Below are 144,179 nucleotides of genomic sequence, written 5' to 3'. Positions count from 1 at the left end.
GAAGGTGCTTGATAAATATGCCCCTATGGGTGAATACGTTAATGTGGTTGCGATATTTTAACTTTTTACTTTCAACTACTAATACGCTCGTTATTCAAAAGCTTACTTCTAGAGGAGTTAGTGCGCAAGCAGGAACAATAAATAGTGTTCCACTCGTAATCTAGCCCAGAATGTGTTTTTGTGCTGACACAGATTTATAAAATAGCTTCAAAGTGTCTAATCAATCAGAAAGGAGGACAGTGGTAGATTCTGAATTGGCTTTGCTTCAAAGGACTGTAGCAGACAATCCTCCACATTGAATGGGAGACATAAGCAATGTTTACAGGGCCAAGTTCTGCAAGATATCAAGTAAAATATATTGCTTTAGAAATATTTTAATATTAAAAGTAACTACTGTTTTACATTATCTCCTTTTTTAAAAGGTTTCACAGAAAATATGTGACTTTAAAGGAAAATGAAAGAGAGCATGCAACTTAAAAACAACTTTCCAATTTACTTCTATTAGCTAATTTGTTTTGTTTGTTTGGTATCCTTTGTTGAAAAGAATACCTAGGTAGGCTCAGGAGTTGCTGTCTGGTGGCTGCACATATATGCCTTGTGTGATTGGCTCACCCATGTGCATTGCTGTTTCTTCATCAAAGGATTACAAGAAAATAAAGCAAATTAGATAATAGAAAAACAAAAATGGAAAGTTGTTTAAAATGGTATACTCTATCTGAATCATGAAAGAAAAAATGTGGGTTTCATGTCTATTTAATAATAATTTTCAACGTATTATGTGTAAGTAGTATATTACTTTAAATAATGTGGATACATGAAATAACCTCCAATTGCATATACTAGATGCTATTATTTATGGGTAGACTTCATGGGCCTTTGGTTCTTATCTACTGTCAAATTTTATGTTTATCATTTTTAATCTATGTTTATTTTCCAAGTCTATTATTATCATTATTATATATTGATATTCTGTACAGAACACTTTGGTAATCATATTTCAGGCAAATAACTAATTCTGTATTTTTACATTGCTATCTTTTAGTGTTTCCCAACCCTATGATGTTTGACAAATACCTTTGATACTATAGGTTACACAATGTTTTGCTTATAAGTAAATTAATTCTTCTATATATTTTGTACATGATGCCTGGTATATGATCTGTGATCTTTAAATCCACTTGTGGTCATAACCTTTATTTCCTGACATTCTTTTCCTTTTACAGATGGGCACATTTTCTCCACAGCAGGAGCACACCCAAAAAGTATGATGGGAGCTTCTCATACAGCTGTCTGTTTATACAGACAAAATGCATAAAAAGACAAAGGAAATCAAAGTTCAACAGAACAGGTGAATAACGGAGTAGGTTCCCTGAGTGTGCTTTTATATTGGGGTGGGAAGAATTTGAAGATGGTATCTCTTTTTCCTAAAACATTGCACTTTCCCATTGTTATCTGTAGTCAGTTGTACAGTTTCTGTGCTTTGTATAAATCTCATTTTTTTGGGTGAATATTTATTTATTTTGCAAGTGCTTATGTGATCTATGAACATCTAACAAAGAACTCCCTCTAAATATATTGATTATACATTGAAGGAACATATGTACATAAAAGTATTTTATTTGTCAATTGTCATGAACCGATACTAAAAGGGAAATAAATACATTTTTTCTCTATTGCATCTAAGCAAATGCATTTTAGAATATATATATATATATATATATATATATTAATAAAATTGTTCAAGTTTAAAAAGTGCTTGTTAATATGTATGACAGAAATGTTGTTGTTCGCTCCTGTGAGTGCGCTCATCTGTGTGTGTGTGTGTGTGTGTATGTATATGTGTATATATATATATATATATATATATATATATGTGTGTGTATATACACACACACAGAGGAACGAACAACCAGCTCAAAAAGAAAACGATTTATTACATTAGAGCTTTTTAAATTTAACAAATTCCCCTTTTGGTCAACATTTTAACATAGCAAATGAGTATATGTGGAGAGAGAAGAAATGGCGCAAAGGCAGGACTCAAGTGAAAGCGTTTAATGACACAGTATAATACACAAATATATATGCACTTATAAGATTAAAATAAATATGCTGCAATTAGGCGGATCGTGGGTGGTACAGTTCTTATTGCTTCTCACAGCCGGCTTGTTGTGATTGCCGAGCGCTGCTGCACTGGAAGTGACTGACAGGTGAATCCGGATACCGTGTCAGCAAGACCTGTGGCTATTGTGAGTGCAGGATACCAGGACCCTTTAACGTTTTCCAGCCTGAATTGTCAGTCCAGTACCCATAGCAAATGAGGTTGAAAGAAGACAGAAGTCCATCAAGTTCAACCTATACAGCTTCTTTTTAGTCCAGTAATGCTTTTCACAGAGTAGAACTTTCCTGTACTATGTGCAGAATTATATAACATTATTTTTAAGGTTTACTGTCCCTTTAAACAGCTCTTTTACCTAGAAAAAAATACAAAGTTCCCCCAACAGTAAAACTCCCCCACCCAACCAACCCCCCAAAATAAAAAAAAGTCTAAAAAAAACCCCTAAGTTACCCATTGACCCTAAAGGGGCATTTGTATGGGCATTGTCCTTAAAATGGCAATCAGCTCTTTTACAAGCCAATCCTGGATGGCGATGACATCTTGCGCGGAGCGTCCTCTTCATAAAGAACACCGCCATACACTGAAGTTGAATGCAAGTAGAGTGCAATTTCAAATTCAAATCAGCCAATAGGATTTCAGTAGCTCTCATCCTATTGACTGTTTTGAACCGCCAATAGGATTTCAGAAGCTCTCATCCTATTGGCTGATTTGAATTTGAAGAATCAAATCAGCCAATAGAAATGCAAGGTATGCTATTTTGAAACGGGTACCTTGCATTCAACTTCACTTTAGGGAGGTGATCGTATAAAGAGGACACTCCGCACAGGATGTCATCGCCGTCCAGGATAGCTCCACTCCGCGCCACCGGGATGAAGATAGAAGACGTCCCCGAGATGGATGAAGGTGTCGCTGCCTGGATGAAGACTTCTCGCAGCCTGGATGGAGATGGATGTCTGGACTTCAGGAACTGTGAGTAGATTTTCTGGGGTTAGTGTTAGTTTAATTTGTTTTTTTGGGGGTGTTTTTTTTTTTTTAAAGATTAGGGATTTGGACTCGTGAAAGAACTGAATGCCCTTTAAGTAGTGATGTCGCGAACCTAAAAATTTGGGTTTGCGAACTACGAACGCGAACTCCCACAATAGTTCGCGAACCGGGCGAACCCCCATTGACTTCAATGGGCAGGCAAATTTTAAAACCCACAGGGACTCTTTCTGGCCACAATAGTGATGGGAAAGTTGTTTCAAGGGGACTAACACCTTGACTGTGGCGTGCCGGAGGGGGATCTATGGCAAAACTCCCATGGAAAATTACATAGTTGATGCAGAGTCTGGTTTTAATCCATAAAGGGCATAAATCACATAACATTCCTAAATTGTTTGGAATAACGTGCTTTAAAACATCAGGTATGATGTTGTATCGATCAGGTAGTGTAAGGGTTACGCCCCTTTCACAGTGACAGACCAAACTCCCGCAGTGGGTACAACATCATCATCATCACACCGTACGTCCATGTGTGTAATGCTGCCTGACTGAGACATATCCCTGTTATCTACATCCTCTGGCAATAATGGTTGCGCATCACTCATTTCTTCCAACTGATGTGTAAATAACTCATCTGACAGATCAAGTGAAGCGGCTGTGGTGCTAGTGTTGGTGGTGGCGGCAGGCGGGCGAGTGGTAACTTGAGAGGTGCTGCCCGAAGATAAGCTGGAGGAGGATGGTGCATCAAGGTTCAGAGCAGAAGCTATAGAAGATTGGGTGTCCTGTGTTAAAAAGTCAACTATGTCCTCAGAACTTTTCGAGTTCATGGTACGTGGCCTCTGAACACTGGGCATTATTCTAGGGCCAAAGGGAATCACAGCACCACGACCACGACGGCACCTGCGGGGTGGCCTGCCTCTGCCTGTCATTTTTTTTTAAATGTACACTTACACTACTATTAAACAAGATATGAGTGGTGGCACTGGGCAAGTGGGCACAGTATACTCTGTGAGCCTGACACAAAAAAGCAGACTGATGTTTCACAGTCCAAAAAGTTGTTTTTTTTAAATGTACACTTACACTACTATTAAACAAGATATGAGTGGTGGCACTGGGCAAGTGGGCACAGTATATGCTGTGAGTCTGGCACAAACGCTGGCAGGCAGGCAACTGCAATTAGATTACACAAGCAGACGGATGTTTCACAGTCAAAAAAGTTTTTTTTTTTTTAAATTTACAATACTGTTACACCTGATATGAGTGGTGGCACTGGGCAAGTGGGAACAGTATACGCTGTGAGCCTGGCACACATGCTGGCAGGCAGGCAACTGCAATTAGATTACACTAGCAGACTGATGTTTCACAGTCAAAAAAGTTTTTTTCTTTTTAAATTTACACTACTGTTACACCAGATATGAGTGGTGGCACTGGGCAAGTGGGCCTGGCACACACGCTAGCAGGCAGGCAACTGCAATTAGATTACACTAGCAGACTGATGTTTCACAGTCAAAAAAGTTTTTTTTTTTTTAAATTTACACTACTGTTACACCAGACATGAGTGGTGGCAGTGGGAAAGTGGGCCTGGCACACATGCTGGCAGGCAACTGCAATTAGATTACACTAGCAGACTGATGTTTCACAGTCAAAAAAGTAATTTTTTTTTAAATTTACACTACTGTTAAACCAGATATGAGTGGTGGCACTGGGCAAGTGGGCCTGGCACACACGCTAGCAGGCAGGCAGGCAACTGCAATTAGATTACACAAGCAGACTGATGTTTCACAGTCAAAAAAGTTTGTTTTTTTAAATTTACACTACTGTTACACCAGATATGAGTGGTGGCACTGGGCAAGTGGGCCTGGCACACACGCTGGCAGGCAGGCAACTGCAATTAGATTACACAAGCAGACTGATGTTTCACAGTCAAAAATTTTTTTTTTAAATTTACACTACTGTTACACCAGATATGAGTGGTGGCACTGGGCAAGTGGGCACAGTATACGCTGTAAGCCTGACACACACGCTGGCAGGCAGGCAACTGCAATTAGATTACACTAGCAGACTGATGTTTCACAGTCAAAAAAGTTTTTTTTTTTTAAATTTACACTACTGTTACACCAGATATGAGTGGTGGCACCTGGCAAGTGGGCCTGGCACACACGCTGGCAGGCAGGCAACTGCAATTAGATTACACTAGCAGACTAATGTTTCACAGTCAAAAAAGTTTTTTTTTTTTTTTAATTTACACTACTGTTACACCAGATATGAGTGGTGGCACTGGGCAAGTGGGCCTGGCACACACGCTAGCAGGCAACTGCAATTAGATTACACAAGCAGACTGATGTTTCACAATCAAAATTTTTTTTTGTTTTTTTTAAATTTACACTACTGTTACACCAGATATGAGTGGTGGCACTGGGCAAGTGGGCCTGGCACACACGCTAGCAGGCAACTGCAATTAGATTACACAAGCAGACTGATGTTTCACAGTCAAAATTTTTTTTGTTTTTTTTAAATGTACACTACTGTTACACTAGATATGAGTAGTGGCACTGGGCAAGTGGGCACAGTATACGCTGTAAGCCTGGCACACATGCTGGCAGGCAGGCAACTGCAATTAGATTACATTAGCAGACTGATGTTTCACATTCAAAAAAGTTTTTTTTTTTTTAAATTTACACTACTGTTACACCAGAAATGAGTGGTGGCACTGGGCAAGTGGGCCTGGCACACACGCTGGCAGGCAGGCAACTGCAATTAGATTACGCTAGCAGACTGATGTTTCACAGTCAAAAAAGTTTTTTTTTTTTAAATTTACACTACTGTTACACCAGAATGAGTGGTGGCACTGGGCAAGTGTGCCTGGCACACATGCTGGCAGGCAGGCAACTGCAATTAGATTACACTAGCAGACTGATGTTTCACGGTCAAAAAAGTGTTTTTTTTTTAAATTTACACTACTGTTACACCAGATATGAGTGGTGGCACTGGGCAAGTGTGCCTGGCACACACGCTGGCAGGCAGGCAACTGCATTTAGATTACACTAGCAGACTGATGTTTCACAGTAAAAAAAGTTTTTTTTTTTTAAATTTACACTACTGTTACACCAGATATGAGTGATGGCACTGGGCAAGTGGGCCTGGCACACACGCTGACAGGCAGGAAACTGCAATTAGATTACACTAGCAGACTGATGTTTCACAGTCAAAAAAGTTTTTGTTTTTTTTAATTTACACTACTGTTACACCAGATATGAGTGGTGGCACTGGGCAAGTGGGCCTGGCACACACGCTGGCAGGCAGGCAACTGCAATTAGATTACACTAGCAGACTGATGTTTCACAGTCAAAAAAGTTTGTTTTTTTTAAATTTATACTACTGTTACACCAGATATGAGTGGTGGCACTGGGCAAGTGGGCCTGGCACACACGCTGGCAGGCAGGCAACTGCAATTAGATTACACTAGCAGACTGATGTTTCACAGTCAAAAAAGGTTTTTTTTTAAATTTACACTACTGTTACACCAGAATGAGTGGTGGCACTGGGCAAGAGGGCCTGGCACACATGCTGGCAGGCAGGCAACTGCAATTAGATTACACTAGCAGACTGATGTTTCACAGTAAAAAAAGTTTTTTTTTTTTAAATTTACACTAATGTTACACCAGATATGAGTGGTGGCACTGGGCAAGTGGGCCTGGCACACACGCTGGCAGGCAGGGAACTGCAATTAGATTACACTAGCAGACTAATGTTTCACAGTCAAAAATGTTTTTCTTTTTTTAAATTTACACTACTGATACACCAGATATGAGTGGTGGCACTGGGTAAGTGGGCCTGGCACACACGCTAGCAGGCAGGCAGGCAGGCAACTGCAATTAGATTACACAAGCAGACTGATGTTTCACAGTCAAAAAAGTTTTTTTTTTTAAATTTACACTACTGTTACACCAGATATGAGGGGTGGCACTTGGGCAAGTGGGCTTGGCACACACGCTGGTAGGCAGGCAACTGCAATTAGATTACACAAGCAGACTGATGTTTCACAGTCAAAAATTATTTTTTTTTAAATTTACACTACTGTTACACCAGATATGAGTGGTGGCACTGGGCAAGTGGGCACAGTATACGCTGTAAGCCTGGCACACACGCTGGCAGGCAGGCAACTGCAATTAGATTACATTAGCAGACTGATGTTTCACATTCCAAAAAGTTTTTTTTTTAAATTTACAGTACTGTTACATCAGATATGAGTGGTGGCACTGGGCAAGTGGGCCTGGCACACACGCTGGAAGGCAGGCAACTGCAATTGGATTACGCTAGCAGACTGATGTTTCACAGTCAAAAAAGTTTTTTTTTAAAATTTACACTACTGTTACACTAGATATGAGTGGTGGCACTGGGAAAGTGGGCCTGGCACACACGTTGGCAGGCAGGCAACTGCAATTAGTTTACACTAGCAGACTGATGTTTCACAGTCAAAAATGTTTTTTTTTTTTTAAATTTAAACTACTGTTACACCAGATATGAGTGGTGGCACTGGGCAAGTGGGCCTGGCACACGCGCTGGCAGGCAGGCAACTGCAATTAGATTACACTAGCAGACTGATGTTTCACAGTCAAAAAAGTTTTTTTTTTTAAATTTACACTACTGTTACACCAGAATGAGTGGTGGCACTGGGCAAGTGGGCCTGGCACACACGCTGGCAGGCAGGCAGGCAACTGCAATTAGATTACACTAGCAGACTGATGTTTCACAGTCAAAAAAGTTTTTTTTTTTAAATTTACACTACTGTTACACTAGATATGAGTGGTGGCACTGGGCAAGTGGGCCTGGCACACACGCTGGCAGGCAGGCAACTGCAATTAGATTACACTAGCAGACTGATGTTTCACAGTCAAAAAATTTTTTTTTTTTTTAAATTTACACTACTGTTACACCAGATATGAGGGGTGGCACTGGGCAAGTGGGCTTGGCACACACGCTGGTAGGCAGGCAACTGCAATTAGATTACACAAGCAGACTGATGTTTCAAAGCAAAACATTTTTTTTAAAATTTACACTACTGTTACACCAGATATGAGTGGTGGCACTGGGCAAGTGGGCACAGTATACGCTGTAAGCCTGGCACACACGCTGGCAGGCAGGCAACTGCAATTATATTACATTAGCAGACTGATGTTTCACATTCCAAAAAGTTTTTTTTAAAATTTACAGTACTGTTACACCAGATATGAGTGGTGGCACTGGGCAAGTGGGCCTGGCACACACGCTGGCAGGCAGGCAACTGCAATTAGATTACGCTAGCAGACTGATGTTTCACAGTCAAAAAAGTTTTTTTTTTAAATTTACACTACTGTTACACTAGATATGAGTGGTGGCACTGGGAAAGTGGGCCTGGCACACACGTTGGCAGGCAGGCAACTGCAATTAGTTTACACTAGCAGACTGATGTTTCACAGTCAAAAACGGTTTTTTTTTTAAATTTAAACTACTGTTACACCAGATATGAGTGGTGGCACTGGGCAAGTGGGCCTGGCACACGCACTGGCAGGCAGGCAACTGCAATTAGATTACACTAGCAGACTGATGTTTCACAGTCAAAAAAGTTTTTTTATTTTTTTAATTTACAGTACTGTTAAACCAGATATGAGTGGTGGCACTGGGCAAGTGGGCCTGGCACACACGCTGGCAGGCAGGCAACTGCAATTAGATTACGCTAGCAGACTGATGTTTCACAGTCAAAAAAGTTTTTTTTTTTAAATTTACACTACTGTTACACCAGAATGAGTGGTGGCACTGGGCAAGTGGGCCTGGCACACACGCTGGCAGGCAGGCAGGCAACTGCAATTAGATTACACTAGCAGACTGATGTTTCACTGTCGAAAAAGTTTTTTTTTTCAAATTTACACTACTGTTACACTAGATATGAGTGGTGGCATTGGGCAAGTGGGCCTGGCACACACACTGGCAGGCAGGCAACTGCAATTAGATTACACTAGCAGACTGATGTTTCACAGTCAAAAAAGTTTTTTTTTTAAATTTACACTACTGTTACACCAGAATGAGTGGTGGCACTGGGCAAGAGGGCCTGGCACACATGCTGGCAGGCAGGCAACTGCAATTAGATTACACTAGCAGACTGATGTTTCACAGTCAAAAAAGTTTTTTTTTTTTTTTAAATTTAAACTACTGTTACACCAGAAATGAGTGGTGGCACTGGGCAAGTGGGCCTGGCACACGCGCTGGCAGGCAGGCAACTGCAATTAGATTACACTAGCAGACTGATGTTTTACAGTCAAAAAAGTTTTTTTTTTTTTAATTTACAGTACTGTTACACCAGATATGAGTGGTGGCACTTCGCAAGTGGGCCTGGCACACACACTGGCAGGCAGGCAACTGCAATTAGATTACACTAGCAGACTGATGTTTCACAGTCAAAAAAGTTTTTTTTTTTAAATTTACACTACTGTTACACTAGATATGAGTGGTGGCACTGGGAAAGTGGGCCTGGCACACACGCTGACAGGCAGGAAACTGCAATTAGATTACACTAGCAGACTGATGTTTCACAGTCAAAAAAGTTTTTTTTTTTAAATTTACACTACTGTTACACCAGAATGAGTGGTGGCACTGGGCAAGAGGGCCTGGCACACATGCTGGCAGGCAGGCAACTGCAATTAGATTACGCTAGCAGACTGATGTTTCACAGTCAAAAAAGTTTTTTTTTTAAATTTACACTACTGTTACACTAGATATGAGTGGTGGCACTGGGAAAGTGGGCCTGGCACACACGTTGGCAGGCAGGCAACTGCAATTAGTTTACACTAGCAGACTGATGTTTCACAGTCAAAAACGTTTTTTTTTTTTAAATTTAAACTACTGTTACACCAGATATGAGTGGTGGCACTGGGCAAGTGGGCCTGGCACACGCGCTGGCAGGCAGGCAACTGCAATTAGATTACACTAGCAGACTGATGTTTCACAGTCAAAAAAGTGTTTTTTTTTTTTTAATTTACAGTACTGTTAAACCAGATATGAGTGGTGGCACTGGGCAAGTGGGCCTGGCACACACGCTGGCAGGCAGGCAACTGCAATTAGATTACGCTAGCAGACTGATGTTTCACAGTCAAAAAAGTTGTTTTTTTTAAATTTACAGTACTGTTACACCAGAATGAGTGGTGGCACTGGGCAAGTGGGCCTGGCACACACGCTGGCAGGCAGGCAGGCAACTGCAATTAGATTACACTAGCAGACTGATGTTTCACTGTCAAAAAAGTTTTTTTTTTAAATTTACACTACTGTTACACTAGATATGAGTGGTGGCACTGGGAAAGTGGGCCTGGCACACACGCTGGCAGGCAGGAAACTGCAATTAGATTACACTAGCAGACTGATGTTTCACAGTCAAAAAAGTTTTTTTTTTTAAATTTACACTACTGTTACACCAGAATGAGTGGTGGCACTGGGCAAGAGGTCCTGGCACACATGCTGGCAGGCAGGCAACTGCAATTAGATTACACTAGCAGACTGATGTTTCACAGTCAAAAAAGTTTTTTTTTTTTTTTAAATTTACACTACTGTTACAGCAGATATGAGTGGTGGCACTGGGTAAGTGGGCCTGGCACACACGCTGGCAGGCAGGAAACTGCAATTAGATTACACTAGCAGACTAATGTTTCACAGTCAAAAAAGTGTTGTTTTTTTTTAAATTTACACTACTGTTACACCAGATATGAGTGGTGGCACTGGGCAAGTGGGCCTGGCACACACGCTGGCAGGCAGGCAACTGCAATTAGATTACACTAGCAGACTGATGTTTCACAGTCAAAAAAGTTTTTTTTTTAAATTTACACTACTGTTACACCAGAATGAGTGGTGGCACTGGGCAAGAGGGCCTGGCACACACGCTGGCAGGCAGGCAACTTCAATTAGATTACACTAGCAGACTGATGTTTCACAGTCAAAAAAGTTTTTTTTTTAAATTTACACTACTGTTACACCAGATTTGAGTGGTGGCACTGGGCAAGTGGGCCAGGCACACACGCTGGCATGCAGGAAACTGCAATTAGATTACACTAGCAGACTGATGTTTCACAGTCAAATTTTTTTTTTTTTTATACTTTACAAGACTGTTACACCAGATATGAGTAGTGGCACTGGGCAAGTGGCTTGGCAGGCAGGCAACTGCAATTAGATTACACAGGAAAAAAAACAGACTGATGTTCTAGCCCTAAAAAGGGCTTTTTGGGGTGCTGTCCTTACAGCAGAGATCAGATGAGTCCTTCAGGACTGTAGTGGACACTGAATATACTAGCCTAGCTGTCAATTTCCCTATTAAATCAGCAGCAGCTACACTGTCCCTCCTCTCACTAAGAATGCAGCTTCCGAATGAATTTAAAATGGCTGCTGTCCAGGAGCTGGGAGGGTCTGGGAGGGAGGGTCTGCTGCTGATTGGCTGGAATGTGTCTGCAGACTGTGAGATACAGGGTCAAAGTTTACTCAATGATGACGAATAGGGGGCGGATTGAACATTGCATATGTTCGCCCGCCGCGGCGAACGCGAACATGCTATGTTTGCCGGGAACTATTCGCAACATCACTACTTTTAAGTGCAGTAAAAGAGCTGAATGCTCTTTTAAGGGCAATGCCCTTACAAATGCCCCTTTTTTTAAACTTAGGTTTTTTATCAGGTATAATTGTTTTTATTTTTGATAATTTTGTGGGCCTGGCACACACGCTGGCAGGCAGGCAGGCAACTGCAATTAGATTACACTAGCAGACTGATGTTTCACAGTCAAAAAAGTTTTTTTTTTTAAATTTACACTACTGTTACACCAGATATGAGTGGTGTCACTGGGCAAGTGGGCCTGGCACACACTCTGGCAGGCAGGCAAATGCAATTAGATTACACAAGCAGACTGATGTTTCACAGTCAAAAAAGTTTTTTTTTTTTAAATTTACACTACTGTTACACCAGATATGAGTGGTGGCACTGGGCAAGTGGGCCTGGCACACACGCTGGCAGGCAGGCAACTGCAATTAGATTACACAAGCAGACTGATGTTTCACAGTCAAAATTTTAGTTTTTTTAAATTTACACTACTGTTACACCAGATATGAGTGGTGGCACTGGGCAAGTGGGCCTGGCACACACGCTGGCAGGCAGGCAACTGCAATTAGATTACACTAGCAGATTGATGTTTCACAGTCAAAAAAGTTTTTTTTTTTTAAATTTACACTACTGTTACACCAGAATGAGTGGTGGCACTGGGCAAGTGGGCCTGGCACACATGCTGGCAGGCAGGCAGGCAACTGCAATTAGATTACACTAGCAGACTGATGTTTCACAGTCAAAAAAGTTTTTTTTTTTTAAATTTACACTACTGTTACACCAGATATGATGGTGGCACTGGGCAAGTGGGCCTGGTACACACGCTGGCAGGCAGGAAACTGCAATTAGATTACACTAGCAGACTGATGTTTCACAGTCAAAAATGTTTTTTGTTTTTAAATTTACAGTACTGTTAAACCAGATATGAGTGGTGGCACTGGGCAAGTGGGCCTGGCACACATGCTGGCATGCAGTAAACTGCAATTAGATTACATTAGCAGACTGATGTTTCACAGTCAAAAAAGTTTGTTTTTTTATACTTTACACTACTGTTACACCAGATATGAGTAGTGGCACTGGGCAAGTGGCTTGGCAGGCAGGCAACTGCAATTAGATTACACAGGAAAAAAAAAAAACAGACTGATGTTCTAGCCCTAAAAAGGGCTTTTTGGGGTGCTGTCCTTACAGCAGAGATCAGATGAGTCCTTTAGGACTGTAGTGGACACTGAATACACTAGCCTAGCTATCAATTTCCCTATTAAATCAGCAGCAGCTACACTGTCCCTCCTCTCACTAAGAATGCAGCTTCCGAATGAATCTAAAATGGCTGCTGTCCAGGAGCTGGGAGGGTCTGCTGCTGATTGTCTGGAATGTGGCTGCAGACTGTGAGATACAGGGTCAAAGTTTACTCAATGATGACGAATAGGGGGCGGATCGAACATCGCATATGTTCGCCCGCCACGGCGAACGCGTACATGCTATGTTCGCCGGGAACTATTCGCCAGTGAACTATTCGTGACATCACTACTTTTAAGTGCAGTAAAAGAGCTGAATGCTCTTTTAAGGGCAATGCCCATACAAATGCCCCCTTTTTTAACTTTAGGTTTTTTATTAGGTGTAATTGTTTTTATTTTTGATAATTTTGTTTATTATTTTTTGTAATCTTAGAGGTTTTTTTTTGTAATTTAGTGTATATTATTTTTTGTAATGTTAGTTTTAAATTTTTTTCGTAGTCTTAGGTTTTTTTAATTTTTAATTTAGGTTTTTAATTTGTTTATTTTATTTTATTAGAATAGTTATGTTAGGTTAATTTATAGTTTAATGTTTTTTTTTTATTTCACAGGTAAGTTTTTATTTATTTAAAGATAGTTATATTGTAACTTTTAATTTAAAGTTAGGTGGGTGTTAGGTTTAGGGGTTAATAGTTTAATTTAGTGTTTTGCGATGTGTGGGGCTGGCATTTTAGGGGAGCGGCGAATTAGGGGTTAATAACTTTTATTAGTGTTGGTGATGTCGGGGAGTGGTGGATTAGGGGTTAATAACTTTTATTAGTGTTGGTGATGTTGGGGAGCGGCGGATTAGGGGTTAATAACTTTTATTAGTTTCGGCAATATCGGGGAGCAGCGGATTAGGGGTTAATAATTTTATTTAGTGTCAGCGATGTCGGGAGTGGTGGATTAGGGTGTTTAGACTAGGGTTTTATGTTAGGGTATTTAGGGGGTTTAAACGTAACTTTCTTTTCCCCATAGACATCATTGGGGTATGCGTTACGGCGATCTCCATTTGCGATTGCAGGTGTTGGTTTTCTTTCTAACACTTTCTCCCCATTGATGTCTATGGGGGAAAGCGTGCACGAGCACCATACCACACAGCACAAGGAGGCTTTTCAGTAACTTGCAATGGCAGCGCTATGGAGAGTGCAATTTTTTGGGGCTTTATTTTCGCACCCTGTTTAATGCAAAACTCGTAATCTAGGTGATTATTAGTCTTATTTGTTCCCACAATTAGTTACAATATATTGTTCTTATGAATATAACTACTTCAGGGTCCTCCTCTCAATTAAATCAATTGTTTGTAACTAAATCATGTTTTAGAAATCAGCTGCATTAGAATGACTGCTATATTTTTCCTCACAATAAACAGGTGACCAGTCAATCACCTCTGAAATATGATCCCTCAGTTACTAGCTAAGGGCTCGCTTCCATTGAGTCGTAATTCGGTTTGCATGCACTCGCAAACCGATACATATGCTGTCGGAAGCAATATCGTTTATCGACTGTTTCCAATGGCGCGTTATACCTCAATATCGGCAGCCGGACTTCGGCTGCCAAAAAGATCTTCGTGTCCCATAAAAAGTAATAGAAGCCGTTAATCGATAAATTATACCAGGTTTCCAGTGAAAGCGCTAACCGTTAATACACTGTCGGAGGCTGTTGATACATTGAGAAATATTACACCCAGCTCAACTAGGTATAAAAGAGGAAAATTGTGCTTTTTGAGACCTATTTTTTATTGAAATTATAAAACTTGCAAATAATGCAAGTGTTTTAATGTAGAAATAAATTGTTATAAGTAATATTTCTTCTGTTAAGTGTGATCAGTCCACGGGTCATCATTACTTCTGGGATATTACTCCTCCCCAACAGGAAGTGCAAGAGGATTCACCCAGCAGAGCTGCATATAGCTCCTCCCCTCTACGTCACTCCCAGTCATTCTCTTGCACCCAACGACTAGATAGGATGTGTGAGAGGACTATGGTGATTATACTTAGTTTTATATCTTCAATCAAAAGTTTGTTATTTTAAAATAGCACCGGAGTGTGTTATTATCTCTCTGGCAGAGTTTGAAGAAGAATCTACCAGAGTTTTTGTTATGATTTTAGCCGGAGTAGTTAAGATCATATTGCTGTTTCTCGGCCATCTGAGGAGAGGTAAACTTCAGATCAGGGGACAGCGGGCAGATGAATCTGCATAGAGGTATGTAGCAGTTTTTATTTTCTGACAATGGAATTGATGAGAAAATCCTGCCATACCGATATAATGTCATGTATGTATACTTTACACTTCAGTATTCTGGGGAATGGTACTTCACTAGAATTACACTGTAAGAAATACATAAAGCTGTTTAATAACTAGAGATTATGTTTAACGTTTTTGCTGGAATGTAAAATCGTTTTCATTTGCTGAGGTACTGAGTGAATAAATGTTTGGGCACTATTTTTCCACTTGGCAGTTGCTTAATCTGTTTTCTGACAGTTTCTGTTCTCCCTCACTGCTGTGTGTGAGGGGGAGGGGCCGTTTTTTGGCGCTTTTACTATGCATCAAATATTTCAGTCAGCAACTCATTGTATTCCCTGCATGATCCGGTTCATCTCTACAGAGCTCAGGGGTCTTCAAAACTTATTTTGAGGGAGGTAATTTCTCTCAGCAGAGCTGTGAGAATTATAGTTTGACTGAGATAAAAAACGTTTATTCTGTAATTTGTTTCCTGCTTTCAGAATTTGTTATCTTTGCTAATGGGATTAAACCTTTGCTAAAGTTGTGTTGTTTACAAGGATTGAGGCTATAACTATTTCAATTTATTAATTTTCAACTGTCATAGATCTTCTGTGCTTCTTAAAGGCACAGTACGTTTTAATATTATTCTAATTGAATTGTATTTCCAAGTTGCAAGTTTATTTGCTAGTGTGTTAAACATGTCTGATTCAGAGGATGATACCTGTGTCATTTGTTGCAATGCCAAAGTGGAGCCCAATAGAAATTTATGTACTAACTGTATTGATGCTACTTTAAATAAAAATCAATCTGTACAAATTGAACAAATTTCACCAAACAACGAGGGGAGAGTTATGCCGACTAACTCGCCTCACGTGTCAGTACCTACATCTCCCGCTCAGAGGGAGGTGCGTGATATTGTAGCGCCGAGTACATCTGGGCGGCCATTACAAATCACATTACAGGATATGGCTACTGTTATGACTGAGGTTTTGGCTAAATTACCAGAACTAAGAGGTAAGCGTGATCACTCTGGGGTGAGAACAGAGTGCGCTGATAATATTAGGGCCATGTCAGACACTGCGTCACAGGTGGCAGAACATGAGGACGGAGAACTTCATTCTGTGGGTGACGGTTCTGATCCAAACAGACTGGATTCAGATATTTCAAATTTTAAATTTAAACTGGAAAACCTCCGTGTATTACTAGGGGAGGTGTTAGCGGCTCTGAATGATTGTAACACAGTTGCAATACCAGAGAAAATGTGTAGGTTGGATAAATATTTTGCGGTACCGACGAGTACTGAGGTTTTTCCTATACCTAAGAGACTTACTGAAATTGTTACTAAGGAGTGGGATAGACCCGGTGTGCCGTTCTCACCCCCTCCGATATTTAGAAAAATGTTTCCAATAGACGCCACCAGAAGGGACTTATGGCAAACGGTCCCTAAGGTGGAGGGAGCAGTTTCTACCTTAGCTAAGCGTACCACTATCCCGGTGGAGGATAGCTGTGCTTTTTCAGATCCAATGGATAAAAAGTTAGAGGGTTACCTTAAGAAAATGTTTGTTCAACAAGGTTTTATATTGCAACCCCTTGCATGCATTGCGCCGATCACGGCTGCAGCGGCATTCTGGATTGAGTCTCTGGAAGAGAACATTGGTTCAGCTACTCTGGACGACATTACGGACAGGCTTAGAGTCCTTAAACTAGCTAATTCATTCACTTCGGAGGCCGTAGTACATCTTACTAAACTTACGGTGAAGAATTCAGGATTCGCCATTCAGGCACGCAGGGCGCTGTGGCTAAAATCCTGGTCAGCTGATGTTACTTCTAAGTCTAAATTGCTTAATATACCTTTCAAAGGGCAGACCTTATTTGGGCCCGGGTTGAAAGAGATTATCGCTGACATTACAGGAGGTAAAGGCCATGCCCTGCCTCAGGACAAAGCCAAAGCCAAGACTAGACAGTCTAATTTTCGTTCCTTTCGTAATTTCAAAGCAGGAGCAGCATCAACTTCCTCTGCACCAAAACAGGAAGGAGCTGTTGCTCGCTACAGACAAGGCTGGAAACCTAACCAGTCCTGGAACAAGGGCAAGCAGACTAGGAAACCTGCTGCTGCCCCTAAAACAGCATGAATTGAGGGCCCCCGATCCGGGATCGGATCTAGTGGGGGGCAGACTTTCTCTCTTCGCCCAGGCTTGGGCAAGAGATGTTCAGGATCCCTGGGCGCTAGAGATAATATCTCAGGGATACCTTCTGGACTTCAAATACTCTCCTCCAAGAGAGAGATTTCATCTGTCAAGATTGTCAACAATCCAGACAAAGAAAGAGGCGTTTCTACGCTGCGTACAAGAGCTCTTGTTAATGGGAGTAATCCATCCAGTTCCACGATCAGAACAGGGACAGGGGTTTTACTCAAATCTGTTTGTGGTTCCCAAAAAAGAGGGAACTTTCAGACCAATCCTGGACTTAAAGATCCTAAACAAATTCCTAAGAGTTCCATCGTTCAAGATGGAGACTATTCGGACAATTTTACCTATGATCCAAGAAGGTCAGTACATGACCACTGTAGATTTAAAAGATGCTTACCTTCACATACCGATTCACAAAGATCATTATCGGTACCTAAGGTTTGCCTTCCTAGACAGGCATTACCAGTTTGTGGCTCTTCCATTCGGATTGGCTACAGCTCCAAGAATCTTCACAAAGGTTCTGGGTGCTCTTCTGGCGGTACTAAGACCGCGGGGAATCTCGGTAGCTCCATACCTAGACGACATTCTGATACAAGCTTCAAGCTTTCAAACTGCCAAGTCTCATACAGAGTTAGTGCTGGCATTTCTAAGGTCACATGGATGGAAGGTGAACGAAAAGAAAAGTTCACTCGTTCCACTCACAAGAGTTCCCTTCCTGGGGACTCTTATAGATTCTGTAGAAATGAAGATTTACCTGACAGAGGACAGGCTAACAAGACTTCAAAGTGCTTGCCGCACCCTTCATTCCATTCAACACCCGTCAGTGGCTCAATGCATGGAGGTAATCGGCTTAATGGTAGCGGCAATGGACATAGTACCCTTTGCACGCTTACACCTCAGACCACTGCAACTGTGCATGCTAAGTCAGTGGAATGGGGATTACTCAGACTTATCCCCTTCTCTGAATCTGGATCAAGAGACCAGAAATTCTCTTCTATGGTGGCTTTCTCGGCCACATCTGTCCAGGGGGATGCCATTCAGCAGACCAGACTGGACAATTGTAACAACAGACGCCAGCCTTCTAGGTTGGGGTGCCGTCTGGAATTCTCTGAAGGCTCAGGGACAATGGAGTCAGGAGGAGAGTCTCCTGCCAATAAACATTCTGGAATTGAGAGCAGTTCTCAATGCCCTCCTGGCTTGGCCCCAGTTGACAACTCGGGGGTTCATCAGGTTTCAGTCGAACAACATCACGACTGTAGCTTACATCAACCATCAGGGAGGGACAAGAAGCTCCCTAGCTATGATGGAAGTATCAAAGATAATTCGCTGGGCAGAGTCTCACTCTTGCCACCTGTCAGCAATCCACATCCCGGGAGTGGAGAACTGGGAGGCGGATTTCTTAAGTCGTCAGACTTTTCATCCGGGGGAGTGGGAACTTCATCCGGAGGTCTTTGCCCAAATACTTCGACGTTGGGGCAAACCAGAGATAGATCTCATGGCGTCTCGACAGAACGCCAAGCTTCCTCGTTACGGGTCCAGATCCAGGGATCCAGGAGCAGTCCTGATAGATGCTCTGACAGCACCTTGGGACTTCAGGATGGCTTACGTGTTTCCACCCTTCCCGTTGCTTCCTCGATTGATTGCCAGAATCAAACAAGAGAGAGCATCAGTGATTCTAATAGCACCTGCGTGGCCACGCAGGACTTGGTATGCAGACCTGGTGGACATGTCATCCTGTCCACCTTGGTCTCTACCTCTGAAACGGGACCTTCTGATACAGGGTCCCTTCAAACATCAAAATCTAACTTCTCTGAAGCTGACTGCTTGGAAATTGAACGCTTGATTTTATCAAGACGTGGGTTTTCTGAGTCAGTTATTGATACCTTAATACAGGCTAGGAAACCTGTTACCAGAAAGATTTACCATAAGATATGGCGTAAATACCTATATTGGTGTGAATCCAAAGGTTACTCTTGGAGTAAGGTTAGGATTCCTAGGATATTGTCTTTTCTACAAGAAGGTTTAGAAAAGGGTTTATCTGCTAGTTCTTTAAAGGGACAGATCTCAGCTCTGTCCATTCTGTTACACAAACGTCTGTCAGAAGTTCCTGACGTCCAGGCTTTTTGTCAGGCTTTGGCCAGGATTAAGCCTGTGTTTAAAACTGTTGCTCCACCATGGAGTTTAAACCTTGTTCTTAATGTTTTACAGGGCGTTCCGTTTGAACCCCTTCATTCCATTGATATAAAGTTGTTATCTTGGAAAGTTCTATTTTTAATGGCTATTTTATCAGCCTTACATTGTGATTCTCCTTATTTGATTTTTCATTCGGATAAGGTAGTCCTGCGTACTAAACCTGGGTTCTTACCTAAGGTAGTTGCTAACAGGAATATCAATCAAGAGATTGTTGTTCCTTCTTTATGCCCAAATCCTTCTTCAAAGAAGGAACGTCTACTGCACAACCTGGATGTAGTCCGTGCTCTAAAATTTTACTTACAGGCAACTAAGGAATTTCGACAAACGTCTTCTCTGTTTGTCATTTACTCTGGGCAGAGGAGAGGTCAAAAAGCTTCCACTACCTCTCTTTCTTTTTGGCTTCGTAGCATAATTCGTTTAGCTTATGAGACTGCTGGACAGCAGCCTCCTGAAAGAATTACAGCTCATTCTACTAGAGCTGTGGCTTCCACTTGGGCCTTCAAGAATGAGGCCTCTGTTGAACAGATTTGCAAGGCTGCAACTTGGTCTTCGCTTCATACTTTTTCCAAATTTTCCAAATTTGACACTTTTGCTTCATCGGAGGCTATTTTTGGGAGAAAGGTTCTTCAGGCAGTGGTTCCTTCTGTATAAAGAGCCTGCCTATCCCTCCCGTCATCCGTGTACTTTTGCTTTGGTATTGGTATCCCAGAAGTAATGATGACCCGTGGACTGATCACACTTAACAGAAGAAAACATAATTTATGCTTACCTGATAAATTCCTTTCTTCTGTAGTGTGATCAGTCCACGGCCCGCCCTGTTTTTAAGGCAGGTAAATATTTTTTAATTTATACTCCAGTCACCACTTCACCCTTGGCTTTTCCTTTCTCGTTGGTCCTTGGTCGAATGACTGGGAGTGACGTAGAGGGGAGGAGCTATATGCAGCTCTGCTGGGTGAATCCTCTTGCACTTCCTGTTGGGGAGGAGTAATATCCCAGAAGTAATGATGACCCGTGGACTGATCACACTACAGAAGAAAGGAATTTATCAGGTAAGCATAAATTATGTTTTATTGTTGTCTCATTTATAGGAATAGTTGAACTTATATTCTAATAGAAATATCAGTATATATTTAAATATAATAATATATGCAAGAACATATCTACAGAATGCAAACTAGACCTATGCCTAGGGCTGCAATACATATTACTTATATTTATGAAGTGTTAAATATAATTATATTAAAAAATAGTATTTGATTATTAAAAATATGGATAAGTGTATCTTTATTTTTCTTGAGAGGTGATCACAGGTAAGGAGCACAGACGTTAAACGTAAATTCTACAGTGTAAGGTTGGGTTACCTTAGCAACTTATTGATTTTCAAGAAATCCGACATCAGATGGAATCGTTAACACAACGTTAACATACAGCTACACGAAAAGAGCGACTGCACGCTATCCGCAAAATATTTCAATGGAAACCTGGTACTAAAATGGAGCCGTAAATTACTTTTAGCTGTCGGCCTCTTCGGTAGCTTACGGCTCCATTTTTAACGACTCAATGGAAGCGAGCCCTAAATGTTCCTCTTACACTGACAACAAACAATCACTGCTGTAACAGCCCAACCTGCATTCAGAACCTCTCTATACACAGCACTGTACACAGGCACTATGGTTATATACAGCACTGTACACAGACACTATGGTTATATACAGCACTGTACACATGCACTATAGTTATACACAGCATTGTACACAAACACTGTGGTTGTCTGTTATCCAGAAACAAACATAACACAAAGGACAGTAGTCTAGCAGAGTAACAATAACTTTATTCAGTCATGTAAATTAAATATATATATAGCTTTTAAGTCTTTTGATAATGGGAGCTGGACCTCACCTCTCTGAGGTAAAAAGGAGTTTGCCAGTTTAACAATTCCCCTTTTCCTTGCATTCCTCTTATAATTATAACCATTACAGTAATGAACTAACAGAATCATTTAGCCATAATGAAGAAAGGGTACCAGCTATGGCCTTTATTCTCTAATACTTTACACATCACCAATACACTTAGTCTTACAACAGTGATTAGAAAATACATAAACAGATTGCCAGCTCTTGTGCTTCGGTGTACCTTGAAGGTTTTCTGGTTTTTACAGGTAGCAGCTTACAGATCTCATAGAAGCAACTTTTTCTATAATTATTATGAACACAGAGTCGTGTGACTTTGCGTTGGCATTGTGGCTAACTTGTAATACCAGCGCACAAAGTGGAGCGCTAATATCGCTTTCATGAAAGCAATATATAGCGTTCCACTTGTAATCTAGCCCAGTAATATTCATACCACTTGCAGGCATGACATGACTTTTAGGAATGTATTGTAAATGTATATATTACATTTGTAATAATAGAAACAGGTTAAGCATAAAAAGTATTGTTTTGTGCATGTGTAGTTGTAAAGCATTATGCAAGTTTATTTAGGATTTTAATGAATAGCAAACTATGTAATAAAAGTTGTGCAGCAGAGTCTATCATTTGTTTACTAAAATATGGGCTATGGCTCTTGTTTCTATTCCAATCCATTAGAGTTTAACTATTATTGGCTAGATTACAAGTGGAACGCTAATTTATTGCACACCTGTAAACTGGCAAAATTTCTTTGTTCTCTTGGTATACTTGGTTGAAGAACACATTTAGGTAGGTTCATGAATGTGGATCTGTACTTTTAGCCATAGTTTATACTTTTGAGCACTAGACTGCAGCAGTATTTGCTCAATTTATAACAATGTTAAAGGCACTGATGCAAAACGTTTGCCATATAGTGCTCCAGACATGTACACACTCCTGAGCCTACCTAGGTGTACTCTGCAACAAAGGCACCAACAGAGCAAATTTAATTTAATAATAGAAGTACATTTTAAAAAGTTCATATCTCTTTAACCCCTTTACCAAATAGAGTATATATGTCATGTGGTACGAATCTCATATATACGTATTAGCTGCAGGAACCTCCAGCAGTCTCGGCTATAAAGGTACAGCCGAGAACTGTAGTTGCTGAGCTCTGGGCATCTGCCTGCATATGGAACTGGAACACGATTGGTGTGCCAGTTCCATATGAAGGCAGATATCAGATCGTTATAGGCGGTGATACTGTGGGCTAGATTACAAGTGAAGCGTAAAAAATGTGCCCATTAGCGGGATTGCAATAATTAACCAGCCATTACAAGTGGCTGGTTATTGCTACCGCAGGTCAGAGATCTGGTTAATTTTATAAATCTGCCCCAAATGCCCTCAAATACTGTCTACTGTAGTTTATTAAAAAAATAAAGATGGCAGCATCTTTATTTTTTTAATAAACTTACTGCACTAGGCAGTATTGGTGGGAGTGGGGTGTTAGAAAAAAAAAACTTTATATATCTACATGCTTATATACATGTATATTATGTGTTAATATGTGTATTTACACATATTAACACATACATATATACTGTGGGGCCTAGTTATCAAGCCGTCGACCTCAAATACGCTGGAATTCCGCAGCGTATTTGTGGCGAGGCTGATTCGCCTAAGTTATTAAGCCCTAGATACCGGCAAAAGTAGAATTTAGTGACGTAAGCTTCGATCCGCCGGGCAAAGTCCGACACAGATCGATTCTTATGTCACTACAGATGTTCCGCACACAAGTGCGGCATAATCTGACTACTTTTGCTAGTTATCAAAAAACTAGCAGGTACACTCGGCACTTTTCCGGCCCAGCGTACCTGGTTTTCAATCCGCCGTCAGTTCTATGATTAAGGCCAGCCAAGGTCAAAACATGTCAGACTGAGTCTACCCTTGTTCTGTGCTTTTTGTTTTTAAGTGCCTGATGTTGACATTTTATGGAGAATAAAGAAACCGCTTTTTTACCATATCCGGTGTTCGTTTTGGTTTGGTTTCAATCCGCCGCCCTGGAGGCGGCGGATCCCATAGGAATCAATGGGAGTCTGACCATAGCGAAAGTTCATGTTCGCTGCTGCCAGACATCCCATTGATTTCTATGGGAGATGTTTACACCTAACACCCTAACATGTATCTCGAGTCTAAACACCCCTAATCTGTCCCCCCCTACACCGCCGCAACTAAATAAAGTTATTACCCCCTAAACCGTCGCTCCTGGAGCCCACTGCCACTATAATAAACTGATTAACCCCTAAACTGCCGCTCCCGGAGCCCACCGCAAGCTATAATAAATATGTTAACCCCTAAACCGCCGCTCCCGGTTCCTGCCGCAACTATAATATATGTATTAACCCCTACACCGCCGCTCCCAGACCCGCCGCCACCTATATGATACATATTAACCCCTATCCTGCCCCCCCATACCATCGCCACCTATAATAAATTTATTAACCCCTATCCTGCCCCCCTACACCGCCGCCACTGTAATAAAATTATTAACCCCTAAACCTAAGTCTAACCCTAACACCCCCCTAACTTAAATATTAATTAAATAAATCTAAATAATATTTATCTTATTAAATAAATTAATCCTATTTAAAACTAAATACTTACCTTTAAAATAAACCCTAATATAGCTACAGTATAAATAATAATTATATTGTAGCTATCTTAGGATTTATTTTTATTTTACAGGCAACTTTCAATTTATTTTAACTAGGTACAATAGCTATTAAATAGTTATTAACTATTTAATAGCTACCTATTAAAATAAAGAGAAATTAACCTGTAAAATAAAAACTAACCTAAGTTACAATTACACCTAACACTACACTATCATTAAATAAATTATTCCTATTTAAAACTAAATACTTACCTGTAAAATAAACCCTAAGATAGCTACAATGCAATTAATAATTACATTGTAGCTATTTTAGGATTTATATTTATTTTACAGGTAACTTGGTATTTATTTTAGCTAGTTAGAGTAGTTATTAAATAACTACCTAGCTAAAAGAAATACCAAATTACCTGTAAAATAAATCCTAACCTAAGTTACAATTAAACCTAACACTACACTATCATTAAATTAATTAAATAAATTACCTACAAATAACTACAATTAAATAAACTAACTAAATTACAAAAAATAAAAAAAGCTAAGTTACAAAAAATAAAAAAAATAAGTTACAAACATTTAAAAAATATTACAACAATTTTAAGCTACTTACACCTAATCTAAGCCCCCTAATAAAATAACAAACCCCCCCAAAATAAAAAAAATTCCCTACCCTATTCTAAATTAAAGAGTTCAAAGCTCTTTTACCTTACCAGCCCTTTTGCGGGGCATGCCCCAAAGAATTCAGCTCTTTTGCCTGTAAAAGAAAAATACAACCCCCCCCAACATTAAAACCCACCACCCACATGCCCCTAATCTAACCCAAACCCCCCTTAAAAAAACCTAACACTACCACCCTGAAGATCATCCTACCTTGAGTCGTCTTCACTCAGCTGAGCCACCGATGGAACCGAAGAGGAGATCTGGAGCGGAAGAAGTCATCATCCAAGGGGCGCTGAAGAAATCTTCCATCCGATGAAGTCATCATCCAGGCGGCGCTGAAGAAGTCTTCCATCCGGGCGATGTCATCTTCCAAGCGGCGTCTTCAATCTTCATCCATCCGGAGCGGAGCGGAGCCATCTTCAGACGAGCCGACACGGAGCCATCCTCTTCTTCCTGACGACTACCGATGAATGGTAACAGCCAATAGAATGCGAGCTCAATCTGATTGGCTGATTGGATCAGCCAATAGGATTGAACTTCAATCTGATTGGCTGATTCAATCAGCCAATCAGATTTTTCCTACCTTAATTCCGATTGGCTGATAGAATCCTATCAGCCAATCGGAATTGAAGGGACGCCATCTTGGATGACGTCCCTTAAAGGAATATCCATTCGTCGGTAGTCATCGGGAAGAAGAGGATGGCTCCGCGTCAGCTCGTCTGAAGATGGCTCCGCTCCGGATCGATGAAGATTGAAGACGCCGCTTGGAAGATGACTTCATCGGACGGAAGATTTCTTCAGCGCCGCTCGGATGATGACTTCATCGGATGGAAGATTTCTTCAGCGCCCCTTGGATGATGACTTCTTCCGCTCCGGATCTCCTCTTCGGTTCCATTGGTGGCTCGGCTGAGTGAAGACGACTCAAGGTAGGATGATCTTCAGGGGGGTAGTGTTAAGTTTATTTAAGGGGGTTTGGGTTAGATTAGGGGTATGTGGGTGGTGGGTTTTAATGTTGGGGGGGTTGTATTTTTCTTTTACAGGCAAAAGAGATGAATTCTTTGGGGCATGCCCCGCAAAAGGCCCTTTTAAGGGCTGGTAAGGTAAAAGAGCTTTGAACTTTTTAATTTAGAATAGGGTAGGGATTTTTTTTATTTTGGGGGGGTTTGTTATTTTATTAGGGGGCTAAGATTAGGTGTAAGTAGCTTAAAATTGGTGTAATATTTTTTAAATGTTTGTTTTTTGTAATTTAGTTAGTTTATTTAATTGTATTTAATTGTAGTTATTTGTAGGTAATTTATTTAATTAATTTAATGATAGTGTAGTGTTAGGTTTAATTGTAACTTAGGTTAGGATTTATTATAAAGGTAATTTTGTATTTCTTTTAGCTAGGTAGTTATTAAATAGTTAATAACTATTTAATAACTATTCTAACTAGCTAAAATAAATAAAAAGTTACCTGTAAAATAAATATAAATCCTAAAATAGCTACAATGTAATTATTAATTACATTGTAGCTATCTTACGGCTAGATTTAGAGTTTTGTCGGTAACGACCCGCGTAGCTAACGCTGGCTTTTTTCTGGCCGCACCATAAAAATAACTCTGGTATTGAGAGTCCACATAAAGGCTGCGTTAGGCTCCAAAAAAGGAGCGTAGAGCATATTTAACGCAGCTTCAACTCTCGATACCAGAGTTGCTTACGGACGCGGCCAGCCTCAAAAACGTGCTCGTGCACGATTCCCCCATAGGAAACAATGGGGCTGTTTGAGTTGAAAAAAAACCTAACACCTGCAAAAAAGCCGCGTTCAGCTCCTAACGCAGCCCCATTGTTTGCTATGGGGAAACACATCCTACGTCTACACCTAACACCCTAACATGTACCCCGAGTCTAAACACCCCTAGCCTTACACTTATTAACCCCTAATCTGCCGCCCCCGCTATCGCTGACCCCTGCATATTATTTTTAACCCCTAATCTGCCGCTCCGTAAACCGCCGCTACATACATTATCCTTATGTACCCCTAATCTGCTGCCCCTAACACCGCCGACCCCTATATTATATTTATTAACCCCTATTCTGCCCCCCACAACGTCGCCTCCACCTGCCTACACTTATTAACCCTTAATCTGTCGAGCGGACCGCACCGCTATCATAATAAAGTTATTAACCCCTAATCCGCCTCATTAACCCTATAATAAATAGTATTAACCCCTAATCTGCCCTCCCTAACATCGCCGACACCTAACTTCAATTATTAACCCCTAATCTGCCGACCGGAGCTCACCGCTATTCTAATAAATGTATTAACCCCTAAAGCTAAGTCTAACCCTAACACTAACACCCCCCTAACTTAAATATAATTTAAATCTAACGAAATGAATTAACTCTTATTAAATAAATTATTCCTATTTAAAGATAAATACTTACCTGTAAAATAAATCCTAATATAGCTACAATATAAATTATAATTATATTATAGCTATTTTAGGATTAATATTTATTTTACAGGTAACTTTGTATTTATTTTAACCAGGTACAATAGCTATTAAATAGTTAAGAACTATTTAATAGCTAAAATAGTTAAAATAATTACAAAATTACCTGTAAAATAAATCCTAACCTAAGTTACAATTAAACCTAACACTATACTATCATTAAATTAATTAAATAAAATACCTACAATTACCTACAATTAAACCTAACACTACACTATCAATACATTAATTAAATACAATACCTACAAATAACTACAATGAAATAAACTAACTAAAGTACAAAAAATAAAAAAGAACTAAGTTACAAAAAATAAAAAAATATTTACAAACATAAGAAAAATATTACAACAATTTTAAACTAATTACACCTACTCTAAGCCCCCTAATAAAATAACAAAGACCCCCAAAATAAAAAATGCCCTACCCTATTCTAAATTACTAAAGTTCAAAGCTCTTTTACCTTACCAGCCCTGAACAGGGCCCTTTGCGGGGCATGCCCCAAAGAATTCAGCTCTTTTGCCTGTAAAAAAAAAATACAATACCCCCCCCAACATTACAACCCACCACCCACATACCCCTAATCTAACCCAAACCCCCCTTAAATAAACCTAACACTAAGCCCCTGAAGATCATCCTACCTTGTCTTCACCTCACCAGGTATCACCGATCGGTCCTGGCTCCAAAATCTTCATCCAACCCAAGCGGGGGCTGGCGATCCATCATCCGGTGGCTGAAGAGGTCCAAAAGAGGCTCCAAAGTCTTCATCCTATCCGGGAAGAAGAGTAGATCCGGACCGGCAACCATCATCTTCCAAGCGGCATCTTCTATCTTCATCCGATGAGGACCGGCTCCATCCTGAAGACCTCCACCGCGGACCCATCTTCATCCGGCGACGTCCAACTGAAGAATGACGGTTCCTTTAAGGGACGTCATCCAAGATGGCGTCCCTCGAATTCCGATTGGCTGATAGGATTCTATCAGCCAATCGGAATTAAGGTAGGAATATTCTGATTGGCTATATAGCTACAATATAAATTATAATTATATTATAGCTATTTTAGGATTAATATTTATTTTACAGGTAACTTTGTATTTATTTTAACCAGGTGCAATAGCTATTAAATAGTTAAGAACTATTTAATAGCTAAAATAGTTAAAATAATTACAAAATTACCTGTAAAATAAATCCTAACCTAAGTTACAATTAAACCTAACACTATACTATCATTAAATTAATTAAATAAAATACCTACAATTACCTACAATTAAACCTAACACTACACTATCAATACATTAATTAAATACAATACCTACAAATAACTACAATGAAATAAACTAACTAAAGTACAAAAAATAAAAAAGAACTAAGTTACAAAAAATAAAAAAATATTTACAAACATAAGAAAAATATTACATCGGAACAGCCAATAGAATGCGAGTTCAATCTGATTGGCTGATTGGATCAGCCAATCGGATTGAACTTGATTCTGATTGGCTGATTCCATCAGCCAATCAGAATATTCCTACCTTAATTCCGATTGGCTGATAGAATCCTATCAGCCAATCGGAATTCGAGGGACGCCATCTTGGATGACGTCCCTTAAAGGAACCGTCATTCTTCAGTTGGACGTCGCCGGATGAAGATGGGTCCGCGGTGGAGGTCTTCAGGATGGAGCCGGTCCTCATCGGATGAAGATAGAAGATGCCGCTTGGAAGATGATGGTTGCCGGTCCGGATCTACTATTCTTCCCGGATAGGATGAAGACTTTGGAGCCTCTTCTGGACCTCTTCAGCCACCGGATGATGGATCGCCAGCCCCCGCTTGGGTTGGATGAAGATTTTGGAGCCAGGACCGATCGGTGATACCCGGTGAGGTGAAGACAAGGTAGGATGATCTTCAGGGGCTTAGTGTTAGGTTTATTTAAGGGGGGTTTGGGTTAGATTAGGGGTATGTGGGTGGTGGGTTGTAATGTTGGGGGGGGTATTGTATGTTTTTTTTTACAGGCAAAAGAGCTGAACTTCTTGGGGCATGTCCCGCAAAGGGCCCTGTTCAGGGCTGGTAAGGTAAAAGAGCTTTGAACTTTAGTAATTTAGAATAGGGTAGGGCATTTTTTATTTTGGGGGTCTTTGTTATTTTATTATGGGGCTTAGAGTAGGTGTAATTAGTTTAAAATTGTTGTAATATTTTTCTTATGTTTGTAAATATTTTTTTATTTTTTGTAACAGTTCTTTTTTATTTTTTGTACTTTAGTTAGTTTATTTCATTGTAGTTATTTGTAGGTATTGTATTTAATTAATGTATTGATAGTGTAGTGTTAGGTTTAATTGTAGGTAATTGTAGGTATTTTATTTAATTAATTTAATGATAGTATAGTGTTAGGTTTAATTGTAACTTAGGTTAGGATTTATTTTACAGGTTATTTTGTAATTATTTTAACTATTTTAGCTATTAAATAGTTCTTAACTATTTAATAGCTATTGCACCTGGTTAAAATAAATACAAAGTTACCTGTAAAATAAATATTAATCCTAAAATAGCTATAATATAATTATAATTTATATTGTAGCTATATTAGGATTTATTTTACAGGTAAGTAATTAGCTTTAAATAGGAATAATTTATTTAATAAGAGTTAATTCATTTCGTTAGATTTAAATTATATTTAAGTTAGGGGGGTGTTAGTGTTAGGGTTAGACTTAGCTTTAGGGGTTAATACATTTATTAGAATAGCAGTGAGCTCCAGTCGGCAGATTAGGGGTTAATAATTGAAGTTAGGTGTCGGCGATGTTAGGGAGGGCAGATTAGGGGTTAATACTATTTATTATAGGGTTAGTGAGGCGGATTAGGGGTTAATAACTTTATTATAGTAGCGGTGCGGTCCGCTCGGCAGATTAGGGGTTAATAAGTGTAGGCAGGTGGAGGCGACGTTGAGGGGGGCAGATTAGGGGTTAATAAATATAATATAGGGGTCAGCGGTGTTAGGGGCAGCAGATTAGGGGTACATAAGGATAACTTAAGTAGCGGCGCTTTGCGGTCGGCAGATTAGGGGTTTATTATTGTAGGTAGCTGGCTGCGACGTTGTGGGGGGCAGGTTAGGGGTTAATAAATATAATATAGGGGTCGGCGGTGTTAGGGGCAGCAGATTAGGGGTACATAAGGATAACGTAGGTGGCGGTCGGCAGATTAGGGGTTAAAAAAATGTAATCGAGTGGCGGCGATGTGGGGGGACCTCGGTTTAGGGGTACATAGGTAGTTTATGGGTGTTAGTGTACTTTAGAGTACAGTAGTTAAGAGCTTTATGAACCGGCGTTAGCCCAGAAAGCTCTTAACTCCTGACTTTTTTCTGCGGCTGGAGTTTTGTCGTTAGAATTCTAACGCTCACTTCAGACACGACTCTAAATACCGGAGTTAGAAAAATCCTATTGAAAAGATAGGATACGCAATTGACGTAAGGGGATCTGCGGTATAGAAAAGTCGCAGCTGAAAAGTGAGCGTTAGACCCTTTTTTGAGTGACTCCAAATACCGGAGGTAGCCTAAAACCAGCGTTAGGTGCCTCTAACGCTGGTTTTCACGGCTACCGCCAAACTCCAAATCTAGGCCAGAGGGTTTATTTTACAGGTAAGTATTTAGTTTTAAATAGGAATAATTTATTTAATGATAATGTAGTGTTAGGTGTAATTGTAACTTAGGCTAGTTTTTATTTTACAGGTTAATTTCTCTTTATTTTAATAGGTAGCTATTAAATAGTTAATAACTATTGAATAGCTATTGTACCTAGTTAAAATAAATTGAAAGTTGCCTGTAAAATAAAAATAAATCCTAAGATAGCTACAATATAATTTTTATTTATATTGTAGCTATATTAGGGTTTATTTTAAAGGTAAGTATTTAGTTTTAAATAGGATTAATTTATTTAATAAGATAAATATCATTTAGATTTATTTAATCAATATTTAAGTTAGGGGGGTGTTAGGGTTAGGGTTAGACTTAGGTTTAGGGGTTAATAATTTTATTACAGTGGCCACGGTGTAGGGGGGGCAGGATAGGGGTTAATAAATTTATTATAGGTGGCGACGGTGTAGGGGGGCAGATTAGGGGTTAATAAGTTTAATATAGGTTGCGGTGGGGTCCGGGAGCGGCGGTTTAGGGGTTAATACATTTATTTAGTTGCGGCGAGGTCCGGGATCAGCAGGATAGGGGTTAATAACTTTATTATAGAGGGCGGCGGTATAGGGGGGGGCAGGATAGGGGTTACTAGGCATAATGTAGGTGGCGGTGGGGTCCGGGAGCGGCGGTTTAGGGGTTAATACTTTTATAAGAGTTGCAGTGGGGTCTAGGAGCGGCGGTTTAGGGGTTAATAACTTTATTGAGTTGCGGGGGGGCTCCGGGGGAGCCGGTATAGGGGGTAGAACAGTGTAGTTAGTGTGGGTGCTTAGTGACAGGCTAGCAATAAAGCTGTGAAAAAGCCGAAGAGCAGTGAGATCGGATGAGTGATAAATATCACAGTCCGCTGCTCATCGCCCAGTACTTGGTGCGCGGCTTTTTGACAGCTTTATTGATAACTTAGGCAAAATTTTGCAGGTCCGCGGCGGTGATGGTAGGCGAGCTTAGGCGGGCGTATTGGACCGGCGAAGGCAGGAAAAGTAGACACATTGATAACTAGGCCCCTGTATGTATATTAGCATATACATATACAGTATATTTGATTGCTGCCATCGCTGAGCGACTTACCATTATCACTGGCACTGTGACAGCATCAGAACGAGGCTCCCATAGGAGCCTATGGAAGCGCGCTCTCATGAGTGCAATGCTTCCTAGCAATTGCGGCTAACATATAATACCAAAGCACATTATTGTGTGCTGGTATTACAAAGTAGAGCACTAATATCGCTTTCATGGAAGTGATATATATAGGGTGACCATATTGTCGCTTTAAAAAGGGACACATATGAAAAATACATATGTCAGGGCTGTTTTCAGGGCTATTTAAAGAAATGATTTGTATAAGAACCCTGACATATGTATTTTTCATATGTGCCCATTTTTAAAGCGGCAATATGGTCACCCTAGATATATAGCGCTCCACTTGTAATCTAACCCTGTGTATGTCACCATCTGTAATGATCATCTACTGGTGCCGGTGGCAGGTGTGGGCGGGAAATAGGTAGGGGGGTGGGTGGCCTATCGTTGGAGAGGGAGGATGAGGGAGTGGGCCCTACACTGCAGAAAATATAAATGAAGGGAGAGGGAGGGATAGGGAGCTACACTACTGAAAAGAATGTGGGGTGAGGGCCCTAGCTAACTATCGCAGGAGGGGAGGTGGGGGCCGGGGGACCACTACATTACAGAAAAAAAATAATATATATATATATATATATATATACAGCTGCTAGTACTAAAGATGGCCACAAGTAGTGTGGGGGGAGGGTTAGATAGCTATTTGGGGATCAGGGAGGTGGAAGGGTTGAAGAGGATCACTACACTGCAGAAAAATAAATAAATAAATAAATAAAAAATAATAATAATAAAAAGACTGTTTTCCAGTACCTACGATGGTGATGACCAGTGTGTGTGTGTGTGGGAGGGGGGAAAGAGAGAGCTGCTTGGGAGGGATCAGGTAGAAATCTGGGGGTGGGGGGTGTCAGGTGGGAGGGAAATCTCTACACTCTACAACTGAAATGAACCTTACAAGCTGCCTGATTAACTTGTTTACTGCCAGGAATAATAGAAATGTTGTGAGCAGCTATAATAAGCAGGATTTTAATTACCAAAAATCAATGGCAAAGACTTATATGTCTGCTATTTCTGAACAAAGGGGATCCCAGGGAAGCTTTTACAATCATTTGTGCCATCATTGCACAAGCGGTATGTAAATAATTTTAGTGAGAAAAGGTTTATGAAAAAGTTAACGATTTTTTTTTTTATGATCGCATTTGGTGGTGAAATGGTTGCATGAAATAAATCAAAATGGTCCTAGATCAATACTTTGGGTTGTCTACTTAAAAAAATATATAGTTTTGACAGGTAAATAGAAAAAAAGGCTCTTTTTCTGTGTAAAAAAAAATATGCTAAAAATGATCTGGTTCTTCTGTGAAATTCCCGGTAGCGAAGGGGTTAGAGGGATAGGAAAGTCAAATTTCAAACATGCATGATTCTGATAGAGCATATCATTTTAAGACACCTTTATATTCACTTCAATTTTCAAATGTACTTTTTTTTCTTGCTATTTATTGTTGAAAAACAATATGTACATATCCTACACTAGTGGGAGCTAGCTGGTGATTGGTCCCAGTACACATTTTTGTCTCTTGTGATTGGCTGACTAGGGCCCTGATATTTAAGACCTCTCTGCTCAGGTAAGATATTCTAAATGATCTTCCAGCACTGCGAGATCCCTAGTGGAATTTTGAAAAGGCAGATTTTGCTTTGTTTCTCCAAGGGACATTCCCTGCATTTCTGTATGTGAAGGAGAGAAAATCCCAGTGCAATACAGCACTGAATTACATAACAGTTCTACTACATTTACACTTTGTGCTTTGTGTTTTGTATTTCACTTTACACTTCAGATTAAATCGTATTACGTTTAAGACTACCAAGAAAAATAGATAATAGATGTAAATTGGATTTTTTTTTAAATTACATATTCTATCAGAATCATGAAAGAAAAATAATTTGTTTTCATGTCCCTTTAAAATATAACTGAAAAACTGTCAGCTTCAATTTCCCAGAGAGCATCATTACTTTCTATGGGCCAGATTATCAAACATTCTCTAGTTTGAAGAGAGATTATAGTGATGACTTCACAGGGACAGAACTCACTGACTTTTTTAGGAAAAAGGGAGGAACCTGGAAATCCCAGAGAGATGAGAGGTGCCTTCCATAGAAAGTTATGAAGCTGTCTCGGATACAAAATTTCACATGAGAGAGAGAAGGTAACTGGAGAACCCCATGGCTGATATAAAGGCTCAGTTTGCATCAATTCCAAATTAAGCTGAAATGTTTTCACTAAAATTTAACTTGCCTTTGTCTCTAGTTTAGTATATACTGTTATTTAAAATAAGTGTATTGTGAATTTTATGCAAACTTCACCTGCATATAGCATAAGAATAAGTGTATTGTGAATTTTGTGCAAACTTCACCTGCATATAGCTGGTGAGACACATCAGTGAGACCAGCTTGTTTAAAATGCTTAGAAAATGTCACAAGACTTGTGAGACAGCTTTAGAAATACAATGGAAACTCCCCTGTTCATCCCAGGGAACTGCCCTGTCACTCCCACTTTCTGAAAGTTTCAGTTTTTGTTTAAAATGGAGAAAATACAAAGTACAATGTAATTTGTAAAAGATACACAGAAATGTAAAAGTATGATCCTAATTTGTTACAGCATAATCAGAATGTGTAAAATCACATCTAGATCAATTTTAAATATATTAAAATATAAATAAGAAAGTTCAAAGCTTAAATGCCATAATACTGAAATGACCAAATCTGAAATGTATAGTAATATAAAATACAATGCAAAAAGTGTAAGTATAACAAAACTCTCATATCATGCAGTGTTATATTGCACTGGGCTTGTCTCTGCTTCACGTACATAAATGAGAGAGATCTCGCAGTGATGAAGAGTTCTGCACTTTTTCTTTTGAAATTCAGTGAGTTCAGCCTTTGTGAAGTCTGAACTACAATTTCCCTCCAAGCTGGAGAATCTTTGAATATCAAGACCTAGGTGTGTTTAGCTAGCCCCTAGTAGTGCATAGATACTAATTCAGAAAAATAGATATCAAGGGAATGAAGCAGAGTTGATAATATAAGTTGGAAAGTTGTTTACAATTTTATGTTCTATCCGAATCTTGAAAGAAAAAAAATGGTTTCATGTCCCTTTAATTTTGTTGCAGAAATTAAAATTAGTTCCCTTTAAGGTTAATGGGCCATGTTATACCTGCAATATCTGTTTTATGCACATGCAAACCAATATCACAGACAAGCTTTTTTGCAGTTTTATTTCCAAACCTACACAGAATAGCAAAATAAAATATGATAGTTTTTTCCACTTAACGAATATTAATTCATGTGTGCAATCAACACATCCATATTTTGTATTAATTTTCAACTAACATTTATAAAACATCCAGACAATTAATTGCAATCAAGAACAAACATTTGATAGCCATAATTTATTTCTGAGCATGTTTCAAAGTTCATAGTTGAAAAATGCGATGTGAGCAATAGTTATCATTTTTATCACGTTAGAATGCAATCTTGTTTATTAAAATATAAAATAAGCACAGAGAAAATGTGAAGGGACATAAAATAAATGCATTAAATTAATTATTAATCAATTGCTTGGTCATCATGAGATGTGTACCCAGTTTGGTTTGAGAGTGCAGTTCATTTGCATGTTTTGTATGTGTCTAGGGAAATTATAAAGCGGTAACTAACTCTTTTGCTTTTAATCTTAGCTGAGCGCTTGCAAGCAACTGCTAGACTTCTTCTGTGTGAGGTATTCATTTGTTTTGTAATTTTCCCTATGGGCCTTGCAACCAGACCTGTCTGGGCTTAACTGCCTGTGACTCTGGGAACAATGCAGCATGCCTGAGAGTGCTATTGAGCACCCAGGGCTGTGTATGTTGCAGGGTCATAGGGCGTGTAACCAGTCCAGTCTGCAGTCTCCTTCCATGTTTTGTTTATGTCTAGGGTGATTACATAACTCTGTTAACCCTTGACTTGTTCCCAGTTTGTTTGATTGAGAACTTGCATTGTATGGCTGTATTAGGGACCCATGTTTATTTTTTTTTATTTTTTTTTTATCTAGGCCCATTTTGGTATATTTCATGCCACTGTATTACCGCCAAATGCGATCATATTTAAAAAAAAAAAAATCAACTTTGGGATTCTCACTGAAAGTATTTACATTTTGCTTGTGCAATCATGATACAAATGGATGTAAAAGCTTCTTTGTGATCCCCTTTGTTCAGAAACAGCAGACATGCATGACTTTCCATTATTTTTGGCAATTAGAAGTCCGCTAATTTCAGCTGCACACCACACTTCTGAAATTCCTGGCAATGAAGGGGTTAATCAGGAAGTTTGTAAGGTTTATTTTAGCTGTAGTGTAGAGATTACCCTCCCACCTGACACTTTTAACCCCCTGATCCTTACCTGATCCCTCCTAAACAGTTGTCTTCCCTCCCTCAACCTCCACTGACCTTAGGTACTGTCAGACAATCTGCCAGTATACAGTTATATATATATTTTTACTTTCAGAGTTATAAGACACTTTCCAATTTACTTCCATTATCAAATTTAGCACAGTCTTTTTATATACACACTTTCTGGGGAACAAGATCCTACTGAGCATGCGCACAAGCTTACAGGGTATACTAGTCTGTGATTGGCTGATGTCTGTCACATGATACATGGGGATGGAAAATAAGACAGAAAATAAATTTGTCTTTTTATTGTGCAGTTGTTTATTTTACAATTCTACTGCATTGATTGATCCTTTAATAATTACTATTTTATTTATTCTTCAGTAGTGTAGTGGTGCCTCCTCTCCCAAACAATTGCCACAGAGAGCCCCCCTCCCTCACCCCTTTTCCATAGTACAGAGCCCCATCCCTCCTTCTCCCTTTAATTTTTTTTTGTAGTGTGGGCAACTCCTCACCCCTTAACCGCTGGGCTGCCCACTCGCTTCCTGCCTTCCCTTCCACACTGCCTGCTGGCACCAATGGAGATTGATACGATATAGACAATGACACAATGTTACTGTCTGACAATTTGCCTTCATACAGTAACAAGTGCACAATCAACGCTCCCTTACCATATAAAGTGATATGCCTCCTTCCTCTTGCTGCAGTCATAGCTGTCAGACCCGTCAGCCTCAACAGCAGCATGAGGCAGAAGGTAGGACGTATCTACTATATCAACAGGGTACACTAGGCAAAGTACCCTGTGATGCTGTAGCTACTTCCTATAGGCTTAAGGGGTTAATCTATCTTTATGCTTGCAAGAGAGTGGCAGACTTTCTATGTGTTGTGTGTGTATGAAAGGGACTTTCTGTATTGTAGGTGTATATCTATCTATCTATCTATCTATCTATCTATCTATCTATCTATCTATCTATATATATATATATATTACTTTTTCTGTAAAAATTGTACTTGTACCGCCCCCCTCTGCTTTGAGAGGTTGGAGCTCAGATTCTGAATCAAAATTAAATTTCCATGATTCAGATATAACATATACCTCCATTGTCATATTGTACACAGTCCTTTTACATACAAACTTTCTTAGCTACTACTGAGTATGTACAAGTGCTTACAGTGTATAAATACTGTATGAGTCTGTGATTCGCTGATGGCTTTCTCATGATACAGGGGACAGAGCAATGACAAAAAAATGTTTGAAATTTGTCTAAAAAATGTATCTACTACTCATTTGAAATATAGGAGTGTTACTGCATTGCCTTTTTAGTATGCATTTGTTGATTGTGCAGTTCTACTGGCCTTTTAAGTATGTAGCAAATTGTCTGATTTGGCTTCAAATAATACAAAATGATTGGTCACAATCAAGAGAGATATGTAGATATTCCCCGGACCTGTCTTACTCCACCCCTTGACCACCAGCTACCACCCTTTTATTCATGCAAGTAGCTGAATGATTGGAGAATTATAGTATAATCTTCCAATAAATCAGATCCTTGCACGTATAACTGCCTCCTGATGTTCCCGGGCAAATAAAATGCTGCAAAAAAAAAGAATTTTAAAAATGTCAGTGCGCCAAAAAAATAAAAACAAATATAGTGGGCACCAGCGCGGCGGGCCCCCTTAACCGAGGGACCCAAGGCGGCTGCCTCGCTCACCATACCCTAAGGCCGGTCCTGTAGTCATGTGCAGAATGTATACAATTCTAATGCAGGGAGCCTTTAATTAGTGCAAGTTGTCTATCTATTATCTATATATATATATATATATATATATATATATATATATATATGTAGATAGAGAGCACTCTCACTTTCAAAATCCTGATGCCAGTGTGCCAGCAGGTAAATATACACGGTGAAGGAAGGCACTCACTGGTCTTTTCATCAAAAAACTTTATTAAGCGTGACGTTTTGGGGACACACTCCCCTTCCTCAGACAAAGAATAAACTGCAAGTGACTGAACATATAAAGCCAAACAAACCCCTCCCAGTGAAAATTGCGCCAAAACAGTTGCCATGGTGATCCTCAACAACATTCTAATCATGTGATCAGTGTCAATCATGCAAATAGTTGCAACTACTGTTATTACAGAAAATATAAATTACCTACAATTGAACATATAAAAATCAATTAAGCAAAAACATCTAAAAACACATGTGAACAAACTTATATTGAAAAAACAGCATAAACATATAGCCATATGGAGTAAACAAGACAGTCAGATGTAATGATAAGTGTATCATGCTGGTGTATTAGAAATATAAGGAGAATAAAGCATAGATTCTCCTACTCACAAAATAAGTGAAATAAATACCTGTGCGTCCCCTAACACATGTGTTGTATCTATATAAAAGTGTATTAGTGACTATACCATAGTGTGCACAGTAGAAATATATGCACATTGACAGCCCCCTGGATGACATGAATATAAATTCTGATTAAACAACCTGGTATCAAGAATATCCCTATCAAATGCTAATATGGGCAGAGTTACAAGACCATTCATAATTGCCACTTCTGAGAAGATAAAACAATACTGTTATTAATGCATAATGTGGGCAGAGTATTCTTACTGCCTCTTATAACAAAATAAAATAATACAGTGCGGCTACTGATACTGCCTGAGGCTCATACACCAATCAAAGAAATGTTAAACTCAGTGTAGCGCAACAGTAACTCACTCACTTGTTTACTTAAGGTAGATCACACATAACCTGCCATTTTACCAATGTGATCATAACACATATATCACATACCTGGGCTAACAGCGTGGCCGTCCGACGGACATCTGAGACGCACACACCCGACTCTGTGTGATGATGTCATGCGGCTACATGCTGTGTTAAATACCAGGTTGCCATAGTGACACTACACACTATTGGACTGGATCCGGTAAAGAAACTGCCCTTGCTACCGATACATATGTAAATCTCAACCCTGCGCAGCCCAATAAAGGAATGAATACTATACTAAGTCAAAGTGACTCCAAGCGGCACATGTTATTAATGCAGCTATTTATATTGAAACCTAGTTGAATACATAAATAAAGCCACTATATTTGCAATCCTAATAACCTCTAAGAAACCACCAAAGTAATGTTCAAAAAGCCATCAACAACAAAATGTAGACAAATAAAATAAAATAAAATTAAATAAAGTAAGCAAAACACATAAAAATAGAAATAAATGGATGGAAATAAAATAATTAATAAATAAAATAATAATAATAAAAAAATAAAATTAAATTAAAATAAAGAAAATTAAATAAACATACAAATACAAAAAATATGAGAAATATAAATACAAAAAATAAAAAATAATAATGACAATAAGAAATAAAATGAAATAAAATATTTAAATCAATAAATAAAATGAAAAGAAACCACACAAGCGGAGAAAAAGAAAGAGAGAGAAAAAAAAAGAGAAAAAAAGAGAAAGAGAAAAAGAAAAAAAGAGAGCAAAGACCACCACCTCATAGTGAAAAAACAAAAGAAACAAGAGAAAAATGAAAAAAGAAAAAAGATAGGCAAGAGAACAAAGACAAACCCCATTGTGAGAGGAGAACAAGAAAGAAATGAAATAGACAAAAGAAAGAGGTTAGATATGGAGAAGAATAGATCATCGACTCTCATAGGTAGAACTCTATAGATAGAAAATTCATCTATCCCATGAGCCATTCAATCCGTCTTCTTCATAGATATCCACTAGAGTTCCATAAAGTTCTCCAATTTTTAAATTTTTAAATTTATAGGAAACAATGCCAATCCAAGTTCACATTCAGACCCTTCGGGCGTATGGTATTAAGACGGAAGATCCACTTGGATTCAACTTGCAGTAATTTATTGTCCCGGTCCCCACCCCTGGAGGGGATGGGGACATGGTCTATGATCTTAAACCTTAGATCCTGTACGCTGTGTCCACTGGTAGCGAAATGGTGTGCCACTGGTTGTTCACTTCCTTGATTTTTGATGGCTGTCCTGATGGCCGACCGGTGGTTGGCCATGCGGGTGCGAATGTCATCCACTGTTTTCCCCACATAGAATAAACCACATGGGCAGTTGATTAAGTAGACCACATAGGTTGTGGTACAGGTCAAATAATGTTGTATCTTAAAGATTACATTCGTGTCAGGGTGTCGAAATGTGGCCCCAGGAATCATCGCATGGCAGGTAGTGCAACCACTGCAACGATAGCATCCCTTCTTATTCGAGGATAGCCAGGTTTTTCTATCATAACAGTGTTTGGGGTCCGTTATCACCAATTGGTCCCTCAAATTGCGGTTTCTCTTGAACCCCACTCTTGGACTCCCCCATTCGCCAAATGGAAGACCTGTATCATCCTTGATGATGTGCCAGTGGGCCCTTAGACACTGTCCTATGTTCTGTTGGGAAATACAACAGCATGTACTATACCACATGTATGAACAACATTGATGCTGTAGATGGCGCTGTTCAGTTTAGATTGCTGATTGTTTATATCTGTGATCTTGTTCATTCTTTTATACAGGAAGGAAGTTTTTTTTTTTTTAATCTCTATTGTGTTTTTCCTCCTCTGTGTGTGCTGACTATAGTCCTTTGGTATGTTCCAAATATTGCTGATGCATCTGTACAAGTAAAGCCTAATGCAGTTTTCTTTAAAAGCTTCCAGTGTCTTTTTGATACATACACCAACAGGTTATGGGCCCAGACACTGAAGAAAAAGAAACTACAAGTCAGTAAGTGTTGCATCTATGATCCAAGCAAATACTGTGTGAGGAAACAAGAGCTGCATCCAAATTACTGAAAGATGGCAAGTGGTTCAGATGTGAAATATGCAATAGCGAAATTAAATAATACCAACTACCAGCTGTGGAAGTTTAAGCTTGAAATGCTGTTATCCAAAGATGATTTATGGGAGGTGCTGGATACAAACAGACCCACTGATAATCCAGGGGAATGGGACAAGAAAAACAGACAAGCAAAAGCAGTTATAAGCCTGTTAGTGGAGGATGATCAACTCATTCACATAAGAAAAGAAAACACAGCTAAAGGTATGTGGACTGCACTACAAAAACTGCATGAGCGTTCAAACTTAAATAGTAAACTATATTTGCTGCACAAACTATATAAGATGAGGCTGGAAAAAGGCCAGGAAATGTGTGAACATGTGAATGCTATGCTAGAGATTGTGGAACAGCTATGTGCAATTGGAGAAGAAATTAAAGACAATCATATAGTAGCATTGTTACTATGCAGCCTTCCAGAGTCATATAGTGCCCTTATCAATGCTCTAGAAACCAGACCTGAACAAGAACTAACACTAGAATATGCTAAGGGAAAACTAATTGATGAATATAATAGAAGAAAAGAAAACATGCATAGTGAAGAAAATGAGAGATCAGAGGTAGCTCTGAAGGCGCAAGAAGGCACAAAACAAAACAGAGAAACCAGAGTGTGTTTTCGCTGCAAAAAGGTCGGTCACCTGAAAAAGAACTGCTCAATCTGGAAAGCTGAGCAGCGAAGGTTAGAACCACCTACAAGAGAGAGAGCTAAGGCAGCCACAAAGCAAACTGCAGCTGCATCATGGAGCGGCAGCTTTAAAGTGACTCAGAATAGTACACCACACGGATGGTGCATTGACTCAGGGGCAACTAGTCACATGACAAGTGACAAGACATTCTTCACAGAAATTGATTTCAATACTAAAGATAAAGTCTTCCTAGCAAATGGGAAAAGTATTACAGCTGAAGGTAATGGTCAAGGGTTCCTGACTTGCATCACACTATCAGGAGGTAAGCAAAGCATTCTAGTAAAGAATGTTCTGTACGTCCCAAGTTTAGAAGGAAGCCAACTATCAGTGAAAACTCTCGCTAACAATGGACTCACAGTTCAGTTCCAAGGCAATGAATGCACAATTCGAAACAGGAAACAAATCCTAGCAAAAGGAAGATTGAACGATCACCTGTACAAACTTATCACTGAAAGGAAGCAAGCCAAAACAGCCATTCATAATCCACACAACAAATGTATCCACCTGTGGCACAGGCGATTAGGGCATCGAAACCCAGAGGCCATAAAGGAACTTGCAAAGGAAGGTTTATCAGAAGACATGATAATTTTGCCTTGTGACATGCTCATGAAGTGCACATGTTGTATCAAAGCAAAGGCCACACGTACCCCACTTCCACAAGCCAGTCAAAGAAAAACCACTCACCCCATGGAACTCATACACAGTGATGTGTGTGGACCAATGAAAACCCCCACACCCGGCGGGAACAGATATTTACTGACTTTCATTGACGATTATTCCAGGTACACAACAACATATCTGATGAAGCACAAAAGTGAGACATCAGAGAAACTTCAAGAATTTATAGCTACATTCAGCAATAAATTTCAACGGAAACCAGGAACAATACGTACCGACAACGGAGGGGAATATATGAGTAAGGAAGTGGAGTCATACATGAAGAAACAAGGCATTATACACCAAACGACTGTACCATACACTCCTGAGCAAAATGGTGTTGCAGAAAGGAAAAATCGCACCCTCATAGAAATGGCAAGATGCATGCTTTCAGACGCCAATTTACCTAACCAGTACTGGGGTGAAGCAATAATGACTGCAACATACTTACAGAACAGGCTACCATCAAAAACTATTGAGAGCACCCCATATGAAATGTGGAATGGATCAAAACCTAGTATGGGACATATTAGAGTGTTTGGATGTAAAGCATATGCCCATGTTCCAAGTGAGAAACGCTCCAAATTAGAGAACACAGCCATAGAAGGCATTCTTATGGGCTACAGTGAACAAAGTAAAGGCTATAGAATTCTTCATCCAAAGACCAACAAGATCACAATAAGCCGCAGTGTTTATTTTGATGAAAGTCAAACATCAGAAAAAATGTCCCTCGAAAGCCATAAAGAGAACCTCTCCACTGAATCAGCAAGAGATGCTGACCAAAGTGAAGCTGTACAGGAGACAGAGCAAGAAGTGGAGCTCACAATAGAAAAAACAGCTACTCACAAACCAATAGAACCCACTGAACAACCAGAAATCAGAAAATCAACTCGGGTGACGAAAGGTATACCACCCTGCAAGCTGTCATACATCGCTAAGACACATGAAACACTCGAACCAACATCCTGGGAAGATATTGAAAAATTGCCAAAAAGGGAAGCCAACCAATGGAGAAAAGCAGCCGAAGAAGAAATAAAATCACTTCAGGAAAACAAAACCTGGACACTCACTGAGCTCCCCCCCGGTCGCAAAGCTATAGGAAGCAAATGGACTTTTAAAGTAAAATACGATGCAGAAGGAAATATCCACAGATACAAGGCAAGATTAGTTGCAAAGGGATATTCACAGAAATTTGGAGAAGATTATGATGAAACTTTTGCTCCAGTTGTAAAACACTCCACCATCAGAGCGCTCCTTAGCATTGCAGCCGGAAAGGGAATGCAAGTGAGGCACCTGGATGTCAAAACTGCTTTCCTATATGGAGACATCAAAGAGGATCTCTACATGGAACAGCCACCTGGATTTGAGAGGGAACCGAACCTTGTATGCAAACTTCAAAAGAGCATATATGGACTAAAGCAAGCTGCGAGAATGTGGAATGAAAAAGTGAATGAAGTACTCATGAAACAAGGATTCTCAAGAAGCAAAGCAGATCCATGTCTATATTCAAGGCATCAAGAAAACAAATGGATATACATCCTAATTTATGTTGATGACATCATAACTTGTTTTGAACAAGAAGGGGACTGTGACCAAATAGTTCATATATTAAAACAGAACTTTGAGATTAAAGAACTAGGGAACATCACTTATTATTTAGGAATCCAAATAGAAAGGGAAGAGGATGGAAGCTATCTTCTTAACCAAAGTCAGAAAATTACAGAAATATTAGAGCAATTTCACATGCAAGATGCAAAAGAGGTGAAAACACCTATTGAACCAGATTACCTGAAAAACAACGGAATAGATAACTTGTTACCCAATAACGACAATTACCGCAGGGCAATTGGAAAATTGCTATACATTGCCACCGTGACAAGACCAGACATTGCCGCAGCAATAGGTATACTCTGTAGAAAAGTTGCGACACCATGTCAACGCGACTGGAATGCAGTAAAGAGGGTGATACAGTACCTAAAGGGAACAATTCGGATGAAGCTGCGACTGCCAGCAACATCAAACCCAAAAATAATTGGATATGTTGATGCTGATTGGGCCGGAGATACCACTGACCGCAAATCTACAAGTGGTTACATCTTCCAGTATGGAGAAGGAACAATAAGTTGGTCCAGTCGAAAACAAGCGACTGTTGCACTCTCTTCAACGGAAGCAGAATATATAGCAGCAGCACATGCATGTCAAGAAGCAATTTGGATTTGTCAACTTTTTCAAGACATGGGACTGGATGTGTCTAAACCCATACCAATTCTTGAAGACAACCAAGGGTGTATAAAGTTGACACAATCAGAAAGAGTGAATCCTCGAACCAAGCACATTGATGTAAAATATCATTTACTCAGGGACATGCAAGAACAAGGTATTATTGACATTCAATACTGCCCATCGGAAGAGATGACTGCAGACACACTCACAAAGCCGTTGCCAAAGGAACGGCATTGTTTTCTTCAAAAGAAACTGAATGTTGTGTAATTATGTACATGCCGTTGAGAAGGGGTGTTGGGAAATACAACAGCATGTACTATACCACATGTATGAACAACATTGATGCTGTAGATGGCGCTGTTCAGTTTAGATTGCTGATTGTTTATATCTGTGATCTTGTTCATTCTTTTATACAGGAAGGAAGTTGTTGTTTTTTTAATCTCTATTGTGTTTTTCCTCCTCTGTGTGTGCTGACTATAGTTTTACAAGTCCTTTGGTATGTTCCAAATATTGCTGATGCATCTGTACAAGTAAAGCCTAATGCAGTTTTCTTTAAAAGCTTCCAGTGTCTTTTTGATACATACACCAACATGTTCTTTGTATCTGGGCTGTATCTGGTTACAAATGTCATCCTTTGAGTATCATCCCTTGTGTGTGCCTTATTGGGGTCATCCTGCTCCCTCATGCATGCCAGGAGATAGTCCCATTTATAACCCCTTGCCATAAATCTCTTTGCCATCTCTTGTAGCTGTACTTTCATGACCTCAGTATTGCTGTTATTTCTGTTTACTCTTGTCATCTGGCCCCGTGGTATAGCCTTTAATAGGGATGTAGGATGGCAGCTATGTGCATGTAATACTGAATTCCTATCTGTAGGCTTCTGATATAATGTCATTCCTACAGACATGCCATCTCGAAAGATACATAGATCCAGGAACAGAAAAGGTGGACCTCAGACAGGTGGGACATTTGACTTCAGATCCCCAATCCGGACAGTACTTATATAGAACGGATGACTGGGTGAGTGCGCGTTTCTATTTCATTTATATCATGCTAGACAGTTACGTGAATGAAATCTTGACACAATATTTAGGCAAAGGAGACAGAGTCACGATAGCAATACATAAGAGACTCATATAGCAAAAATCCACAACAGCTTTACTTTGACACACATTATACACACGACAAATAAAGACTGTCAGCTGTTTGTGAGAGAATCTTTGTTGCCAAAGTAGCGTGATATATACTGCTTTTCCTTAAACTTTAAACATTACACTGTCAAAAGCCCAAAGAGGTAGCGTATCAGACATTTTTTCTTTTTTATAATTAGCACATAAATATATATGTATATGATCATATACATATATATTTACATTGCGGTCTATGGGAACACACAGTTCCCATAGACTGAAATGTAAAGGCACTTTTCAGTGCCGTTTTTTTCTAACACCCCACTCCCACCAACTATAAAGCCCCAAAACTGCTTAGTGCAGTTTTTTTATTAAAAAAAAAAAATATGCTAGATTTATTTTTTAATAAAAAAAATTATAATGCCCTCTATTTTGAGGGTATTTGAGGCACCTTTAGAAAATTAACCAGAGATCTAATCCCTAAAAAAAAATTTGGATAGCTAATTCCTAAAGCGAGGTTGCGGTAGCAATAACCAGCCACTTGTAATGGTCGGTTAATTATTGCACTCCTGCAAAGGGGAAAATTTGCCCGTTTGTGGGAGCGCAGTAATTTAGCACTCCACTTGTAATCTAGCCCTGTGTGTCTGGCCTCTTCGTATTCAGTATCAGTTGAATCCTAAATTACAAATAAAAATTTCATCCCTGCCAAGTAAAAACGTATCCATGGGTGTCCATCCTCAGGTCCAAAGGCAACCATTCAGCCTTTCATTGGTTTTTATTTGCTTTCATTAACCAGAGTGTATAGATTAGATACATATAAATACAGTGTGTGTATGTGTATATATGTGTGTGTGTAAGTATGTAAGTGTATGTGTATAAAACAATATTAATTGTTAGGGGGGTGGAAGTCTTGGTGAGTTCCCACACTTTTTTTTGTAGGACTTGACCCCTGAATTATCTTAGATTACATTTTGAGTTTTACTAGCCATAAAAAATAAATAAAAAAAAAACATATTTGAAAAATCAAGGCATGTAGAACAAAACAAACCAAAATGTTTTTAGAAGGCAAGGTAGCTGTAGCTGAAATAAATCCATAATTCATGGAAAAATATATCAAATGTATTTTCTTGTGTCTGGAATATTGATATTGGTTTTAACAGTGCAAAGCCATAATGAACCACTGGAAAACCATAAAAAAATAGGTTTTCTGATACTTTAGTTTGTAATCTCCTTAATAGTGAAAACCCAGGTCATTTCCAAAGATCTGTAAAAAACAATTGAATAAAATAGAGGTTTGAAATATATATAAATAAATTAATTAATTACAAGTGAGGCGCAACGGTCTTTGCACTAGCGCAATGGCAATTTCACAATAGATTTTTCTCCCGCTGATATTACAAGCTGGGAGAAATCGCAATTGTGCTAGCGCAATAGTCTTTTCCGCTTCAATCCATACTGTGATCTAAAAGCTCTGGTAAAGTATGTTCCAAAATAAAAAAAGTTGCACAAAACACAAAAAGAAATTACAAAGTACACTTACACCCATAAACGACACTATTAACCCCTAAACTGCCATCCCCCCACATCGCAAACACTAAATAAAAGTATTAACCCCTAAACTGCCTTCCCCCACATCGCAAACTATCTAAATAAACGATAAACCCCTAAACCACCATCCCCCCACATCCAGGCCTGGACTGAGCATCGGGCATACCGGGCAAATGCCCGGTAGGCTGCGCTGTATTTAAAGGCCATGCTGTATTTAAGCCCCGCCCACCGCAACCGGCCGCATTATTTGATGTTTTTATTTATTTATAAAGGCCGTGCTGTATTTAAGCCCCGCCCACTGCAACCGGCCACATTATTTGATGGTTTTTTTAATTTATTTATAAACGGCGGCCGCACAGCCGCACAGCCACACACTATATCTGCTGATTATCTATCTTGCTCATCCACATCCTGATTCCTGATCGTGCTGCTGACTCTGACTGACATGCATGCGGTCGCATTGCACTGATGCCGCATGCCGCCACGTGACACAGAGTGTGAAGCTGAGGAGTCGACTCGGAGAGCAGCCAGCCACTGCCAGACTCAGCAGGTGAGCACTGAGCCCTGATGACTGACTTGGAGGCCTGGACAGCCTTTTTTGACAGTGCTGCCTGCAGGCCGGGCCAGCCCAATGTTACTCCTCAGTCTTAGCGGCCATAGATGGATAATGGGGAAAACACGTGCCTCGCACAATCTTGACCTGTTGGCTGTTGCTATATTTTTTTACTATAGTGAGATATAGTATAGTTAACACACTAATGGTTATGGAATCCAAATCAGAGATTTTTGAAGTCAGAGGAAGAAAAAAATGAATAGTTTACATGTTTATCATTAACATTGGGATACCAGACTGCTGATTTTTTTATTCCCTTCATTTTTCTTGGAGTTTACAAAGTTCCTGTTTCTTAAACCTTTTTGATACTCTCTGGCCCATAAGACCACTACTGTTGCAAATTGTTCACCTCCCTCCCTGCGTGTAATTACTGAGTAGATTAGACAGGAGCAGAACACTGCATGCTGAGGTCACAGTACAGTACACAATACATGTTTCTTATTTTAAAATCACACCTGTGTAATATTATTGACCCTAGTGGAGTATTTTCTCAGTGTGAGGATATATGACAGTTCATGTCTTTTCTTTGGTAAAGATATGTTCAAGAAATACTGTTTTTGTAAAGAGAAAATATATACACACTCTTAGTAAAAATAATATATCTTGATTTTTGTAGTTGGTACCATCATTTATTTGTAGACTGCCAGCAGATTCTGTAGTGCTAATTCATCTGTTCATATTTTTTATAGAGAATATGTAATAATTACAATTTATTTAAATGTGAACAATGGGATATACAGTAGTTGTAAATAATGATAATAGTATTAAGTAATAAATAAGTTAACCCCTTAATGACCACAGCACTTTTCCATTTTCTGTCCGTTTGGGACCAAGGCTATTTTTACATTTTTGCAGTGTTTGTGTTTAGCTGTAATTTTCTTCTTACTCATTTACTGTACCCACACATATTATATACCGTTTTTCTCGCCATTAAATGGACTTTCTAAAGATACCATTATTTTCATCATATCTTATAATTTATTATAAAAAAATTATAAAATATGAGGAAAAATGGAAAAAAAAACACTTTTTCAATCTTTGACCCCCAAAATCTGTTACATATCTAAAACCACCAAAAAACATCCATGCTAAATAGTTTCTAAATTTTGTCCTGAGTTTAGAAATACCCAATGTTTACATGTTCTTTGCTTTTTTTTGCAAGTTATAGGGCCATAAATACAAGTAACACTTTGCTATTTCCAAACCATTTTTTTCCAAAATTAGCGCTAGTTACATTAGAACACTAATATCTTTCAGGAATCCCTGAATATCCCTTGACATGTGTATATTTTTTTTTAGTAGACATCCCAAAGTATTGATCTAGGCCAATTTTGGTATATTTCATACAACCATTTCACCGCCAAATGTGATCAAATACAAAAAATCGTTCACTTTTTCACAAATTTTTTCACAAACTTTCGATTTCTCACTGAAATTATTTACAAACAACTTGTGCAATTATGGCATAAATGGTTGTAAATTCTTCTCTGGGATCCCCTTTGTTCAGAAATAGCACACATATATGGCTTTGGCGTTGCTTTTTGGTAATTAGAAGGCCGCTAAATGCCACTGCGCACCACAAGTGTATTATGCCTAGCAGTTAAGGGGTTAATTAGGGAGCTTTTAGGGAGCTTGTAGGGTTAATTTTAGCTTTAGTGTAGTGTAGTAGACAACCCCAAGTATTGATCTAGGCACATTTTGGTATATTTCATGCCACCATTTCACCGCCAAATGCGATCAAATTAAAAAAAACGTAACATTTTTCACAATTTTAGGTTTCTCACTGAAATCATTTACAAACAGCTTGTGCAATTATGGCACAAATGGTTGTAAATGCTTGTCTGGGATCCCCTTTGTTCAGAAATAACAGACATATATGACTTTGGCGTTGCTTTCTGGTAATTAGAAGGCCGCTAAATCCTGTTGCGCCTAACACGTGTATTATGGCTAGCAGTGAAGGGGTTAATTAGGGAGTTTGTAGGGAGCTTGCAGGGTTAATTTTAGCTTTAGTGTAGAGATCAGCCTCCCATCTGACACATCCCACCCCCTGATCCCTCCCAAACAGCTCCCTTCCCTCCCCCACCCCACAATTGTCCCTGCCATCTTAAGTACTGGCAGAAAGTCTGCCAGTACTAAAATAAAAGGGTTTTAAAAAATATGCTACTGTGTAGGATCCCCCCCTTAGCCCCCAACCTCCCTGATCCCCCCCAAAACCGCTCTCTAACCCTCCCCTCTGCCTTATTGGGGGCCATCTTGGGTACTGGCAGCTGTCTGCCAGTACCCAGTTTACAATAAAAAGTGCTTTTTTTTGTTTGTTTGTTTTTTTCTGTAGTGTAGCTTGCCTTCCCCCCCCACACAGACAAACCCCCACCACCTTGCTGATCGTTTTTTTTTTTAAATTTTGACATTTTTTTAATAATTTTTATTTCCAGCATTTTCTGTAGTGTAGCGGTTCCCACCCGCTCCCTCCCCGTGCACGCGCCCGCCCCCACCCTCCCGTGCACGCGCGCGCACCCGTGCGTGCCCCCAGCCACCCCCGCCCACGATCCCGCCCCCCTTCACATCAACAGGGCCATCGATGGCCGCCACCCGCCTCCCGGTCCGGCTCCCACCCACCAACGCAGTAAGCCACCGATCTCCGGTGCAGAGAGGGCCGCAGAGTGGCTCTCTCTGCACCGGATGGCTTAAAAAGGTTATTGCAGGATGCCTCCATATCGAGGCATCACTGCAATAACCGGAAAGCATCTGGAAGCGAGCAGGATCGCTTCCAGCTGCTTTCCACACTGAGGACGTGCAGGGTACGTTCTCAGGCGTTAACTGCCTTTTTTCTGAGGACGTACCCTGCACGTCCTCAGTCGTTAAGGGGTTAATTCCTTATTCATCTTGCCCACTATTCCTGTAATTTAAACATAAAAACACATTATTTATTAATTGCTTCAAAACTTTTATTTTGTAACGATGTATCCTGCAATGTAGTATTTAACTGTATATATATAAATAAATAAAAACAAATATATATATATATATATATATATATAGAAATGTCCAGAAATAGGAGGGCACTCACAGGTATTAAAGTAGCAAAAAACTATCAATTTTTATTTTCCAATTCAATAAATCATCATTATGTAGAAGTCAACGTTTCGACCCACACATGGGCCTTCTTCAGGACAATGAATAATTGTTACCAAGCGTGCACTGCGTGCACGAACGCTCCCTTCACGATCGATGCACATTTAGATAATAGAAGTGAATAAACGTGTGTTATGTGACATATATTTTGTGCCCTATAGCTACAGCTGAATGTGGGTTATGTGACATATACTCTGTGCCCTATAGCTACAGCTGAATTGGTTATGTGGCATATACATTGTGCCCTATAGCCATGTGTTATGGAGCATATACTTTGTGCCCTATAGCCATGCGTTATGTGACATATACTTTGTGCCCTATAGTTGTGCGTTATGTGACATATACTTTGTGCCCTATAGCTTGGTGTTATGTGACATACTTTGTACTCTATAGCTGTGTGTTATGTTACATATACTTTGTGCCCTATAGCTACAGCTAAATGTGTTATGTGAAATACAGTGATTGTAGGGTGTTGGAAATTTTAAATGTTTTTGTCACTTAAAAAAGTATTATACTTGTCATGTTTGGTATACAGTTAAATAAGAAATGGTGAACGGAGGGCGGGAGGGGGCCTCTTTGACCTAAAATGCCCGGGCCTCTTTTTGGTCCCAGTCCGGCCCTGCCCACATCGCAAACTAACAAAATAAATTGTTGACCCCTAAACCACCATGCCCTCTCAACGCAAACTATATAAATAAACTATTAACCGCCTAAACCACCATCCCCCACAATGCAAACTATATAAGTAAACTAAACCGCCATTCCCCCACAACACAAATAAAAAAAATAACAACTAAACCCCCTAACCTAACAGACCCTAACTTAACCCCAATTAAAATACTCATAAATTAAATAAAAACTATATTAACTACCTTAAAAAAATAAAAACTTACCTGCAAAATTAAATTAAAACCTAAGGTTACCCTAAAAAAAAACTAACATTACTTAAAAAAAAACTTATATTACTGAAAATTAAAAACCTACATTACAAAAATAAAAAACCTAACATTTACCAAAAATAAAAAGCCTAACATTCTTAAAACAGTCTTTAAAAAAAAAAACCAAAACCCCCCCAAAAAACTAAGTCTAACCCCAAAATTGGTACTCATAAATGATGATGGTCGGCGCTCCATCTTCATCCCAGCGGTGATGGCGGCGGCAACGTCGATCCTCCTCTTCAGACTATCGACACGGAGGTCCTCTTTATGTGGTCTCCAGCCACACACTGAAGATTGAATGCAAGGTACCTTTTATATAGGGGTACCCTTGAATTCCTATTGGCTGATTTGAATCTTCAAATTCAAATCAGACAATAGGATGAAAGCTTTTCAGGGCACTTGGTAGTTTAGGTGTTTTTTTAGTTAGAATGTTTTATTTTGGGGGGTTGTAATGTTAGGGGTTAATTTTTTTTTATGCAAAAGAGCTGTTTGCTTTAGGGCAATGCCCTACAAAAGGCCCTTTTAAGCGCTATTGGTAGTTTATTTGTAGAATCACTAGCAATAAATTTAGATTTACCGAGCAATTTGTAATCTCGCCCTTATTTGTTAACAAGCTGGTTATACATAAAACTTTTGTTTTTTCCATGCCCCTTGTAAATGTATTTGTAAGCATGTATACAATAAATAAACAGACACACACAGAAAGCTGTGAAAAGATTTTTTTTATTATTTGTTTTCAGATTTACATTTTTTTCTACAGACAGATTTGTACTTGTGCACAACATAATCTTACAATAATTTAAGATAGACTTAAATGATAATTTCTCCCAACAAAAAGGTTCCTTACAGGATGGTATTAAGAGAGGGGAATAATTATATGGGCACTTTCATCATCAAGGCCAAAAATGTAATTTACTGACAGAAATAATAGGGGGAAAGCAACTAAATGGCAAGCAGGTTCTCTGTACTCTGCTGGATACTTTCACTTTTTTCTGTCATACACATTCTGTGTTCTGATGTTGAATTTGTATTATGATTTAGTTGAATTATGGCATTGCTTATCTTCTGACAAGCTGCCATGGCAATTACTTGCATTTTTTTATTGGAAACAAAATGAACACGATTCCACATAAGTGATTCCAACCTATAATCTGCATAATGACATTCAGTAACACCAGTAATACTATTGCAAGTCTTATATGACACAGTGATGTTTATTTCCTATAGTGAATGTATAGCACCACTTTGTGTCATGCTGGTAATGTTTACTTTCCTATTCTTCCCAGTGATTGTTGTTGTTTATTTTTTTTATGAAGATAAACTGTTATTTGATTTTACAAGTTTAAAGGAAATGAAACACTTAAGGCTAGATTACAATTGGAGCGCTAAATTATTGCGGGCTCACGATAATTAATCAGCCATTACAAGTGGATGGTTATTGCTACCGCGAGCTTGCGGTAGCAAGTAGCACTTCTAAATTGAACAGTGTAGTGTATTTTATAAAAAAAATTAAGATAACAACATCTTTATTTTTTAATAACAGTACTGCACTAGGCAGTATTTTGGAGTTAAATTTTACGGGAGTGGGGTGTTAGAGAACAAACGGCACTGAAAAGTGCCTTTACATTGCATTCTATGGGAACTGTGTGTTCCCAGTAAATATATATGTGTATGCTTATATACATATATATATATTTATGTGTTAATATGTGTATATACACATATTAACACATAAAAATATATGTATAGCAGCATATTCATATATATTTAAATTTGTTGCCATTGCTACTTGGCTGCGCTTAGGTTCTGATGTCTATGGGGCCGATTTATTAAAGTGCGGACATGAAATGATGTAGCGTATCATGTCCGCCGCACATCGATAAATGCTGACAGCATGCGCTGTCGGCATTTATCATTGCACAAGCAGTTCTTGTGAATTGCTTGTGCAATGCCACCCCTGCAGATTCGCAGCCAATCGACCGCTAGCAGGGGGTGTCAATCAGCCCGATTATATAGGATCAGGCGGATTGATGTCCGCAGCCTCAGAGCAGGCGGACAAGTTATGGAGCAGCGTTCTTTAGACACCCTGGCTAATAATTTTATTCTGACCTGTTAGGGGTGCCTGAGGGTAGAAGTCAGAAACTCTGATTTCTGTAATATATTGAATATTTACCTTAGCTACATGAGAGCAAAAAATCAGGAAAGGAGAACCCTTTCCAAAGCTCCAGATACCATTTGGGGTACATGTACCACAGGTTGAGAAATAAAGCCCTTCAATATGTATTTTGGGGTCAGCTGTGTTCTAACTGTTAGATTCAAAAGACTTTGCAAAAGTTTAAAGTAATTTGAAAAAACCCCCACAAAAGAAATGCATAACTGCCAATTAAAAATAGGCGAATTGGTTTCTTTTTGTGACAGCTCAGACATATTTGGACTTAACCTAAAGTGGCTGAGTTGAAGACATCTCATCTAGCTTTTTTTTTTTTGTATTATTGTAGCTAGACCTAAACTACAGACCATAGTGTTTAATTCCTGCAAAAGGATTAAATCCATAAAATCATGCTCAGAAGCCATAAAGGCATTGGCGCTCCTGAGCAGGACAAAGCCAATCAGTGAGCCCAATCAGTATAGACATGTGCATGTAACTGCCAGGTAACAGCTATGTCCTGCTTAGGAATAGTTTGTCAACGTACCTGGTGCTGCAATTATTATTATCATTATTATTATAATATAATGTTTCTTTACATTCAAATTCACACATGTAAACTTTATCATTTTTTTAATGTCCTTACGCTAAGATAATCTTTCTTTTTCCTATAAACCCTCACTAAGCTATTCATGATGTAAAAATTAAGCAATGGGGGCTGTTCCTAGCAGTATCCAAAATACACAGTTATTTTTTTATTTCGTATAAAAATATTGTAACATAATTAATTTCTATGTTTGTGCAGCACAAAATCATTTGTTTTGGACAAAATAATATTCTGAAAATGTAGTTGTTTAGTTTAAAACAAAATAAATGCTGAATATTCTGTAACATTTACATTCATTTTTATTAAAATGAATGTAAAAATGATTGTGCTGCAGGTGGCCCAGTGTAACCTGTAGGCTAAAATACTTACCTATAATGCACTGAGGAGCCACGTTAATCTTCTTCACAGAGTCCAGGGATGAACTAATAGGAGGATTAGTGCTGCGGATCCCAGACCTTCTTTATCATTTTCATTAGTATTTATTTATTAGTCTTTAAATTCTTTAGTGCATTCATTCGGATATAAAATAATCATCATGAATTTTCACATGTAACAAACATAGTGCACATCTTTAAGTTTTTATTCATATGTGAGAAATGATTTGTATATGTTTATTTCTCCAACATTGGTGTGTCCGGTCCACGGCGTCATCCATAGCTTGTGGGAATATTCTCTTCCCCAACAGGAAATGGCAAAGAGCACAGCAAAAGCTGTCCATATAGTCCCTCCTAGGCTCCGCCCACCCCAGTCATTCTCTTTGCCACTGAACGAGCAGCATCTCCACGGAGATGGTGAAGAGTATGTGGTGTTTAGTTGTAGTTTTTTATTCTACTATCAAGAGTTTGTTATTTTAAAATAGTGCTGGTATGTACTATTTACTCTGAAACAGAAAAAGATGAAGAGTTCTGTTTGTGAGAGGAATATGATTTTAGCAGCAGTAACTAAAATCGTTTGCTGTTTCCACATAGGACTGTTGAGATGAGATAACTTTAGTTGGGGGAAACAGTTGGCAGACTTTTCTGCTTAAGGTATGACTAGCCATATTTCTAACAAGACTGTGTAATGCTGGAAGGCTGTCATTTCCCCTCATGGGGACCGGTAAGCCATTTTCTTAGTCTCATAAAGGAAAAAAGGGCTTAATATGGGCTATAAAACTGGTAGACACTTTTATGGGCTAGATCGATTGCTTTATTTGGACATTTTATGCAGCTTGATGTTGAAATTCACACTTTATAAACTTTGGGGAACGTTTTTTTACGTCAGGCACTGGTTTAGACACCTTCCCAGTCAGGAAGGGCCTTCCCTGTAGTAGTCAGAGCCTCATTTTCGCGCCATTACTGCGCAGTTACTTTTGAGAGCAGGACATGCAGCTGCATGTGTGTGGGTCTGAAAGTTGTTGAAAAGGTTCCTAGAAGGCTTCATTTGGTATCGTATACCCCCCCTGGGTTTGGTAAAGTCGCAGCAAAGGCTGTAGCTGGGACTGTAGAGGGGTTAAAACTGTAACCGGCTCCGGTTTCCTCATTTTAAGGGTTAAAGGTCTGAAATTTGGGGTGCAATGCTTTGAATGCTTTAAGACACTGTGGTGAAAATTTGGTTAAATTTGAACAATTCCTTCATAGTTTTTCACATATTCAGTAATAAAGTGTGCCCTGTTTAAAATTTAAAGAGACAGTAACGGTTTTGTTTTAAAACGTTTTTTGTACTTTATTGACAAGTTTAAGCCTGTTTAACATGTCTGTGCCTTCAGATAAACTATGTTCTGTATGTATGGAAGCCAATGTGTCTCCCCCTTCAAAATTGTGTGATAATTGTGCCATAGCGTCCAAACAAAGTAAGGACAGTACTGCCACAGATAGTAAAGTTGCCCAAGATGATTCATCAGATGAAGGGAGTAGACATAGTTCTACATCATCTCCTTCTGTGTCTACACCAGTTTTGCCCACGCAGGAGACCCCTAGTACTTCTAGCGCGCCAATGCTTGTTACTATGCAACAATTGACGGCAGTAATGGATAACTCCATAGCAAATATTTTATCCAAAATGCCTGCATTTCAGAGAAAGCGCGATTGCTCTGTTTTAAACACTGTAGAGCAGGAGGGCGCTGATGATAATTGCTCTGTCATACCCTCACACCAATCTGAAGTGGCCATGAGGGAGGTTTTGTCAGATGGGGAAATTTCTGATTCAGGTAGAATTTCTCAGCAGGCAGAACCTGATGTTGTGACATTTAAATTTAAATTAGAGCATCTCCGCGCACTGCTTAAGGAGGTGCTATCTACTCTGGATGATTGTGACAACCTGGTCATTCCAGAAAAATTGTGCAAGATGGACAAGTTCCTAGAGGTTCCGGTGCACCCCAACGCTTTTCCTATACCCAAGCGGGTGGCGGACATAGTGAATAAGGAGTGGGAGAAGCCCGGCATACCTTTTGTCCCCCCTCCTATATTTAAGAAATTATTTCCTATGGTCGACCCCAGAAAGGACTTATGGCAGACAGTCCCTAAGGTCGAGGGGGCAGTTTCTACACTAGCCAAGCGCACTACTATTCCTATCGAGGATAATTGTGCTTTCAAAGATCCTATGGATAAAAAATTGGAGGGTTTGCTTAAAAAGATTTTTGTACAGCAAGGTTTCCTCCTGCAACCTATTTCGTGCATTATTCCTGTCACTACAGCAGTGTGGTTCTGGTTCGAGGAACTAGAAAAGTCGCTCAGTATCGAGACTCCGTATGAGGAGGTTATGGACAGAATTCACGCATTTAAGTTAGCTAATTCCTTTATTTTGGATGCCGCTTTGCAGTTAGCTAGATTAGCGGCGAAAAATTCAGGGTTTGCAATTGTGGCGCGCAGAGCGCTCTGGCTAAAGTCTTGGTCAGCGGATGTATCTTCCAAGACAAAATTGCTTAATATCCCTTTCAAGGGTAAAACCCTTTTTGGGCCAGAATTAAAAGAGATTATTTCAGACATCACTGGGGGTAAGAGCCACACCCTCCCACAAGATAGGCCTTTCAAGGCCAAGAATAAGTCTAATTTTCGTTCCTTTCGCAATTTCAGGAACGGACCGGCCTCCAACTCTGCAGCCTCTAGACAAGAAGGTAATGCTTCACAAACCAAACCAGCTTGGAAACCGATGCAAGGCTGGAACAAGGGTAAGCAGGCCAAGAAGCCTGCTGCTGCTACCAAGACAGCATGAAGGAGTAGCCCCCGATCCGGGACCGGATCTAGTAGGGGGCAGACTCTCTCTCTTCGCTCAGGCTTGGGCAAGAGATGTTCAGGATCCCTGGGCACTAGAAATAGTTTCTCAGGGTTATCTTCTAGGATTCAAGGAACTACCCCCAAGGGGAAGGTTCCACATGTCTCACTTATCTTAAAACCAAATAAAGAGTCAGGCATTCTTACATTGTGTAGAAGACCTGTTAAAAATGGGAGTGATTCACCCAGTTCCAACCGTGGAACAAGGAATGGGGTTTTACTCAAATCTGTTTGTAGTTCCCAAAAAAGAGGGAACTTTCAGACCAATTCTGGATTTAAAGATCCTAAACAAATTTCTCAGAGTGCCATCGTTCAAAATGGAAACTATTCGAACGATTTTACCTACAATCCAGGAGGGTCAATTTATGACTACTGTGGATCTAAAGGATGCGTATCTACATATTCCTATCCACAAAGATCATCATCAGTTCCTAAGGTTCGCCTTTCTGGCCAAACATTACCAGTTTGTGGCTCTCCCATTCAGGCTAGCCACTGCTCCAAGGATTTTCACAAAGGTACTCGGATCCCTTCTAGCGGTTCTAAGACCAAGGGGCATTGCAGGGGCACCTTACTTGGACGACATTCTGATACAAGCGTCGTCTCTTTCAAAGGCAAAGGCTCACACAGACATCGTTCTGGCCTTTCTCAGATCTCACGGATGGAAAGTGAACATAGAAAAAAGTTCCCTGTCTCCGTCGACAAGAGTTCCTTTCTTGGGGACAATAATAGATTCTTTAGAAATGAAGATTTTCCTGACAGATGTCAGAAAGTCAAAACTTCTAAACGCTTGTCAAGTTCTTCACTCTGTTCCACGACCTTCCATAGCTCAGTGCATGGAAGTAGTAGGGTTGATGGTTGCAGCAATGGACATAGTTCCTTTTGCGCGAATTCATCTAAGACCATTACAACTGTGCATGCTGAAACAGTGGAATGGGGACTATACAGACTTGTCTCCAGTGATTCAAGTAGATCAGAAGACCAGAGACTCACTCCGTTGGTGGCTAACCCAGGACCACCTGTCCCAGGGAATGAGTTTCCGCAGACCAGAGTGGGTCATCGTCACGACCGACGCCAGTCTAGTAGGCTGGGGCGCGGTCTGGGACTCCCTGAAAGCTCAGGGGCTATGGTCTCGGGAAGAGTCTCTTCTCCCGATAAACATTCTGGAACTGAGAGCGATATTCAATACTTTCAGGGCTTGGCCTCAACTAGCAAAGGCCAGATTCATAAGATTCCAATCAGACAATATGACGACTGTTGCTTACATCAACCATCAGGGGGGAACAAGGAGTTCCCTGGTGATGAGAGAAGTGACCAAAATCATAAAATGGGCGGAGGATCACTCCTGCCACCTATCTGCGATCCACATCCCAGGAGTGGAAAACTGGGAGGCGGATTATCTGAGTCGTCAGACATTCCATCCGGGGGAGTGGGAACTCCACCCGGAGATATTTGCCCAGTTGACTCAATTATGGGGCATTCCAGACATGGATCTGATGGCGTCTCGTCAGAACTTCAAGGTTCCTTGCTACGGGTTCAGATCCAGGAATCCCAAGGCGACTCTAGTGGATGCATTAGTAGCGCCTTGGACCTTCAACCTAGCTTATGTGTTTCCACCGTTTCCTCTCATTCCCAGGCTGGTAGCCAGGATCAAGCAGGAGAGGGCCTCGGTGATTTTGATAGCTCCTGCGTGGCCACGCAGGACTTGGTATGCAGACCTGGTGAATATGTCATCGGCTCCACCATGGAAGCTACCTTTGAGACAGGATCTTCTAGTACAAGGTCCATTCGAACATCCAAATCTAGTTTCCCTTCAGCTAACGTCTTGGAAATTGAACGCTTAATTTTATCTAAGCGTGGGTTTTCGGATTCTGTAATAGATACTCTGGTACAAGCCAGAAAACCTGTAACTAGAAAAATTTACCATAAAATATGGAAAAGATATATCTGTTGGTGTGAATCCAAGGGATTCTCATGGAATAAGATCAAAATTCCTAGGATCCTTTCCTTTCTCCAAGAAGGTTTGGATAAGGGATTATCAGCGAGTTCTCTAAAGGGACAGATTTCTGCTTTATCTGTCTTATTACACAAACGACTGGCAGCTTTGCCTGATGTTCAAGCTTTTGTTCAGGCTTTGGTAAGGATCAGTTTTGGTCTGAATTTAGTTCTTTCAGTTCTTCAAGGTTCCGTTTGAAGCTCTACATTCCATAGATATCAAGATGTTATCTTGGAAAGTTCTGTTTTTGGTTGCTATTTCTTCTGCTAGAAGAGTTTCTGAGTTATCTGCTTTGCAGTGTAATCCGCCCTATCTGGTGTTCCATTCAGATAAGGTTGTTTTGCGTACTAAACCTGGTTTCCTTCCAAAGGTTGTTTCCAACAAGAATATTAACCAGGAAATAGTTGTGCCTTCTTTGTGTCCGAATCCAGTTTCAAAGAAGGAACGTTTGTTACACAATTTAGATGTAGTTCATGCTTTAAAGTTCTATTTAGAAGCAACAAAGGATTTCAGACAAACGTCTTCTCTGTTTGTCGTTTATTCTGGCAAGAGGAGAGGTCAAAAAGCTACTGCTACCTCTCTTTCCTTTTGGCTGAAAAGCATCATCCGATTGTCTTACGAGACTGCCGGACGGCAGCCTCCTGAACGCATCACAGCTCACTCTACTAGGGTTGTGGCTTCCACATGGGCCTTCAAGAACGAGGCTTCTGTTGATCAGATATGTAAGGCAGCGACTTGGTCTTCCCTGCACACTTATGCCAAATTCTACAAATTTGATACTTTTGCTTCTTCGGAGGCTATTTTTGGGAGAAAGGTTTTGCAAGCCGTGGTGCCTTCTGTTTAGGTAACCTGATTGGCTCCCTCCCTTCATCCGTGTCCTAAAGCTTTGGTATTGGTTCCCACAAGTTATGGATGACGCCGTGGACCGGACACACCAATGTTGGAGAAAACAGAATTTATGCTTACCTGATAAATTACTTTCTCCAACGGTGTGTCCGGTCCACGGCCCGCCCTGGTTTTTTAATCAGGTTTGATGAATTTCTTTCTTTAACTACAGTCACCACGGCACCCTATAGTTTCTCCTGTTTTTTTCTCCTGTCCGTCGGTCGAATGACTGGGGTCGGCGGAGCCTAGGAGGGACTATATGGACAGCTTTTGCTGTGCTCTTTGCCATTTCCTGTTGGGGAAGAGAATATTCCCACAAGTTATGGATGACGCCGTGGACCGGACACACCGTTGGAGAAAGTAATTTATCAGGTAAGCATAAATTCTGTTTTTAGAAAACTTATTGTTAAAAGCTCCTTGATGATAACTTTTAGTAATAGCAAAAATTGAGATCTAGCTGAAAGACTATGGGGCCTATTTATTATGTGTTTGTCGGACATGATCCGATCAGCGCATCATGTCCGACAGACATCGCTGAATGTGGAGAGCAATACACTCTCTGCATTCAGCATTGCACCAGCAGCTCTTGTGAACTGCTGGTGCAACGCCGCTCTCTGAAGTTTTGCTGCCAATCGGCCGCTAGCAGGGGGTGTCAATCAACCCGATCGTATTGGATCGGGTTGAATTGCAGCAATGTCTGTCCGCAGCCTCAGAGCAGTCGGACAGGTTATAGAGTCAGCTGTCTTTATAACTGGTGTTTCTGGCGAGCCTGAAGGCTCGCCAAAAAACAGAGCTTCAAGCTCCATACGGAGCTTGATAGATATGCCCCTGAGAATTAAAGGGACATTAAACCCAATTTTTTTCTTTCATGATTCAGATAGAGAATACAATTTTAAACAACTTTCTAATTTACTTCTATTATCTAATTTGCTTCATTCTCTTGATATTTCTCTTGTTAGGTGTATCCAGTCCACGGATCATCCATTACTTGTGGGATATTCTCCTTCCCAACAGGAAGTTGCAAGAGGATCACCCACAGCAGAGCTGCTATATAGCTCCTCCCCTAACTGCCATATCCAGTCATTCTCTTGCAAGCTCTCAACATAGCTGGAGGTAGTTAGAGGAAAGTGGTAAAATATAGTTAGTTTTTTCTTCAATCAAAAGTTTATTGTTTTTAAATGGTACCGGAGTGTACTGTTTTTATCTCAGGCAGCATTTAGAAGAAGAATCTGCCTGCGTTTTTGTCTATGATCTTAGCAGAAATAACTAAGATCCACTGCCGTTCTCACATATGTCTGAGGAGTGAGGTAACTTCAGAGGGAGAATGGCGTGCAGGGTATCCTGCAATAAGGTATGTGCAGTTAAGTTTTTCTAGGGATGGAATTTGCTAGAAAATGCTGCTGATACCGGATTAATGTAAGTTAAAGCCTAAATACAGTGATTTAATAGCGACTAGTATCAGGCTTGCTATCAGAGGTATATACTCTGATTAATGTGCAATATAAAATGTTTGCTGGCATGTTTAATCGTTTTTATATATGCTTTGGTGATAAAACTTATTGGGGCCTAGTTTTTTCCACATGGCTGGCTTTATTTTTGCCTAGAAACAGTTTCCTGAGGCTTTCCACTGTTGTAGTATAAAAGTTACAGTTGGTGCAGTTAAAATTACAAACTGTGACATTCAGCTTCCCTCAGCAGTCCCCTGCATGCTATAGGACATCTCTGAAGGGCTCAAAAGGCTTCAAAAGTAGGAGCTCAGTTGTTATGACTGTTTAAAAAACATATTTTTCGTTTTGTTAATCTGTTTTTTGTATTAAGGGGTTAATCATCCATTTGCAAGTGGGTGCAATGCTCTGCTAACTTGTTACATACACTGTAAAAATTTCGTTAGTTTAACTGCCTTTTTTCATTGTTATTTCAAATTTTGGCAAAATTTGTTTCTCTTAAAGGCACAGTAACGTTTTTTTTATATTGCTTGTTAACTTGATTTAAAGTATTTTCCAAGCTTGCTAGTCTCATTGCTAGTCGGTATAAACATGTCTGACATAGGGGAAACTCCTTGTTCATTATGTTTAAAAGCCATGGTGGAACCCCATAGGAGAATGTGTACTAAATGTATTGATTTCACTTTAAACAATAAAGATCAGCTGTTATCTTTAAAAGAATTATCACCAGAGGATTCTGACGAGGGGGAAGTTATGCCGACTAACTCTCCCCACGTGTCGGACCCTTTGACTCCCGCTCAAGGGACTCACGCTAAAATGGCGCCAAGTACATCAAAGACGCCCATAGCGATTACTTTGCAGGACATGGCGGCAATCATGGATAATACCCTGTCAGCGGTATTAGCCAGACTGCCTGAATTCAGAGGAAAGCGCAATAGCTCTGGGGTTAGACGTAATACAGAGCGTGCAGATGTTTTAAGGCCCATGTCTGATACTGCGTCACAATATGCAGAAGCTGAGGAAGAGCTTCAGTCTGTGGGTGACGTCTCTGACTCAGGGAAACCTGATTCAGATATGTCTACTTTTAAAGTTAAGCTTCAAATAGCACACACAAAGTGGAACTCCAGCACTCCAATAATAGAAAAAGGCAATTTATTAAGCAACGTTTCGGGGTCACAGCCCCTTCCTCATGCTATATCTTTATTTAACAACACACCACCATTTAAATACCCTCCTCCAGGCGCCAAAATACACCTGCATTGGGGAAATGTCTCCCTCTAGTGGTCATTTATGGTTATTATACCAGATGTATATACTATTTCCTTAGTGATATATACTGCTAATTTAAAAACAATATACAATGTATACTACTGTAGAAAAATATAAGACAATATCAAAAATACATAAATGTATGAAAATTTTTTTTTACAAATGTATAAATTTTTTTTAACAAATGTATAAAAAATATATGCAGATGCAGATTTTTATATTTTTTGTATGTTTTACTCTAACACAATTGACATTAGTTCACTTTCTCAAAGCACATTTTCCCAAAATCATGTAGCTATTTGGATAGTCATAGGGGGGAAGTCTAAAAAGGCAGACTTTTATTAGATTAAAATCTTGTTATGCAATATTCAAACATAGGATAAACTACTAAAAGAAATATGTTCCTTAGAGGAAGTACATAATGCTTTATAAAAAACAAGACAAGTCATAGTCTCTGTTGAGACCCCTAGGTTGTAGTGTAGCTAGTTGGTGTATCCACCACATTTCCCTTTGTTGGAGGAGTTGTTCCCTATCCACTCCATTTCTATTAGGGCCTACATGGTCTATTATCTGCCACCTCATCTGGCTGACACTATGTCCTTTCTCTAAGAAATGACTTGAGACTGGAGCCTCTTTGTTCTTACACCTGATATTTGACCTGTGCTGACTCATACGGTCACGGGCCTTACGAGTAGTCTCACCGATATACACCAAAGAACATGGGCATTTAATGAGGTAAATTACATGAGTTGTCTCACAGGTATAAAAACCTTTAATATTGTATTTCCTACCACTTTGAGGGTGATGGAAATTTTCTCCTCTAATGATCGAATGGCAACTCATGCAATTGTAACAAGGGAAAGTACCTACTCTCTTTTTCCCAGTGAGTGTCTGTTGTATTTTACCCATGGTCCCCAAATCTGTTTTAACAAGCTGGTCCCTTAGGCTCTTAACCCTTTTATAGGCCATGAGTGGTGGTTTTTTAAAGTATGTGACTCCCTTATTGCATTCCTCCAAAATATGCCAATTCTGGCGTATTAGTTTAGCTATTTTGTTACTGAGTGGATTATATTGGCTTACAAAAACCATTCTATCCATATTCTTGTCTGTGTTCCTAATCTTAGTTCTATCCAATTCAGTTAGAGTATTATCCAATAGTTTGTCAGGGTATCCCCTATTAGTGAACTTTTCCTTCATTTCTTTAAACCTGTGGGATTTCCTGTCATTTGAGCTCACAATCCTATCTACTCTGAGTAGTTGACTCCTAGGGAGTGACTCTATCAAATTTCTGGGGTGAAAACTATTATATAGAAGGAGGTTATTTTTGTCTGTTTCTTTACAGTGTAAATCAAACTCCAGAAGTCTACCTGCTTTGATGACTTTCGTGTCTAAAAAGGCTACATGTTCCTCACTGTAGTTTACAGTAAACTCTAAACCTCTTACTTCTATATTAAGCTATTTTACAGTTTGTTAGGTAGGAAATACAATATTAAAGGTTTTTATACCTGTGAGACAACTCATGTAATTTACCTCATTAAATGCCCATGTTCTTTGGTGTATATCGGTGAGACTACTCGTAAGGCCCGTGACCGTATGAGTCAGCACAGGTCAAATATCAGGTGTAAGAACAAAGAGGCTCCAGTCTCAAGTCATTTCTTAGAGAAAGGACATAGTGTCAGCCAGATGAGGTGGCAGATAATAGACCATGTAGGCCCTAATAGAAATGGAGTGGATAGGGAACAACTCCTCCAACAAAGGGAAATGTGGTGGATACACCAACTAGCTACACTACAACCTAGGGGTCTCAACAGAGACTATGACTTGTCTTGTTTTTTATAAAGCATTATGTACTTCCTCTAAGGAACATATTTCTTTTAGTAGTTTATCCTATGTTTGAATATTGCATAACAAGATTTTAATCTAATAAAAGTCTGCCTTTTTAGACTTCCCCCCTATGACTATCCAAATAGCTACATGATTTTGGGAAAATGTGCTTTGAGAAAGTGAACTAATGTCAATTGTGTTAGAGTAAAACATACAAAAAATATAAAAATCTGCATCTGCATATATTTTTTATACATTTGTTAAAAATTTTTTATACATTTGTAAAAAAATTTTTTCATACATTTATGTATTTTTGATATTGTCTTATATTTTTCTACAGTAGTATACATTGTATATTGTTTTTAAATTAGCAGTATATATCACTAAGGAAATAGTATATACATCTGGTATAATAACCATAAATGACCACTAGAGGGAGACATTTCCCCAATGCAGGTGTATTTTGGCGCCTGGAGGAGGGTATTTAAATGGTGGTGTGTTGTTAAATAAAGATATAGCATGAGGAAGGGGCTGTGACCCCGAAACGTTGCTTAATAAATTGCCTTTTTCTATTATTGGAGTGCTGGAGTTCCACTTTGTGTGTGCTATTTGCAGATTGTTGGGGGGCTGTGGCAGTGCCCCTGGTCTCCTGTGCACCCAGACCTCTGTGCTGGGCTCACTTTTGGACTGTTTAAAGTTAAGCTTGAGAACCTCCGGGTGTTGCTTGGAGAGGTTTTAGCTGCTCTGAATGACTGTGACACAATTGCAGTGCCAGAGAAATTGTGTAGACTGGATAAATACTACGCGGTGCCGGTATGTACTGACGTTTTTCCAATACCTAAAAGGTTTACAGAAATTATTACTAAGGAGTGGGACAGACCCGGTGTGCCATTTTCCCCCCCTCCTATTTTTCGAAAAATGTTTCCAATAGACGCCACCACACGGAACTTATGGCAGACGGTCCCTAAGGTGGAGGGAGCAGTTTCTACTTTAGCAAAGCGTACCACTATCCCTGTCGAGGACAGTTGTGCTTTTTCAGATCCAATGGATAAAAAATTAGAAGGTTACCTTAAAAAAATGTTTATTCAACAAGGTTTTATCCTGCAGCCCCTTGCATGCATTGCTCCTGTCACTGCTGCGGCGTTCTGGTTTGAGTCTCTGGAAGAAGCCTTTCAGACAGCTAATCCATTGACTGAAATACTTGACAAGCTTAGAACACTTAAGCTAGCTAATTCTTTTGTTTCTGATGCCATTGTTCATTTGACTAAACTAACGGCTAGGAATTCTGGATTCGCCATCCAGGCGCGTAGGGCGCTATGGCTTAAATCTTGGTCAGCTGACGTGACTTCAAAGTCTAAATTACTTAACATTCCCTTCAAGGGGCAGACCCTATTCGGGCCTGGTTTGAAGGAAATTATTGCTGACATTACTGGAGGTAAGGGTCATACCCTTCCTCAGGACAGGGCCAAATCAAGGGCCAAACAGTCTAATTTTCGTGCCTTTCGAAACTTCAAGGCAGGTGCAGCATCAACTTCCTCTGCTACAAAACAAGAGGGAACTTTTGCACAATCTAAGCCGGCCTGGAAATCTAACCAGGCCTGGAGCAAAGGCAAGCAGGCCAGAAAGCCTGATGCTGCCTCTAAGACAGCATGAAGGAACGGCCCCCTATCCGGCAACGGATCTAATAGGGGGCAGACTTTCTCTCTTCGCCCAGGCATGGGCAAGAGATGTTCAGGATCCCTGGGCGTTGGAGATCATATCTCAGGGATATCTTCTGGACTTCAAAGCTTCCCTCCCACAAGGGAGGTTTCACCTTTCGAGATTATCTGTAAACCAGATAAAGAAAGAGTCATTCTTACGCTGTGTGCAAGACCTCCTAATAATGGGAGTGATCCATCCAGTTCCACAGATGGAACAAGGACAGGGATTTTATTCAAATCTGTTTGTGGTTCCCAAAAAAGAGGGAACCTTCAGACCAATTTTGGATCTAAAGATCTTAAACAAATTCCTCAGAGTTCCATCGTTCAAAATGGAAACTATTCGGACAATCCTACCTATGATCCAGGAGGGTCAGTACATGACCACAGTGGATTTGAAGGATGCTTACCTTCACATACCGATTCACAAAGATCATCATTGGTTCCTAAGGTTTGCCTTTCTAGACAGGCATTACCAGTTTGTGGCTCTTCCTTCGGGTTAGCTACAGACCCAAGAATTTTTACAAAGGTTCTGGGGTCTCTTCTGGCGGTCCTAAGACCACGGGGCATAGCAGTGGCCCCTTATCTAGATGACATCCTGATACAGGCGTCAAACTTCCAAATTGCCAAATCTCATACGGACATAGTGTTGGCATTTCTGAGGTCGCATGGATGGAAAGTGAACGAGGGAAAGAGTTCTCTATAACCCCTCACAAGGGTTTCCTTCCTAGGAACTCTGATAGATTCTGTAGAAATGAAAATTTACCTGACGGAGTCCAGGTTATCAAAGCTTCTAAATTCCTGCCGTGTTCTTCACTACATTCCGCGCCCTTCGGTGGCTCAGTGAATGGAAGTGATCGGCTTAATGGTAGCGGCGATGGACATAGTGCCATTTGCGCGCCTACATCTCAGACCGCTGCAATTATGCATGCTCAGTCAGTGGAATGGGGATTACACAGATTTGTCCCCTCTGCTAAATCTGGATCAAGAGACCAGAGATTCTCTTCTCTGGTGGCTATCTCGGGTCCATCTGTCCAAAGGTATGACCTTTCGCAGGCCAGATTGGACAATTGTAACAACAGATGCCAGCCTTCTAGGTTGGGGTGCAGTCTGGAATTCCCTGAAGGCTCAGGGATCGTGGACTCAGGAGGAGAAACTCCTCCCAATAAATATTCTGGAGTTAAGAGCAATATTCAATGCTCTTCTAGCTTGGCCTCAGTTAGCAACCCTGAGGTTCATCAGATTTCAGTCGGACAACATCACGACTGTGGCTTACATCAACCATCAAGGGGGGACCAGGAGCTCCCTAGCGATGTTAGAAGTCTCCAAGATAATTCGCTGGGCAGAGACTCACTCTTGCCATCTATCAGCGATCCATATCCCAGGTGTAGAGAACTGGGAGGCAGATTTTCTAAGTCGTCAGACTTTTCATCCGGGGGAGTGGGAACTCCATCCAGAGGTGTTTGCTCAATTGGTTCATCGTTGGGGCACACCAGAATTGGATCTCATGGCATCTCGCCAGAACGCCAAGCTTCCTTGTTACGGATCCAGGTCCAGGGACCCAGAAGCGACGCTGATAGATGCTCTAGCAGCACCGTGGTTCTTCAACCTGGCTTATGTGTTTCCACCGTTTCCTCTGCTCCCTCGACCGATTGCCAAAATCAAACAGGAGAGAGCCATGCAGGACCTGGTATACAGACCTGGTGGACATGTCATCCTTTCCACCTTGGCCTCTGCCTCTGAGACAAGACCTTCTACTACAAGGTCCTTTCAATCATCCAAATCTAATTTCTCTGAGACTGACTGCCTGGAGATTGAACGCTTGATTTTATCAAGGCGTGGCTTCTCCGAGTCAGTCATTGATACCTTAATACAGGCACGAAAGCCTGTAACCAGGAAAATCTACCATAAGATATGGCGCAAATATCTTCATTAGTGTGAATCCAAGAATTACTCATGGAGTAAGGTTAGGATTCCTAGGATATTGTCCTTTCTCCAAGAGGGTTTGGATAAAGGATTATCAGCTAGTTCTTTAAAGGGACAGATTTCTGCTCTGTCTATCCTTTTGCACAAGCGTCTGGCAGAGGTTCCAGACGTCCAGGCATTTTGTCAGGCTTTGGTTAGAATTAAGCCTGTGTTTAAACCGGTTGCTCCTCCATGGAGCTTAAACTTGGTTCTTAAGGTTCTTCAAGGAGTTCCGTTTGAACCCCTTCATTCCATTGATATCAAACTTTTATCTTGGAAAGTTCTGTTTTTGATGGCTATTTCCTCGGCTCGTAGAGTCTCTGAGTTATCAGCTTTACAATGTGATTCTCCTTATCTGATTTTCCATACAGATAAAGTAGTTCTGCGTACAAAACCTGGGTTTTTACCTAAGGTAGTTTCCAACAAGAATATCAATCAAGAGATTGTTGTTCCATCATTGTGTCCTAATCCTTCTTCAAAGAAGGAACGTCTTTTACATAATTTGGACGTAGTCCGTGCTTTAAAGTTTTACTTACAAGCGACTAAAGATTTTCGTCAAACATCTTCCCTGTTTGTTGTTTACTCTGGACAGAGGAGAGGTCAAAAGGCTTCGGCAACCTCTCTTTCTTTTTGGCTTCGGAGCGTAATACGCTTAGCCTATGAGACTGCTGGACAGCAGCCCCCTGAAAGGATTACAGCTCATTCTACTAGAGCTGTGGCTTCCACCTGGGCCTTTAAAAATGAGGCTTCTGTTGAACAGATTTGCAAAGCGGCGACTTGGTCTTCGCTTCATACCTTTTCAAAATTTTACAAATTTGATACTTTTGCTTCTTCGGAGGCTATTTTTGGGAGAAAGGTTCTACAGGCAGTGGTCCCTTCCGTTTAAGTACCTGCCTTGTCCCTCCCTTCATCCGTGTACTTTAGCTTTGGTATTGGTATCCCACAAGTAATGGATGATCCGTGGACTGGATACACCTAACAAGAGAAAACATAATTTATGCTTACCTGATAAATTTATTTCTCTTGCGGTGTATCCAGTCCACGGCCCGCCCTGTCCTTTTAAGGCAGGTCTAAATTTTAAACTACAGTCACCACTGCACCCTATGGTTTCTCCTTTCTCGGCTAGTTTCGGTCGAATGACTGGATATGGCAGTTATGGGAGGAGCTATATAGCAGCTCTGCTGTGGGTGATCCTCTTGCAACTTCCTGTTGGGAAGGAGAATATCCCACAAGTAATGGATGATCCGTGGACTGGATACACCACAAGAGAAATAAATTTATCAGGTAAGCATAAATTATGTTTTTTTCCTGAAATGCATATCTAGATAGGCTCAGTAGCTTCTGATTGATGGCTGCACATAGATGCCTCCTGTGATTGGCTCGCCCGTGTGCATTGCTATTTCTTTAACAAAGGATATCTAAATAATGAAGCAAATTAGATAATAGAAGTAAATTGGAATGTTGTTTAAAATTGTATTATCTGTCTGAATTTTGAAAGAAAAATGTTGGGTTTAATGTCCCTTTAAAGGTAACCAGTAGTGTAGGATTTAGCTAAATTAATTGTGCATGCACCTCTACACAATAACAGTATGTGTGTTTGTTGAAGGTATTAAACAGTATTGTCCTCCTAGATTTCTTGTCATTGCATTGTGTCTGCAGGAAGTAATTCAAAGCGTTAGGAGTATTTCAGCTATTGAGAGATGACAGAGGGAAGAAGGAATAACAAGAGGAAAAGGTAGGATGATGTTCCTGACAGCATTTTATTTATTAGAATATTATTCCTTGGACTCTGCAACCCATAAGAAATATGGCTTTGTTTTTATCCTTTGTAATGTAGATCAAACCACATATGTAAGTATTGTATTTATTTTTCCAAACATTATACCTAGGATATTTAAAACATCTGTCTTGTTCCTGACTTTTGTATGTGATAAAAATCAAATAAATAAATGAACCATTGTATTTTTCTTGAGTATCCGCTATTGACTAACTTCTGAGAAACCTAAGAAAAGTAAGCTGAATTTCACAGTAAGTGCAAGATCACAATTCTGTTGCCATTTTTACTGACATAGGGCCTGTTCATCTATTAGGTGAACCTAGATGACGTAGAGCACTTTCCTCTTGTGATACTGAGGCTTCAAATGGCTGCAATTCTCCACTAGACCTTGGCAGTAAAAAGACTCTGGCCTTTGAGTGTTTGTGTCTGTGAAAAGTGTGTGTTCATCAAGTGCTGACACGCAGAGCCATGATGCATGGAGGCAGATGTGGGCTGCACTGGGCTGTGTGTGTTCTTAAATAAAGCCTGGGAACCCCTGTGTGCTTCAATTATGCTTGGCAATCACTCCCATCTCTGGGCATAAGTGCAGGGCAACCCCCTAATGTTTGTTCATCAATGCAGGGCAATCCTTTTACTATTATCACAGCATACAATAAATCATAATACTATACAATGTGCACAAATATAGATGAATGGATAAAGAGATGATTGGATAAGAATATTTAATACACAAGGTGATGGATAAATGGGCTGATGGAAAGTACAGAATAAAACAAAGACACACATTTTAAGTCTCATCTAGGACCCTTAAACCTATGTGTCAGCCCTGTACTGACCTGCACAAATGCCATTAAAAGGACAATAAATTATAGCATTAAGAGTGTTGCATACAGATGTGAGACCCCTGAAACTAGCTGACGAAGGCAGTAGAAGTGGGCCCTGTTTATTTGTGTTGAAACAGATGTTACATTTTATGAATGGCAGTATTGCCCTAAGAAATATATATACCAGAGTGTACAATCTAACCAAAAAAAAAACAAGAAAAGAAAGTGTATCTCCAATATCATGTCTAAAATGCAGAAATACTATAGCACAAACATTTATATATTTCCACTTTGATAGACTTTTTGGAGTAATATACTCCTGATGTTGAATCCTAATTTAAAATTCATAAAAGGTGGTGGTCAACATTGTTTTATACACCTTCTTATGGCTACATTACAAGTGATGAGCTATCATTTGCACTCAAGCAATAACAGGTTTTCACGGGTGTTTGTGGGCAAGTTAAATTCCACTCATATTTAATGATGTTCAATATATCATTCTAGATTTGGTAACACAAGTCCTCCTATATCCAGAGGTATATTAAAGAGACATAATACTCATATGCTAAATCACTTGAAACTGATGCAGTATAACTGTAAAAAGCTGAAAAGAAAATATCACCTGAGCATCTCTTTGTAAAAAAGGAAGATATTTTACTTCACAATTTCCTCAGCTCAGCAGAGTAAGTTCTGTGTAAAAAGTTATACTCAACTGCTGCTCAGCTGCAGTTAAAAAAATAATAATGAAGAAATGAACAGCAGCCAATCAGCATCAACAGTGTTGAGGTCATGAACTCTTTTACTGTGATCTCATGAGATTTCACTTAACTCTCATGAGATTTCATTGTAAACTTCCTTACACTGAATAGGGAAATAAGATGAGTGTGCACGAAGCTCAATCCTTCGGCTGTCCCGGAGGAATAAGGCTTCATCTGATTCCCTTAAAGTGATGGTAAATCCTATGACTGACTATGTCACCTCAAACGTAACTTCACTGAAAAAAAGAGCTTTGCTGTGGGCAGACAGAGGCTCTTAGTTTAGCAGGGAAGGGTAAATCATAGCGTTTTTGAAACACTAGGATTTACCTTAGACTGCTTAGAAGTCCTTTACAATGTGATGTGGCTACTGAGGAACTTTTGAGGTAAAATATCTTTCTTTTTTACATAGAGATGTTCAGGTGATATTTTCTAGTCAGTTTTTTACAGCTATACTGCATTATTTATCCATCACTGCTTAAACATTTGGGTTTTATGGCCCTTTAAGTTTTTAAAAATGTATTATAAGTTGTTTATTATACCAAATACATTTCCAGAAGAGTCAATTTATCATCATACTTTTTTTTGGCAATTTTTGTAACATTCTAAATTCTTGGAAAGGCAATTTATTCTTGCTGTATTCCTTTTTTATAAAACCAGAGCATGTATAACTTTGTTATGTTGACCTTAAAGCCATCTTGTTCATTATCAATGGAATACTTTCACGTCGATCTTTAATAAATAGAAAAATATCATCTGCATACATTATCAAATATGATTCATGATTACCAAGTTTAATGATCTTAACATTTAGTCTTAGTTTTTTTGTGTAAAGCTTCTTTCTATAGCTGTGTTGAATTACAAAGGCAAAAGTGGACATCCTTGTCTTTTTCCTTTAAATATTCTAAAAGATATATTGATATTGCATCATTTAAAATTGAGACACTTTTATAAAAATATGTCTGCGAATAAGGCTTCATCTGATTCCCTTAAAGTGATGGTAAATCCTTGCATTTCCTAACTAAGAGGTGACTATGTCACCTCAAACGTAACTTCACTGAAAAAAAGAGCTTTGCTGTGGGCAGACAGAGGCTCTTAGTTTAGCAGGGAAGCCGTGATAAAATAAGGGTACTTTCTTCTGTTAAGTGTGATCAGTCCACGGGTCATCATTACTTCTGGGATATTACTCCTCCCCAACAGGAAGTGCAAGAGGATTCACCCAGCAGAGCTGCATATAGCTCCTCCCCTCTACGTCACTCCCAGTCATTCTCTTGCACCCAACGACTAGATAGGATGTGTGAGAGGACTATGGTGATTATACTTAGTTTTATATCTTCAATCAAAAGTTTGTTATTTTAAAATAGCACCGGAGTGTGTTATTACCTCTCTGGCAGAGTTTGAAGAAGAATCTACCAGAGTTTTGCTATGATTTTAGCCGGAGTAGTTAAGATCATATTGCTGTTCTCGGCCATCTGAGGAGTGAGGTAAACTTCAGATCAGGGGACAGCGGGCAGATGAATCTGCATAGAGGTATGTAGCAGTTTTTATTTTCTGACAAGGAATTGATGAGAAAATCCTGCCATACCGATATAATGTCATGTATGTATACTTTACACTTCAGTATTCTGGGGAATGGTACTTCACTAGAATTACACTGTAAGAAAGACATAAAGCTGTTTAATAACTAGAGATTATGTTTAACGTTTTTGCTGGAATGTAAAATCGTTTTCATTTGCTGAGGTACTGTGTGAATAAATGTTTGGGCACTATTTTTCCACTTGGCAGTTGCTTAATCTGTTTTCTGACAGTTTCTGTTCTCCCTCACTGCTGTGTGTGAGGGGGAGGGGCCGTTTTTTGGCGCTTTTACTACATCAAATATTTCAGTCAGCAACTCATTGTATTCCCTGCATGATCCGGTTCATCTCTACAGAGCTCAGGGGTCTTCAAAACTTATTTTGAGGGAGGTAATTTCTCTCAGCAGAGCTGTGAGAATTATAGTTTGACTGAGATAAAAAACGTTTATTCTGTAATTTGTTTCCTGCTTTCAGAATTTGTTATCTTTGCTAATGGGATTAAACCTTTGCTAAAGTTGTGTTGTTTACAAGGATTGAGGCTATAACTGTTTCAATTTATTAATTTTCAACTGTCATAGATCTTCTGTGCTTCTTAAAGGCACAGTACGTTTTAATATTATTCTAATTGAATTGTATTTCCAAGTTGCAAGTTTATTTGCTAGTGTGTTAAACATGTCTGATTCAGAGGATGATACCTGTGTCATTTGTTGCAATGCCAAAGTGGAGCCCAATAGAAATTTATGTACTAACTGTATTGATGCTACTTTAAATAAAAGTCAATCTGTACAAATTGAACAAATTTCACCAAACAACGAGGGGAGAGTTATGCCGACTAACTCGCCTCACGTGTCAGTACCTACATCTCCCGCTCAGAGGGAGGTGCGTGATATTGTAGCGCCGAGTACATCTGGGCGGCCATTACAAATCACATTACAGGATATGGCTACTGTTATGACTGAGGTTTTGGCTAAATTACCAGAACTAAGAGGTAAGCGTGATCACTCTGGGGTGAGAACAGAGTGCGCTGATAATATTAGGGCCATGTCAGACACTGCGTCACAGGTGGCAGAACATGAGGACGGAGAACTTCATTCTGTGGGTGACGGTTCTGATCCAAACAGACTGGATTCAGATATTTCAAATTTTAAATTTAAACTGGAAAACCTCCGTGTATTACTAGGGGAGGTGTTAGCGGCTCTGAATGATTGTAACACAGTTGCAATACCAGAGAAAATGTGTAGGTTGGATAAATATTTTGCGGTACCGACGAGTACTGAGGTTTTTCCTATACCTAAGAGACTTACTGAAATTGTTACTAAGGAGTGGGATAGACCCGGTGTGCCGTTCTCACCCCCTCCGATATTTAGAAAAATGTTTCCAATAGACGCCACCACAAGGGACTTATGGCAAACGGTCCCTAAGGTGGAGGGAGCAGTTTCTACCTTAGCTAAGCGTACCACTATCCCGGTGGAGGATAGCTGTGCTTTTTCAGATCCAATGGATAAAAAGTTAGAGGGTTACCTTAAGAAAATGTTTGTTCAACAAGGTTTTATATTGCAACCCCTTGCATGCATTGCGCCGATCACGGCTGCAGCGGCATTCTGGATTGAGTCTCTGGAAGAGAACATTGGTTCAGCTACTCTGGACGACATTACGGACAGGCTTAGAGTCCTTAAACTAGCTAATTCATTCATTTCGGAGGCCGTAGTACATCTTACTAAACTTACGGCGAAGAATTCAGGATTCGCCATTCAGGCACGCAGGGCGCTGTGGCTAAAATCCTGGTCAGCTGATGTTACTTCTAAGTCTAAATTGCTTAATATACCTTTCAAAGGGCAGACCTTATTCGGGCCCGGGTTGAAAGAGATTATCGCTGACATTACAGGAGGTAAAGGCCATGCCCTGCCTCAGGACAAAGCCAAAGCCAAGACTAGACAGTCTAATTTTCGTTCCTTTCGTAATTTCAAAGCAGGAGCAGCATCAACTTCCTCTGCACCAAAACAGGAAGGAGCTGTTGCTCGCTACAGACAAGGCTGGAAACCTAACCAGTCCTGGAACAAGGGCAAGCAGACTAGGAAACCTGCTGCTGCCCCTAAAACAGCATGAATTGAGGGCCCCCGATCCGGGATCGGATCTAGTGGGGGCCAGACTTTCTCTCTTCGCCCAGGCTTGGGCAAGAGATGTTCAGGATCCCTGGGCGCTAGAGATAATATCTCAGGGATACCTTCTGGACTTCAAATACTCTCCTCCAAGAGAGAGATTTCATCTGTCAAGATTGTCAACAATCCAGACAAAGAAAGAGGCGTTTCTACGCTGCGTACAAGAGCTCTTGTTAATGGGAGTAATCCATCCAGTTCCACGATCGGAACAGGGAAAGGGGTTTTACTCAAATCTGTTTGTGGTTCCCAAAAAAGAGGGAACTTTCAGACCAATCCTGGACTTAAAGATCCTAAACAAATTCCTAAGAGTTCCATCGTTCAAGATGGAGACTATTCGGACAATTTTACCTATGATCCAAGAGGGTCAGTACATGACCACTGTAGATTTAAAAGATGCTTACCTTCACATACCGATTCACAAAGATCATTATCGGTACCTAAGGTTTGCCTTCCTAGACAGGCATTACCAGTTTGTGGCTCTTCCATTCGGATTGGCTACAGCTCCAAGAATCTTCACAAAGGTTCTGGGTGCTCTTCTGGCGGTACTAAGACCGCGGGGAATCTCGGTAGCTCCATACCTAGACGACATTCTGATACAAGCTTCAAGCTTTCAAACTGCCAAGTCTCATACAGAGTTAGTGCTGGCATTTCTAAGGTCACATGGATGGAAGGTGAACGAAAAGAAAAGTTCACTCGTTCCACTCACAAGAGTTCCCTTCCTGGGGACTCTTATAGATTCTGTAGAAATGAAGATTTACCTGACAGAGGACAGGCTAACAAGACTTCAAAGTGCTTGCCGCACCCTTCATTCCATTCAACACCCGTCAGTGGCTCAATGCATGGAGGTAATCGGCTTAATGGTAGCGGCAATGGACATAGTACCCTTTGCACGCTTACACCTCAGACCACTGCAACTGTGCATGCTAAGTCAGTGGAATGGGGATTACTCAGACTTATCCCCTTCTCTGAATCTGGATCAAGAGACCAGAAATTCTCTTCTATGGTGGCTTTCTCGGCCACATCTGTCCAGGGGGATGCCATTCAGCAGACCAGACTGGACAATTGTAACAACAGACGCCAGCCTTCTAGGTTGGGGTGCCGTCTGGAATTCTCTGAAGGCTCAGGGACAATGGAGTCAGGAGGAGAGTCTCCTGCCAATAAACATTCTGGAATTGAGAGCAGTTCTCAATGCCCTCCTGGCTTGGCCCCAGTTGACAACTCGGGGGTTCATCAGGTTTCAGTCGGACAACATCACGACTGTAGCTTACATCAACCATCAGGGAGGGACAAGAAGCTCCCTAGCTATGATGGAAGTATCAAAGATAATTCGCTGGGCAGAGTCTCACTCTTGCCACCTGTCAGCAATCCACATCCCGGGAGTGGAGAACTGGGAGGTGGATTTCTTAAGTCGTCAGACTTTTCATCCGGGGGAGTGGGAACTTCATCCGGAGGTCTTTGCCCAAATACTTCGACGTTGGGGCAAACCAGAGATAGATCTCATGGCGTCTCGACAGAATGCCAAGCTTCCTCGTTACGGGTCCAGATCCAGGGATCCAGGAGCAGTCCTGATAGATGCTCTGACAGCACCTTGGGACTTCAGGATGGCTTACGTGTTTCCACCCTTCCCGTTGCTTCCTCGATTGATTGCCAGAATCAAACAAGAGAGAGCATCAGTGATTCTAATAGCACCTGCGTGGCCACGCAGGACTTGGTATGCAGACCTGGTGGACATGTCATCCTGTCCACCTTGGTCTCTACCTCTGAAACAGGACCTTCTGATACAGGGTCCCTTCAAACATCAAAATCTAACTTCTCTGAAGCTGACTGCTTGGAAATTGAACGCTTGATTTTATCAAGACGTGGATTTTCTGAGTCAGTTATTGATACCTTAATACAGGCTAGGAAACCTGTTACCAGAAAGATTTACCATAAGATATGGCGTAAATACCTATATTGGTGTGAATCCAAAGGTTACTCTTGGAGTAAGGTTAGGATTCCTAGGATATTGTCTTTTCTACAAGAAGGTTTAGAAAAGGGTTTATCTGCTAGTTCATTAAAGGGACAGATCTCAGCTCTGTCCATTCTGTTACACAAACGTCTGTCAGAAGTTCCTGACGTCCAGGCTTTTTGTCAGGCTTTGGCCAGAATTAAGCCTGTGTTTAAAACTGTTGCTCCACCATGGAGTTTAAACCTTGTTCTTAATGTTTTACAGGGCGTTCCGTTTGAACCCCTTCATTCCATTGATATAAAGTTGTTATCTTGGAAAGTTCTATTTTTAATGGCTATTTCCTCGGCTCGAAGAGTCTCTGAATTATCAGCCTTACATTGTGATTCTCCTTATTTGATTTTTCATTCGGATAAGGTAGTCCTGCGTACTAAACCTGGGTTCTTACCTAAGGTAGTTACTAACAGGAATATCAATCAAGAGATTGTTGTTCCTTCTTTATGCCCAAATCCTTCTTCAAAGAAGGAACGTCTACTGCACAACCTGGATGTAGTCCGTGCTCTAAAATTTTACTTACAGGCAACTAAGGAATTTCGACAAACGTCTTCTCTGTTTGTCATTTACTCTGGGCAGAGGAGAGGTCAAAAAGCTTCCGCTACCTCTCTTTCTTTTTGGCTTCGTAGCATAATTCGTTTAGCTTATGAGACTGCTGGACAGCAGCCTCCTGAAAGAATTACAGCTCATTCTACTAGAGCTGTGGCTTCCACTTGGGCCTTCAAGAATGAGGCCTCTGTTGAACAGATTTGCAAGGCTGCAACTTGGTCTTCGCTTCATACTTTTTCCAAATTTTACAAATTTGACACTTTTGCTTCATCGGAGGCTATTTTTGGGAGAAAGGTTCTTCAGGCAGTGGTTCCTTCTGTATAAAGAGCCTGCCTATCCCTCCCGTCATCCGTGTACTTTTGCTTTGGTATTGGTATCCCAGAAGTAATGATGACCCGTGGACTGATCACACTTAACAGAAGAAAACATAATTTATGCTTACCTGATAAATTCCTTTCTTCTGTAGTGTGATCAGTCCACGGCCCGCCCTGTTTTTAAGGCAGGTAAATATTTTTTAACTTATACTCCAGTCACCACTTCACCCTTGGCTTTTCCTTTCTCGTTGGTCCTTGGTCGAATGACTGGGAGTGACGTAGAGGGGAGGAGCTATATACAGCTCTGCTGGGTGAATCCTCTTGCACTTCCTGTTGGGGAGGAGTAATATCCCAGAAGTAATGATGACCCGTGGACTGATCACACTACAGAAGAAAGGAATTTATCAGGTAAGCATAAATTATGTTTTTTACACACTTTTTTTAAACTCATGACTGAAAGTAGCCTTTATTTATAGTGTTGGTAAATCATAGCGTTTTTGAAACACTAGGATTTACCATCACTTTAAAATTAAACTTCTGTATGTTAGTTAACATAGGATCCCAAAATGTTTTTAAAAGACTTTCTGCATCTACTCTCAAAATGACTGCCTCATTTGTTTCTTTTTCTAATTCTTTGTTTTTTTCTTTTATTCCAATAATAGGATATAAATACTAAAACCATCCTTTAATTTTTACTGGGGTTCTTTTGGACAACCTGTTTGATCTTCATGAATCTTTTGGCAATAATTTTTGTTAAAATCTTGTAATCTGTATTTAGTAAGGCAATCGGTCTATAAGATCCTCAATGTTGTAGATCCTTCTAGGCTTCAAAATTAGCTTTTTTTAATTAGTTCACAAATAGCTTTGGTAGCCTAATATTTTCTTTAACATAAGTAGAATATCATTTCTATTGGCATGGAATTACTTATTCTTTTAAAATGTTATAAATGTCTTCAAGAAGTGTATCAAGAGTTCTACTATCAGAAAGTTATTCAATAGCTTTCTTGACTTCCTTCTCCATAATTGGGGAGTTTATACATTCAAGTTGTTGGTCTGAAAATATAGCTGCTTTTATTTAGGCTAGAATTCGTTCTTTGTTCTTATAATTAATTTAAATTATATATAAATGAAAAAAAATAGAAGTTAATGTTAAAGGCTCATTATCATGTTTAATTTTCATAGTATAATTTTTTTTTTTATTAAATTTAAAGAATTTGGAGTATGCTATGATAGTTTTCTCATTTATACTAGCACTATCTATCAACCTTTTTGATATACACAAAATAGAGAAAGTTTGATGTCTTTGAGAAACAAGAATAATCTCTCCTTTTCAGTTTTTTTCATCTTCATATATCCATGGATTCCAAATAATTTGTATGAGATTTAATTTTTTTTTGAGTGTACCTCTATCAGGTAACCAGCGCTATGGAATTTAGTGGAACTTTACAAATAAATAAGATTATTAGTTCATTTCATCTCTTGAATTGAAGCGAAATGGATGTCAAAATTAAACTTTCATGATTTATATACAGCAAGAAAAAAAATGTTCTTATTGACTTATGATATTATATTAGCTCTTGGCATTCTTAAGTAGGCACAGAAGTGTACATATGTCTGACATCACTCATAACATTTGCTTGTGCCTTCTGGCACTGGGAGGCCTTGGATGAGTAAGGGAAAATTGTGGGCAGAGCAATGACTAGTCGGTGGAAGGATCATAAGTGGTCTGTGGTTGTGATGGGCAGAGAATGGGCAGACTAAGGGCAGGTTGTGGCTAGAGTTTGGTCAGTCCCTTGTTTCCCTATGGAAACCAGGACATTTATAAAATAGACTTGGGGGCAGCAGGACCAAGCTTCCAAACCATGGCAACCCCACCATATGCAGGACAATTGGAACACTGATATTTTACAAGCAACCTGTAGAGGGGAGCTGCTACAGGCAGTGCTGAGTAATGACAGGAACACCTACAACTCTGAACACACACTGACATCTGTCTTTGAATGGGAACATCCAAACAGTATGTGCTGTAGTGGTAAGTTAAAGCAAAAATCTTTTTTTTAAAGAATTAGTATGTCTAACTGTTATACAGCTGTCATCTTCACCAGCATAGTTTACCATATCATTTTACCTTAGAGTGACTTAAGCTTCCTCTACAGGTTGCTTCCATAACATTACTACACAAAGTGCTGCCATATAGTACACAATCATGAGCCTACCTCAGTATGCTCTCATGGAGATTGGCCAAATTTCAACCAATGAGACAAAGAAAAAAAAAAGTTACAATTGTTAATAGAAGTACATTTAAAAGTTTATTCTTTATTGAATGCACTACCTGAATCATGAACGTTTAATTTTGACTTCCACGTTTTTTAAAGTAGTTTTCTAATATGTATCCTTGAATGGTCAAAGTTGTGTGAAAAATAATATGTACATATCCTACAATACTGGGTGATACCTGAGGATTGGTGCCTGCACCTAATTGTCTTTTGTGATTGGCTCTCTAAATGTATTGAACTAACTCTCAGTAGTGCATTGCAGCTCCTTCAGCAAATGATACCAAGGGAATGAAGCAAAAATGATAATAGAAGTAAATTGGAAAGTTGTTTAAAATTGCATGCTCTATTTGAATCATGAAAGAAAATATTTGAATGTCATATCCCTTTAAGAGGAAGAAAAAAATATCTTTAATACCAAAGCTTATAAAATGTACACATTCAAATATTAGAATAATACAGGCACCTGTTTTAATCTACTTGTTAGTGATCATTTGATATAAATAGATTGCTTCAACAATTAACAGCTGCTGCAGAGTGCCAGCAAGTCAGTCTATAATTATAGTCAGGTTCCAGTTTAGCTCTCCTTTTTGTCCTCTCCATTCCCATTTGTCCACCACTCGCATTGGCTTCATCACCTGAACTTCCAACAGTATTTACTGTTACCATCATCGAACTTTCTCCAAGCTCCACAATAAAAAAACTAAAAAAACTCAGAAAGGTTAAAGGCATAAAAAAACCTAAAAAAAACCTGTTGAATGTTTAGTTTTCATGACACATACACACAGTACGCTGTCTGCGTTCTTTACTGCTGACAGGCTTGGTATAATGTTGGTTTGGTAATTAAATCAGCTTAGTGAACATCTGACCCAAGTGCTTGCAGTTAATTAGTGATTCTAGAAAGCCATCAGAGGACAGTCATTTTACTTTGCCCGCAGGTGAAGAACTATGCAATTTCAGATTCTGCTTGCCTAAAAAAAAAAACAGCATCCAAGAAAGAGAGTCTGTCTTGTTTGATAATCTGTAATCTGCAAATAGTCTATTTCAGCAAGTTTAACAAATAAGGTCTCACCTAGACTATTTTATTTGTAAAATGATTTATTGAAGCAAAAATTAAAAAAACAAACAGAGGATGTATTTTTTATCTGCATCCTGCAATGAAATTGTTTCTGACGCTGCTTGAAAAGGCAGAACAAGAAAACACGCTTCAAGCAACTTATTGTAATTAGAAAATTGTTTTGTTAACTATCTCTGCAGCACAAACCTATAAAATTATAACTGCAAGGACCCTGGTTGTTAGAAGGCTAAGGGCTAGATTATAAATGGCACGCTAACTGTTGTGTGCGAGCTATAATGGGTTTTTGTACACGCCGGAAATAGCACTTGTATTACAAGTTGAAAGTAAATGTGGATGTGAGAGCGCAATCGTATTTTATTCTCGTAGGGTTAACGTGACTGAAACCCTCACGTAAAGGGTAGTGCATTTAAAAAGTTGCTCTAAAAACAACATAAATACATTGTAAAGCACAGTTACAATTACAAATTGGCAAAGGAACCAAAAAAGAAAAGGTTTTTATCAGCACTCATTCCTAATAGGTAATTTAAAAAATTAAATTTTTAATAAGTTCTAGTAAAAACAAGGAACCACCTTGAAAAAGTACCCATACATAAAACTGAACACCTAGCCCCCCTGTTTCCTGGCCGATAGCAGCTCCCTCGGCTTCAGGTGTCAGGGACTAGGGACAGTATTAAAACCAACAGTTAGTGCACCAATGTGTGCTTACTGAGAGCACAAACGCGTTTTGGCTGTTTATTCAGCCTTTTTCAATGTGATATGTCAAGCCGAGGCCCGGGTGCCACCCTCTTAAGTAGTGCTTGTTTTTGGCTTCCCAACTATTCCCATTCCTTTCTCGTGAGACGCCCTATTAACAGCCAATGAGAGTCTGTATGTGGTAGGCGTGAAAACCGGCTAAGAACTAATTGGATTGACCATGTGACTTTAAACACCAATGATTCATTTGTTTAGAAGAGCGCTAACTGAATATTCTTAAATCTTATAACAAATTTGCCGAAATGTCAGATGACTCGATCACACATAAAATTTGACTAACGATCACAGATAGTGGCTTTTGATATGTGTGCCTCATTGAAAATGTTATATTATACATAATAAGATTTAAGAATATTCAGTTAGCGCTCTTCTAAACAAATGAATCATTGGTGTTTAAAGTCACATGGTCAATCCAATCAGTTCTTAGCCGGTTTTCACGCCTACCACATACAGACTCTCATTGGCTGTTAATAGGGCGTCTCACGAGAAAGGAATGGGAATAGTTGGGAAGCCAAAAACAAGCACTACTTAAGAGGGTGGCACCCGGGCCTCGGCTTGACATATCACATTGAAAAAGGCTAAATAAACAGCCGAAACGCGTTTGTGCTCTCAGTAAGCACACATTGGTGCACTAACTGTTGGTTTTAATACTGTCCCTAGTCCCTGACACCTGAAGCCGAGGGAGCTGCTATCGGCCAGGAAACAGGGGGCTAGGTGTTCAGTTTTATGTATGGGTACTTTTTCAAAGTGGTTCCTTGTTTTAACTAGAACTTATTAAAAATTCAATTTTTTAAATTACCTATTAGGAATGAGTGCTAATAAAACCCTTTTCTTTTTTGGTTCCTTTACCAATTTGTAATTGTATGTTTGATATTAGGGTTAGCACCGGAAGCAATATCCAATTATTCCTAACTTACTATATCTAGTGCCAGTTTCTCAATCTCTTTATTATTAAAAGCACAGTTACACTCATAAAAACACTATCTGATAAAAATGATTCAAATAAATATATAAAAAAAATTATAATGTATATGACAAGGTGTTTGACTTCAAATGGCTATATTGGATATATACATACATATACATGTCTAAATATCTCTGATGAAGGAGGAGTAACGCAGCTTTTGTAACACGTAAGGATTGTTTTAATATTTATTATTTATACACAGACTTGGTTTTACTGCAACCCTAGGAAACAGGATACAAACACGGACTTTGTTGCATTCTATTTTTACTGTTCAAGTACAATAACTCATAATTCTTTGAGGTTAAACTGTGTGAGTGTTTGGTAATTCCTATGGGGAGCTTTTTTTAGCTTTTATAAAATGATATCACTCTATGCTGTGTCTATGCTTGCGTTATATGACACCTCTCTGATAAGAAAGATTTTCAACTTCATCCCTTGACTCGAGGAGGGGATACTCTAATTGGGATAATATCCACTTGATGTACCAACAACGAATTACTCTGACCACAATCCTTAAGGATGAAGTGTGAGAGGTGTGGAGTGAACACGGGACCACATTGAACGTTTTATGACTGTATGCTGCATTTACCGCATTTATGGATTGAGGTTAATTCTAGTTAGTTTACATCTTTTAGTCCTCTTTGGATTTATACGCATTATCACAACGTATTATCTGGATTGTATAGACTTATCTGAACTTCATAACTTTACTTGACAATATCACTTGTATTTCTAAGTGTATTTCCCATACATAAATATTTTTCTATCTGTATCAATACTATTTTTTATTTATTATATATGTTTATATTTTAATAGCTATCCAGCAATACTGTGCTTTTTTGGTCCTCGTTCTCTCTCTCTCTCTCTCTCTCTCTCTCTTTCTCTCTCTCTCTCTCTCTCTCTCTCTCTCTCTCTCTCTCTATATATATATATATATATATATATATATATATATATATATATATATATGTGTGTGTACAGATATATATTTAAATATATATATATATATATTTATGTGTTTTACTCTATATTTACTGTACATATTTAACATTCCAATGTTTTTCGCTTACAGTATAATGTAATTTTTATTGTAAATACATGCAGTATTTATATATATAGCTATACATACGTATACCTGTATATCTATTATTTTACATACTGTAAAAAAAAAATATATATATATATATATATATATAAATATAAAATGCATGTACTCTCTGGATTTGTGCAAAAGTGGTGCTTTATAAAGCACCACTTTTGCACAAATCTAGAGAGTGCATGCTTTTTCTTTTTCTATTTTATGATTGTGCTTGCCTGCACCCTGGTAGCTGTTCCTCAGGTGGGAGTGCGCTCTATGTTTGAACATTATATATTTACACTATGGATTATTTATAATTTTTTACAGTATGTACAATAATATTTAATATTTTAATAACGCACATTGATGTTAGCAATACTTCATGTGTGCTAACCTGACACCATGTTAAGCCTCAATCGTGAATACAGATGCGTGTTACGCATATTTTACATTACTATGTTCTTCACATAGAAAATAATGTAATTTTATGAATAAATAAATATATACATATATATATACAGTGGGGCAAAAAAGTATTTAGTCAGCCACCAATTGTGCAAGTTCTCCCACTTAAGAAGATGAGAGAGGCCTGTAATTTTCATCATAGGTATATCTCAACTATGAGAGACAAAATGTGGAAACAAATCCAGACAATCACATTGTCTGATTTGGAAAGAATTTATTTGCAAATTATGGTGGAAAATAAGTATTTGGTCATCTACAAACAAGCAAGATTTCTGGCTCTCACAGACCTGTATCTTCTTCTTTAAGAGGCTCCTCTGTCCTCCACTCATTACCTGTATAAATGACACCTGTTTGAACTTGTTATCAGTATAAAAGACACCTGTCCACAGCCTCAAACAGTCACACTCCAAACTCCACTATGGTGAAGACCAAAGAGCTGTCGAAGGACACCAGAAACAAAATTGTAGACCTGCACCAGGCTGGGAAGACTGAATCTGCAATAGGCAAGCAGCTTGGTGTGAATAAATCAACTGTGGGAGCAATAATTAGAAAATGGAAGACATACAAGACCACTGATAATCTCCCTCGATCTGGGGCTCCACGCAAGATCTCACCCCGTGGGGTCAAAATGATCACAAGAACGGTGAGCAAACATCCCAGAACCACATGGGGGGACTTAGTGAATGATCTGCAGAGAGCTGGGACCAACGTAACAAAGGCTACCATCAGTAACACACTACGCCGCCAGGGACTCAGATCCTGCAGTGCCAGACGTGTCCCCCTGCTTAAGCCAGTACATGTCCGGGCCCGTCTGAAGTATGCTAGAGAGCATTAGGATGATCCAGAAGTGGATTGGGAGAATGTCATATGGTCAGATGAAACCAAAGTAGAACTGTTTGGTAGAAACACAACTCGTCGTGTTTGGAGGAGAGAGCATACTGAGTTGCAACCAAAGAACACCATACCTACTGTGAAGCATGGGGGTGGCAACATCATGCTTTGGGGCTGTTTCTCTGCAAAGGGAACAGGACTACTGATCCGTGTACATGAAAGAATGAATGGGGCCATGTATTGTGAGATTTTGAGTGCAAACCTCCTTCCATCAGCAAGGGCATTGAAGATGAAACGTGGCTGGGTCTTTCAGCATGACAATGATCCCAAACACACCGCCCGGGCAACGAAGGAGTGGCTTCGTAAGAAGCATTTCAAGGTCCTGGAGTGGCCTAGCCAGTTTCCAGATCTCAACCCCATAGAAAACCTTTGGAGGGAGTTGAAAGTCTGTGTTGCCCAGCGACAGCCCCAAAACATCACTGCTCTAGAGGAGATCTGCATGCAGGAATGGGCCAACATACCAGCAACAGTGTGTGACAACCTTGTGAAGACTTACAGAAAACGTTTGACCTCTGTCATTGCCAACAAAGGATATATAACAAAGTATTGAGATGAACTTTTGATATTGACCAAATACTTATTTTCCACCATAATATGCAAATAAATTATTTCCAAATCAGACAATGTGATTGTCTGGATTTGTTTCCACATTTTGTCTCTCATAGTTGAGGTATACCTATGATGAAAATTACAGGCCTCTCTCATCTTCTTAAGTGGGAGAACTTGCACAATTGGTGGCTGACTAAGTACTTTTTTGCCCCACTGTATATATATATATATATATATATGTATATGATAATGTTAATGTAAAATAGATATCTATATTTATATAGTATCTATAGGAATAGATATACAGGTAGGTATATGTAGATATAGATACATATAGAAATATGTATTTATAATACAAATTACATGTATGTAAAGATCATTGGAATGTGAACTATTCATGATTCCTGTCAGGTTAGCTCGCGAGCGATAGGTGTTAGGTTTTTTTCTTCTGTGCTCTCCATTGACTTCTATAGGGAGAATACGTTAACACTGTCCCAATACTTGGTTAATGAGGGTCTTTTTTTGCTTGTGTGCAATTTTTTTACTTTCAACTTTAAATATGCTCCCTACTCAACGCTTGCAAAAAGCTTTCTTCTAGCAAAGTTTACACTTGAGAGAAAGTGCTAAATATCGCCCCACTTGTAATCTGGCCCTAAATTGAGAAAGTTCTCATTGTTTAAAGCTTTAAAAATGATTTGATTAAACAGACATAAAAACAAGGAGTACAATTAATTTCTTATAAGGTTATTTAGTAAGGCTATTTACTGCTTTATGTTGCCCTTCCTATTGTTCTTTTAGGAATAAGCTTCCTTTAGTCTTAAAAGAACAACTGCACATGGTAAGCAGTTACAGATATGTTCTTTATGTTAAAGGGATGCTGTGCTAAAAAAAAACTGCTGAGCAACATATAAACATTTAAGTTAAGTGTATCCTTATTCAACAGTATCAGTTTTGCTCTTATTAATGATCATTGGCTCATACTTCCTACTAATACTAAGGCCAGAATACGAATGGAGAGCAAAAGTGCTCTTTCGTGAGCACAATATTTGCACTCCACTCGTAAATACCAGTGCGCGCAATTGTGCACTGGTATTTTAATTGACCCACAATGCGAACGCAACCTCGCATTCACATTGCATGGGAGTTTTGCGCTCAATAGAGCGCGCTTCCATAGGCTCCAATGGGAGCCTCATTCTCATGCCGTGAACTAGCGCAGCAAAGGGGGTAAGTCACACAGTGATGGGCAGCAAATATAAATATATATGTATATGACTAAACACCTATATATGTATGTGCTAATATGTTACACATATTAGCACATACATTTATATGTATATAAGCATATACATATATATCTACTGAGAACACATAGTTCCCCATAGACCACAATGTAAAGGCACTTTTTAGTGCCAGTTTTTTGCTAACACCCCACACCCGCCAACTTTAACCCCTGATAGCTGTGTAGTGCAGGGTTTTTTTCTTAATAAGTTAAAAATGCTCATATTTTTTATTTTAAAAAAGCTACTACACACATTTTGTGGGGCAATTGGGGCACATTTAAAAAATTAAAATGAGGTTTGACCTCTGGTTAATTTTTTTAACGCTAATTGCTACCGCTAGCTCGCAGCAGCAATAACCAGCCACTTGTAATGGCTGGTTATTTAACGAACACACACAAACGAGCGAATTTGACTGTTTGAGGGTGCACGATAAATAAGCGCTCCACTTGTAATATTGCCCTCAGTGAGCTCTTACAGGAAGTACATATCAACCAATGAGCTCTTACAAGAATTGTCTATCAGCCAATGAGCATTAACAGGAAGTACACAACTGTTACTAGTGTATTAATTTCAATTTAAACTTAAAGGGACATAAAACCCAAAAAATCTCTTTAATAATTTAGATAGAGAATACAATTTTAAATAACTTTCTAGTTTGCTTCTATTATCTAATTTGTTTATTCTCTTGGTATCATTTGTTAAAGGAGCATCAATGTCTCTAACTGAACACATGGGTGAGCCAATAACAATCCTTATATATATATATATATATATGCAGCGACCAATCAGCAGCTAGAACCTAGGTTCTTTGCTGCTCCTGAGCTTGCCTAGATAAACCTTTCAGCAAAGGATAACAAGAGAAGGAAGCAAATTAAATAATAGAAGTAAATTGGAAAGTTGTTTAAAATTGTATTCTTTATCTGAATCATGAAAGAAACATTTTGGGTTTCATGCCCCTTTAAAACAATTTTACTTCACTTTTTAAATGCAAAAATAAAAATAGTTTAGATACTGCTTTTAATATGGATGACAGCCTTTTTTTGTAATTAGTGCCCCTTTAAGTTAAAAGGATGTGAAATGTCAGAGCAATCATGAGTAGTATTTAAGTTTTTTTCTAGTATATAAAAATGTCTAACTTGCATGAAAACTTTTTATTGCTATATCCTAGTTAAAAAGACATACAAGTTCAAATGAGTCATGAGCAGTATCTTTTTTTTTTCTAAGCATATAAAGGTCCATCATTGCAATGTCCCGGTGAAATGCTGGATTGACTGTGGCACATAAATAATACAGAGCCAGTATAAGAATAGTATTTTAGCACATTACAACATGACATTAAATATAAATATGTATTTATATTGGTAATATTTTGTAAATTTGTTTTGGATTAATAAAAAAAATGTTCTTTTAAATGCTGTTAAATAAAATATCTATCGGTAAATAGGTATTTTTGCAACAATAATATAAGAGAAGGCACAAGTACGAAACACTAATTTTACTTTGTTATACAAAATCTGTCCAATTTATAATGTATAATTTAGGGATAGGTGAATGTGCTGTAAGTAGACATGTGCATGGCGAAAAAATTTGGTTCGGTTTGGATCGATTCAGATTTTTTCAAATTTCGGTTCGGATTGATTCGAATTCGGAAAAATTCCAATCAATTCGGTTCAGATTCGTTTTGGATTTATTCGGATTCGAATAAATTCGGCTGGGTTCGGTTCGGAAATTTGGAATTTCGGTAAGTGTTAGGTGGGATGTGCTGTGTATTAGACTAGTATATGTACTGTATATTAGGTGTAACCCATAGCAGAGTGTGATAACCTAATATACTGTACAATACTAGTGTAACCCATGGCCATCCGAATCTACCGAATAAATCCGAACTGATTCGGATTTATTCAGTAGATTCGGCACTATTTTAATTCGGAAATTCGAATCGATCCGAATCCCGAATTTTACGAATTCGGACAAATTTCCGAATCGATCCGAAACGAATCGTACATTTCTAGCTGTAAGTGTAATTTATTTGGTAGAACGAATATTCCTGGGGACATTCATTTTAGACAATCAAATGTTTATAACAACTGAAAATCCATTAAAATTTGGTAATCGAAAGTTACTTTCATTTTTGAATGTTCTTTATGAAATTGATTTTGATAATAACCACAATTGAAATTTCGAATGTAACATTCAATTTAACAAAATACTATTCAGAAGTGCAATAGTTCATGTGGTAGGGGATTTAGTAAATTGATAAATAATATATACAAATATATCAATTTGAATGTTTCTATTTAGAATATTGCATAATTTGAATATTACATTTAAAGAGAGCATTAGAAATACTATTACAAATATATAGATTTAAATTTTAGAATTCAAATATTGCAGAATTAAAATCGAATTATTAGAAAAATTTGAATATTACATTTAAAGAAAGCACTAGAAATACTATTACATAAAATGAAAGTTAGAATGTTAAGCAAACATTCCGTTATTTCGAAACAAACGAATATGTTTAAATTTATTTCAATTTTCGAATGTAGCAAAACATTTGCCTATCCCTATGAGGAATGAAGCACATATATATATTCTATTATTGGAGTCCTAGCTAATATCGATGACAATCCTTTAGAAAAGTTTATCTAATTATTTTTCTACAAAATTCACCATTAATGTCTAGGATTTTTGTAGAAAAATAATTAGTTAAACTTTTCTAAATGATTGTGATCGACCACAGTGTGTTTAACCGGCACAAAGATGTTACAAATAGGTAAAAAAAAAAAGTCTATCTTGGGAGTGTAAATACTTTTAAAAACTACCTTTAGTACCCATTCCCCAGATTTACACAAACATTGTTAGATTAATATACTTTATAACATTTAAACCTCTAAATTTCTGTCTGTTTCTAAGCCACTACAGACAGCCTCTTATCACATGCTTTTTTATTTGCTTTTCATAACAGAAGACTGCTAGTTCATGTGAGCCATATAGATAACATTGTGCCCTCACCTGCGGAGTTGTGCAGGACACTGCACTAATTGGCTAAAATGCAAGTCAATAGATAATAAATAACCATTAGTAACATTTTGGGCGTTGACTGTCTCTTTAAGGGACAGTTTAGTTAAAATGTAACTTTCATGATTAATATAAGGCATGCAATATTCCGACTTTCCAATTTACCTTTATCATCAAATTTGCTTTGTTCTCTTGGTATAGTTTGTTGAAAGCTAAACCAAGGTAGGCTCATATGCTAATGTCTAAGCCCTTGAAGGCCGTCTTTTATATCAGTGCATTTTGACAGTTTTTCATAGCTAGATGGCGCAAGTTCATGTTTGCCATATAGATATCATTGTGCTCACTCCAGTGGAATTATTTATGAGTTAGCACTTATTGGCTAAAATGCAAATCTGCCAAAAGAACTGAAATAAGTGGGCAGTCTGTAGAGTCTTAGATACAAGGTAATCATAAAGGTAAAAAGTATATTAATATAACAGTGTTTGTTATGCAAAACTGAGGAATGGATAATAAAGGGATTATCTATCGTTTTAAACAATAATAATTCTGGAGCAGACTGTCCCTTTAAGAGATTCTTTGAATCCAGCTTACTAAACTATAAAGAGAAGACAAATTAATTTTTGGGATAGAATGTTACACAAATTTTTTTTTTGTTATTCAAAAAAAAGGATGAATATTAACAGTAATATAAGTGGTTAAAGCCTTTAAAAGGTACTGACAGTTTGCAGTTATATCTTACATTGTTTTAATGAGAGGGCAGTGGTGTGAATTATTCCAAGTTTGGCACTTCTTTCCAACACAAGGAAGTGTTTTTTACTAACACGGAAGCTAGAAGAAGAATGTGATAGGCTGTTGGGCAAACAGAGGAATCATTTACATTATATTTCTGTGCTAGCACTCCTATGATGAATCTGCATCTGCAGATAAATATTAGGGGCGCTATCCGATATACGGCGTAGTTTTTGGCGCAAGTGAGGGAACCCGCACCGCCCGTAGTTTCACCTCGCACATCGGGGTATTACATATACCCCGCCGGCAGTTGCTAAAGTGCCGTAAGTCGGATAAACCAGCGATGAAATGAGCGTTACGTGACTTACGGCACTTTAGAAACTGCCTGCGCCTAAAAAAACTTACTAAAATATTAAATCTCCCGTAACTGTCTAACCTGCCTCAAAAAAATAAGCCCGAAACGTATACCCCTATATCCTCAATCCCCTCTCTCACTCCTAATAATAAATGTATTAACCCCTAGATCAACAACCCCCCACAACGCAATAAGCCTAATTATTAACCCCTAAACCCCCATAGCCCACACCGCAATAAACCTATCCTAGTATTAACCCCTTAACTCCCGGAGCCCACCGCCACCTACATTATATGTATTAACCCCTAAACCGCCGCTCCCAGACCCCGCCGCCACCTACATTAAATGTATTAACCCCTAATCTGACCCCCCTACACCGCCGCCACCTACATTAAATGTATTACCCCTAAACCTAAGTCTAACCCTAACACCCCCCTAACTTAATTATTATTTAAATAAATCTAAATAATATAACTATTATTAACTAAATTATTCCTATTTAAAACTAAATACTTACCTATAAAATAAACCCTAAGATAGCTACAATATAATTAATAATTACATTGTAGCTATTTTAGGATTTATTTTTATTTTACAGGCAACTTTGTATTTATTTTAACTAGGTACAATAGCTATTAAAAAGTTAATAACTATTTAATAACTACCTAGTTAAAATAAGTACAAAATCACCTGTAAAATAAATCCTAACCTAAGTTACAAATACACCTAACACTACACTATCAATAAATTAAATAAATTAACTACCATTATCTAAAATAAAATACAATTAAATAAACTAAACTATAGTACAAAAACCCCCCCACCAAATTACAAAAAATAAAAAAATATTACAAGAAGTTTAAACTAATTACACCTAATCTAAGCCCCCCTAATATAATAAAATGCTCTACCCTATACTAAATTACAAATAGCCCTTAAAAGGGCCTTTTGCGGGGCATTGACCCAAAGTAATCAGCTCTTTTACCTGTAAAAAATAGAGCAATCCCCCCCCAACATTACAACCCTCCACCCACACACCCCTACTCTAAAACCCACCCGATCCCCCCTTAAAAAAAACTAACACTACCCCATTGAAGATCACCCTACCATGAGCCGTCTTCACCCAACCGGGCCAAAGTCTTCATCCGATCCGGGCACAAGAGGTCCTCCATCCGGCAGAAATCTTCATGCAAGCGGCATCTTCTATCTTCATCCTTCCGGCGAGGAGCGGCTCCATCTTGAAGACCTCCGGTGCGGAGCATCCTTCCTGCATGACGACTAACCGACAAATGGCTGGTCCTTTAAATGACGTCATCCAAGATGGCGTCCCTCGAATTCCGATTGGCTGATAGGATTCTATCAGCCAATAGGAATTAAGGTAGGAAAAATCCAATGACCTCGCATTCTATTGGCTGATCCAATCAGCCAATCGGATTGAACTTCAATCCGATTGGCTGATTAAATCAACCAATCGGATTTTTCCTACCTTAATTTCGATTGGCTGATAGAATCCTATCAGCCAATTGGAATTCGAGGGACGCCATCTTGGATGACATCATTTAAAGGACCAGCTATTCGTCGGGTAGTCGTTGTGCAGGAAGGATGCTCCACGCCGGAGGTCTTCGCCGGAAGGATGAAGATAGAAGATGCCGCTTGGATGAAGATTTCTGCCGGATGGAGGACCTCTTCTGCCCCGATCGGATGAAGACTTCTGCCTGGGTGGAGGACCACTTGTGCCCGGATCGGATGAAGACTTTGGCCCGGCTGGGTGAAGATGGCTCATGGTAGGGTGATCTTCAATGGGGTAGTGTTAGGTTTCTTTAAGGGGGGATCGGGTGGGTTTTAGAGTAGGGGTGTTTAAGGGCTATTTGTAATTTAGTATAGGGAAGGGCATTTTATTATTTTTTTTTATTTTATTTAGGGGGCTAAGATTAGGTGTAATTAGTTTAAACTTCTTGTAATATTTTTTTATTTTTTGTAATTTAGTGTGTTTTTTTTGTACTATAGTTTAGTTTATTTAATTGTATTTTATTTTAGATAATTGTAGTTAATTTATTTAATTAATTTATTGATAGTGTAGTGTTAGGTGTATTTGTAACTTAGGTTAGGATTTATTTTACAGGTAATTTTACAGGTAATTTCGTAATTATTTTAACTAGGTAGCTATTAAATAGTTATTAACTATTTAATAGCTATTGTACTTAGTTAAAATAAATACAAAGTTGCCTGTAAAATAAAAATAAGTCCTAAAATAGCTACAATGTAATTATTAATTATATTGTAGCTATCTTAGGGTTTATTTTATGGGTAAGTATTTAGTTTTAAATAGGAACAATTTAGTTAATCATAGTTATATTATTTAGATTTATTTAAATAATAATTAAGTTAGGAGGGTGTTAGGGTTAGACTTAGGTTTAGGGGGTAATACATTTAATGTAGGTGGGGGTTTAGGGGTTAAACACTTTATTTAGGTGCGGCGGGGTCCGAGAGCGGCGGTTTAGGGTTTAATACACTTTATTAGGTATTGCGGTGGGGGATTGCGGTTGACAGGTGGATAGACATTGCGCATGCGTTAGGTGTTATTTTTTTTTTTTTGCAGGCATTTTAGGGAGTTACGGTGATCCCATACTCAGCGCAAGGCCTGCTACGGCTGCATTTTATGGCGAGGTGAAAATAGAGTAAGATTTATCCATTTTCGCCACGTAAAGGCCTTGCGCTGGATATTGGATACCGACTTACGGCGCGGTCCCATGTTAGCCTATGGGAGTAAAATTTGTGGACGATGGGTGAAATATACGGGCGTAACTTGTATGCTACGCCGTATATGTAATACCAAACCCGCGCAAAATCTGGCGTCGCCGGCTTTTGCGGGCGACGCTGCATATCGGATCGGGCCCCAGATTTTAGATCTTGTAAGAAAGCAGACATTTATTGACTTGTCATTAAAAAATAATAAATTGGAATTGATTAGTGCGTGATTTTTATGTTTTATGTCTTTCTTAATTTTTTCAATAAAGCTCAATTTTCAAAAAGAAAAAAAGAAATTGTTCAGAATTTCCTCTGACTCAATAAACACTAGAATTTAAATGTCACTTTACAATTGTAATATAAAATGTAAAATTATATGTAGTTTAAACAATACCCTGTGCAATATATTTTCATTATTTGTGTCCCCCTTTTCAGTAATCTAAAGACACACTAAAGTCAAAACTAAACTTTAAAGGGACATTAAACACTTTGAGATGGTAATATAAAATGATAAATTGTATATAATAAAACAACTCTGCAATATACTTTCATTATTTATTTTGCCTGTAATTCCATTCTGAAATTGTGAGCTTTTCAGTTCCTGTTAGAAATGGAAGTGCAGAACACTGTTAAATCCAGCACAACCATTGGCTGCACACTCTAGTGACCTATTTATAACTGACCCTAATTGGCCACAGCAGAGAAGGTAACACAAGTTACAACATGACAGCTCCCACTGTTTTATAGACACTAAAACTTTACACTTATTTTGTCACTTTTTAAACAACTAATGAAACTTTAAAAAATACATCTGCATGTTAGTCATGGACTAATCTTTTCTTTGAATGCATCATTCTATCTAACATGTATTTAGTGTTTAATGTCCCTTTAATGATTCAGATAGAGTTTGCAATTTATTAAAAAAAAAAAAAAATCTCATTTACTTCTATTATCACATTGATTATATATATATATATATATATATATATACGTATACAGGCAAAGTGCACTCCAGATCCTCCAACCACAACAGCTTCGGGTGCTAGCAAAAGCAAAGTATAACAAAGAACAGGAAGCACTCCAGAAGTCTTGTTAATTTTATCACCTTTAAATTAATTATTAATTAATTATTAATTATTAAAGGTGATAAAATTAACAAGACTTCTGGAGTGCTTCCTGTTCTTTGTCATATATATATATATATATATATATATATATATATATATATATATATATATATATGTGTGTGTGTGTGTGTGTCATTTTTCTTTGGCTTCCACATGATAGGGCAGAGAAATAGAAGAGAATTTTAAAATTTCTAAGAAAAACAATCTATTGCTCATTTGAATTTCAGAGTCCTGTTACATTGTCTCTTTAGTGTCATTGTTTTGTTTGTGTCTGAAGTAGGGGGTAAAATCTAAAACGTTACACAGTAAAGGTGACAATATTTAAAGTCCTGGTAAGTGCATCCTTGTTTGGCTCTTTTTATATGAAAATTTGAAAACACCATGGGTAATTGTTTTAGGTGTTCCACCAGCTCAAAAGTACAGCAATTGGGGCACGTTGTGCTCCCACATATGCATGTTTGTATCTGGAGAAATAGCAGACAGATTATGTATTAAACCTTATTTCTGACCATGATGACAAAATTAATTTGTGGATTCGCTACACTGATGATGTATTGGTCAGATGGAATGAATCAGAAAAATAATTGGAAACATTCATTACATTACTGAATGATAACACTTTGAACTTAAAATTTACATATACATATAGTAAACTGTCAATTACTTTTTTGCATCTCCAAATTTCAATTAAAGGGACAGTCAAGTGCAAAAAAAACTTTCATGATTTAGATAGGGCATGTAATTTTAAACAACTTTCCAGTTTACTTTTATCACCAATTTTGCTTTGTTCTCTTGGTATTCTTAGTTGAAAGCTAAACCTAGGAGGTTCATATGCTAATTGAAGGCCGCCTCTAATCTAAATGCATTTTGATAGTTTTTCACCACTAGAGGGCATTAGTTCACATGTTTCATATAGATAACATTGAGCTCATGCGCTTGAATTTACCATGGAGACAGCTCTGATTGGCTAAAATGCAAGTCTGTCAAAAGCACTGAAATGAGGGGGCAGTCTGCTGAGGCTTAGATACAAGGTAATTACAGAGGTAAAATGTGTATAATTATAACTGTGTTGGTTATGCAAAACTGAGGAATTGGTAATTAAGGGATTATCTATCTTTTAAAACAACAAAAAATCTGGTGTTGACTGTCCCTTTAATGAAGGGATGACAGTCACCATATCAATTCAGTAATAAAAGGAATTCCATACGGCCAATACTTGAGGTGCAAACTGAACTGTTCCACTTCAGGTGCTTTTCAAATCCATGCAAAGGAGTTAAGAGATACATTGCTGGATAGAGGCTATTTCCATAAAAAAATTCAAACAAAGCTATCAGAGACCTTATAAAAATCCTAGAGATTATATTCTATATAGAATTAGAAAAGATCAACATGACTCTGGAGACTATGTAGTTAGATTCATCTAGACCTTTAACAACCAATGGCGGGACCATAGAGCTATCCTTCAGAAACATTGGGAAATACTATGCATTGATCCTACAACTAATTAGAAAAATAGTTGGAAATGTCCTTTTAATAACTCCTAGAAGATCTCCCAGTCTACGTGACAAATTGGTACACATTCACTGCAGAAAAACGCATGAAAATTGTACTTGGCTTAAAAACTTTCAACAAAAAGATGGAAATTTCCCTTGTGGAAGGTGATACAGTGATAGATGTCCACAATAACAAACATAGGATTAAAGGTCATACTACGTGTCGCAGTGAAGGAGTAGAATATATGATATCTTGTTCCTGCTCAATTCATTATGTTGGGAAAACCTATAGAGAACTAATGGAAAGAGTGAAAGAACACAAGAGGGACATTGAAAAGATGAATTTGGAATATAGCAGTGTATCAAGAAATGCCTTTAAATTTCATAAGAGTTCTACATCTAGCCTCTGTGTGATGGGTTTAGAGTTGATTGATTTAAGCGCCTTCTAAAAGCAGAGTGCAAGTGGATATATATTATGCAACAATTGGTCTAGATGAAGAAATAAATTATGCACTATTTTTATAGAAGAACAAGGATATATTGTTGTTTTTTCTTATCCTCTTCTTTTAAAAGAATTTAAAATTAAATGTAAGGGTATATTATCTATAGCTGTATACAATCAAATAGATTCATAAGTATGGATATATACTTTACAAAAAAGGTTATATATATATATATATATATATATATATAAATGTATATTTAAAAATAAAAATAACATTTTCTTCTATGTGAAACACCTTTGGGTTTAGAGCAGTTAGTCTAGTGCAATGTCAGGTTAGCAAGCAAGCGATAACTAATAGGTTAATTTTTCAGCATATGCGATATCCAAAGTCCTAAAGTTAGCACACCTCAGTCTTATAACTTTTTTTCAGCATGCACAATAGAAGTCTATGTGGAGAATATGTTAGCGTGGTAACAACATCGAAAGTCCTGAAGTTAGCGTGCTTCGGTCTTTCATTTTTTTTTAACTTTTAATACAAGTGAAAAAAATTAGCGCACCCTAAAAATTGAAGTGCAGACTGCAGAGTTAACACTTCTATATATTTTACATAGTCAGTGTCTGTGCTCTTTAGAAACCCATTTAAACCTGTCCTCACCAGAACAGAAAACCTTGCTTACAACATGGTGGTGCCTACTAATTTATGGATACTAAAACATTACACTTATTTTTCCAGTATTTCAACAACTAATATAATTAACAAAATGCACTTGTATATTATTCTCAGGTTTATATTTTCTCTAAATTAATAATTATTTCCAACATTTATTTAGTGCTTAATGTCTCTTTAAAGGGACACTGAACCCATTTTTTTTTCTTTTGTGATTCAGATAGAGCATGCAATTTTAAGCAACTTTCTAATTTACTCCTATTATCAAATTTTCTTCATTCTCTTGGTATCTTTATTTGAAAAGCAAGAATGTAAGTTTAGATGCCGGCCATTTTTGGTGAACAACCTGGGTTGTTGTTGCTGATTGGTGGATAAATTCACCCACCAATAAACAAGTGCTGTCCATGTCTGCACCAAAAATTGTCTAGCTCCTTAGCTTAGATGCCTTCTTTTTCAAATAAAGATAGCAAGAGAACAAAGAAAATTTGATAAAAGGAGTAAATTAGAAAGTTGTTTAAAATTGCATGCTCTATCTGAATCATGAAATAAAACATTTGGGTTCAGTGTCCCTTTAACTATGCTTTTGCAAACTGCTTGATGTCTCTAAGATTTCAATCGCAATAATATTTTAATAATTACCCCTATGTATCTATCTATCATCTATCTCTATCTATCTATCTAATCTATCTATCTTCCGATCTTGACTTTTGATCTCAATAACTCTAACTTGTTTTGACCTCATAATAATATACCAGATTGCCAATTTTATGTTGTTTTTAGGCTGGCACTGTTATTTGGCTCAAGCAGGCCTTCCTCCTTCCAAGGTGATGTTGTAAACCTGCCACATCAAGGTATTCTTCTGTCATCACATTAATATGTGTCCCGGTGCCAATCAAATCAGTGTCCTTTCTCTTTTTGATTATAGGAAATGGCAACATCAGTGCAACACAATACAAAATCACATACTTTGTGGGAAAAAATACTTTATACCTAAAAGAAAATGAAAAATATTAAATAATGTGTTACTCTATGGTCAGACCTAATTTTTTCACCAAACCTTTATTCATAGAGTAGCTACAGAAATTCAGTGAATCCTTTGTTCCAAAACAAATAAAATGAAGTAAAATAATAAGCATTTAGATTCAAACCTTCAAGCATTCACTTTATGATGACTAGGCAGATGTGTTATTAAAAATAAAAATAGATCCATCTGGTGAATCTAATATTCTTTCCTGAAAAATATTTAAATATTTAATGCTAGGATATAGAAAGTGACACATTCAAGAATATTTAGAGAGAGTTTTATTGTTTTGTGAAGTATTTTACCTACTCATTTTATTTCCAAATGCAATGTCAGAAAAAACCCAAAAACATTATATTAAAGAAGTATGCAAGTGAAAGTTTGATATTGTTTCCCGTTATTTCATATAGACTCTGTGTTGCAATTCAAACAAATAAAGGGGATGTAATTTTAATACTTTTTTACTTAGCACTACTATGGGCTGGATTACAAGTGGCACATTATCAACTGCATGAGGTTTACGCATGCGAGAGCTCGTGATCGTGGTTTTGGCACCCATCCATATTACGAGTTCAGTGGTGGTTTGAATTATCGCAAGCTTTTGAAAAATTACACATCCTATATTTTCAATGGGCCATGAAAAAACGCTATTCTGTACTAGTATTACAAGTTGCTGGGTAACAGTCACGCTATCAATAACATTTCCAGATTTATTAACCACATCTCCCACCTCACAGCTCCCAACTCTGATTAACTAATTGGACTTCTATGTTTTCAATATGTTTCAGCTAATTTTTTTCAAGAATCATTACTAATGTACTCATTTATGTTAAGTGTATTAGAAATTAAACAAACATCACAGCCAATATGCCCCAAATGACCAACTTGGCTTATAAGGTTGTTCTTGCCTTGTAAATCACCATCGTGTAGCTTTGGCTTTGCTATTTGGCTATGCAAATATGGATCCCTGCTTGTTCACTTGCTCTTGGACAACTCTGTCTCAACACAATCATACATGTCAGCTGTCTTGCCCACGCTTGCAGGTTGTGTGCACTCACTAATGCTGAGATTTATAACATCTTCTAGAGCATCTATATGCAGCACATTATTAGTATATATCATGTGATAAAGGATGACTCAAGGCACTTTCACTGTCGTAATCATGAAATTTATGATCCAGTGCAGTGGCATTCTTTTTGGATATGTGCACAGACAATTCAAGTGAGTTTCAAAGGTACATATTGAGAACTGTTACCTTCTTGTTGTCGCCCAACAACTATTTCAAATTTGAGGGGGTTTGCTATCTCCAAAGGTGCGGCACAGCCATGGGTGCGAAGTTTGCACCATCTTATGCCAACTTATATCTGGGCAAATGGGAGTGGTGCCACATCTTTTGGGATGGCAACCCCTTCAGGGACAATATAAAAATGTATCGGAGATTTATAGACGATCTGCTGTTCATATGGAATGGTGATTATAGCTTAATACCTGAATTTGTAAAATATCTAAATGATAATGATATAGGTTTAAGCTTTACATTTGAAGCAGATCGAACAAAGATCAATTTTTTGGATCTAACCTTGAAGGGAACTAAAGGTGAACATATTGAGACAGGTGTCTACCGTAAACCGATTTCCGGTAACAATTTGTTACATGGAAGGAGTAATCATCCAAAGAAGATTAGATATGCGATAGCAAAGGGACAGTTCTCGCGTATCAGGAGAAATTGTTCAAACGAAAGAGATTTTGACCTGAAGGCAGATAACCTTGCAGTAAGATTTAGAGAGCATAAATATCCAAAACGAGAAATAAATAAAGCTAGAAAGGAAGTCAGTTCCACACCTCGAGAGACACTTTTGAACAAGAGACAGATATCAAGTAAGGAACAGTTTGAAGGGGTTTATTTTGTCACACAGTACAGTGCCCAGTATAAATCTATTTGTGACATAGTGAAAAAACATTTTTCAATCCTCAAGGCTGATGACAAATTGGTGACAGTGGCAGAAAAAGGAATAAGGTGCTAATATAAAAAGAGTACCACATTAGGTAACATTTTAGCACCCACACAATTACGCAAAGCCACAACAGTCACCAATTCATGGTTGACACATTTGGGCATGTATAAATGTGGCAGCAGTCATTGCAAGACGTGCGAATACGCACAAGTCGCACAGACTTTCACATCATATGCCAACAGTAAAGAGTACAAAATACAGTCCTGTGTCAATTGCAAGTCCTGCTATGTAATTTATCTAATCTCATGCAATCAATGTCACCTACAATATGTAGGGTTGACTTCAAGAGATATGAGAAGCAGGATAAGAGAGCATCTTTCCACAATTAATGTGGGCAAATCGACAACTCCCTTGGTACAACACTTTTCAACCAGGCATGGTGGTAAATTGACCACGTTTCAGAAAAAGTGTCATTACCAACAAGAGGTGGAGATCTAGACCAACTCCTAGCTAAACGGGAAATCTATTGGATTTTCCAGCTAGAAACAAGAATGAAAGTCAAAAAAGGAACCCCGAGGGGAACCAATTGCGGGGTGCGCTAAAAGTTACAAACAAGTCTGTGCACAAACCGTGAGTGGAATATGTGTAGACAGGCAAACATAGAGCACAAATGTGAGGCGGCGGCTCCTCTGGTCCTCGGAGTGAAGATTCTGTAAATTAGAAATGAAAAAGAGGGCGCCACATAGCAGATATTGTTGAATCTAAGTCGGGGTGAATACAATCAGAAGGCTTACCGAAAGGATATGTACCGTACTGTGACCGATGCTATCGGGCAGACTAACACTCTCAGTGGTTAGCCCACTGGTGGGTCGATGGTATGCAGCGTCTGGATCAAGACAGGTGAATCTTTTGACGGAATTGACTTTCCGAGTTCTGAGTTGACGGAATTGACTTTCACTGCAGCCTGCAATACAATTCTTCACAAGAAGTTTGCTCACTTCTATCAGAGCCATACAGAGATTCACCTGTCTTGGTCCAGACGCTGCATACCATCGACCCACCAGTGTGCTAACCACTGAGAGTGTTAGTCTGCCCGATAGCACCGGTCACAGTATGGTGCATATCCTTTCGGTAAGTCTTCTGATTGTATTCACTCTGACTTAGATTCAACAATATCACGCTATGTGGCGCCCTCTTTTTCATTTCTAGAAACAAGAATACCCAAGGGATTAAACTCTAAATATGACATGATCAACTTTTGGGAGTAATTATTTAATTTAATTTTATTCCAAAAGTAATAGGAGAGCTAAGGATTATTGAGACTTGTAACCAGAATAGACCCTTATTTCAATTAGATTTTAAATCTTTGGAAAAAACAACAATTTATTCTGAATTTTTTTTTTAAATATTGACTTCTTAAAATACATAAGTTTGTCACCCTGAGTATAGCAGTACCAAACAGACTAAAATAAGTTCCAAACTATAATTAAAATGCAATCAAATAGTATAGTATCTTAGGACAGTTTTAACATTTTTTTTAAACAATGTTATATGAATACAGTATATAAGTATAACAAGAACCCTATATTTGTTTGTACTTCTATTATTACATTTGCAACTGTTTACACATTGTATATAATATGACTTATATTCCATTACTTGCAAGGAGCTCTGACAAGAGCCAACCATAGAAATTAGATATATATATTTTTAAATTTTTCTAATTTTAAATATCCATACATACAGGTAATGAGACAACTTATCAATTTGTTTTAATAACGGAAACCAGTTGTATCAATGATATGTTAACAGTATACAAATCTGCATTTGTGATTATGTATTTATGTTTGTGGTTTGAACTAAGTTTTCTACATTTTGATCCCCTATTCAATAATATTCAAATCAATGTCTGTGGATAGCACAGAGTTAAATCAGTTGTAGTAGTCACTAATTGTTTAATCAATGTTTTAACTTTTGTCCAATAGCATAAGGATCTTTTGCCTTTATATTGTAATAACAGCCACAGCACATTAGGCTATGATTACGGCTCACTAAGCCGAAACGCGTAAGCCAAGTGCTTTGTCTGCTACAACTGTGCAGTTTTGCTATGGTGCTTCCCCTCTTGGTTTTAAAGATTTATAATAAAGTTGGATTTACTTTTAACCACCTGGAATCGGATCACCTTTTTTCTATTGCCTTACATCAGCCCCAACAGATCCGGAGTTGTTTCTAGGGCAGAACGCTATTTGCCACTACTGACGGTATCTTGTTACAGGCTTCAGTCCCCGGAAAGTGACGTCATTCCACCGCGTGGAGTGGAGAGCCAAGGTACACGCCAAAGAGTTGGATGCGGTTGTCTAGCAGCTTGCAAAGGAAGTAACGGAAAACGAGGTGATGGAGGTAAAGAGCACGGCTCTCTTCGCACCGCAGGAGCACCGGGAGGTCCTCCTACCTTTGGGAAACCGTGAGTTATTGACAAGCCATAACCGCAATTTACAACTGTCATGTAACATTAAAGGACTGCCGATCAGTATTTGTTAATTTGAGAGGAATATATGCTTACACGCACACATACCCTTTCCTTTGCACCCTTTTAAATATACTCAGACATATGTGTGTATTAAATATGTGCCAACCAAGGTTTATTTTTATCTTTGAAATGTATCTAATGTGCTCTATACCAATAAGCACACTGCCATGCAATGTTCCTTGTTAAGTCCATGGTAGCACAGCTGCGCAGGGATTCTGTAGGCCCCGCATACTGACAAAAGAAGTCTGCACATGACAAGGCAAGAGAGGTATTTCCACACTCTGCACGCATAAAGTCCACTCGATTACTGACAGCACAGAAGGCCAGTGGCAGGGTCACAGGGCTCTTCACAGGGAAACTCCAACAATAGAACACTGACATTGGCAAACCTAAAGAGTGTTGAATTAATCTTCATGGAACCAAATACCTTGAGAGGGTAAGCATACTCTATTAAAGTGTTTCATATGCATGCTACTTTGTTAGTGACATGACAGAGGCAGACATTTGGACAGAGGGATTGAGCCGAGTATTTTAGGGACTTGGTGCTTTGTATAGGAAGATTTAGTCATTGATTTTTACATGTACATGTGTTACAATTAAGGTCAGTTTTTGGTGGAAAGATATTCACTGAGATAATCTACAATGGATCATATTACTGCATGAGACATATCAAGAATGCAAATTTAGCCCTACACAACTCAGTCAGTCATATGTACAGCAAGCACAAGAGAAAACACAAATAACAGGCCTCTTTGTAAAATTAAAATGTGGTGCATGACATAGTTATTCTTTTCCCCCAGAATCACCAAAATGAAAAAAGAAGTCACTACACAGAAAGCATGTAAATTTAGACCTGCACAACCCAGCTAGCACAAGAGAAAACACAAATTACAGGCCTCTTTGTAAAAATAAGATGTGGTGCATGACATAGTTCTTTTTTTTTTCTCCAGAATTACCCAAATTAATAAAGAAGTAATTTCAAAGAAAGCATGAATCTTTTTTTTACAAAAGTGCTGGAAATATATGACAACATTTTTTAAAAATTAAAAACAAGTCTACAAAACACGTTGTGATTTTTGTTTTCTAAAAGGAACAAATCTACTGCAAATTGTCCATAAACGTCCTTTTAAAAAAAAAAAAAAAGTGCCCTGGAGGATTGCATGGTATCAGTACATGAAGAAGTAACTGAATTTGCCTACTTTGATTTTTTCAGGATTCTTGTGAAATTTTTATGCACTTATTTCCTTAAAGGGACATAATACTCATATGCTAAATCACTTGAAACTGATGCAGTATAACTGTAAAAAGCTGACAGGAAAATATCACCTGAGCATCTCTATGTAAAAAAGGAAGATATTTTACCTCACAATCTCCTCAGCTCAGCAGAGTAAGTTCTGTGTAAAAAGTTATACTTCACCTGCTCCCAGCTGCAGGTAAAAAAAAATAAAAAATGAAGAAATGAACAGCAGCCAATCAGCATCTGCAGTGCTGAGGTCATGAACTCTTTCTGTGATCTCATGAGATTTGACTTAACTCTCATGAGATTTCATAGTAAGCTTCCTTTACCTGATTGGTGAAATAATATGAGAGTTCACGAGGCTCATCCTTTCAGCTGTCCCAGGACAGACACACTAAAATGCTGCTTAGAAATCCTTTTGGGAGGTGGCTACTGAGGAACTTTTGAGGTAAAATATCTTTCTTTTTTACATAGAGATGTTCAGGAGATATTTTCTAGTCAGCTTTTTACAGCTATGCTGCATCACTTTCAAGTGTTTAAACATTTGGGTATTATGGCCCTTTAAGTGGTATCAACAAATATTTCTCACATATCTGCAATACTTGGTTCAGTTTCTGTACACGCATCAGATTTTGTAGGCTGGGCTTGAATGTCCAGGTTTCATTCCTTTTCACAACACCTGCAAATGTTAAAAAAAATGGGTTAATGACATATATGTATTAATTTTAAAGACTTTTAATAGTCATTACAATTAGTTTTCACAGCAGACACTTGTGCTTTCTCAAAAGGTTGGTCTTCGTCTCTTAATTTGTACATTTTCTTAAAAACAGTTAAATCTGAAGTAATATCTGAAAATGAGAAATGTATGATGTTTCCAAATAATATTTCTTCTTATTAAACATTGCAGTTCTGACTTTCTTTGAAAGGGTTAAAAATAACCTCATGCATAGTTATTTTGCAAATAAGTGACATGCATTACTTTTCCATTAATGGAGCACCACTCTGGCGCAATAGAGTTTTGTTGTATTATTGCCAAAGTACAGTAGAAGCAGAAATTCCCCCATCTACACTCTCTTTGTTGCCTCCGCCTGGGGGATTCAAGGAGGCAAAGTGTCAATCCACGAGTTTCACTTGGGGTGGATGCCATTGGATCGGCTTTGGAGTGGAGATGGAGGAATCTCAGCTTTTACAGTACTTTGATAATAACGGACAATACATCTATTAGCACAATTTGCTGGCATGGGGGTTTCGGTGTTCATAGGCAGTAAGAAAGAGTTGTTAATAGTTAATATTTTGCATACCTGGATCCTTTTTTTTTTGTCTCTGCTCAGATAGGTTTTCATTTATGTAAATATATTTTTTTAACAATGTATTAATTACCAAAATTCCGCATTCACAAATAAAAATATAAATATATGTCTATGGGGCATATCTATCAAGCTCCGTATGGAGCTTGAAGCCCCGTGTTTCTGGCGAGCCTTCAGACTCGCCAGAAACACTGCTTCATAACCTGTCCACCTGCTCTGAGGAGGCGAACAGAGATCGCCGCTATTCAACCCGATCGAATACGATCGGCTTGATTGACACCCCCTGCTAGCGGCTGGTTGGTCACGAATCTGCAGGGGTGGCATTGCACCAGCAGTTCACAAGAGCTGCTGGTGCAATGCTGAATGCAGAGAGCGTATTGCTTTCCGCATTCAGAGAGGTCTGTCAGACATGATCTGCAAAGTCGGATCATGTCCGACAGTCCTTTCATAAATAGGCCCCTAAATCTGTGAATAAATTTATATTTTTATTTGTTAATGTTTGACAGGTTACATTCCAAATAATTAATGAAATTTCAAGTTACCTGGGGAATCAGATCTCAGTATAATGAAATCTAGCATTTCTGGCACAAATAAGTCTTGAAAAATATTGAAAGAGCGGATCGTCTCACTTTAATAAAATCCAAAACTTTATTCATCCAAACTTCTTAAAATAGGAGTACACAGCAAACATGTGGAGCGCAGCACAACCATCTTATGCGTTTAGGCTCGTAGCCATAATCGATTATGATTTGGATTTTATTGAAGTGAGGCGATACGCTCTTTCTTTCATGCGTTTGCACCAGCAATAGTCTTGCTTCATCTATCACCTCTGTTACGGAGCACCTCTATCACCTCTGTTACTCAGGTGTGACTAACGCTGTAGCGGTCAGTGCTGTGGTTGCTGAAAACACGCTGATATCCAATGGTGTTGCAGTGGAGTGTCCCATAAGATGCACATGTAAAAAGCCGAGTGGCACTTGTACCAGATGATGCAGCCGAGTCTTTATACGACTACACCATTAGTGGGCTACTACTGGACCGCAGGACCATACTGTGAGTTTCTGATTATCCTCCTGAGTGTGTCATGACTGTTATAGATATTGGGGAACTACCTTTTACTGCTGACTGAGACTAATTAGCTAAACTGTGGAGCCTGTACTAGCAAGGACTATCTCACTTTTGCATCACTCTTTTCTTGAAAAATATATATATATAATATAGTCCATAATATCTGAAATATAAGATAAACATTTTTTTTTGTTGCCAATTTGAAAATGGACATTTTAAAAAAAAGGTTCTTATCTGCTGAACGCTCATCTTCGCTGTGTACATTTTTTTCAATATTTTCATTATGGGAGGGGGGACACATAACCCACATGAAAGGGATGTGATGGGTTTTCAGAACAAATATTAATCTGTTGTGAAATGTTGGAAACTGGATTTTCCGACATCAAAAGGTTCAGGAAATCTTTTTTTATATTGTTTAAACTTTGGTCGCCGAATTTTTCCAATTATGTTCTTAGCTTTTATTTTTTAAATATTGGTAGTTGTTTCTCTTCCTTAAAACCTTTCTTTTTATGTAGGAAATCCTTTTCCCGACGTTGCGATTTCTTATTCTGCTCAGACAAGTTGACAATATATACAATGTCACTTGACATGACATCGCTTTCAGGCCTAACGGAGGAAGTATGGCATATTTATGTTTATAATAATGGAACATTTCTAATGACAACAATTTAAGGTACAGTGTAGTGTACATCCTTTTAAAAAAAAACAAAAAAAAACAATCTTTTGGGGATATAGCTTGCAATTTAAATAAAATATTTTTAGTAATTCATAATACTATGGTAATGTTTAAATATTTAAAGTAATCCAATTCAAGGTAATAGTGCTAAATTACATTTTATAGTTGGATTTGTGCAATTATTCAAGTACACTGTCCTTTTAAACACATAAGAATCCGTCCCAAGTAGTGGCCTATTTATTAATATAGAGGTCACTTTTTTATGCTATAAATAAATAAATAGGCCACTACATATATAGCAAATGTAAGTAAAACATTAACGGCTAGATTTAGAGTTTTGTCGGTAACGACCCGCATATCTAACGCTGGCTTTTTTCTGGCCGCACCATAAAAATAACTCTGGTATTGAGAGTCCATATAATGTCAGCGTTAGGCTCCAAAAAAGGAGCGTAGAGCATATTTAACGCAACTGCAACTCTCGATACCAGAGTTGCTTACGGACGCGGCCAGCCTCAAAAACGTGCTCGTGCACGATTCCCCCATAGGAAACAATGGGGCTGTTTGAGCTGAAAAAAAGCCTAACACCTGCAAAAAAGCCGCGTTCAGCTCCTAACGCAGCCCCATTGTTTGCTATGGGGAAACACTTCCTACGTCTGCACCTAACACTCTAACATGTACCCCGAGTTTAAACACCCCTAACCTTACACTTATTAACCCCCTATTCTGCCGCCCCCGCTATCGCTGACCCCTGTATATTATTTTTAACCCCTAATCTGCCGCTCCGTAAACCGCCGCTACTTACATTATCCCTATGTACCCCTAATCTGCTGCCCTAACATCGCCGACCCCTATATTATATGTATTAACCCCTAATCTGTCCCCCACAACGTCGCCTCCACCTGCCTCCACTTATTAACCCCTAATCTGCCAACCGGACCGCACCGCTATTATTATAAAGTTATTAACCCCTAATCCGCCTCACTAACCCTATAATAAATAGTATTAACCCCTAATCTGCCCTCCATAACATCGCCGACACCTAACTTCAATTATTAACCCCTAATCTGCCGACTGGAGCTCACCGCTATTCTAATAAATGTATTAACCCCTAAAGCTAAGTCTAACCCTAACACCCCCCTAAATAAAATATAATTTTAATCTAACGAAATTAATTAACTCTTATTAAATAAATTATTCCTATTTAAAGCTAAATACTTACCTGTAAAATAAATCCTAATATAGCTACAATATAAATTATAATGATATTATAGCTATTGTAGGATTAATATTTATTTTACAGGTAACTTTGTATTTATTTTAACCAGGTACAATAGCTATTAAATAGTTAAGAACTATTTAATAGCTAAAATAGTTAAAATAATTACAAAATGACCTGTAAAATAAATCCTAACCTAAGTTACAATTAAACCTAACACTACACTATCAATAAATTAATTAAATAAAATACCTATAATTATCTACAATTAAACCTAACACTATACTATCAATAAATAAATTAAATACAATTCCTACAAATAAATACAATGAAATAAACTAACTAAAGAACAAAAAATAAAAAAGAACTAAGTTACAAAAAATAAAAAAATATTTACAAACATTAGAAATATATTACAACAATTTTAAACTAATTACACCTACTCTAAGCCCCCTAATAAAATAACAAAGCCCCCCAAAATAAAAAAAATGCCCTACCCTATTCTAAATTACTAAAGTTCAAAGCTCTTTTACCTTACCAGCCCTGAACAGGGCCCTTTGCGGGGCATGCCCCAAGAAGTTCAGCTCTTTTGCCTGTAAAAAAAAAACATACAATACCCCCCCCAACATTACAACCCACCACCCACATACCCCTAATCTAACCCAAACCCCCCTTAAATAAACCTAACACTAAGCCCCTGAAGATCTCCCTACCTTGAGTCGTCTTCACCCAGCCGAGCCAAATTCTTCATCCAAGCGGAGCAAGAAGAGGTCCTCCATTCGGTAGAAGTCTTCATCCAAGCGGGGCAGAAGAGGTCTTCCATCCGATTGAAGTCTTCATCCAAGCGGGATCTTCTATCGTCATCCATCCGGAGCAGAGTGGCAGCATCCTGAAGACCTCCGACGCGGAACATCCATCCTGGCCGACGACTGAACGACGAATGACGGTTCCTTTAAATGATGTCATCCAAGATGGCGTCCCTCGAATTCCGAATCTAGGCCTAAGACAGTAAGTGATAGAATCCTATCAGCCAATCGGAATTCGAGGGACGCCATCTTGGATGACGTCATTTAAAGGAACCGTCATTCGGCTAGTAGGCATCGTCGGAAGAAGATGGGTCCGCGGTGGAGGTCTTCAAGATGGAGCCGGTCCTCATCGGATGAAGATAGAAGATGCCGCTTGGAAGAAGATGGTTGCTGGTCCGGATCTACTCTTCTTCCCGGATAGGATGAAGTCTTTGGAGCCTCTTCTGGACTTCTTCAGCCGTCGGATGATGGATGTCTAGCCCCCGCTTGGGCTTAGATGAAGATATCGGAGCCAGGACGGATCGGTGATACCTGGTATGGTGAAGATAAGGTAGGAAGATCTTCAGGGGCTTAGTGTTAGGTTTATTTAAGGGGGGTTTGGGTTAGATTAGGGGTATGTGGGTGGTGGGTTGTAATGTTGGGGGGGGTATTGTATGTGTTTTTTTACAGGCAAAAGAGCTGAATTTCTTGGGGCATGCCCCGCAAAGGGCCCTGTTCAGGGCTGGTAAGGTAAAAGAGCTTTGAACTTTAGTAATTTAGAATAGGGTAGGGCATTTTTTTATTTTGGGGGTCTTTGTTATTTTATTAGGGGGCTTAGAGTAGGTGTAATTAGTTTAAAATTGTTGTAATATTTTTCTTATGTTTGTAAATATTTTTTTATTTTTTGTAACTTAGTTCTTTTTTATTTTTTGTACTTTAGTTAGTTTATTTCATTGTAGTTATTTGTAGGTATTGTATTTAATAAATTTATTGATAGTGTAGTGTTAGGTTTAATTGTAACTTAGGTTAGGATTTATTTTACAGGTAAATTTGTAATTATTTTAACTATTTTAGCTATTAAATAGTTCTTAACTATTTAATAGCTATTGTACCTGGTTAAAATAAATACAAAATTACCTGTAAAATAAATATTAATCCTAAAATAGCAATAATATAATTATAATTTATATTGTAGCTATATTAGGATTTATTTTACAGGTAAGTATTTAGCTTTAAATAGGAATAATTTATTTAATAAGAGTTAATTAATTTCGTTAGATTAAAATTATATTTAAGTTAGTGTTAGGGTTAGACTTAGCTTTAGGGGTTAATACATTTATTAGAATAGCGGTGAGCTCCAGTCGGCAGATTAGGGGTTAATGTTTGAAGTTAGGTGTCTGCGATGTTAGGGAGGGCAGATTAGGGGTTAATACTATTTATTATAGGGTTAGTGAGGCGGATTAGGGGTTAATAACTTTATTATAATAGCGGTGCGGTCCGGTCGGCAGATTAGGGGTTAATAAGTGTAGGCAGGTGGAGGCGACGTTGTGGGGGGCAGATTAGGGGTTAATAAATATAATATAGGGGTCGGCGGTGTTAGGGGCAGCAGTTTAGGGGTACATAAGGATAACGTAAGTAGCGGCGCTTTGCGGTCGGCAGATTAGGGGTTAATTATTGTAGGTAGCTGGCGGCGACGTTGTGGGGGGCAGGTTAGGGGTTAATAAATATAATATAGGGGTCGGCGGTGTTAGGGGCAGCAGATTAGGGGTACATAAGTATAACGTAGGTGGTGGTCGGCAGATTAGGGGTTAAAAAAATTTAATCGAGTGGCGGCGATGTGGGGGGACCTCGGTTTAGGGGTACATAGGTAGTTTATGGGTGTTAGTGTACTTTAGAGTACAGTAGTTAAGAGCTTTATGAACCGGCGTTAGCCCAGAAAGCACTTAACTACTGACTTTTTTCTGCGGCTGGAGTTTTGTCATTAGAATTCTAACGCTCACTTCAGCCACGACTCTAAATACCGGAGTTAGAAAGATTCCATTGAAAAGATAGGATACGCAATTTACGTAAGGGGATCTGCGGTATGGAAAAGTCGCGGCTGAAAAGTGAGCGTTAGCCTCTAACGCTGGTTTTCACGGCTACCGCCAAACTCTAAATCTAGGCCTAAGACAGTAAGTGAAACTCTATTCAAGATTAGCATGTTGATTACACAAACGTATTTGTGTGGGCGCAATGTGAATATTTTTTAAATGTTCACAGGCTCAAAAAAAATCTCTATACATCTGTTGTAACTTTTTTTTTCACGTGTGCATGAAGCTATTTCTGCATTTTATTGTTGTTAATTTGTTAATATTCGCATCCGTAATGTAATCAAATTATTCTAAAGGATCACACACGTAATTGCTGTCTAAACAGTTGTTTGTTTGCAAACTACATAATGCATCTGCCATGTTTAACACGGAATCATAATGCACGCACACATTTATGTAATAGTCTCCAATCTGACGTTTTCTCAGTGTCCTAGTTTCAGTAGCAGTTTTTACATTGCACAAGAGTCCCCAAAATTGAACTGAGCTTGTCCCCTTTCGTATGTGTGCTTGTACTTTGATTTCTCTCAATAATTGCAATCTACTTTTCCTTTGTTTTCTTTTTTCCCCTCAATACAGTTAAAACTACGAAGCGCGTCTCCAATGTCCGACAGTGATTGACTTTTTTGTGTGGGCATTCATTTGATGTTTGGAACATTGCAGACACACTGTGTACCTTTAACTGTATAGATTAAAAGATGTCCATTAAGCAATTCTATAGTTAAAAAGAACAGTCAACACCAGATTTTTTGTTGTTTAAAAAGATAGATAATCCCTTTATTACCCATTCCCCAGTTTTGCATAAACAACACAGTTCTATTAATATACTTTTTACCTCTGTAATTTCATTGTATCTAAGCCTCTACAAACTGACCCCTTATTTCAGTTCTTTTGACAGACTTGCATTTTAGCCAATCAGTGCTTACTTCTAGGTAGCTTCACGTGCTTGAGCTCAATGTTATCTATATAACACACATGAACGAACGCCCTCTAGTGGTGAAAAACTGTCAAAATGCATTCAGATTAGAGGCGGCCTTTAAGGTCTAAGAAATTAGCAAATGAGCCTCCTAGGTTTAGCATTCAACTAAGAATACCAAGAGAACAAAGCAAAATTGGGGATAAAAGTAAATTGGAAAGTTGTTTAACCCCTTAACGACCGACAACGTATGCCATACGTCCTAAAAAAAAAGCACTTAACGACCGAGGACGTATGGCATACGTCGTCGGTTAAACAGAGCACTGGAAGCGATCGAAATCGCTTCCAGCTGCTCTAACAGTATTGCAGGCTTGCCTTGAGGTCTAGGCATCCTGCAATACTGTTCCCGAGTGCCGGGACCGGATTGATCACTCCCCCACGAGTGATCACTTCCGGTTTCGCTCCACGTGGAGCCCGGCAGTGTTTCAGAGCATCGGAAGCGATCGGACACGCTTCCGATGCTCTGCTTGTGTGCTAAGTGCCTCGGTGGGTCGAGGCACTTAGTTAGTTATAAAATAAAAGTAAAAATGTTTAAAAAAAAAAAACGTATAAAATAAAAAAAAGCCTAAAATAGCCCCCCCCTCCCCCTTCACTAGGCATCCAAGATGGCGATGCCCAGTGCATCATGGGGCCTCTGGGGGTGTCCCTAGCCTGCCTCATCATAGGGGCAAGCTAGGGTCACCCAATCTGAGCCTCCCACCCAAAAAAAAATAATAATAATAAAATACCCCATTTGTCTGATCATGTCAATATTTGTAAATATTGACTATGATCAGTGTGGATCTCCCTCCCTCTCCTCACTTGCCATTTTGTTGGAGAGAGAGAGAGACCTGTATTTAGCAGAGAGAGAGATTTATTTCTTTTATTTGTTAAAAAATATAGAACCAAAGGCTCTTTTCAGAGCCATTAACCCCTAGCTTGCCAGTGATCACTATATATCACTGGCAGTAGCATAGGTGCACTTTTTTTTTGCTGCATTTTGCTGTCTGTGTATTTTATTAGGGGTTAATTTTGTTGTTGTAATTTTTTAAAAACCCAAAGGCTCTTTTCAGAAACATTTAGTTAATTTAATTTAATTTTCAGAGCCATTAACCCCTAGCTTGCCAGTGATCACTATATATCACTGGCAGTAGCATAGGTGCACTTTTTTTTTTGCTGCATTTTGCTGTCTGTGCATTTTTTTAGGGGTTAATTTTGTTGTTGTAATTTTTTAAAAACCCAAAGGCTCTTTTCAGAAACATTTAGTTAATTTAATTTAATTTTCAGAGCCATTAACCCCTAGCTTGCCAGTGATCGCTATAAATCACTGGCAGTTGCATAGCTGTACTTTTTTGCTGTCTGTGCATTTTTTTAGGGGTTAATTTTGTTGTTGTAATTTTTTAAAAACCCAAAGGCTCTTTTCAGAAACATTTAGTTAATTTAATTTAATTTTCAGAGCCATTAACCCCTAGCTTGCCAGTGATCGCTATAAATCACTGGCAGTTGCATAGCTGTACTTTTTTGCTGTTTGTGCATTTTTTTAGGGGTTAATTTTGTTGTTGTAATTTTTTAAAAACCCAAAGGCTCTTTTCAGAAACATTTAGTTAATTTAATTTTCAGAGCCATTAACCCCTAGCTTGCCAGTGATCGCTATAAATCACTGGCAGTAGCATAGCTGTACTTTTTTGCTAGTTAATTTAGTTAATTAATTTAGTTAATTTAATTTTTTTTAGTAATTGTTTTCTGTGACAGATACAAAAATGTCACAGAAAAGATATAGTGCTGAGGAGGCGTATGCCATCCTTGCGTCAGAGTCAGATGCCTCTATTTCTGACTCAGACCCCAATTTTGACCCTGCCATGTGCTCAGATACATCACTAGATGCAGTCTCAACTGATAGTGATGTATCTGTGGCTGCTAGCCCCCCTGCTACCCCCCCCTGCCAGCCCCCCTGCTAGCCCCCCTGCCAGAAGGAGGCATGTTGCTGCCATTGCTGCTGAAGAGTGGGTAACGCCTCATCTCCAGAGGCCAGATATCCCAACCTTCACAGCAAATGCTGGCATAAATATAGATGTGGCAGGTTTTAGCCCCCAGCAGTTTCTGGAAGTGTTTCTGGGCGATGATATATTGGGGAACATTGTCGCCCAAACTAATTTATATGCCCATCAGTTCCGTGCTGCAAAGCCTGGAACATATTTGGCAAAGCAGCAATGGGCCCCCATCAATGTGCCAGAATTAAAAAAATTCTGGGCATTGACTATGCTGATGGGCATCATAAAGAGACCCTCCATTCGCTCCTACTGGAGTAGTAGCCCCATCTGCTCTACCCCCATTTTCTCCCAGACTATGTCGAGGAAGCGGTATGAAATGATTCTGCATTTCATGCACTTCAGCGACAACAGCCTGTGCCCCCCTAGGGAGCATCCCCAATTTGACAGGCTGTATAAAATCCGCCCCCTGATAACCCACTTTTCTGCCAGGTTTGCAGAGGCTTATACACCTGGAAGGAATATATGCATTGATGAATCCCTAATGAAGTATAAGGGAAGGCTGGGATTCAAGCAGTATATTCCTTCCAAACGCTCCAGATATGGGGTAAAGGTGTATAAGCTCTGTGACAGCGAGACTGGGTATACTCAGGCCTTCCGGGTGTATGAGGGAAAGGATAGCCACCTTGACCCTCCAGGTTGCCAAGAACATATGGGAACCACTGGCAAGATTGTCTGGGACCTGATATTACCCCTAATGAACAAAGGGTATCACTTGTACTTAAACAATTTTTATACAAGTGTCCTTTTGTTCAAGCTACTGTATTGCTTTGATACAGTAGCTTGCGGTACAATTAAAAAGAACCGCGCAGGTTTCCCAGGACAACTTGTACGCACCCGGCTACGAAGGGGGGAGACCTCAGCTCTGCGCCAAGAGGAGCTGTTGGCACTTAAGTACAGAGACAAGAAGGATGTATACCTTCTTACCACCATCCACACAGAGAGGACGGTGGCGGTTTCTGTACGTGGCAGAGCTGAGATCATAAGGAAGCCAGTGTTACACAAACTTTTAATATATAAATGTTCACAATATGTGACAGCAAGTCTCTGTTGCATGTGTACATACATACATTTCTTTGACCATTTAGCACTTTATTCTTAAATCTAAGATAAATTTAAAATAAAAAATTATAAGCAATGATCATTTGATATTGTTAGATTTAATCTAAGTAGCCATTTTTTGAAATGTGAGGGCTCATGAGGCATTACTTTGAAACTAAACTTAGTCATAAATGTCCCCCGTGCATATATGATACAATATCTACATACATACATTTCTTTAACCAAATAGCACCGTATTCTTAAATTTTAAATTAATCTATAAATTGAAGTCAAAAGCAAAGAATATTTGGTAGTGCTGGTTTCAGTAAATATAATATGTTTTGCAATATGAGGGTTTATGTGGCATTTCATTGAAACTAATTCTTGGCTTTAAATATATTTTTTCCCCCCCTCCCTCTTTTTATACATGACACTAATTTTATAATTTGATAGTCATTACAAAAGTTACTTCATGTGTACCTACAATCTAACAGTCATCGATTATAGTGACTACATGTGTATTATGTATATCAAGTGATTGTATATCAGTTGTCATAAATGTCTATGCCGTTATTCTTTGAATTAGATGTCCCTTACTCAACAGCTTAATTTTTTAATGGACCAGCCCATTTAAGGGTGCTAACGGAACAGTCTGTATGGTCTATGAATAAGGCTCTCTACCAGCCGAAATGCGTAAGACCGACTGGCTGCTGTTGAGTAACGGCACATTTTTCCTATTTTTATTTTCCCTGTTTTTTGAGTATATTTTGTCCCATTCTTCTTTTAAAGAATAAATTTACCACTTTGTTTCTAAGAAATTCACCGGATTTGTCTTTGTTCTATGGAGTAGTGTGCATCAAGTCTTATAACCGGCATATGGGTGGGGTTGATCTGGCTGATCAGCTGCTGCAGCCCTACCTAATTATGCGGAAGACAAGGGCCTGGTACAAAAAGGTTGCAATTTACCTAATGCAGATTGCAACCCACAACGCTTTTTTGTTGTTCAAAAAAGCAAACCCCAGAGTTAAAAAAACTTTTTTACAGTTTCAGCTCCAGATTATTACTGGGATTTTATACCATGATGCACCTGCTCCCCGGGCGGTGATGGGAGAGAGCAGAGTTGGGGCTACTCATTTTATTTTTAAAATCCCCCCTACTGCCGCAAAGCAGAAACCACAAAAAAAATGCAGAGTCTGTACCAAGAGGGGGAAGAGAAGGGACACCATATATCACTGTCCTGATTGCCCTGGACAGCCTGCACTCTGCATTGGGGACTGCTTCAAGCGGTACCATACAATGGTCAATTTTTAAAAAAATAAATACATTTGGTTTAATATATATAAATATTTTTTTTGGTTATGTTTACTGGTAGATGGGTTTTTTCATGGAAAACAAATAAATTGGGGTATGTTAAAAGACCCCCCAAAAAGACGATAGGCAAAGAAAATATGTTAAATGTGAAAAAAAATCACAAACGCATCATGTCAGACATTTGGCATTGCACCCCCCAAACAAGCCACCAAACCTATGCATAGGTGGTATCACTGAACTCAGGAGATGTTGGTGACCACATATTGGTGTCTTCTTTGGTAGTAACACATAACAGGAGCTGTGAATCCATGTCTAAAGTACAATGTATGTGAACAATAACACAAAAATATGAATGCCCAATAGTTTGACAAAGACTAGTGGTTAAATTAGTGCATGGAAAGTGTTAAAATACCTGCATTTGAAATACCCTAGGAAGTCTACTTTTCAAAAATATATGGTTTGATTGAGGTAAATTACATTGGCCGGCTTCAGAAATGTCTTAAATAAGACATGGGTGCATGGGATGTGAAAATTCAAAGTGGAAAAAATGGAATGGGCTTCCTAAAAATAAGGCCTTTTAGCCCCCAGAGAACCCAACACACCTATACATGGGTGGTATCACTGTACTCAGGAGAGGTTGTTGAACACATATTGAGGTGTTTTTTGGCAGTAACACATAACAGGAACTGAAAATCCATGCCTAAAGTACAATGTGTGTGAAAAATAACACAAAAAAATGACTACCCAAAAGTTTGACAAATACTGGTGGTTGAATTAGTGCATGGAAAGTGTTAAAATATCAGCATTTGAAAAACCCTAGGGTGTCTACTTTTCAAAAATATATGGTTTGATGGGGGTAAATTCCATTGGCCAGCTTCAGAAATGTCCCAAATAGGACATGGGTGCATGATGACCGATGTGAAAATTCCAAGTTGAAAAACTGGAATGCGCTACCTAAAAATAAGGCCATTTAGCCCCCAGAGAACCCGACACACCTATACATAGGTGGTATCACTGTACTCAGGAGATGTTTTTAAACACATATTGAGGTGGTTTTTGGCAGTAACACATAACAGGAACTGAAAATCCATGCCTAAAGTACAATGTGTGTGAAAAATAACACAAAAAAATGACTACCCAAAAGTTTGACAAAGACTGGTGGTTGAATTAGTGCATGGAAAGTGTTAAAATATCAGCATTTGAAAAACACTAGGGTGTCTACTTTTCAAAAATATATGGTTTGATGGGGGTAAATTCCATTGGCCAGCTTCAGAAATGTCCCAAATAGGACATGGGTGCATGATGACCGATGTGAAAATTTTAAGTTGAAAAACTGGAATGCGCTACCTAAAAATAAGGCCATTTAGCCCCCAGAGAACCCGACACACCTATACATAGGTGGTATCAATGTACTTAGGAGATGTTGTTGAACACATATTGAGGTGGTTTTTGGCAGTAACACATAACAGGAACTGAAAATACATGCCTAAAGTACAATGTGTGTGAAAAATAACACAAAAAAATGACTACCCAAAAGTTTGACAAAGACTGGTGGTTGAATTAGTGCATGGAAAGTGTTAAAATATCAGCATTTGAAAAACCCTAGGGTGTCTACTTTTCAAAAATATATGGTTTGATGGGGGTAAATTCCATTGGCCAGCTTCAGAAATGTCCCAAATAGGACATGGGTGCATGATGACCGATGTGAAAATTCCAAGTTGAAAAACTGGAATGCGCTACCTAAAAATAAGGCCATTTAGCCCCCAGAGAACCCGACACACCTATACATAGGTGATATCACTGTACTCAGGAGATGTTGTTGAACACATATTGAGGTGGTTTTTGGCAGTAACACATAACAGGAACTGAAAATACATGCCTAAATTACAATGTGTGTGAAAAATAACACAAAAAAATGACTACCCAAAAGTTTGACAAAGACTGGTGGTTGAATTAGTGCATGGAAAGTGTTAAAATATCAGCATTTGAAAAACCCTAGGGTGTCTACTTTTCAAAAATATATGGTTTGATGGGGGTAAATTCCATTTGCCAGCTTCAGAAATGTCCCAAATAGGACATGGGTGCATGATGACCGATGTGAAAATTCCAAGTTGCAAAACTGGAATGCGCTACCTAAAAATAAGGCCATTTAGCCCCCAGAGAACACGACACACCTATACATAGGTGGTATCACTGTACTCAGGAGATGTTGTGTAACACATATTGAGGTGGTTTTTGGCAGTAACACATAACAGGAACTGAAAATACATGCCTAAAATACAATGTGTGTGAAAAATAACACAAAAAAATGACTACCCAAAAGTTTGACAAAGACTGGTGGTTGAATTAGTGCATGGAAAGTGTTAAAATACCTGCATTTGAAATACCCTAGGGTGTCTACTTTTCAAAAATATATGGTTTGATGGGGGTAAACTCCATTGGCCAGCTTCAGAAATGTCCCAAATAGGACATGGGTGCATGATGACCAATGTGAAAATTCCAAGTTGAAAAACTGGAATGTGCTACCTAAAAATAAGGCCATTTAGCCCCCAGAGAACCCGACACACCTATGCATAGGTTGTATCACTGTACTCAGGAGATATTGTTGAACACATATTGAGGTTGTTTTTGGCAGTAACACATAACAGGAACTGAAAATACATGCCTAAAGTACAATGTGTGTGAAAAATAACACAAAAAAATGACTACCCAAAAGTTTGACAAAGACTAGTGGTTGAATTAGTGCATGGAAAGTGTTAAAATACCAGCATTTGAAATACCCTAGGGTGTCTACTTTTCAAAAATATATGGTTTGATGGGGGTAAATTCCATTGGCCAGCTTCAGAAATGTCCAAATAGGACATGGGTGCATGATGACCGATGTGAAAATTCCAAGTTGAAAAACTGGAATGCGCTCTCTAAAAATAAGGGCTTTTAGCCCACAGAGAACCCAACACACCTATACATGGGTGGTATCACTGTACCCAGGAGATGCTACTGAAGAAATATTAGGGTGTTATTTGGCAGTAACCCTTACCATTTTATCAGTAAATGTATTCTTAAATTGCTATTTGTCAAAAAATCAAATTATTTTCCCCCCCCCCCAAACTTTGGCATAGATTGGTGGTAAAATGGTTGCATGAAAAAAGTCAAAATACCCCAAGTTTAATACCTTAGGTTGTCTTCTTTTAAAAAATATATACATTTGAAGGGTTATTCAGGGATTCCTGACAAATATTGGTGTTACAATGTAACTATCACCAATTTTGAAAAAACATGGTTTTGAAATAGCAAAGTGCTACTTGTACTTATTGCCCTATAACTTGCAAAAAAAGCAAAGAACATGTAAATATTGGGTATTTCTAAACTCAAGACAAAATTTAGAAACTGTTTAGCATTGGTATTTTATGGTGGTTGTAGATGTGTTAGAGATTTTGGGGCTCAAAGTTAGAAAAAGTGTGTTTTTTTTTTCATTTTTTCCTAATATTTTATAATTTTTTTATAGAAAATTATAAGATATGATGAAAATAATGGTATCTTTAGAAAGTCCATTTAATGGCAAGAAAAACGGTATATAATATGTGTGGGTACAGTAAATGAGTAAGAGGAAAATAACAGTTAAACACAAACATCGCAGAAATGCAAAAATAGCCTTGGTCCCAGATGGTCAACAAATTGAAAAGTGGCCTGGTCACTAAGGGGTTAAAATTAAATGCCCTATTTGAATAATGAAAGTTTATTTTGGACTTGACTGTCCCTTTAATCATTGAAAGTGCGACCCTCTTTATGTTGTACGTAAGACTATAGGTTGCACTTATCCCTGTTTCCTATGACAGTTCTGAGTTACCCATGTTTCAGGGTGTGCATATGGTAAAATGCCTTGCGCCCCAGGATAGCACATGCACATTAAGGTTGAACATCACTATTCCTATCCCCCTCTGCATGCTCTGCAGCATGTAAAAGTTATGTGTCCATAAAAACATGTCAACTCTAGGTGCACTTCAGCGATCATTGTAAACTAGGCTAACTATGTAAATCCAATTAAAGTAACCGTTGTCCTTTCTTGTGATGACCCACATGGTAGATGTGTAGATATGCAGTTGATTTAAGTGATTTTCCAACACATTAATGGTTGTCGCCATATTAATGTCTGTTTTAGTTGAAAAAACTTGTTCTTATTTCCTTCAATTAATGATGTCACAGCCCAAGCCTTTGAGTGCATAAGTAGTGTAGTGCGGGTGCGATATTGTAGAAAATCCCAATGCGGTATAATATGCAAACCCATAAATGGTGCGAGCAAGCGATTTTTATGCTTTCAACTTGCCTGTGATTCATGCTCCACGCAAAGTACCAGTAGCCCTACAAGAAAAACTTAAAAAAGAACTACAGCACTTGAAAAAGATGGCTGTCCTAGAGCAGGTACATGAACCAACGGAATGGGTTCATTCTTTGGGTATTGTGGCGAAAAAGGATGGTTTCCTAAGGTTCTATCTGGATCCCAAAGAGTTAAATGCCAGTGTAAAAAGGGAACACTATCAAATACCAACACAAAATGAAATCCTAGGGGACATGGCTGGTGCCCAGCTGTTTACAGTTCTCGATGCCTCTAATGAATTTTAGCAGCTTCCGCTGGAGAAAGGAAGCAGGCGCATATGTACTTATGTGCCTGCTTCCTTTCTCCAGCAGTAGCTGCCAAAATCCATTAGAGGCATTGAGAACTGTAAACAGCTGGGCACCAGTCATCTCCCCTAGGATTTCAATTTGTGTTGGTATTTGATAGTGTTCCCATTTAATACTGGCATTTAACTCTTTGGGGTCCAGATACAACATTAGGGAACCATCCTTTTTTGCCACAATAACCAAAGAATGAACCCATTCCGTTGGTTCATGTACCTGCTCTAGGACAGCCATCTTTATCAAGCGCTGTAGTTCTTGTTTAAGTTTTTCTTGTAGGGCTACTGTTACTTTGCGTGGAGCATGAATCACAGGCAATGCTCTTGGCTTTAAAGCAATTTTACCCTTTGGAAGGCACTGTTTAAAGCGTCTTCCATTTGGTCTGTGTTCAGTGCCCAAAATATTCCACCAAACCATCCAGCAACTGTTTGATGGTGTAGAAGGTGTCAAAGTGTACATAGATGATATTCTGCATTGGGGTGCTAATGAAGCTGAGCATAATGAATGACTTGAGAAAGTATTATAGATTGCACATGACAAAGGGTTAAAGTTAAACCAAACAAAGTGTAGATTTCTTCAATCAGAAATTATTTACCTGGGTGAGATCATCTCAAATTCTGGAGTGAAGCCTGACCCTGCCAAGGTCAAGGCTATTGAAAGCATGCCAAGTCCTGCAAACAAGAAAGAATTACAAAGATTCCTGGGAATGCTAACCTACTTGGGCAAGATCATTGCAAATCCCTCAGACAAAACTAAACACATTCGAAGTTTACTGATAAAGACTGTTGAGTGGCATTGGGGAAAGGAGCATGAAGCTGAATTTGTATTACTAAAGCAATTGCTAATTACAGCACCTACACTACAGTTTTTGATGCTTCACGTAAAATAAAAATTTGTACAGATGCATCCAAAGATGGACTTGGTGCAGTCCTTTTACAACATGATGGCACAGGGTGGAGGCCTATTGCATATGCAGCGAGGGCTTTTACAGAAACTGAATACAAGTATGCTCAGATAGAAAACTAGACACTTGGCCATAGCGTTTGGCTGTGAAGCATTTCACAATTTTGTTTACAGGATTTAATTTGTAATTGAAACTGATCATAAGCCCCTAATAACAATTTCTCACAAAGAGTTATGGAAAGCTCCACCTTGAATTCAGAGACTGCTGCTCAAGCTGTAAAAATATGACTATATATGGGAGTTTTCCCCTGGCAGACATCTGTTAATCGCAGATACCTTGTCAAGAATTTGGTCTGAGCGAACCAGGTCTCCAGATGATGGCAGGGATGCTGATGTGGATGTGCATATTAACAGCATTGTGATGTAATGTGGAAAAAACTGCAACAGGCTACAGCAGAAGATGAAACTCTTCAAAATGTGATACAAGCCATACTTTCGACAAATAAGAAGGGATGAACTATCTGTGCTTGACAATGCACTTTTAAAAGGCAGGAGATTGTTAATTCCAGTTTCTCTCCGACGAGAAATGCAACAAAAAATACATGAAGGACATTTAGGGATACAAAAATGCAAGAGGAGAGCAAGAGAAGTTCTTTTCTGGCGTTCAATGATGAGTGATATAGTAGCTGAAGTGTCTTCATGTCCCACCTGTCAGTTATTTTAGCCAGCCAGTCCAAAAGAACCTTTACTGCAGGAAGATATGTTGAAGATTCCTGGGCATACAGTGGGAGTAGATTTTGTTTTCACATGATGGACATGATTACCTGGGCTCTTACTCATTGTACCCAGAGATTGCCAAACTCAGGAATACGTCATCAGAGCATGTATGCAGGAAATTACGATCTATATTTTCAAGGTTTGGCATCCCTACAATCCTAAAAACAGACAATGGACCCCAGTTCTCCTGCAGGCATTTTCTGAATAGTTTAGATTTCTTCACAGGACATCAAGTCCCAAATATCCTCAAGGGAATGGAGTAGCCGAGTGTGGAGTTAAAATCATTAAGAGATTATTTACAAAGGCTTGTCACACTATTCTTCGGGCGTCAGATAAAAACAAAACTACCACAATTGCATTTGACACAGTATCATTATGGCAGAAACTTGCATACTTTCTACATAGAAAAGAAGGAAGGGATAAGGGAACGTCCGAATAGTAACTATGACAAAAGTGCAAAGAATGTAAAAATGCTGCACATTGGGGACACCGTAAAGATCTGGACAGGTCAATGCTGGATGAATAAAGCTGTAGTGCTGCGTATAGTCACAGACAGGTCCTTTGAAGTAAAGACAAAGCAGGGAGTGGTGTTGAGACGTAATCAGAAACATTTATTAAAGATACCAAAATCATTCTTTGAACCGATTCCGAACACAGTTATTGGACATAATTGGTTAAGCAATGCTGAGGATTCAGAAAAAGCTTTCCCAGAACTGCAACAGAATGTAATTGATCAGGATACATTTCTGGTAAATGAACCTAATGAAGAGTCATCTTTTGAAGATACTGACAGTACAAAAGACATTCCTGCCCCAGTACAGTATGCAGGAGGAACACTACAACAATCCTCACAAGGGCGCCAACATACTTCAAGTGGCAGAGCTGTTAGAAGGCCACAAAGACTCATTGAAGAATGTTAACTGCATTTGACACTAACTCATTGCTACTGCATTTTGTGCTATACTTAGTTTAGTTGTTCTAGGTTGATTGTCATGCCAGAAAATGTAGAAATCTTGTTTTTGCGAAAACTTGTTCTATAGTTAATTATGAATGTTTGTTTTTGTGTTGTTGTTTGTTTTGTTTAGAAAAGGAGAGATGTGCTGAGCTGAGCCTGTAATGCAGATGCATAAGGGTCAGATAACAGGAAGGGAGCTGATTCCTCAGGAAGTAATTAGCTCTGCAGCAGTCAGGAAGAGCTCAGCAGACAGAAAGCAGCTCAGGTGTCAGGGCTCAGATATAATAAATACGTTTATTTAAAAGAACCTTGTGGGTCATTTCAGTACATCATACAGCTGAACAACACACCTAGTGCTTTTTATTAGCTTTTTAAATCTTGTACAACAGCTAGACAGTGCTAGTTCATGTGTGCCATATAGATAACATTGTGTTCAATCCCATTGAAAATGATAATGGTTATACAGGAACCAGCATTCATTTGCTAAAATGCAAAATTGTAAAAAACACTAAGATAAAGGGCAGTCTGTAGGGACTTAGATACAAGGTAATCATAGAGGTAAAAAGTGTATTAATATAACTGTGTTGGTTATGCAAAACTGGGGAAAGGGTAATAAAGGGATTATCTAGCTTTTTAAACAATAACAATTTTCAAGTAGAGTGTCCCTTCAATTATGTAGGGATAACATTTATAGTTGTATGCAAGCAACAACACAATTGTAAAATGCTATAAAACAATTAGAGCTTTTTTCACATTTATGTCTCCATAACTAAAGAAAGAGATCAAATTCTCAAACACAATGGGCTAGATTACAAGTATAGCGCAAACGTTTGAGCCCAATCTTTAAGAGGTATATCGTGAGGGGTTTGCGCTCATCGGGCTTACTGCTCATATTACAATTTGAGCTATATAGCGATTTACGCTAGAATGATTAATCCCTGTAATTGGTTTTTTATATACCACCTATGTTCATAGCGCTGCAGAACCTGATGGCACTCTACAAATACCTAATAATAATAATAATAATGATTACTGTGTCTTCAGAGCTCTGGTTAATTGTTTTGCAAAACATAAAAGTTGCACAACAAAACAGTCGGCTAGATTTAGAGTTCTGCGGCCAAAGGGGTGCGTTAGCTACACGTGCTTTTTTCCCCCCGCACCTTTTAAATACCGCTGGTATTTAGAGTTCACAGAATGGCTGCGTTAGGCTCCAAAAAGGGAGCGTATAGCATATTTACCGTCACTGCAACTCTAAATACCAGCGTTGCTTACGGACGCGGCCAGCTTAAAAAACGTGCTCGTGCAAGATTCCCCCATAGAAAACAATGGGGCTGTTTGAGCTGAAAAAAAACCTAACACCTGCACAAAAGCAGCGTTCAGCTCCTAACGCAGCCCCATTGTTTACTATGGGGAAACACTTCCTACGTCTACACCTAACACTCTAACATGTACCCCGAGTCTAAACACCCCTAACCTTACACTTATTAACCCCTAATCGGCCGCCCCCGCTATCGCTGACACCTGCATATTTTTTTTAACCCCTAATCTGCCGCTCCGTATACCGCCGCAACCTACATTATACCTATGTACCCCTAATCTGCTGCCCCTAACACCGCCGACCCCTATATTATATTTATTAACCCCTAATCTGCCCCCCACAACGTCGCCGCCAGCTACCTACAATAATTAACCCCTAATCTGCCGATCGGATCTCGCCGCTAGTCTAATAAATGGATTAACCCCTAAAGCTAAGTCTAACCCTAACACTAACACCCCCCTAAATTAAATATAATTTAAATCTAACGAAATAAATTAACTCTTATTATATAAATTATTCCTATTTAAAGCTAAATACTTACCTGTAAAATAAACCCTAATATAGCTACAATATAAATTATAATTATATTGTAGCTATTTTAGGATTAATATTTATTTTACAGGCAACTTTGTAATTATTTTAAACAGGTACAATAGCTATTAAATAGTTAATAACTATTTAATAGCTAAAATAGTTAAAATAATTACAAAATTACCTGTAAAATAAATCCTAACCTAAGTTACAATTAAACCTAACACTACACTATCAATAAATTAATTAAATAAAATACCTAGAAATAACTACAATAAAATAAACTAACTAAAGTACAAAAAATAAAAAAGAACTAAGTTACAAAAAATAAAAAAATATTTATAAACATTAGAAAAATATTACAACAATTTTAAACTAATTACACCTACTCTAAGCCCCCTAATAAAATAACAAAGCCCCCCAAAATAAAAAAATGCCCTACCCTATTCTAAATTAAAAAAGTTCAAAGCTCTTTCACCTTACCAGCCCTGAAAAGGGCCCTTTGCGGGGCATGCCCTAAAGAATTCAGCTCTTTTGCCTGTAAAAAAAAACATACAATACCCCCCCCCCAACATTACAACCCACCACCCACATACCCCTAATCTAACCAAAGCCCCCCTTAAATAAACCTAACACTAAGCCCCTGAAGATCTCCCTACCTTGTCTTCACCTCACCGGGTTCAGCGATCGGTCCAGAAGAGGGTCCGAAGTCTTGATTCAAGCGGCGGCTGAAGAACTCCATCATCGGGCTGAAGTCGGAAGTCCATCATCGGGATGAAGTCTTCTATCAAGTAGCATCTTCAATCTTCTTTCTTCCGGAGCGGAGCGGAGCCATCTTCTTCCCAGCCGACGCGTATCCAACCTCTTCAAGCGATGCCTACTCGCCGAATGACGGTTCCTTTAAATGACGTCATCCAAGATGGCGTCCCTCGAATTCCGATTGGCTGATAGGATTCTATCAGCCAATCGGAATTAAGGTAGGAATATTCTGATTGGCTGATGGAATCAGCCAATCAGATTCAAGTTCAATCCGATTGGCTGATTGGATCAGCCAATCAGATTGAGCTCGCATTCTATTGGCTGATCGGAACAGCCAATAGAATGCAAGCTCAATCTGATTGGCTGATCCAATCAGCCAATCGGATTGAACTTGAATCTGATTGGCTGATTCCATCAGCCAATCAGAATTTTCCTACCTTAATTCCGATTGGCTGATAGAATCCTATCAGCCAATCGGAATTCGAGGGACGCCATCTTGGTTGACGTCCCTTAAAGGAACCTTCATTCTTCAGTTGGACATCGGAAGAAGAGGATAGATCCGCGCTGGAGGTCTTCAGGATGGAGCTGTTCATCGGATGAAGATAGAAGATGCCGCTTGGATCAAGATGGTTGCCGGTCCGGATCTCCTCTTCTTACCGGATAGGATGAAGACTTTGGAGCCTCTTCTGGACCTCTTCAGCCGACGCTTGATAGAAGACTTCAGCCGGATTATGGATCGCCAGCCCCTGCTTGGGCTTGGATGAAGACTTCGGAGCCAGGACGGATCGGTGTGATACCCGGTGTGGTGAAGACAAGGCAGGGAGATCTTCAGGGGCTTAGTGTTAGGTTTATTTAAGGGGGGTTTGGATTAGATTAGGGGTATGTGGGTGGTTGGTTTTAATGTTGGGGGGGTTGTATTTTTCTTTTACAGGCAAAAGAGCTGAATTCTTTGGGGCATGCCCCACAAAGGGCCCTTTTAAGGGCTGGTAAGGTAAAAGAGCTTTGAACTTTTTTAATTTAGAATAGGGTAGGGCATTTTTTTATTTTGGGGGGCTTTGTTATTTTATTAGGGGGCTTAGAGTAGGTGTAATTAGTTTAAAATTGTTGTAATATTTTTCTAATGTTTGTAAATATTTTTTTATTTTTTGTAACTTAGTTCTTTTTTATTTTTTGTACTTTAGTTAGTTTATTTAAATGTATTTATTTGTAGGTATTGTATTTAATTAATTTATTGATAGTGTAGTGTTAGGTTTAATTGTAGGTAATTGTAGGTATTTTATTTAATTTATTTATTGATAGTGTAGTGTTAGGTTTAATTGTAGGTAATTGTAGGTATTTTATTTAATTTATTTATTGATAGTGTAGTGTTAGGTTTAATTGTAACTTAGGTTAGGATTTATTTTACAGGTAATTTTGTAATTATTTTAACTAGGTAACTATTAAATAGTTATTAACTATTTAATAGCTATTGTACCTGGTTAAAATAATTACAAAGTTACCTGTAAAATAAATATAAATCCTAAAATAGCTACAATATAATTATAATTTATATTGTAGCTATATTAGGGTTTATTTTACAGGTAAGTATTTAGCTTTAAATAGGAATAATTTATTTAATAATAGTTAATTTATTTCGTTAGATTTAAATTATATTTAAGTTAGGGGGGGGGGTTAGGGTTAGAATTAGCTTTAGGGGTTAAAAAATTTATTATAGTAGCGGTGAGCTCCAGTCGGCAGATTAGGGGTTAATGCTTGAAGTTAGGTGTTGGCGATGTTAGGGAGGGCAGATTAGGGGTTAATACTATTTATTATAGGGTTATTGAGGCGGGAGTGAGGCGGATTAGGGGTTAATAACTTTATTATAATAGCGGCGTGGTCCGGTCGGCAGATTAGGGGTTAATAAGTGTAGGCAGGTGGAGGCAACGTTGAGGGGGGCAGATTAGGGGTTAATAAATATAATATCAGGGTCGGCGGTGTTAGGGGCAGCAGATTAGGGGTTCATAGGGATAACGTAGGTGGCAGCGGCGTGCGGTCGGCAGATTAGGGGTTAAAATTTTTTCATAGAGTGGCGTCGATGTGGGGGGACCTCGGTTTAGGGGTACATAGGTAGTTTATGGGTGTTAGTGTACTTTAGAGCACAGTAGTTAAGAGCTTTATAAACCGGCGTTAGCCCAGAAAGCTCTTAACTACTGACTTTTTTCTGCGGCTGGAGTTTTGTCGTTAGATTTCTAACGCTCACGTCAGCCACGACTCTAAATACCGGCGTTAGAAAGATCCCATTGAAAAGATAGGATACGCAAATGGCGTAGGGGGATCTGCGGTATGGAAAAGTCTCGGCTGTAAAGTGAGCGTTAGACCCTTTCCTGACTGACTCCAAATACCAGAGGGCGGTAAAAACCAGCGTTAGGAGCCTCTAACGCTTATTTTCACGGCTACCGCCCAACTCTAAATCTAGCCGAGTATGTCCACAGCACTCACAGAAATAAAAATGTATTCAAGGTAACACATCCAAAATATAGACAGCTGTAAACAATTTCTTGTTTTATTTTCTCACTTTACTTTAGTATAGGACCATATTTCATGTAATTTCTCACATGATAAACTATTTACTGCATTTTACAGTATGTTAGATTGCACTTTGGTTCAGTGGTGTGGCAACAAATGTTCACAGAGCTCTGTGCAGGTAAACTGGGATCTATGTATGGGAGTGCTATAGATGGAGTTGTGGGGGTTCTTTGGGTGGAGCTATCTGCTTTAGAGGTGTGGCTGGTATTTTAGGTTGTACCAAGGCAGTTGGGGGTGTAGATAGTTATGAATAGACAGCATCAGGAAGCAGTAATTTCCACTCTCCTCCTCAGTCCAAGCTTTTGCCACATTATACAGCTCTGTCTGATTCGCATATAACATATTCTGTATACTTTCAGAAATAACTCTCTAGACTTCTATAAAGCTTTTCTACTTTTAGAAATACTAAACAGAGGCTATATACCATTATAGACCTTTTTAGATCTATTGTGAATCATTAAAGTCAAAATTAAACTTCCAGAGTATGCAAATTTAAACAACTTTTAAATTTACTTCCATTATCAAAATGTGCACAATATTTTTATATGCACTTTCTGGGGCACCAGCTTCTACTAAGCATGTGCAAGAGTTTACAATATATGTTTTATGATTGGCTGATGGATGTCACATGATACTAGGGACAGGAAAATGAAAGTAACTTTTAAATATATAAAAAACAAATCTACTCATTTGATTTCCAGGCAATGGGATACTATAAAGCTCTCTCTTTAAGAATGCTCACCTGTACTTCTGATTCTCTGGTTGAATTCTATAAAGCCCTGAAAAAGCCCTCTATAATGCCTTTTACCCTGAAAACAGCTATACTGCATTTTCGTATAGGAAGGAGATGCAAACATTACAAGTGCACAATCAAAATCGTAATATAAAAATCATAGAAAATTAATAATTGAACCATTCACACAAAAATACTCAACAAAAAAAATGTATTTTTAAGGTGCATCAAAAATCCTAACAAAATTGTTCACCAAAAATCGTATATTATCAAAAATTTAAAACTTGTATTTAAATTGGAATAAATTGTATTAACTATGCACAGCATAAATCGCAATTCAAGTACTCTGGATGTGCAAAAAACATTTACACCTAGATTACGAGTTGTGCGTTCGGGTTTTAACACTGAAAAAATGGTAATTTCAGCGTTAAAACAGCACCACAGCCATTATAAGTCTTGTCGGTATAGCTGTACCGCAAGCCTTTTAGCCTGTAATGCAACGTCAGTCCCCCACACATAAAAATTAAGTTTTTTTCATGGGACTTCCATAGCGCTGCCATTACGAGTTTTGTGGTTAGGCTACAAAAACTGTGTTCCAGCCTATACCGACAAGATCCATTCTGCAATCTAAAAGCAGTAATTATGATTTTTTCGCTACAAATCTGTTACATAAAACTCATAACTAAACTGCTACAAAGTACACTAAACACCCATAAACTGCCTATTAACCCCTAAACCGAGGCCCTCCCGCATCGCAAATACAATATTAAAGTTATTAACCCCTAATCTGCCGCTCCCGACATCGCCGCCACTATTTTTTTTATTAACCCCTATTCCGCCGCTCCTCGACATCGTCACCACTATAATAGTTATTAACCCCTAAACTGCCGCCCTCCCGCATCGCAAACACTATTTAAATATTATTAACCCCTAATCTGCCATCCCCCCACACTATAGTTATTAAGCCCTACACTGCCGCCACTATAATAAACCTATTAACCCCTAAACAAAGCCCCCCACAACAAAATATACTAAAATAAACTATTAACCCCTAAACCGAAAGCCCCCCACAACGAAATATACTAAAGTAAACTATTAACCCTAAACCGAAAGCCCCCCACATCGCAATAAACTAAATTAAATTAGTAACCCCTAAACCTAACGCCCCCCTAACTTTATATTAAAATTACAATTTCCCTAACTTAAATTGAATTAAAAGTTACCTGCCAAATGATAAGAACTAAGCTTAAACTAACAATTAAACTAATATAATTATTAAACTAAAATTCAACTACCAATTAAATAAAACTAAACTACACATTAAAGAAATCCTAACACTACTCTAAAAATTACAAAGTATCTAATAAAAAAAATAAAAAAGACTAAATTACAAGAAATAACAAACACTAAATTACAAAAAATAACCAATAGCCAATAGAATGAGAGCTGCTTAAATCCTATTGGCTGATTTGAACATCCAATAGGATTTTAGCAGCTCTAATTTCTATTGGCTGATTCAAATTTTTCAGCCAATAGGAATGCAAGGGACGCCATCTTGAATCGTGTACCTTGCATTGAAGATTCAGTGTATGGCGGCGACCATATGAAGAGGATGCTCCGCGCCGGATGTCTTCAGGATGGACCCGCTCCACCCCGCCGGGATGCAGATAGAAGAGGCCGCCTGGATGAAGATAGAAGAGGCCGCCTGGATGAAGACTTCTCACCGCCTGGATTAAGATCGTTCAAGCAGGACTTCAAAAACTGTAAGTGGATCGTCGGGGGTTAATGTTAGGTTTTTTAAGGGTTTTTCGGGGTGGGTTTTTTTTAGATTAGGGTTTGGGCAGCAAATAAGCTAAATGCCCTTTTAAGGGAAATGCCCACACAATTGCCCTTTTCAGGGTAATGGGTAGATTAGGTTTTTTAGATAGTTCTTTTTTATTTTGTGGGTTGGGGAGGTGGAGGTTTGTAATGTTAGTGGGACTTTGTATTTTTTTTTCAGGTAAAAGAGCAGGACAATGCCCTACAAAAGGCCATTTTAAGGGCTATTAGTAGTTTATTCTAGATTAGGTTTTTTTGGGGGGTGGGTTTTTGTTTAAATGGGTATTAAAATAGGAATAATTTTTATTATTTTTGATAATTTGTTTGTTATTTTGTGTAATGTATTTTTTTTCGTTTTGGGTGGGTTTTAATTTTTAGATTAGGGCTTGGGCAGCAAAAGAGCTAAATGCCCATACAAATGCCCTTTTCAGGGAAATGGGTAGATTAGGTTTTACTTTATTTTTATTTTGTGGGTTTGGGGGGTGGGGGTTTATATAATGTTAAGGGGTGTCTGTTTTGTTTTGTAGCAAAAGACCTGTTAACTTTAGGGCAATGCCCTACAAAAGGCCCTTTTAAGGGCCCTTGGTAGTTTATTATAGATTAGGGGGTTTTTTTATTCCGGGGTTAATTTTTTTTTTTTAAAGGGTATTAGTAAAGGAATATTTTTTTATTGTTTTGGATAATTTGTTTTTTTTTTTTTGTAGTTTTAGTGTTTGTTATTTTTTGTAATGGTAGGTTTTAGTGTAAGGCAGGTTAGGTTTAATTTCACAGGTAAGTTTTTATTTATTTTAACTAGGTAGTTAGTAAATAGTTAATAACTATTTACTAACTAGTCTACCTAGTTAAAATAAATACAAACTTACCTGTAAAAATAAAATAAAATTTAAGCTAGCTACAATATAACTATTAGCATAATGTAGCTAGCTTAGGTTTTATTTCACAGGTAAGTATGTATTTAGTTTTAAATAGGAATTATTTAGTTAATAACTTTAAGTTTAATTTAGCTATATTTTAATTATGTTAAAGTTAGGGGGGATAATATCCAAATGTATAAGAGGTACATCAATGACCTCCTGTTCATATGGACAGGAGGTCAACAGGAATTAATTGACTTTGTTGGTTATCTGAACTCGAATAATGTCAATTTGCAATTTACATACACTCATCATGCTTCTTCCACACCTTATTTGGATCTTTTATTGATAGGTGATGTGGAGACGAATGGTATTAGCACTACCCTCTATCGTAAACCCATAGCCTCCAATGCCATACTCCATGCCCGTAGTAACCATCCCAGGCATACTGGATTTGGTGTGGCTAAGGGGCAACTCATTCGTATTAAGAGGAATTGCACGAATGACAGTGACTATGTCAGGGAGAGTGAGGCATTGGTGATTAAACTTTTGGATAGAGGCTATTCAAAAAAGTGGTCAACAGAGCACTGTTCGAGGTTAATTGTATGAATAGGGAACATATGTTTCTTGATTCTGAAGTTAAAACCAGGAGCACCCATTATGTAAACACTAAGCCCACCTTCATAACCATGTGTAGTGCTCAGTTTGACCAAATTGTTAAAATCATCAAAACCCATCTTCCAATTTTAACTGCAGAGGATAGCTTAAAAGATATAGTAGAGATGGATGCAACTATGTTTCAAGGAGAGGATGTACTCTGGGAAATGTTCTGTCCCCTAGTATGCTCCATTCTACTCCCAGAGGTAGAAACAGTTGGTTGGAAGTCAAGGGCCATTTCAAATGCCACTTCAGGAATTGTATTTCTTGTAGACACTCATTAGTGTCCAAACAGTTTTAATCCTACGTCACCCAGAGGGTAAATGATATTGATGTCCATACCAACTGTTGCTCCACCTTTGTCATCTACATGATTGGTTGTACCCAATGTAAGAGACAGTATGTGGGGTATACTACAAGGGAGGCACACAGTAGGATTAGGGAGCACTTAAAGAACATTGAAAATGGTATAGAATGTTCTGACTTTTCAGACATGTTATCCACACTCATGACAAAGATGTTACAACCTTTAAAGGGACACTGTACCCAATTTTTTTCTTTTTTAATTCAGAAAGAGCATGCAATTTTAAGCAACTTTCTAATTTACTCCTATTATCAATTTTTCTTCGTTTTCTTGCTATCATTATTTGAAAAAGAAGGCATCTAAGCTTTTTTTTTGCTTCAGTACTCTGGACAGCACTTTTTTATTGATGGATGAATTTATCCACCAATCAGCAAGGGCAACCCAGGTTGTTCACCAAAAATGGGCCGGCATCTAAACTTACATTCTTGCATTTCAAATAAAGATAACAAGAGAATGAAGAAAATTTGATAATAGGAGTAAATTAGAAAGTTGGTTAAAATTTCATGCTCAATCTGAATCACGAAAGAAAATTTTTGGGTACAGTGTCCCTTTAAGTGGTTTGTGATCAATCAAATTCGACCTCTGATCCACGAAGGAGACAGAACTAGTAAACTTCTATATAAATAAGCCTTCTGGATCTTCAATCTAAAGACCAGGAGACTGAATGGATTTAACATTGATGACGATGTTATAATTTTTTTTTTTTTTTAAAGCTTTATTGATGATCAAACTGAAAATACAAATAAGTTCCCAAACGCAGTGGGAAGTATAACACCAGTCATGTAAACATCACGATACAATAAGAAAACAGAAAAGAAAACCCGACTTGCCACGGGTAGCTTTTTCTCTAAATCAGATGATACTGTGTAAATCACGGGTAAGCTGAGAGGAAGAAGGGGTATCAGGCAAGGTATCAGCGGGGAAAGAGGATAAGGTGGGAAAGGAAGGAAGAGAGAAAGGGAAGGAAAAAGAAGAAAAGAAGGGAAAAGAAAAGAAAGAAGGGAGGCTCTTGTATAAGCAATATGTTAGCCGGGAGGGTTTGAAGGATCCACCTACAGAACTGACCTAGGGAGCCAATTGGGCCTAAATAATTTAGTCCAGTCTTCCCAAATCATCTCAAAGAGGTCTATTTTATCTAGAGTATAGAACACGTTTCTTTCCATAGAATTGATATAGGCCATGATTTCTGATACAGAGGACCAGCTCGAGGGCTTTTGATTTTTCCAGGCTCTAGTGATCGCCAGTCTGGTGGCCGAGAAAAGATACACACACATCTAGCTCTGGAACTTAGGGAGGGAGTGTAGGCCTGCATGTAAAAAAGCTGTTTCTGGGGATTTTGGGACATCTATATTTAATCTGGTTAACAGGGTGTACACCTTGTGCCACAGTGGTTTAAGCTTGGGACAGGCCCACCATATGTGGAGGGAATCCCCCGGTTTTCCGCAAAGTCTCCAGCACTGGGGCGTAGGAGTCAGGTTAAGTTTAAAAAGTCTCATTGGGGTGAAATACCAGTGAGAGAGCAATTTGTAGTATGATTCATAAAGGGTCGTGCAGTGTATGGCTTTCGTTGTGAGATCAAAGGCCCTAGACCAAAGGAGCTGAGGGAAATGTACATGTAAAATATCTTCCCATGTGATGCCTTATCGTCCGCGGTTGCCCCTTCCACAAGCCAGTAGAAATGGGTCATGGGTTTACTAATTTTTCCCCCTTTTTTCCAAAATGTTTCCCAAATGGTCAAGGGGCGGGGAAGAGACAGGGTGAATCCCCAGGATCTCAGTATGCTTTTAATCCGGGTATATTCAAAGCATAGCTTGGGAGGAATGACCTCTGTATCGATAAGTTGGGACAGGGGCAGGTATGTGTCTGGGGAGAGGGGTGAGATTAGGTCAGAGACCAGAGAGAGGCCCAAGTTGGACCAAGCATTGGGGTGCGATTCAGGGAGGCCTAACAGCAGACCAGCAAGGGAGTGAATAGGTGAGGGATCGGGGGATACCCCAGAGTAGTGTCTCAGTTTATCCCAGAAGTGTAGGCATTCTTTTATTATAATGTTCTCAATATTGAGAATGTGTCTACAGTGTGGGGGGATCCAAATTAAATCACATAAATGAATATGGTTAGGTAAAGATGCCTGCTCTAGGGCCTGCCATCTGCTTAAACAATCTAGGATAACAAGCAGAAACAGATGTGCCACATGGCCCAATATTGTAGGTTCCAGATGATAGATATATAAATGATAAATAGATACACTCACATATATTAAAGCACCTCTGGTGGTGCTAATGAGACAGTCTGGGATCTATAACAGTCACCCAGCAGACCGACCTCCTAGGGTAATGTAGAATCTGTATAAGAAAATATGGAAACACAAAGTGCCAATATGGCCTAGTATTATTTGGCTTAAGTTGTCAGCAACCAAAGATAGAAAATTTAAACTCACATTTGTTGTAGCATCTCCATTGATGCTAGTGAGGCAAGCTGGGATCAATTCAGTCACCCAACAGACTTAATACCAAGGCAAACAGGATACAACAGTCCTTCTGACCTTTCTGAAGGCCAAAAATGTCCTCAAAATAACCAGATGTCAGGCAGCAAGTGTTTTATAGAAAGTTAAAATCACTTTAATAAAATATTATAAGATAAAAGCGACGCGTTTCTCAGTCTAAGACTGTTTCATCAGGCTTAATAAAATGGTTTAAAAACACTTGCTATATATACCTATACAAACCAATTACCATAATTGATAACACTTGTTGAGGGAGTGGTCAAAGACAATCATCAATACAATAGCAACCAATAGACTTTAACAATTTAAAATAATCCATATGTTGCAAAGACAACAAATAATAAACATTATAATCTTTATATGAATATAGATCCTGAATGTTTTTGATACAAAGTGTTTGTTTTTCTATTCCTTTCTAGTGACAGACAGTTCATAAAATTCACCCATAGATCTGTTGGATACAATCGCTTCCTATTTGTAATTAGTAGCGGTGTTCATAGATGTAATACACTTTTGTAGACGATTCATATTTAGTGATCACTTACTGTGTTTTCAAAATGTATTTGTACCTCAGATCGGCGTCCGTCTAGAGCTGGTGCGCATGTCACTAACTGTTCACTGAAACACTATCATCTATTTGGCTAAAATATGGGCGTTGTTGGGAGCTGGTACGTGATAGGGTATAATACTATAGAATGAGCGTGTCAGTAAGCTCGACTAAGGGATATGATTGGTAAGGGGGCGTTGATTTACCAGATGATTCTATTCGCTCACGTCACAGTGTGTGTGTGTAACTTAAAACACAATAGTAAAACATACAATCTCAATGTAAAAGCCTCTTGTTATTTATTAGTCGAGCATGTCAGTCAGCTCGTCTAAGGTATGTGATTGAGCAGGAAGCGAGAATGTTGATAGATATGTTCTGAACTCACTCACGTCACAGTGTGGGCGTGTGGTATTAGGACGTGATCGTACTGTATAAGCCTCAAATGTAGGTCTAATATTCTACAGGGTGCTTAGAACTAAGACAAAGCATCAATGGGCTGCCTGTCATAAACTTTTTTTATATACTCACTCATACTCTCGTAGGGGCCGTTTCACAATGCTACAGCGCCCACTATACCTTATGATATGTTCTCTGTTGTCCTAGACTATAAGTCCATTAAAAAATTTTATATGACCAAAAGTAGCTACAATAACATTTATTTAATATATGTTCTGAATTGGATATAAGGTGTATATAATAAATCTCATACAGTCCCAATCAGGGACATATATCTAACTGAACAATTATGGAAAATAATTCTGGAACCTACAATATTGGGCCATGTGGTGCATCTGTTTCTGCTTGTTATCCTAGATTGTTGTTCCTGGATCTTGGCCTGGACCATCACAGATTGCTGCCTCTGACTTTAATTCTCAAGAATCACCATCAAAGGACTGTATCTTAATTTGTATATTTATACAAACATTTATCAACACATGTTTATACATTTGGAGTTCTAGATATTTTTGCCAAATATCCTTGTTAGGAATCCTTATAAGTGAATCAGTTTATTTGAGAAACTTTAACTAGTGATATATGAAATTCCTGTTGTGTATTGCCATTTATATATCTCTATTTAGTTGGTTCTAATACTTACTATAGTGTTGTCAAGGTATTTAAAATATTATTAAATAATATATACAAGTATATTTGTCTTTATTTAATAAGTCTGTGGATGTGCACATCAAATAATTCATTTAGAGATCTCCCACACTCAATATGCTAAATTATGCAATTGTATAAACACAAGGAACTGAAAATTAACACAGGTAAAATTCTGAATACACATCTCCAGGATGTCTCCAAAGGCTTGACACTAAGGTATTTGATTTAATTAAAATGTAGTCACAGTTTCAGAAACCATATGTGTGATTGCTTGGGAATGTGAGATAAAATCTATTTACCCCTCCGAATGTACCTAAGAATCTAGCTCAGGTGACAAATCTTATGAGAGTTTCAGCATTTGCACTTAGGTGCAGGGGACCCCATGTGGTGAGTAAGAGACAAAAAGTCTGGAATCTAAAGTTACTGAAAGGGCAATGAAGACCTTAGGGTAACACAAAGAAAGCAAATGGCTCACAATAAAATCTTAAAACAACTATGTTATAGGCAGGTAAAATACATTTCAGCATTATAAGAATATATATATATTTTTAATGGATATGTGACGGTCTTTTATATGATAATAAATATAAATGCATTGTATTAATAGATAATTGATGCATGGGATATTTATATAGGAAATAAATTCAGAATTAGTATAGATTAAATAGCCAGTTTAATAATCCCATATTTGAAGTGTATATATATAACATAAATCTTCTATTTTTCAGATGGATCGTAGAGAACACAAGGCAGACAGAACTATTGGAAATGTAAAAATAGGCTGTTATTTGTATAGAAATGCCAGGATACTGATAAAATTATAATGCATTTTAAGCTAATAATTAGCAGTATTAAATTGCCTTAATATAATAAAATGTTAATAATATAAAACATGATGTTTCATATCAAAACGATCAGGAAATTGATCTGATGCTGCTTCATCTATAATTAATATTGGAAGAGATTAATACAAGAAATTATGGCAGTTATTACATATTTTAAAGAAATAATAATTTCACTGTCTAAAAATGCTGTATATATTGCTGTGTCTGTCCATCACGCTGCCCCCGGTGTTATGTTGCGAGAACTACAGCCAGAAGGCTTTTTGGCTGTTAAAAATGAAATTTCCAAGGGCCAATCCGATTAGACTACCCAGGTGACCAATGGGAAGGTCAGCTCCCATAGTGCCACCCACATGATTTCCTCAATGATTGAAAACATATATACGTAAGCAAAAGAGAAATAGAAAAAAAGGCTGTTTTAACTTTGGATGATATCTGCTGCTGGGCATTTTGAAACCATTTCTGAACAAGCTGATTACCTCTTTCTCATTGATTGCAAAAATTACTTATCTCTCTTCTGAGATGAAACAAGAAATTTCTGGTAACTGAATTATCGATTTTGATCATTTTGGTAAAAGTATATAAAAAAAAGGGCTGCTAATTACATGTGATATTTAGAAGTCACTGCAGTTTAAATTACAGGCTGGTTTTAAAGATAAGCATCTATAAACTTTGCATAGCATATTTAAATAGTTTTCAAGCGCGTATACATTTATTTCATATTCCTTTTATTTCAAAAATGTTCATGGATATTAACTAAATAAAAGAATTCAGATATTTATATTAATTGTATTGTTTCTAGTAGATGCATGTTGATTATGGGTTTCTATTTTTAGTGAAAATTATTATTTGTATCGTTATAACCCTGCCATAAGCTGATATATTATTTGGAGAGCACTACTAAGATTTTCATAAATATACTGACATAATATATGGAGGCACTGTTTGAGACTTATTAATATTCATCATGTTTGATATAATATATTTGTAGTAAATAGAAATTATTATAAAAGAGAAAAAAAAAAAGTCATATTTCAAAATTAATATTTTGAAGATATAATTTTTGAAAAGTTTAAATATTGATTTTCATATTTCGATTGATATTAATATCTTGAAATATTGAATATATTAAAGATTAATTTTTGAAAAATTAATAAAAATATAAATTTTTCATATTTCAAAATTAATCAAAAATATAAATTTTTCATATTTTCAAAATTAATCAAAATTATTAATTTTTCATATTTCGGAATATTAATTTTTCATATTTCAAAATTAATATTATTTTCTTTTGAAATATATAAAAAAAAATCTCTCTTTTTATTGGCAAAAATTGTATTAGCGTTTTAATTTAACTGAATACTAAACCAATATAATAATGTCTGTAGCCAGAAGTGACTCATTTAATTCTATACATAGCGATGAAATTGGTCCCATTACAATACCCATTACTAAAGGTCAGGTCCTTAAGAAAGATATCTTAAGTTACATTAAAGGGAAGTTAAGTATTGCGGGTGAATTAAATGATTTTATGGATATGCTTGAAACTAGGGCTAAAGCTATTACCGTTAACAATAATATGTGGAATGAAGAGAATGAATTCTTCCAGGAATTATTAATGATTAATCAATGCAAGACAAACTAATACTAAAATCTTGGCCCCTTTTAATATGCATTATTGACGAAATGTTGTTTGGTGTCATAGACAAACAATTGCAAATACAGGAGCTAGAAAATAGTATTCGTTCCTCACGCAGACGCGAAGAGGATTTAAAAATAGCCAAAAATAAAATGGATGAATTTGCCCAAAACCTAACCGCCTTAGTTAAGCATAATATAGATTTACTCGCTCAGATACAAGATTTAAATAAAAAGCTTGCGCAAAGCCAGAGAGAATTAAGCGATTTAAAAAGGTCATATCGCCATAATGAAAATCCTTATATTAACAGTGAAAATAATGCAGATAATGCTAACACCTTTAGTGAACGCGTCAGGGACGAGGTACAGAAATATATGGAACAGTATAGACAAATGACCCCTAATGGGTCAGAAATAGATTTCCCAAATAGACAGTCACCTCATGATAGCAATCCAGAGGACTGCTGTAACGCAGCTGGTGCGGGGGAGGGAAAATCTAACAGAAAATCCCAAAGTAAGTTTGATAAAGTATATGATTCCCATAAAATAATCACCTTCGTACAACGTGCAGTACCTATATTCTCCAATAAGGGAACAACATCTGTAATTGATCATTTAGAGGCTTTTGAAAATGTGTTAGCTATAATGAATGTTACAAGTGAGAAATTGAAAATTGAATTTCTGCCTTGGGTATTTGACAGCAAACATCAAAAATTCTTTGCTTCACTAAAGGATATGAATATTCATTCCTGGAATGGGATAAAACGACAATGCAGAAAAGAATTTGGGCAATATCGCACTAAAACTGCCGCGAAAATAGCGGTATATGGTTTAAAGTGTCATGCGAGTCTAATCGAATTCCTTTCTGTATTGAAAAATTCGTACAGTATGGCTAAAGATAATCCCAAATTTGATGGCTCAGAATTTGTAAATTTATTTTTTGAAGCACTGCCTACACCCATCAAAATTAACTTAGCTAGAGATTTTGATGAAGACTGCTCATTGGAATGGCTGATCAAAGAGAGTACAAAATTATACTCTATTCAGCAGTCCAGTGAACAGGGGGTGAAAAAGGAGTCAAAACCCAAAATTGTAGCAGAAACTAGGGTGTCACCTAGCCCCCTCAATATGGAGTCTAAAAAGAGGACCTATGCGGAGGTGGCCAGTCAAAACAGGCCATCTCCACAGAGGTTTAATTCTGCCCCCTCCCATACACAGGTTGAGACGCAGGGAGACTATAACCAAAGTGGGGGACATAATCAGGTGAATAATTACTCACAAAGAGAATACTCACCAAATAATTGGTATCCACGCAAGGGTAGATACAATAGACGGCGAAGATATTCTCAGGGTAACCAGACACCCCAGGTATATAATGCTCCCCAAAGTACTAATGCTGAACAAGCTGAACCCCAGGGGCAACCATGCCAGAATAGAAATAGCGGCCCTGATTCTGAGGAAACCCAATGTTCCAGGAATCATTATTATGGGGCACCAAAAGATAGGCCCAGGGGTAGAGGTAACTTGTACAATCAGGTAGATATGCTGTTTACCCAGTTAAATCGGTTGAGCGAACAATTCGCTAATATGAGTCAAATTTCTACGGCTCAGCAACCGAACAATACTTTTTTAGGGGTGCAGCCAGGCACAGTCATAAATACTGCAGTATCACCTGAAGGGGAGGGGAGAGATATACAAAATGTAGTAATAAATATCAATGATGCTAATCATGTTCTCTCCCCACAGACCGAAAACGGACAATTTAGCTGTGATGACAGGCAACCTCATCCGGGAAAAATTAACAAATCCCTTCCCTTGCAGCACCCTCTTAACCTTATTTCCACAGATGCAGTACACAAGAATCCAGCCGAACCTGTCATAGAGGAGACCGGTAGGTATGAAGTTTCTTCTGCATCGGAAAGCATGACGAACTCAGGTAACACGTGGCGAAGCCCACAGATGTATGACAACGCCAACTTTATGTGTGAAATGGTAGAAAATGCAGGAAGGTATTATGTATTAGTTGAGCTACAAGATTCAGTCTCCAACCCTATCATGGGATTAATTGACACTGGATCCCAGACAACTATCTTATCCCACAGGTACTACACACAGCTAAATGAGCTAACACCCCACAAACCTAAAATAAATGAATTTGACGGTTCTCTAATAGGTGTTGGGGGTGACTCCCTA

The sequence above is a fragment of the Bombina bombina genome, chromosome 1, assembly GCF_027579735.1.
Source record: "Bombina bombina isolate aBomBom1 chromosome 1, aBomBom1.pri, whole genome shotgun sequence".
Classification (NCBI taxonomy): Eukaryota; Metazoa; Chordata; class Amphibia; order Anura; family Bombinatoridae; genus Bombina; species Bombina bombina.
The sequence above is the reverse complement of the archived record's forward strand: the minus strand, read 5'-3'. Positions refer to the sequence as shown.